Here is a 110076-nt window from a genome sequence, read left to right as displayed (position 1 = left end):
AGCGACCGGACACGACAGTGGCGACGAGAAAGTGGATTCGACCCGCGCTACGCAACGCTATTGACAAGCCATGGCTACGCGAGGGTTTCCCAATCAGATACCAGAGTTCAACGGCTCATCGTGGTCATCGTGGGTTGGACGCCTTCAGTTCTACTTTGAAGCTAACAACATCACAGACCCAGCCTTGAAGAGGGCCAACCTGCTGACGCTGTGCGGGGAGCAGACCTACGATACTGTCTGCGCCCTTATTCAGCCAAGCACACCAGCGGCAGTGTCTTACGACGACATCGTAAAAGCGCTGCAAAAGCACTACGACCCAAGGCCATCCGAGGTCTACAGCCGGGCTCGCTTCCAACGACGAGATCAACTGGGAGGAGAAACTGTGAGCGCCTACGTAGCCGCGCTCAAGAAGCTCGCTGCCGACTGCAATTTTGGAACGCTGTCGACAACAGCTACCGGGCAGGAGGGAGACGCAGCTTCTTCTGCTAACACCACCATGCTTCCCTTGGACGTGATGTTACGCGACAGATTTGTGTGCGGACTGAGTGACGAGTCACTGCAGCAGCGCCTGTTCGCTGAGAAGGACCTCACATTCAGCAAAGCTTACGACATCGCCGTTCGAGCGGAGAGCGCCGGTCACCAGCAGAGAGGGATTCGCCGGAACACCGAGCCGGTACACCAGACAAGCAACCAGGTGCGCAAGCCTTCTGTTGTTGTAAAATCGGTCAAAAAGGCACAACGCTGCTGGCGGTGTGACGACCAACACAACCCCCAGGGATGTCGATTCCAGTCAGCCACGTGTAATTTTTGCCACAAGCGAGGGCATATCGAAAGAGCATGCATTACGAAACGGAGACTTGCCAAGATAAAGTCACCTTCCCAGCCTAATCACAGCGTCAACGCCTCAGAGAATACGCCGCTATCTGATCTCCATGGAACAACATCAGCAACACCATCTGTGTTGTACGACCTGAACACCATGAATCTCGGCACGCGACCGAAGATTTTTACAGAAGTAAGCGTACATCACCAGCTGATTAAGTTCGAGGTGGACTCCGGCGCAGCCTGTACTCTGATCAGTGAGGACACGTTTCGAACTTCATGGCCATCTGACGCACCCGCCCTGCAACAAGACGACACGCACCTGCGAACGTGGTCAGGACAGAATCTGCCACTATTGGGCTCTGCCAACGTGCAGGTTAACTACAACGGCCAGACCCATACGCTACCTCTGCTTGTTGTGAAGGGCACAGGATCAAGCCTTCTAGGGAGAAACTGGTTTTCTCCACTAGGCGTGATGATATGCGGCATACACCAGACGCCGAGCCAGAACATGGTTGAGCAACTGCAAGAGAAATACGAAAGAGTATTCTCGGAAGAGATTCCAGGAAACGAAGGGCCCCCGGTCACACTGGAGTTGTTGGACAACGCGCAACCCAAATTTCTGAAGGCCAGGCCGGTGCCGTTTGCTCTCCGAGATTCAGTTGAAAAAGAGTTGGACAAACTGGAGCAGCAAGGTGTCATCGAGCCGACGCAGCATTCCATCAAACTCTCAGCGTACGACTACGCTCTGGTCTACCGCAATGGGAGTAAACATCAAAACGCCGATGCGCTAAGCCGTCTGCCACTAGACGCAACTGTTGACGAACCATTTACACCAGGAGACGTTCTGATGTTCGAAGCACTGCCAGAACCTCCGCTTACAGCAGGCACAGTTGCAGCATCTACGCAGAAGTGCGCAGCTCTCCGGCTAGTTTACACAGCTGTTCAACAAGGCAACGTGCATAAACTCAAAGGGGACAACTTCGACGCTTACCGCAGGCGAGCTACAGAGTTGAGCACCCATCGCGGCTGCATCATATTTGGGTCCCGAGTTGTGATGCCGAGAGAACTACGCGCACAAGCTATGTCTCTCATCCACGCCGGACATCGGGGCATCGTTGCAATGAAAAAGTGTGCCAGAAGCTACATGTGGTGGCCTGGCATTGACAACGACATCGAAACAGTGGTGCGAGAATGCAAGCCTTGCCAGAGCAGCCGGAGCGCCCCGCCGAAAGCTCCTGTCCCAGAATGGGAAAAGCCAGACACACCATGGCACACACTGCACATTGATTTTGCAGGACCAATTGAGGGCTGCACTTTCCTTGTGGTCGTAGATGCCTACACAAAGTGGCTTGAGATAAGGCAAATGGGACAGACGACTTCGGCAGCAGTCATTGACAACCTCCGATCACTATTTGCAACGTTCGGCCTGCCGCGCAAGGTAGTGTCGGACAACGGAACACCGTTTGTGTCTGCGGAGATCCTCAAGTTTTATCGCGACAACGGGATCTCATCAGTTACATCGGCCCCCTACCACCCAGCGACAAACGGACAAGCCGAGCGCTACGTAGCCGAGCTAAAACGCGCCCTTGAAAGAGATCAGACAGGCTCGCTGCAGCGCTGCCTTGCGCGCTTTCTCTTCAAGCAGCACACGACGGTTCAGAGCACAACAGGCGAGACCCCCTCGAAAATGATGTTCGAGCGTGAAATGCGAACCCAGCTCACAGCCATCCTCCCCGAGCCAAAGGCAGAGACGTTCCGGGAAGAAAAAGCAATTCCGCGCTGCGGCACGCTTAATGAGGGGCAGCGCGTCCTCGCCCGACAGTTTCTAAAAAAGCCACGCTGGGAGGAAGCTACAATTGTCAGACGCATAGGCCTGCGCTCTTGGCTCGTCAACATACATGGCACAGTAGCACGCCGACATCTCAACCAGCTGCGTAGATTTACGACGCCGTCTGAGAGCTGTCCGCCAGCGGAGAGAACACGTGCACCATCTTCCCACATAGCCTGGCACCTCTTCCCGGAAGAAGAGACTTCGCCCAGGACAGACCTAGGAGACACAGCGAACAACAGCCAGCCTACAAGTGTTTCTCCCCCGAGCGCACAAAGCCAGCGCGCCTCCACGCGTGAGCGCCGACCCCCTGCACGATACCAGGCAACTTTCTAAGGGGGAAGGAAGTGTTGTGTCCCCTTATTGCTTTTGTGTGTGTGCGCCCTCGCATCCTCCTCCTAACGACCACTCGCATCCTCCTCCTTACGACTTGCCCCTCGTCGCACGCTGTCGCCAGATGCCCCCCCATGGTGCGCCCCCGCACCCTCCTCCTGTTCTGGGAAGCCACTCCCTCCCGTGGACGCTTCTCCGCTCCCTCCTTTCTTCGGGCGGCCAGTTCGGCTCCTGCCTCGGTCGACGCTGGTCGCACCCTCATCGGCTTTAAATAAACGAAGTCTAAAAGTACCGTGTGCGTCTTTCGCTGCATTCAACACAGCGACCGGACACGACAGAGGTATAAGTGTAAAACGTGTTAGCAGGCCTTCATGGGCCCCTCACGCAACGGACCTTGCGTTATTGAAGCTTGCAAATAGATTTTTCGGTGCTTGCCCTGCGTGATTCAACCTGGACGCTTATGTTACTAAGGCCTTATTTTGTGCCTTTTTTCGTGTCCCCGTCTTGGCTTCTGATCGATGGCGCAGATCGCGCCTATCGATCAGTGCTGCATGCTTTTGTATGCTGAGTTCGCTTGGAACAAAGTCCATTTACATGTCAAAGTTTCTTTGGGTGTGCTTGTTGTGTACTTTTCGCGTGCGTGCGTGCGCGTGCGCATATGCGCGAGCTCACTGGCCTACGTTTGTGTGTATGATTCTTGAGAAGGTCGTCGTGCCACGTGACATTTCGGTCCTACGCAGTCTAATGGTATCAATGGCGTAGTTCTGCGCCGCTTCTTCCCTCTCTCCTTCTGAAGCAGTTTTTTCATCCAAACGGAAACGTACAGCTGTCTTCGAGGTTACCGCAGCTGCAGCTTTAATCTCGTTTCGAGAAAAAGAGGCCAATAAACTCAGAACAGCGTGACATTTAAAGCTGTATGAAGACGGTTCCTTTGTATTCTGAAGACACCTTCAAATAAAAGGTCACGCACTACATCGTGTCCTAGCTGACACTTTTTCAAAGCAAGAATGCCTTCCCGTTATGCAATTGTGGTACGAGAGAGGCCCTCCTCGTTAGACCTCGAACCAAAATCTATCAGTAGAAGTATTATGTCGCTGTGTGTGGCTCACAATGTTAGACAATTTGCTTCTGTGATGTTTTGTAGCCCTCCTTACATCTGACATTGGCTAACAGAGTCGTCTGGCAAGAAGAGAATCGTATCCGAGCGTCTTAGCAGAATTCGCTTGAGAGTTTGTTCTTTTCGATCGCATCTGACCCGTGCAACTGTAATTTACCGGAGCAACTAGTTTGTTATCGACAGAGTGCAGTATTACCATGGGCGTAATTGTATGCAACTGCTGGAGGGGAGGGTATTATTTCCTCGAAGAATTTCTTAAACTCTTTTTTATCTGCCGGTGCTCACCTCTGCTAGGTAAGACGGAAAGCTCAGTGTGAGCTGTTTTTCGTAGCTTCTGATAGTGCTGGCGTTTATTTCCTTAAGGCAACAAGGAAGGAAGTTGTGGAAACTCAGGAGGCAACGGCTAGACAATTTTGTCACGTGACTATGCGTGCTAGCCCTCCAGTGATATTCTCCCACCAAATGTGACATCACGCATGACGTGAATAACGCTATAATTTAGCACTGACCTGACATATCGAGCTTACACCTACCCAAAAAACTCGGTACAAGTACGGAATGCCGGTAGGGTAACGCACATGGCGCCATCATACGTTATTCTCCAAGTTAAAAATACACTGTTGCGACATTCAGAAGACCGAACTGCAGTAGAAGCCTATAATTACAAAAGAAGGCTCAACGCAAAGTGTTCACATGCTCTGTTTGCACACGAACAGTAATGTGTTCACGCTGACACAGAAATCGAGAAATCTGGGTTGCAAACTAGTTTCCTTTATATTCCAAGTATTTCCTTCATTTCCTTGCTTCATAATCAAATTAATCAAGCGGGAGCTAATGTTTCGCAAGCTACAACGTTCCTTCTGTCCTACAATGATAATCAAAGCAAGAGCAGCCCTTTATCTGAGTTTTTTTTAGGTAATCATTTGGACTCTCATGAATGAATGTGTACATTTCGAGCAACTTATGAGTTGATATACGATTCATTGCTCTTGTGATCTCGACGTGTCGCTTTTCGCAATTTTTAATCTCATGTACAAGTAAACGCACACCATCGAGCCCTTAGCAACGCCCCCCCCCCCCCCCCCCCCCCCAATTTTCTTCGGTGTCCTTTCCATTGCAGCTCGTTTTCTTACAGGATTGGCCGCAAGTTTCGCCATCGGGGCCTTTAGTTATTTCTGTTACCACGAACGACCGATGGCACGGACCAACTGACGCTCGATCCAGCCAACGAACAAAGATCCAAGGCAGGAACATATAGGATGTCTCACTCAACTGTACCAAAATGTGCAAAGGTGCGCAACGTTTAAAAAAAGAAAAGCATGGAAGATAAATTGGAATGAATATGGTTGAAGCCTAAATTACTAAGTGGACGAAGACTGCTCAAACTGTAATAAAATCGCAAATTTTATTCCAGGAGAAACTGAAGCACTCGGGTTAACTGCAGTTTATTTTTTTAGCTAACTATAGAAGTTTGCAAGTTTAAAAAATGCACAGGTGATCACACGATATGATGCGACAGATTTAAGCTAGCGCTAATTGCGTTTCGCTTTTTACATTGATCGCCTTCCATCTCCGTCTGTAAATTTTATTTTGCAGTCGCTTGTGGAGAGGTAGAGGCTTCTGGTGGAGGGGGGTCTTTTAGAGGGAGGTTGTTTGTGTAGCTTCTGAAGAATGCCGGGTGTAGGTGGGTGTAGGGTGTGGGTGGAGATGTAGAGTAGAGGAGCATTTTTACCTTTGCGCAGTCTTCGAGCAGTCGTCATGGAGACGACAATGACTGGCCTGCCTGATGTCTGTGGGTATCATGACAGCATTCTGGAGAGTGGTGCAACGGAGGTAGAACACTCCGAGAGTCTGGCAGCTGTGTTGACCGAGCAGGGCCATCTCTCAGCTTGGAATATCCAAACTACAATACTTAGGTCAGAAGATAGGTGCGAAATGGATACACACAACTGAAAGCAAGGTCCAAGCAATGCTGGAGGCACCCGTACCAAATGCACAAGCAGTCTGTACAGCCGTATTTAGGCATGCTAGCTTTTCATGATCAAGTTCTTGATCAAAGGGCGAAAAAGACAGCAGCACTGTATGAACTGCTGCAAACTGACATGAACTGGTAGTGTGAGCCGAAGAACCGAAAAACTTTTCAGGACTTCAAGCAGTTACCTTTAGGGCGGAGAGTGCCAGCACATTACGATTAGGCCAAACCACCCCTTATCTTATGCTACGCGTTCCCTTACAGCGTCGGCGCAGTTCTCGCACCAGAAGACAGTTAAGGCGTAGAACCGCTTATAGCTTTATAAGCGCGTATAACTATATGCTTTATAAGCATATAATTGCCAAGCTATATAGGTTTTCATAGCTTTATAACTTGACCGGGAAGGACCGGCAGTTGTATTTGCAGAATACCATATTCATAAGTAAATTGCAGAGCCAGGGACGTATCCATGGGGAGAACGAGGGGGGGGGGGGGGGGGCTTATGGGGCTTCAGCCCCCCCTTCGAAAATTTTCGAACTGCCAGTCACCGCTGACCAAAACAACCACCGGTGCTGGAAGTCATTCTGGATTTTGTCACCTACAATGCCTTTTTCAGACTAGAAAAGACATTTTGGCGCGAACATTGCTAACTCGGTTTGGATTTCGTGGCAACCCCCATGCACTTGGAGTCACGTTGAGCAAGCATCAGTTAGCATCATGATCAAAATTACCATGCGAATGCGAAATTTTTGAGGACATCAATAACCGATCCTGATTGACCTTGCTTATTGAAAGCCCTGCCCTCGCGGCGTTTCCCAACATACACACTCGAATATTGGTTATTTCAACTTGCGGCATCGTTTGTGGCTTTCGTTTGTCCTTCTCGTTCCTTTTTAGCTAACTGCTTTTACTTTTTCTTTGAACCAAAGGAATACCCTTCTGTAATTATGGGTGCAGAATAACTGTCGCCGTGCAGGCAGTTAAAAAATACGTACTTTCGTATTGATTTCTGCATTGTTCCTCTATTATTCTAACCATATGGAGCTGTCGCGACCGTAGCATTGCCCAAGCACATATCGCGACTTCAGCTATCATAGTTTTGTTCTTGCTTGAATCGTCTGTCTTTCCGTATGTAAAGTTTTGCTATCTGTGACTGCGCAAGATGTTTATTTGCCTTGTTTGACGCATTATATAGAGTGACTTTTGCTTAGATACGTAGATTTAATGGAGACATACGTGCATTTAAATATCTTGTTGCGAGGTTTTGTGTAATTGTATATACATAGAGTTACTTTGTTTCCAGTGACACTTTTTTGTCCTTTATCAAGTTGTACCTTCGCATTTCTAATACTCCATTTTATCTTCGCACTTCTAATGCATATTTTTCAGAACTCCTCGTTTATACATGTGCTCGCTGCCGCGACTAAAATTTCGGTGCAATTACTCGGAATACATGACCGGTGACAGTTGCTGCGGCGCAGTGCACTTGAGCGAAGGACAGCGTCGTTGAAATTTTTTCCTGGCCGTTGCATATGTACAAAAATGTAAAGTTCTTGAACGACAAAGATTCATTAAAACATTTGTCCTTCCTCTATACTTGCTAATTCCATGGCCTTTACGTTTTTCATATCAGCGGCATGCACTGCTTTGCTGGTTTCGGACTGGTATAGTTCTAGACTTCGTGTGATATTTTCTTTACTTATTAAATACGCAAAAACATGGAAGCATTGGTATCAGTTGTGCGTGCCATGGTTTTTAAAACATATGAATGCATTCTTTTATTTAAAAAAAATACATGTTTCACTTGTCTAGGCAGTGCGTAGCGTTATCTAGTACACAATGGCATTGTCAATGGCAATGCAGTTATTCTTGCGTTTGATCCCTCCACAAATTCTATGAGGAGTCCGCGCTGCAACATGAGCCCCACCCCCCCCACCCCCCCCCCCCCCCGGACAAAATTTCTGGCTACGCCACTGTGCAGGGCGTAAAGTAAGTTTTGTGACAGACCACCGGTCCTTTTTGGGTGTTCTTGGGCCGCAGTACGGCAGGTGCATTCTCCCTGTCTAATTCGACGGTGCTTGAGCCTTTCAGCACATCACTCCGACCTGATGTGTCGGGCTGGGAAGCGACAGCAGAATGCATATGTTCTCAGTAAATTGCCGCTAAAATACAGTATCGAGGATCGAGGAACAGCACTTTCCTGGTGACATCCTCTAGTTCGAAGCACTTCCAAAATCGCCTCTAAAAGCAGAAACTGTGGCCAGACTTACGCAAGAAGATTCAACCTTTCCGAGACTAAACGTGGCAGTCAAAAAAGATACTGTAGAGAAATTTGCTATTCACCGAGGATGCATCACGTGATGCTCGAGAGTGGTTGTACCTATAACTTCACGGGATCAAGTCGTGTAACTAGTTCACGCCAGCCATCATGGCATTGTGGCCGTGGAGGCCTGCGCGTGAAGTTATTTGGACACACGTTCTTGGCGGTGTTGGACGCTTTCACCAAGTGGATGGAGGTGCGAGAAGTGCATCCCTCCAAGTCAGCAGTGGCATTCCACACAATGTAGTGTCCGACAACGGGACGGCATTTGTTTCCGCTGAGATGGAGCCATTTTTCAGGCAGAATGGCGTTAGACACATAACTACAGCTCCATATTACCCTGCCTGATCAAAGAAAGCCTGATCACAGTCAAGCAGAAAGCCAAGCAGTACCGGCGACCATTTTATAGGCTATTGAACAAGGCGAACGGAGTGATGTTGTCGACACATCAGATGAGCAAGTGCTACGCAGATCGAAGCGTACAAGGCGACCACCACAGATACGGAGAACCTCTCTACAGGGGAGCAGTGTTGTGTCCCAGATCTATGTGTACGCTGTCATCATCAGCGTAGCGAGAAGAAGAAGCGGAGCATGCGAGCTACGCGTGAAGCAGAGTGCGACCACCCATACTTTTCGAATGAAGCAATGGACACCAAGTCCTTTACAGTCTAACGTCTTACAGATGTGTTTCCGCGCGCCAGCCGCAACTCTGAGTTAATAACACATTAATGTCCCTTTCTATTAAAGACGCCAATGAAAATTCTTCCCCCTGTATTGTCATCTTGTTACTAGCTTTTTGTGTAGTTAACAAGCAAATCTTTAGCAACTATTGACTCGTTGCCAAGGAGCATCGTGCGGCGATCATAGATGGGACTGCAGTTTCACTGCAGATTTGAACTATATCAAACTATTATAGGTCATTTCACCTCCTGTGAAATTCAAAAGCAAATGCCCTCGCGCTCACGAGAGCACAGAAAGCCTCCGTCACTTTTTCGTGAGACCCAGTACAATGCCTCAGAGGTCGACTCCATCCACGGCGTCGCTGTATTTCGGAACAAAGCATGCGTCAGCGTCCTTCTCGTCTTTTTTTTTTTTTTTTTTTGACACCTGCTCCTGTCAAGTGGTCGTCATATTGGTTCAATTTTTAGAGAACTGGATGCGAAATGCGATGGCCATGAAATATCATATTTATATCAATAATATCATATATAATAATAATAATATAATTTCCAGATGCTATATCACATTGGAATAAGTTGCCTGAAGATGCGGTAAAGTGTACGTCCGTTTAACTATTTCTTAATTATATCGAAAAAATTGACTTTTCTGTTTAATTCTCTCCTAATCTTTTTTGTGTTTGGGTCAGAGAACATCTCTGTATTTTTGAATTTTTTTTTTACTCTGTTTGATCAATGATGCATTGTAAACACTCCTGCATGGGCCCGAAAAGGGCCTGCAGTATGTTCAAATAAATAAATAAATAAATTAAATGAAAAGTTACACACAGCACTTAACGGCCGCAGCTCTCCTCCGTTTTCTGAGAAATATTCTGTATATTTCATGACGTTGTCATCAACTTGAAGGGCATCGCGTCCTTAATTTGCCCCCGAACCATGTCGATTTAGCATAAAAACATGCGGCAGGCGATGACGGCTCCGCACTTCGCAGCACTCTTGAGACGTGCTGCAGCCGAATAACGGTCTGAGATTCGCTGGGAAGACGTTTCTGAGAAGTAGTGCCGGCACTATTGAGTACTGCTGCGTGCATACGCAAACTAATTGAGTCAGCTGAAACATTCAGCAAGCGCGAAGCAACTACTATCAACACTCACTAAGCAACGTGGTAGAGGGTTTTTTGGCGCTCTTCTTTTATTGCCGTCAGCGTCACCAGCTTCTGTAAGCCCACCGACAAAATCCTCGCCTCAAGTTTGGTGAGTAATTCTACTCCCTAAGTTATGCGCGTGTTGCCCGGCTTCGTGCAAAAGAGAGCGCCGTGCGTTGCATCACTAGTCGTCTAATGTGAGTGATTTTGTTGAGCTATAGAGACGAAACAATAGAACTGCAGCGGTTTACCCTCGCAGAATTGACAATCGGACAAATTTTCATCTTTCCAAAGTTTATTATACAGTGCGGTTTCATTCACACGTCACACACGACGTATCTGAATTAGAAAAACTATCGGGTGAGTTATTCACTTCTTCGATCCACTACTGGATGAATACAGAGGCTTGGAGGCATCAGTTGCCGCAAGCTACTAGTGGGAACTGGGCTAAGAAGGAAGAACTGTACCTCGCGCATTAAAGATTCGAGCTTCTGTTTCTCGAGGTATATGAGGGTATATAGAGCACAACTTGGCAACCGCTAACAAGGCCCACATTGAGCTGTATGACTCCGCTAATCAATCATAATTGTAATTGAAAGCAATATTTAATTATTTCGCTCAATTCAAGATGTCAGATGCATAAAAGTTGTTTGACTTATAATTTCATTTAGTGAATAGATTTTTTTTGTTTCGCTAACAAAGAAAGCCTCCACTAATTGCTATTTGTTGATCGCGGCGGAGGAGCAGCGGGTGGTAGTCATGAAGAGCAGCAGATCATCACTGCAGGCTCGAGCTGTATTCGACCGCCGTAAGGTATTTGAGCTTCGTGTGAGGCTCGCAAGCAAGCGCATTCGACGTTCTCGCAGCTGATGAGGACACTGCGATACTTTTTCACTCTCCTGAGACCCAGCGCAATGCCTCACATGTTAACGCCGTCCACGACCTAGCTTCCTTTCGCCACCAAGACTGCGGCACCATTCGTGACGCCATCTTTTGACGCCTGATCCTGTCAACCTGTTCCCTACATCTGCTCCTGAGTAGCTCGATACACCACTCGCTGTTTGCAAACGACGTGACATCAAAAGGGGTGGCAGGGTGGAGTTGGTAATTAGAAATTTCAGCGCAGCTCTTCACACTAGACCTGTCACTGCTAGCAGGAGGCGCGTTACGCCACCCTTCCCCTTCGGGATCTTTCCGCGGCAGCCACCTTTCGGTTGTCCATTCCTCTGCTCTCGCCATGGCAGGCGGTGTTTCGCTCACCTACCAACACGCCACCTGTCGCATGCCGTAAGCGCTACCTGTCAGGTGGCGTGTTGTGCCGCCGAAGACGACGCGGAGCGCAGAGACAGTTTCAGCCTCCGCACCTCTCCCGCGTGCGTCACACATTTTCCTGCCGGCTTTATTCTCGCGATTATGTGTGGAATCTGCTGCATCACGCTGTCAGCAGCCTAATGCTCTGCCCAACGGACCAGCCCCACCTGACGTGGGGCTGGTCCCACATCACCCCCAGCCCCAGCTGCACCGGTGACGTAAGTCGGAGATATTGCGGAGTTCACAAGGGTGGACGGTTGGGCGAGTTGGTTCCTAATAATGCCCTGCTCCGAGATCTGAACAAGGACAAAGAAAGAATGGGACAAATGTGGTGCTGGCCTGAACGCTTTTAATAGTGAGCCCGAAAGGTTGCTCGATAACATTCTGTTCCAGGCGACAAGAAATAAATCGCTCAGGGCAAGGGTTATCGACGAGCATATGCATACGCCTTGCCTACTGGAAGTACGCGTTTTTGCCCCAACTAGGAAATTTAAAACCTAAATAGACGCTTCAGTTTAAACGACACCATTAGGCCGCGCACTGTCACGCATGACGCGCTTTGAAAGAGGACGGCAGCAAACTCATCTCTGCACTGTTCCACGGTTGACAGAAGTCCTGTGTGTGAAATATAAATCTTTAATGCCTTAATAATATAAATCCTTAATGCCAACTGGTTTTGAGAGAGCTGCCTATCGTTAACTTGTTCCAAGGATGTGATGGCTGAGCCGGACCCTTGCTGAGGAGCGGGTCGTTGTTGTTGTTGTTGTTGTAGCCTTCGACAGAATGGCACATACCCACACTGGGGGTGGGCCAAGAATCGGGAGGTAAAGGTTGGTATTCACCTGTACATAGTAAAGGCAAAAGAAAAGCACACGGAAGAGGAACACCGGGGGAGTCTACCACAAGAAGGGCAGGGAGAGGATGAAAAAAAAAATAATAATCTTAAGATCAATCACTTCGTCTTTTGTTGAAGAAAGTACATGACCAACATTTCCCATGTGCCCTTTTACGAAACGATGGTAAGCAGGGGCCAACCGGCTACGGGTTTTTGCCGTGAAGAACGCCTGCAGGCTTGCTCTCTTACTTTCTTCAATTCTCTGCACCAATCGAGTCAAACTAAGGCGAAAGCAGAGTTTTTTCGGTTGAATCTTTTCTTTACGAAGTTACACACCATTACGACAAAAAAAGAGAGGCGTCTATAGCTTGACAACCCCCTTGGCATCAAACATTCGTCCATGCACCGCTACAAACCCTCGTTCTTTCCTTAAAATAGAACCGAGTGCGTTTTAGCGGAAAATCTCCGTAGGAAGTCTGCTCTACGATCACAAAACGTTCACACCCTCGGATATAGCGTTATTCAGTTCGTTTTAGATGCAACCAGTGCCTCTTGCTTCACGGGAGTGCTCGGGGCACTTCACGCTTTAACGAATAGCCAGCTTTGGGCCTAAACAAACAACGCGACGCTCATCTCCTATCTGGAAGCTTTCAGCCGTATGGAAGGTGTTCTCTCAGGAAAAAAGTCTTTTGGAGGCCATATTCGAGGATTATGGCCAGATAGACTCGACGGGGCTCTCCGCCGACATCGAGAATTGGCACCCCCGGTGTAAGTAAGGCTATGGCTGATCTATGCTGCTCTTCCGGGATTATTTACAGAGACCTCCCTTAGACACAGGTCTCTCGCTGCCTGTGGGCCCGTAGAATTTCGCAAACCTTGATGCCGTGGCTCACAGAAAAGGGGAGCCAATCTACTGAAGTTCAGCATAACGTCTGGCAGCAATACCTTATCACGGTTAGGGATGCAGAAGCCCAAAGTGCGTCTCCGGCACGAAGCACTAGTGCTCAGGGGAACACAGTAAGAAAGATTTTGAAGAGATCTAAAAGAGCCGATCAAGCAAGAAATGAAGTTCATGTAGGTAGACGCTTGGGCGCGTTGGTTGGTGTTGAGCGGCAGCTAGCTGATTTCGCTCAAAGGAGCAAAGATTTTAGTGAAGAAGCCACGCCATTCAGAGTATCTTGTCAGCAACTGGTTGTCACATATAAAACCGATTTATTGACGTGTTCCACAGTGTAGCATTCTGGCTCCGTTTTGTTTACATTAATGGCATAGTACTCACTAGCGATTGTCTCAGACTTGGAACTTATGCAGATGACGTGAGCCTATTTTAAAGATACAACTGGTCCAGAATTAACACTAAAGGCAAGCCGAGTACTTGACAGGATATTTCCTTGAAGTAAACTAATTCGATTCAGACCAAAAAAAAAAAGAAACTTGTGGGCGCAGAACCAAACCTTCTGCTTGGGCCTGCCCCTGTACAAACAGTTTCATCAATAAAGAACTCTCGAGTCATAATGCAAAAGAATATTCCTTCAGATATTCATGTCAATGATCTTTCTCGGGCGAATGGCATCCTGTCTAAAGTTCGTGATTCCTTGCCAGTCGTGGTTAAAATACTAATTTCTAACTCGCTAGTCTGTCTTTATTTCACAGACACCTGTTGATCGGGTACCATCAAGCTCAAAGTCCTCCCTGATTTAAAAAAAAACAGAAATAAAGCGTTTTGTATCATTACCCTCGTGGACTCCAAATTACGCTAGCAGTAAACTATACGTTGGTACTGACATGCCAGTAAATCGCTGCTACAGTTAGAGCAGAACAAGAAACGACTTTTCAATTATATTGCCGGTGTTGATACTAACCCCGAACACAGTTAGAACGGATAAATCCTGGTACATAATCCGTGCCAGTACTAATTAGAAAAACAGATGCTTCGCTTCGCTATTGAATTCCTCGCAAGGTGAACTGAAATATCACAAATTGATCAGACTGACCTCATACAATATGCAAATCATAAGGGAGAGTTATCTGATCTGAATTACGTTAGTATTTTGCTTCTTTATTCCCCGGAATTTAATAAAGGGCATAAAAAAGTTGGCTCGTTATTTTAAACTCAATTTACTGTTTCATTATTTCTTTTGTTACTTTTATGCTTTTCTAAGCGCTTGTAAACACTGTGTTGTGAACACAGAAGTATGCACTAGAGGGTGTCGCCCGACGTCACGTACAGAGGGAACTCCCTGTCGAGCAACTAATTGACTATATCGCTGTGTGTTCTAGCCTCTGTGGTGTTCAAATAAAGAAGATTGCTTTATTCTGCTTGTTCCGCTAGTCCCCGCATGCGAGAGGTGCGGGTTCGATCCCCAGTGTCGCCGGGTACCCACCGGTGGTAGAAAGGGTACAAGTTTTCCCCAGGCCTGGTGCTCGGCTTAATCAGGGTGGAATGCTTGGGAAATGGGTTTTCGACCCCATCTTGAGCAGCAGAAACAAACTTGTGCCATGGCACTTTTTGGCCGCAGATGCCCTTGCGCTATAAAAATTCACTGTCATCATCACTGTTCCTCTAGTCCTGCTGCATATTGTAGCATCCTACTTCATCCTCTCTTACAGGCAGAAGAGAATACGGTGTGCACATTTCTGCTCAACAAGAAGGAACACAGTAACCGCGGTTACTTACTTGCTCATTTAAATGTCTTCTGGAATCGCCCTCCCAAAATGGTAAGCCTGTAGAGCGGACATTGTGTATAGTGGCTAGCTTGCCAGGTCATTTCACTAATTACATGAGGTGGAGGAAAAAGTTGCTGTTGTGATACGGATGCAGCTAGCGGTCCAAATTTAATATAAAAGTCGAAATGAAGACAATTTGGATTGCCAGAAGACCTCCGCAAGTTATAAATACCCACTTCAACGAAATAAGAGCTCAATTTTTTAATTAATTTCTTTTTTGCATACTGCATCCTGGCAGGTGGCTACGGCAGGAGGACATGGAAATGGACAAACATATGATAGCAATCAGCAGCATGAGATACTATGAAACAACAGGAAAACGTTGAAAATTAAAAATTGAGGGGCGGTTATATGAGGTGATGCGACAGATCTGCGTGAGCAGTATTGATGTTTTCATTACCTTTTATGCGAAGCATACTACTTTAGCTACCACTTCAGCCCTTCACCGTGGTTATGCGCCTCCAAATCACGTGATACATGACATCACACCACGTGACACGATGACGTCACGACAGTAGAGAAACGGGGGCCCACCTCGCGCCGTCGCTGTGGTTGTGCGCCTCCAAATCACGTGATACATGACGTCACACCACGTGAAACGATGACGTCACGGCAGTGGAGAAACGGGGGCCCACCTCGCGCCGTCGCTGTGGTTGTGCGCCTTCAAATCACGTGATACGTGACGTCACACCATGTGACACGATGACGTCACGGCAGTGGAGAAACGGGGGCCCCCCTCGCGCCGTCGCTGTGGTTGTGCTCCTCCAAATCACGTGATACATGACGTCACACCACGTGACACGATGACGTCATGACAGTGGAGAAACGGGGGCCCACCTCGCGCCGTCGCTGTGGTTGTGCGCCTCCAAATTACGCGACACGATGATGCTTCGCATTCTCCAGGCTTAACCAAGTTAAGCCTCAGCCATTTTTTCATTCTCGCTTTTCAAATGAACCCCGCCCACTGCGCCTTTGAATTTGATTTCGCCGTCACTTTTTCGCTCCGCTGCTGCATAGACTTCTGATGTGTGGAGATCTGTGGAGAGAGCAGATGTGTGATTGGCCGGTGGATGTATTTTCTGGAGGCTAAAAGTTGGGTGTTGGGCGCAGGCTTGATATAGGAGTAGAGGCGGCTGGGCAGTGGGTAGTAGGCGGAGGCCTAATGCAAGGCAGGTAATGGGTTGGTGGTAGAACATGACCGCGATCGTCACTGTGTTGCCTTCGGCAGTTCGAATGCATTTGTAGTGCTATGTAGTGCTACAATTACCCCCAATTATCTCTTCAGCGGAATTTATCTACTTTATTTACCTACATGTCCTAATGACTTCAGAGTCATGTTGAAACCTTTTAATCACCAGTTTTTGAAGCGAAAGCTACACTACGGGACCTCGGGCTTCAGTCGCGGACCGTGCAGATTTGACTTTCAGATGAGTTAGAGGTCAAGCCATGAAAAAGAGAAAAATAAATTGAATCAATATTTATGACTGGGAGTCGAACCCGCGGTTGCGCGAACAGATCTCCTTTAAGGGCCGCCCAGCGAGACCACTAGGCTATCGCCGCAGCCAACACGCCTCGTGTTGAACTGCACCACACTGTACCACACTACATGTCGTTTGTGTTTCTTTGTTTTCGTCCCGTCTTTCGCGCAAGTACGTACTCCTTTCAAGCTATGAACCAACTCGCCCAGATTAGAGTTTTAACTCTTGCGTTGTGCGTTGAAGAGCGTCGTCTTCATCAACTTCCTTCTGCTCCATCCCGGGGCACTGCCTGCTCACCGCCGTCTTCTCGGAGCGAATCGGAGCGAAATCCGTGATTTCGCTCCGATTCGAATGCAGTAAACATTCTCTGTAGTTTTTTTATGTATCATCCACTGTTGAAATCCGGCACTCCACGTGTGGCGAAGCCACCTTTTCGACCAGTCCGGATTTTCCGGTCACAACTACAACGACGGTAACGCCGTCGCCGGCTTTTCTGCAGAACGAGACCAATACGTAAAAACGTCATTAAGATGCCAGTGCAGAGACAGATTTGCATATCTTCCAACTCCTCTTACCTTTCTTTTTTTTTTTCGCGACTAACCGTTCACAAAAACTGCATGTACGTATGTTTGCACCAGTATACTCCACGCACCGGAGCAGAGTTCTGAGTGGGTTATATGACAAAGGGGCAAACTTTTCAGTCGAGAAATGCACTATGACTTTTAGTACAAAAATCAGCCTCTATGTAATTGCGTACGTAGAGGTCCATAGCAGTGTATATTGAATTGCACCTTGGTCGCTTTTTTTTACCTTCAACAGCACAAGTCCAGCTACGGTGTTCCTTCAGCTGGGCGGCGTGCTGCTGGCGTGGAGCACAGTGTTGACCTTCGCCAGCTTGTCGGTGGCCCTTACTTCTCGAGAAAAAGGCGAGATCACCTGCGAAGCAGGATCCGGAGAACTTAACATTGCACCTTCGGAGTCCTTTCTCGGCAACTACAGCCACTGGGCAGTTTCCACTGACGCTGCGCCCTGCGCAAATGTGTCCAGGTAGTAACGAAATGTTTAAACGTTAACCTGTCTATTATAAATAAGTATTTTGTACTGTCGTGATAATTTGTAATCAGCTTTTAGAATGTAACAGTGTTTGTTTCTACGCATTTTTGGTTTCTTCTAGCTACTGTTGAACATATATATTGCTACCCCCTTACTCAATGCCTCCCTGGAGGCCTGTAAGGTACCTGTAAATAAATAAAAAATAAATAAATAACTCTATTATAAAGCCAATTTCACGACCTATATCGTGTCTCTGTCATGCGTCGACGGATTTGCTAAAAGCTGCAGTGCTCAAAATAATCATTTTTTTCTTAAAGTTTTTTATTGACATATCGATATGTCAACAGACAATGGTATGCAACTTCTAGCACACTGATATAAAGGTAAAAACAGGTTTCGTAAAAACCGCAGTCGTCGGCAAAGATCGAGCATGCTCTTTGGATGAATTTTATGCGAGCTCTACCATGAAATGTTTCTTCGCAGTTTTTAGTTGTGACCGTGGCTTTAAGTTTCGGTAAGGTCTACTGGCATTTTTCTCTCCTCGCACAGAATGACCTACTTCCCTATGACTCGGCGCTTGTGGCATGGTGAAACGAGCAAATACCAACCTGTGACTTTAATCGGTTTTTGCAAAGTCGTGAGCAAGGCAATATGCACATCAGTTTTAACAATATTTCCTTTAAGCTTTAGCAAGCCTTCCTGTATTCGGTTATCACAGCCCTGTCTGGAAAGGTAAAAAGCAAGAACTAGAAGAAAGGATGGAGCGGACGATGAGTCTTCAATAGCGTCGTACACACAAAAAGTCGCCCACTATATCAAGAAAGGGGGAAATAGACGCGGTATCCCCGTGGCCTTTTCGTAGTCACATAAGCCCTCCGAGTCATGACCACTGATCTCAGAGCGTGGGCCAAAAAGGCCTGGGTGCGGAAAGCAGCATGGCAAGACGTACCACGTGAGATGCACCGCCCGAGTCTTTCATGAAATTATGCTTACATGCGGATGTGTCTCCATTGGCCAGACAGGCCGCTGTGTTAATGACTGCGCAAAGGAGCATGAGCTGTCACTATACAATAAACCAGGCATGCACTTGACACGTCATTGTAGAGCACGCGCACATGTGAACAGCAAAACGTTTCCTCCGTTTAGCTCGGAGGCTAGATTCGTTTAGAGATTCATCTTGGATGCGCACATGCTTGACTTTTATTACCTACTTGTTTGGGGCGCGTACTTCGCATGCTTTACCTTTGCGCATATTTACGATATCATATAGCATCAGCTGAAAGTTTGAACCCTGTATTTCTCGTCTTTAGTGTTCTTTCATGCTTGCGCAATACGCCTTCAGAAAGAAGCTGCACATACATGGCCCAGCCTTTCTTTGCCTTACTTTTTACATTCAGAAGCAGCGCGTAGACATTTCATAGCGGTACATTCGTCAAGAACACGAGAAGACCACGTTCCAGTTTTTTTTTTTTTTTTTGCAATCCGGCCTGCATTCGTGCTTTTAGCTGGCACTTTTGGAGCTGGTCTCGTTTGGAGCACCATGCATAAACTCCGGCAGCAGCTAGACCTCTAAAAGAATGAGCATTCTCGCTTAGGAACAAAGCTTCATCCATTCGGCAACTGCGCACCACCGATAACTCAGCCTAGCTCCTTATTGACGGTAGGAAAATGAAGGTTACAGCGTAACCCGCTATAGGTTTAAGTTGGTTTTGATTTTATGGGGTTTAACGTCCCACAGCGACTAAGGCTATGAGAGACGCCGTAGTGGAGGGCTCCGGAAATTTCGGCCACCTGGGGTTCTTTAACGTGCACTGACATCGCACAGTACACGGACCTCTAGAATTTCTCCGCCAAAGAAATTCTAGCCGCCGCGGCCGGGATCGAACCTGCGTCTTTCGGGTCAGCTATAGGTTTAAGGTTCATTGCACCTTTCAACAAAAGCGTTGCCCGAAATTTTGAAAACTTGAAAGTGCTTTGTTTCTGAACTCACCAGCAGAGAGAGATGACGTGTGCACCGATGAGTAATGGCAGGCGTACAAAATATTTGTTGTTTTTTTTTTCAATACTAAAAGGTCCTGATACGCACTGACAAAGGAACTGTAGAGTCGCGTGAACTAGAGATAGGACTGGTCTTTGCGGTTTATAAGTCATCAGGAAAAGACTGTGCACTGTTCCTTAAAAACAATTTTCGACCATTTGATCAACACTGCTTTTCATCCAGACGCATCTTCGCAAAGAATGGCACTACAGTGGATGCCGCCATCGCCACCCTTCTGTGCATGGGAGTGGTCCTCCCTCACTCTATGGGCATAGGCGGAGGTTTCATAGCCACCATCTATTCCAGGTACGTATTTTGCCTTCGAAATCTTACCATTTTAGTTCCGTTTAGGAACTGTCCGCTCACAGTAACCCACAAGTGCGAGTACTCAATTTGCTTCTTAATGAGGATGATTTCTTGCCCTCCACGTAGCATTTTCCTATATTGTCTTCAGATTTTTAGTTCGCTGATTGGTTCATTTAAGTTAGGTGGTTTCTATGCAAGTGCGCCCCGCGCCAGCTATAGAGCGATGGCAATTAAGCTATTCTGCTTCCTAGACGCAGTTTCACCGCTCTTCAATACTGCTGCACGTGGCAGAAATTTTGTGTATGAGTGCTAAGACGCCGTACCTTACTGCTGCCAAGGGTGTAAGTGCTATATTTCATGCCATAAGTTCTTTGCGATGGAGTAAAAGCTACGAACGCGAGACAGCAGCTCCCACAAGTGCGTGGTTCTCACGTTCCAACGCGACAAATCTGGAGTCTGTGGCCAAGCGCACTTGTCTTCCTCTCCGCTGCGAACGACTAGTGAGATAGAGTGTAGTTACGATTTAAAATTAAGAACTTTGCGTACGCCCTGGAGGTCTGTGTAGTATATGGCTCCAGTTGGTCATGCATAGATATTTCCCGCGATCAGGTAACCACCCGCACGCAGTGCAATACCGCGCGCCTCATGCAATCTTCTTTGTCATCGGGCGGTAAGTTAAACACTTCGAACTGATTTTGAAGAAGGAGAGGTGCAGTAAATGTCACTGCTCAGGCGGATACCTTAACCACGCCATGAGGGAAGTGAAAGAATGAAAAGAGAAAGAGTTGTCGTGTTGGAGAGCTCCGGAATAATTTTTACCAGCTGGGGTTCTGTAACCTGACACTCGCTCCATGTGTCGCAGGTAAGAACCCGAGCTGGTAAAAATTATTCCGGAACTCTCCAATACGGCACCTCGATAGACAGCAAACATAACTGGTGTGGGTTCCTGTTCCTTAAATTTTAGTTTGCCCATTAATGGATCCGCAATGTTTCTGATAACTCTGCCTGGAAGCGAAAACAAATTCAAAGAGTTAACAGGTTAAAATTCTTCATAATTTAACAATCATTTTTTAATGAAAACTAATGATATAATCGTGGGTTAGCAAGCCAGGAAGAAACGTATGGGCATTTATGTACCGAAAATTTCTAGCAATCTTGTAATCACAAGCACGATGTTAGCAGCTACAAAATTAGTTCTAGAAGAAAGCGTTGATTTCACCCTAGTATTTACGCAGGAAGAAAAACAAATAGCAACCTGCAACATGGGAAAGCACAAGTGCGCGCACCGTATTGGAAGCATGAGCGTTCGGGACAGGAAGGAAGTTAGCTAGAGTCATTTCACGAAAGTAGAGGTAAAGTAACATGCTCAAGGAAAGCGATTCCTACTGAGATTAATTCTGGTCATAAACTTAGGGCACGGTTTACTGGTGAGCAGCATGAAAGGAAAACGTGTTCAGATTTTTATTTACAGAGGCTCTTTTCACCTTTTGGTAACTGATCCATGCGACCTCTAACTGCAGCAACTCCTCTGCGCAAGATAATACTGGCAGTTTCTTACCAGCTTATACGCGTACCTCGAGCACGCTGCTGTCCGTTTTTCTTACCAACTATTGTACAGTGCTTTTCATGTCAAGCAGACTGCAGTTCTTTTTTTAAGATCGTTAGTGCCCAGCTCTTTCACTTTTTACATTAGCGGCGTCGTATTAAGCTCGGATATTTTGGAATAAGCAACTTCAAAGGCACACTTTTCAGTTTGTAGGCAAGATGCACTAAAAGACTGACCTCTCTTGCTTCCTTCAGGAAAACTAAGCAAGCGAAAGTATTGATCGCCCGCGAAAAGGCTCCAATCTGTTCAACTCAAGACATGTTTGTCAACAAGACGTGGCAGAGTAAATTTGGTAAGGGTTGACATATTTTTGGTTCTAAATCGCACACCGACGAAAAGAAGTGGGGGTACATTTAGTTGAATCGTTTGAGTTTCAATTACATAATTTGAGAAACCGCAAATGCGCCCCTTCACAATGGGAGATTGAAAGTTCTCCATTTAAAACATCATGCTATCGCAAGTTCTGTTTTTGCTATACTTTCCTTTAAATTAACCTTAACTGGCTGAATCAAATCAAACCCACCAAAGTGTCCTTGCCTTGAAAACATCAGCAGTTCGTTCCTGTGTATGCAGCTTCAAACTATATACGGCGGCTACCAGTTTTTGTGCTCACTTCTTTATTTGTTTTGTCGTCGTAATAGTACTCGAGAGCGCCTGCAAGATGAAAAACAATTAGGCGCCAAGAATCACCTCAGGAATGTCTAATTTCAAACGAATGAATGCAGCACTCTATGATTAAGGCCCCTAACTTCCAGCGATAGAAAATTCTATATTCCGTGGATGCACAATAAAAAGTTCGCGGAATTCAGCAGGAAGCGTAAGACGCAGGAAAGAAATATTCAAGTTTATTTTGAGCCCATGGCTTGCATGCTGCAGAGGTTCCTCATCTAAAATTGAATGCGGTTGTTGTGTTGTAACTCAGCATCAATAATGTTTTCCTGTTAGCTTCACTCCAAGAGTTATCCTTATTTGATACTAGATCTCTATTACAGATGAATAAACAGAGTTGATTGTGACAAACAATGTTTGAGATCAGTGGAAGAGAGTATTGAGGTCACTTCCAATCCAGCCAAAAATGGCAGCACGCCGAAGTTTCCATCTTGTTCGTCTTGCTTAGGAAGAAATTGTCCGTGGTCTTTCTGAGTAGATTGCAGTTTTCGAGCAGTTGTTAGTACATCTTCACTCAGCAGCTACGACTGGAGAATCTCGACTAATCCCAGGCAAGCTTGCACACTCCAACTTTTTTTCTGGTAGAAACCTGACCTGCAGTCGATCCTCCTTTGGCTAGGGTTGGCTTGAACAGTTTGAGATTTCGTTATAATGGTATTAATATTTTTTTAAACTTTTTCTGAGGTCTGGAACTCCCCCTTGTGTAATATTTGTGCAAATAAAGTAAAATAGATTACTCGATCTCATATGGTTCTGGCTTTCCATTGGTGACTGTAAAAACTGTAGCAAAAATGAGAATTTGGGTGCCAGCAAAAAATTTCGCGAAGCATGCTTAAATCCGCGAGTTGTAGCAGAATCGCTATAAACTAGGATACTAGATAACAACAATAACACAAGTTGAGCCACCTGGTTGATCTTGCTAAAATAGAAGTGAAGAAGCTCTGTTTGCAGTCGTCCAGCGTAAGTAAGATAACTGTTCTTTTTTATGAACTCACTACTTGGTGCGGACTAGTTCTTCACATACGCTTGACAAAAATGGATGGAAACTGTCAGTCAGCTAGCGTTCGGTTGACAAGCAAAACACTATAAAGGAAATTTCTGAAAGGAAGCATATTGTGCCGCTCCTTCGCTTTTAGTTTCCCCGCCGTGAGTGGAGAAAACCTAAACGGCGCTTTATAAGGTGCGAAACATTGAGGCCACTAAAATCATACATGATAATTCACTTTAGAACTGGTGCGGACTTATGGGAGGCCGAATTATGAAGTTATCCCATAAGAGAACAGCTCAAAATTGGGCGGCGCGCATCCTGGATGCTGCATCGTCGGCTATCATCTGATCACCCACGGGAGCCGGCTCGTAACAGCATACGCAAAAAAAACTACAGATAATTTTTACTACATTCGAATAGGAGCGAAAGCACGGATGTGTGCTACGTAGAAGATGATGGTGAGCAGGCAGTGCCGCGGGACGGAGCAGGGGGAAGTTTATGGAGACGAGGCTCTTCAATGCACAGCGGGAGAGTGCAGTTTAACACGAGGCGTGTTGGCTGCGGCGATAAAAAAAAATAACCTAGTAGTCTCGCTGAGCGGCCCTTAAAGGAGATCTGTTCGCGCAACCGCGGGTTCGACTCCCAGTCATGGATATTGATTCAATTTCTTTTTTCTCTTTTTCATGGTTTGACCTCTAACCCAGCTGAAGGTCAAATTTACACGGTCCTCTATTGATGATGATGATGTACTCTAGATTAATGGCACATACCCACGGCGGGGGATTGGCCAGGGTGCATAGCGGATACAAACGCATTCATGTGCGAGGAGCGCAGTATTTGGATAATTTTTGGACTTAAATCTAGAATTTGTAGAAATTTAAGACTGAGGTCCCATAGCGACGCTTTCGCTTCAAAAAGGTTTGAAAAAGCGTGACAGGTGCGCTGCTGGGTGACGTGCGCTCGTAGGCGTGGCTAGGTGCGCCGCTCGACCGCGCGGTTGCGGTTTCGCCCTTGTGAGGGCCTGATATTCCTTGCGCTGTAGAAGCGACAAGAATCGCATTTTTGAAAATACGAAAATTGATATGAATATTGGTTAAGTTGAGCTAAAAATCTCTAAATAATTGAGGATTCTAACTGTTAAAGAGATAAAAAGTTAAACATCAGATATTAGTTAACCAGCGTGCTAGTTAGCACGCCTTAGCTGCATTCTGATGCACAACATCGCTTACAGTGCCATACTTAATAATAGCTCTTTTAACACAAAAACATATTTTATAAAAACTGCAAACAGTTTTATGTTAAACACCCTTCATGTTAAGCCAGTCCTAGCCTAAGGCTACCCACTTGGATACTCCCTCCCCCACTAGAAGAAAAAATACCTCGGTGAGGTGACACAAAAACGGGCCAGTGTAAAAAGTAAGTGCTCAAGAATAATGTAATTGACAATTAATGATGTGGCACATCTTGGAGATGCGTCGCATGGCAAAGTTGAAAGACATGTTGAAACAACGCAGGTGGCTTGGCGGTGGCTGTGCCGGGAGAACTGCGCGGTTATGAGGAGCTGCACCGTAGCCTGAATGGCTCACTGAACTGGACGGACCTTTTCGAGGACGCCATACGCGTCGCCAGGGAAGGCTTCCCCATGGGAAAACATCTCGCAAATGCATTAAAAGCAGGAGCGAGTTACACAAACGCCCTAGCGAATAAAACTAGGTAAGGAACGTTTTGTCGGCGCCAAATCAAGTACTTATGCTCAGCTTATGGCTGAGTACAGCTCTTGGTGTTTGTGCCCCCTCAGATGTACCGAGTCGAGAAAGTGTCACTGCAGGTTCGGAGTTTATTTGGGGATATAGGTAAACACATTACTCGTGATCTGGTGTAACAGGTTGACCAAAGCTCTCCTTCTTAACAGGGCCGGGCCTGCGTGCTGCAGTCCTCAGCCGCCCCAAAAAATTATTGAAGGTGCCCATGCACTCACTGCAACCGTGTCTACAAGTGGCAGCGCCAACTGTATGGAAACTGTTGAGTCTCTACCACACAGCGGTTGGATGAGGGTTTTCACAGCGCCTGCTCACTAGGAGGGATTCGTACTTTCCACCAGCAGCACTTCGCCCTCCGCACCGGAAAGCACTTGACCACAAAAAGCCACTGCCGTTCTGTGAACTTTTGCTGCCCCTCTGTGAACTGTAGCGCCATCTAAATGATGCCTTGGCATTCCTCACAAACTCGCTAAGTTTTACTGCCTTCCTTTGGGGCTGGCAGCTGGCATAAACTTATCTTCAGCCGCGGCAAACTGTCCTTCACATCCCGCTCTACTCGACGTTTATCTCTATTTTCCTTTTATATTTTTGCATCACGCAACCTGTCCTTTTCTTTTTATTATTATCCCTTTCTCTTTAATCCAACTCAAACGCATCCGCTAATGTAAGTGAGTTTGAAAGAATTCGCACCACCTTCCCAGGTCTGGCACCTCAAAACAGTCGCATTTTCTTTATTTGAGAACATAAAGTGTGGAATGGGCTAATTTTTTACGACTGGTAATTTTTTTTTTCGTTTTCGTGGTAACTTTTTCATTCTCCAGGTATTTTTTTTTCTTTCGCGAAGTTTAACAAGGCAATTTTTGGCATTTATGAAATAAACCAATAGCTGTACTGCTATATCCTGCAGTTTGTCACACAAAAATATTGTAGTAGTAGTACTAGAACTTTATTCAGCCATAATTTACACACCGAGAAAAAATATGTGATCAATATTATTCATTCCTGTTGCTGGATGTGCAGGCGAGCGTTTATGAACATTACGACGGGCAAAGTGCTGGGCGAAGGAGAACTGCTGGTTCAAGAGGACCTGGCAGACACGCTTCAGGCAGTGGCCACTAATGGAAGCGACTACTTCTACACGGGGGAATTCGCCAGACAGCTTGTTGAAGAAATTAGGAAGACAGGTAAGGGAGCATTCACCATTTTATCTCTAAATTAGTCTGATTCAGGCCTAACGACATTGACAACAGGGCAAGGGGCATTGACGACAGACCTCATACTGGCTGCCTAGTAAGAGGCTTTGCATCACATTTGGAACATGTGTTTGTCTTAACTTATTTCTAAGGTTCAATGTCGGCTTCATAAAAAAAAAACAAATAGTTTATTTTAGCAGGAGATGCGCTTGTGCCGTGCTACATAAACCTGATTAGTGCTGGATGGAATGTCAACGGGACCCGAAAGTTCTTGTTGTTGTTGTTAACCTTAGAAAAGAAAGTTCACGTCACGTGGCCTTTATCGTCTTCATCGTCGAAGAGCGTGGGTTAATCGCGATGAAGAACACTCGCATCTACATATACTTCGCTTTTCAGCAAAGGAGGCAAGAGAGCACTCCTGAAATATTTTGGGGGCACGACAAACGTGTGTTTCCTGGTGTGAACGTAACACAGATCACCGCAGCCAGTGCCCTGCGGAAAAGTGCATTTCACAGGTTGTTGTTTGTTCAGCGGCCGAGATATGTTGAAGCCACTTAGTCCGGCTGAACCTGCAGTGGCGGCCGCCAGCGGGACTAGTTGCGTCCTGTTGCGTCGGATCGAGGATCACCTTTTTCCACCATGTAGGGTCTCTGTTCTCCCGCCCGTCGCTGAACGACACCAGGCATCGCTAGGTGGAAAATCCGGACATCCATATTGTCTTCTAAGTCCGGAGACACCCGACCTGCGTGACGTGCATCATAGTTTTGCTTTTGCCTCCGTCGATAACTTTCTTGGAAGGCTCATAGCCTCTGGTTGTCAGGGTGCAATGGGAGAAGTGTTTCAGTTGTCAAACTGGCGGCGTGTCGTTTTCACCGTGTCGAAGAGGACGTTTTTCCGCAGGATGAAACAGTTCGTGAAGCTCTGTAACGTGGGATCGAACTTTCTCTTGTCGCCAGAGGGCAGCTTGAGGGCGTAGATGATTTCCTCTGCTTGCGGGCCTATCGGATACTACAGCATGTCGACCTGCTGTACTTCTGGCCGATCGTACAATCCTGAAATTGCGCTGCAGCGAAGGAAGCGCTTCATGCACTGAGTCCAATTCTCAGAAGTGGCGAAAGTAAAGACCTCTGGAGGAGTTTCTGAATGCAGTCCGGAGGTTTGTAGCTCGCCGGCGAATCTCTTGGCGGCCCCAAGAACCGTGGCAGAGAGACAGCGCACGTTACGTAGCGTCATTCAACGACCCCGAACACAGAGCAGGCTGACTTGACTTCAAAAAGGAAGTCACCAAGACACACTGTCGCGTGTTTCCGGAGACAGCCACGAGCACATCAACTCACTTCTGACGCCAGGTTCGATGTATTGATGATGATGATTATACTAAATACAAATTGCGCATACCCATACTGCATCCAAGAATCAGGAGGTACAGAGGCGCTAATCAGCCAGAAAGCTTCGGAAGGAAAAAAATTGAAAGTAAGAAAGGGGCAGAAACAAAAACGCAGCGATAACGCAAGCAGCAAAGCGTGACCAGGAGGGTCTATTAACGATAGCGTCTGGTCTTAATTCGAAAGAGACAGAAATAGAAATATTTTAAGGATTAGCATGGCAGCCAGTATGATTGGAATAAGAATTTTTGAACTGCAGGGAGTGTGTGATGTTTAGTGTCTCATGACGTGGCATAGTCATCGACCTACGATGCGTATAGTTACGATGGGGAAGACGCGTGGCTACATAACTAGAGGGGAAGAAGTATATTACATTATTTTAACTTCCTTATTGCAATGTGCTCAACTTATAAATCAGATATGCGTCGCTCTACATTTCCTCTGTACAGGGTAAAGAACAGCTAGCAAAATAAGATCATCATCGCAGGAGTCAAACTGATCACTGTGTTTGCCTACTGATTTTGAAACTTGCCTGGAAATATGAAAACGCAATAAAAAGGTCTAAGTTTTTCTTTTTTCCTTGAGTTATCTCGTATACCTATAACATTGATGTATGTAGCTCCGACTACCTGTCTAAGCTTATATCACCTCCATTTTCGTAGTGTACGTGCTCTCTGAGACAGAAGTTATCCAGGACATGTTAAAACGAATACAGGGATATATAAGTGCAACATATGCCAATGAACACCTATTTTCAGCATCAGAGAGTAGAGTTCGTGCGTCTGACTTTCCCCTTCACAAGTGTGATTACTAGTCCTCTGGTAATAACAGAGCTGTCGGTGTCGTTTGTCACTCAGGCGTCCTGGAGAGTTTAGTCCCATACAGTACTTATATGTTTGCCTTATTTTCAGAATTTGATAACCGATATAGTCATCGGCCTTACAACGCGATCCGTTCAGTGGAAATACGTTCATGTAGAATTACAGGGAATACGAACTGAACCCGAAGGCTTGGAAAAGCGTGTATTTTTTTTTTTTTTTCGTGCTGCTAGCTACGACCAGCGCAATCACTTCTCCGCACTTTGCCCTATTATCATCCAGGTGGAATAATAACGATGGAAGACCTGCAAAACTACACGGTCAAGTGGGTGGACGCGGTCAGTGCGACCTTTAAAGACGGCCTCACGATGTTCTCGGTGCCACCGCCAGGGAGCGGACCGGTGCTCGCCTACATCCTCGAAATAATGGACCAGTTCCGGGCAAACGAGAGCGCTCGATTAGATGACGACGTGCTCACGCTGCAGAGGTGATGTCGGCTTTTGTGTTTACTTAACTTGCAGCGTTGAAACGATCTTACAGAAACCATGAAGTTGCGGCCCCCTGAGGTCGCGTTCTTTCAGAACTGACGGCCCCTGCCACAATGCCCCTCGAGTTTAGGGACAACTAAGCTTCAAGATTACCGTATTACATCTTAAGTAGCTGCGCCTTAAGGATTACGTCTTAAGGAAAAGCGAGCTTCTTCTATGTACTGCCACTGCTATTCATCTTGTCCTCAGTAGGGTTCAAGCACAGTCTTTCAATGTTTTGAAGGACTATGGCTCAAGCTACAAGCGCTCTTTGCTTCCCGCTCTGCTGAGAACAAGTTGTTTGACAGAGTATGCAAGCGATCTGCCTCTTCGGCGGCTGAGCTGGCTATAGACGTATTCGACTAGGCTCGAAAAGGCGCCTGGCTGCACGGATCAACCACGAGTGCGGTGTACTGGCCTGACATTCTTCATTAAGTTTAGAACACCAGGCTTGCCAGTCTATAGTTATAAGTCTGCAATCCGAGGTTGGTGCGAATTTGGTTGGAGAATAATAAATCTGTATATAACTCTTCTCATTTTAATCGTGAATTTACAGTTGTTCGTTCAAGAACTCAATGTATGTCGCACTGGTGACGCTAATTTTTAGTCGTTACGGGAGAAATAAACGTCGAAAAATTATTTCATTTTAGAAACTATAAAATAATAGTTGATTATGCTTGCTTGATAGCCTAGGCGTATATTTACTTCTTGCCCAAATGCAGCAAAGTGTCAACTTCAGCTCGCATTTGTAAGCTTATAGGAAAGTCAACTCTCCCACCTCTATGCTCGTCACCCCTTGAACAGGTTCGCTGAAGCCTGCAAGTTTGCTTACGCCAGAAGAAGTTCCCTTGGAGATGCCGACTTTGTGAACTGCAGCGAGGTACGTATTCCTTGCTGCCGCGCACTTCTTTCGACATACATGTGAAGGCACGATGATCGAGGCATTCATAGTTCATTTTTGGTGCACAGCAAAGTCTCCGAAATGAACTGTTGGAGACACTGTCAGCAAATCTGCATATTATCGTCAACGCAGTTCGACGGGAGAGGATAAGCAAATAAATCTCCCAGATTCTTTTTTGCCCTACCTCCGGGCGAAGAACTGAACCCTCTTTCATCTCCCCTTCCCCCTCTCCGTCTTAGAGCAGGGGGGCAGAAAATGGTCCCTCCGGCCGACCTCTCTACCATCCTCTCTCAACAGACCTCTTTCTCATAGCGATAGCTATATGCGGAACTTTTTCAGGGCAAACAGCGCCAATGTCACCATCAGCGCCGGCGTCGTAGCACATAATAGCCAGTGTTCACTTGCTTGCCAGAGAGCAAATTTTCCTCGCGAGCTTCGGCAGTAGCGATCATACCCAGCCGGGTTGTCAGTGCTCTCGAAAACTAACATTCGTTAAGGCAGAAAGACGGAGTTGTTGGATATTTTTCATTAGTTTTTCTATATGTCTTTAGTGCATAATTTCAGCGCATAGACGCAGGATGAAGAAAGAACACATGCGTGCCGGGAAAACACCGGTCAGCGTTTTTGTCCGGCGTCTATGGGTTCCTTGTTTGCTCTGCGTCTAAATTTTGATGCGCTGAAACCATGTACTAAAAAAGTGCCTCAGTGCTTTTATGATTCGGGTGGGTTAATTCGTATGCGTACTGCTGGCTGTGCGGTAGGCCCTGTAGTGATTGTGCCATAAGGAGTCGTGTAACACAAAGGTGCTTAGAAGGAAGCAATTTCGCCAGGGTTAAAGTACAGCTTTCGCGGTCGCTTCTGATTTTTTTATCACGCGTTGTCGTCTGTTATTTTTTTTAGTTAAGGCTGTTTGCTCATTATTTTCCGGCGATTAGGGCTTGAGCTGACATGACCTGCTGAAGAACCCGCACAGCAAAAAAAACTTTAGCAAAACGTTCAGTTGGGCGAGTTGGTAGATATTCATGATGTGAACAGCGCGAACTACAAGGGACAAGAAAAGAAGGGACACAGGACGAGCGCTCGTCCTGTGTCCCTTCTTTTCTTGTCCCCTGTAGTTCGCGCTGTTCACATCATAAAAAAAACTTGTTCTCTTAAAATACGACTTGCTTCACACACAGGCGACGATGAACAGCGCGCAAAACAAAACATTGAGGAAAGAAAGCAAAACTTTTTGTAGAAGCAGTCCAAGAAAATATCGACGCCTATACTCATTCTCAGACATGGTGTCCTGTCACTGATGTGAGCGTTTTCATGCTCCACTGTGGCGCCTTGTTTCGCATTCCAATACCTGCCACCAAAGACCTCATGCAAATTATCATTTTTGTATCATTTTTTTCCTCATTACCCATGAGAAGACCAATGTAGTACATTTATTAGCTATGCGCATGTAGCGGTTTCCTGCCTCATGTATAGGGGTGGAAATCACTGTTGATATAAGCGCCATTTATGCCAACAAAAAAAGTATACCACGGTGGCCAGCGCTTGCCGGTGTGATAAATTCCCTGCGGCCTTTCTCCATTATCCTGTGTACGAAAAAAAGCGAGCTACATGAGTGGAGCGCAAAATGTTTCCTATCTGGAATTCGTACATGTTTTTTTTTTGTTTCGCCCCAACCATACTAGAGACTACCATACTAGGCAGCCGAAGTATGCAGTGCAGATAGCGGACAAAACTCACGGACTTAACACACAGATTCTTGACACACTGAGAACTAATTCCCACCGTAGCATCCCAGTACAGTGTGGGACCGGAAGTAACTTAGTCTTTCAACTTGTGGATCGATCTTAATTTCTGGCGTTGGCAAAAAAAAAAAAAACGAAATTTTAAGTAATGATTCAAAGCGAGCATGAATGTTAAATCGTGTAAGCATGATAACCGAGTACAAAGCCAGGGGGAAAAAGTTATTCAGGGAACTCTTGTCATATCTTTCCAAGTTTCACTGGAGGCTTTCTCTGAGTACCACGTTTCCAGTTCCAGACCACGCAGAACGTATGGACAAATGTTTTTGCTGTCTTTCTCGACATCTTCGGAAGTAGCTTAAGCATGCACCCCGCTATATGAACAGACGTAATTGTTGAGTCGCGGTTGCGCGTAAAGAATAATTGCAGTATTTTCACAATATTGCATTACATTTTTAGAGATTTGGCTACCTCCTGGATACCACCCGATGTGCAACCATTACAATGAATGAGAAGTGCAAAATGGGATAATTTTGCTTACTGTAGAAAGCTCATGAGAGCGGCAAAATGAATTCAAAATCGGCTGTAATGTACATGCCGATTTGATCTCAGACACTGAACATCCCTTGATAACCGTCAGAAACAGGCAGGTCTCAACAAAACCTTCATGCTTTGTTGATTTTCGTCGCTGACAAAATTGTTCTTCTTTTGCTTCAACATTTTTTCTTCAATGCAGTTGGTTGGCAACATGACTTCCGCCGAATTCGCTAAAGGCTCCAAAGGAAAGATATATGACAGTCACACGTTCTCGGATCCTGGGCATTATGGCTTCGTGAACGAGTCCTCGCCGCCGGACCACGGCACGGCACACGCTACCTTTTGGGGCCCAGACGGTGTCGTCATCGCAGTCTCCAGCAGCATCAACACATAGTACGTAATAATTTCTTCCTCCACATTAGTTACAAATAGGAAATGCATGGTTTAGGAACACAATCACCGCGCATGGCGACCTTGATTAACTAAGTCAACAGTGAAAGGACGGCACGATTAAGTTCAGACAGCCCTGAGGATCATAAAACACTGAGGTACCGGTGTGTTCGAGACAAGCCATATTTAATGTTGGTCAAATAAAAAGAACTGCTGAAATGCGGAGCGCGCGGAATTGAATCAGGTCACGTTCAATGTTCTGTACCACTGTACTTCGTATCGAAAGTCTATACTGCTGCCCGATGTCACAGTTAGCTGTCGCGTTAGTGCTCATTGAAACTGAAACCAACCGAAGCAGCCTTGGGCAGTGGTCGAATTTTTGTTTCTGTATTCGTCTGCAAAATCGGTTTAACAAATATGTTTTGCTTCGTATTCTTTAAAGCAGTAAAAGCGCGACATTTCGAATAGCTGCTTTTGTTCGACAGGAAGCTTGATAGCACGGTACAATTCACGACATTTTCAGCAAGTAGGTTCCACCTACCGTAATAAGAGTTTCGAGAATCCTTCTAGCCGAAAGAGAGCCATTAAAACAAGAGGAAAAAATAGACATGTCACCAGTTAATGTGCTGATGCAGCTTTTTGGCACCATTGTAACCATAGTCACCTGATATGCGATTGCACAAGCTCTTTGTCATCACGTCAGCCAGTACAACTTCCTTTTATCTCTCCTCTCTGCTGCGAAACAAAATCATGAAAACGAAATTTAAAATATGTTCCTGCTTCCAAGAGCGAGGCTTCACAAATTGCCGCGGAGGCATAAGCTTCCTTCCTTTTGGGCCTGATTATTTACACATGAAAACAGTGGCTTTGATTTCTCATTCCCGGTAGTGAACCTAAAGACACGTTATTCCTCCTTGCAGCTTTGGCAGTTTGGTGCGCACCAGTTCGGGGGTGCTACTCAACAACCAGATGGACGACTTCTCGACGCCCGGAAAGAGCAACTTCTACAACGTGGCGCCTTCGGCAGCGAACTTCATCGAACCAGGAAAGCGGCCCATGTCGTCCATGGCACCCGCAATTTTCGTTAAGAACGGGGATGTGAAACTTGCGTTAGGTGGCACAGGAGGATCGAAAATCACCACCGGCGTCGCACAGGTTTGCTACTGCATGTTTTCATGCTCCGGAGTATTTTTGTACGAGCATCCTAAGCGCAGTCCTTACCGCTGCCTTTTAAATATCTTTCGGACATGAAGCTAACTCGTCCGAGCGCAATAGCGTTTGGTTTTAGATTTTCGGATACATTCATCTAGTAAAGCGAACACGTTCTCATGTCCGAGAAATCTAGCCTTCTTAACACTGCACGACTTATTCTAGTCATATGTACCATTAGGCATATTGAAGCTTTTAAAGAAACGCCGTTATGGTTCCAAGATCAGTATTTAAACGTAGTTCTACAAATTGGGAAAAGAGAAAACTGGTCTACGTGATGAACCATCGGTTCCAATAATACTTTTGAGATTGGCAGAAGCCACAAACAAACATTATCAAAGAGGAGAAAAGTACCGCAGGCCTCATTTTTTTATACTCATCTCAATTACGGCCTTGTTGGAGCGCTCAGCCAGTTAACCTAAAACGCCAGCTACCATTTCTTTACCCACGAATTGTACAGAGAAACACCTTTTTTTTTTTTTCGCACAACTATCAAGATTGCGCAAAAGCTTGGCGATGCAAACAACCGAGTACACTCCTCTTGATTAGTTCAATCCACAGCCGTCTTAGCAAAAATTGGTTTGTGGGGTCCCGAAGCTGCACGTGGGCTATGGGGAACGATGTTGAAAAGGGTTCTCCATTAAGTGTGGTTTTTGCTTATTTTGTTGAACCTGCAGGTGTCAATGCGGACATTGTGGCAAGGGAACGATATCAAGCAGGCTATCGACTACCCCAGGCTCCACCATCAGCTCTTCCCCGATGTGCTCGATGTGGAAAAATGCTTCCCCAAGGTGAGGACATTACCAGAAAGTAACGTTTTCTTGTGAACATTTCCCTAGCCATGACTAGAAAATTGTTTTCCCTTATATAGCCTTTATTTTATTTTACTTCAAGTTCGCTTAATTTCACAGCGTGCATACCTGTCTTTTTAAAAGTGGAAAGCCAGTTTCTTAAGCCTGATAAGAAGGAAGAGAAAGGCGTGCCTTGTCGAATTATTAAGAACTTGAAAATATGTTTCGAATTATTTTTGACGGATGAAGACATGCCGAATGCCTGTAGTAAGTATCTTTAGGAAAATAATAAAGAAATCGTTAAAAATGGTCTGAATTTAAACATGTGCTGAAGTTAAACTCATGGGATTTCATCGTCATTTGCACGTACTGCACACCCAAAGACGTAAATTTCTGCGTGCTGTTGTAACTGGCACTTGTACTCTAAACGTGTGAAGAAGAATTTTTCTTAATGAGACGTTGAGGTCAAAAAGAAATTGATCTGTATTAATAGCGTACCGCGTTGTAATCGCTTAGATGCCATTCACGAAAAAGTGCTTTTATAAACAAAGATAAAAATGAACGAATTGTCGCTACCACCGTCCGATTTCTGAAGTAAAATGCATATGCGTGCATCGACACCGTTTCTGGGAGCCGATCCCAGAGGGAACGCTACAAAGCCATTCACTTCAAAACTGCGGCAACTACTCCTTCTCGGTGCAGACGTCCCGAGTTTGAGTCGAGTGGCAGGAAGATTTTTCAGTCCTACGTTCTCGCCGATAAATGCGCATTTCGCCGCCGAACAAACGCGAACATTGCCAGAAAAAGCACGAGATTCAGTTTTTATTGAGAACAATACATGTGCGGAGTTGTACTCATTGCCCAAAGCGAGTATGTCCCTCGAACGGAGCCACCTGTTCGTGCGCGCTGCTTACATTATTAACAGCTTGAACAAAAATGAAGGCGCTTAACTTTGCCACCTTGCCAGTGGAGCACGAGGTAACCATGTGTATGCGTGGACTTACAGAAGTACGTGGAGGAACTTACAAGGCGGGGACACAATGTCACCTTCCCGACGGGCAGGTTCTCCGTCGTCATGGGCGTACATGAACACGACGGACGCATTTACGCCAATTCGGATTTCAGAAAAGGAGGCTCCGTCGACGGCGAATGACACGCAAAGACGTCTATGCATCCTCAAACACCGCCAATAAACTGCAACGGTCACCACGCTGTACTGAGAGTTTTATATCTTTTTTTTCTCGCATCCTATATGCATGCACAAAATAATCTGAAGCCTCGCAAAATATTCAAGTTGTGCTCGGTATTATTTTCCCAAATTGTGCAGTTCTGACCAATTTTTGTTTTTTGTTCGCGTGTTCGCTTGTTCGCGTGCTGCCCTGGTTGTCGATTTGCTTGTTCATTTTTCAAAACATTTATTTTTGCACCGGGACGCGTATAACAAGAGAAAACCAGAGTTTCGCTTTCGCATGAGAAAATTCTAAAGTGTGATGTGAAGCGTGACATTACAGTATATGCCAGATGTTTTAAGTTTCACCACGCTCAAGAGTAGAGAATTTATGTAGAGCCCTACACGATAAGGAGGGCTCAAAAGTGGATGCTGAGCTACATATGTCCGTCAATAAAAAGGTTATCCTTAATTACGAACTGAAATAAAAATGTTATATCAAAATACTTTATTTTTTAATTTTCTGAACTTCAAGCTAATATGGGTTAATGCTGATGACCAACCGGAAGAAATCCAAGCTAGTGCAGAACTGCCTACCAAAATTTAGGCATATCGACCCGGTGGCCGACCGGCTTTATACGGACGTCATTATTTAATGAAGAAAATAAAAAAAAAAACATCACCCAGTGATCATCGCCTAATGCAGCGAATATCGGCGCTAGTTTGTTGCGCGAAATGCTTAACCAATTCTATTGGATCCCCTTGCCGATCCGGCACATCGAGGCCCTCGTACACCTCGTCTCTTCGCTCCTCTTCGCGGGGCACACTACTTCGAGGTCCCGGCAAGCCTCGCTTCATTGCCGCGTTCTTTCCTTACACGCTTTTAACGCTCTAAGGCAACAACGCGGTAATGGACGCTCTTCCTGCTGGGCTCCGGACGTATAGAGCGCTTCCAAGCTGGTGTGCGTCCCGAGCCAAGGCTTCGGCATGACGCCGTTCCACCTCGTCCACAGAACTCCTTTCACTAAGACTGCCCTGCCATGTTTGTGCATCGGGTCTCTCTGCCTTGGGTTCGACTGACCTGCTACGTCGGAGCGTCTCTGCGCGGCGCCCAGCCGCTCCATACGCCGGCGCCACAAATCTGGGATTGCAATCAACACATGTGGCGTGTGTATACTGCGCCGTGACGTCTTGCGCTGTTTCTCCGCCAGTCACGCGCGAACTTGGCTCTCCTTTGTCTTCTCCTCCTCTGGTCTCTTTCTCTCCTGTTGCGCACTGTGACGGTGGTCACGTGACCACGGACTCCCTGATGTAGACGCGGACGTCGCGAAACCGGGTGAGCTTGCCATAAGCAGGTAGCAGCGTAAAAATAGTAGTTCGGGCACATCGGGAAAAAACTTCAAGTGAGTGGTTGGTGCGCTGTGGTATGTACGATGATGGCCTAATATGTGCTGCAAGGAAAGGCTGGCTATGCAGCGACGTAAACAAAGAGGTGATAATCCAGAAACAGCTTTTAAAACTTGAAACGCTCAAGTCACATGAATATGAATGGAACCTGGCAGCCCGATTTTGGGCTGCTTGGAAATACTTTGAGGCTAACATGGTGCGAATTCTATAAGGCGAATGTCTATTGCAAGCGAGCAGTTTTTATGTTGAGTGCCGGCAAACGAAGTTATCATTGAAGAAAGCGTAATGTTTTGTTTGTTGATGCTATCTCGTTAACAACGTCCGCATTCCATGCTCGGTCATTAGATAATATGACATCTAAGTATTAGAACAAGGATACGGATTCAATGGCCTCGTTTTCCAATTTCGTATTAAAAGGTGTAATTTTTGTGGCGGGAAGTAAATGAAAAAACTTGTACTTGTGTTGTCCCTCGAAGCCACACACGTTTCAAAGCAACTTTAATGTCACGAGCGTCAAGAAAAGTTTACATCAGAGCAGCAGCGGCGCATCTTACAACCATCACCTTTTTTTATTAGAACGTTCATGCGGGCTGCGTGGTTGATGATCGAGAAAAGAAGAAACTGCGCAAAACGACGAGAACGACAGGCAAAGGAACGAAACGCAACACCATGGGCGCAGACTTCAATATACCTTTGATATTGTTCTCACGTGGCATTAGGATGGTGCCATATGACCGAAGAGAGCTTGAACCCGCAGAGGGACTATCCGGCGCTTCAGACAGTAATCCAAAACATGTGACTGCCAGGTGATCACTGCGGTGAGGTTACGCATGTAATTTCAGTCTCTTCCTTGGATTGCGCCCACAAAAAAAGACCCCAGAGTAGAAGAAATATGATTTAGGAGAACGTTCTTGCAGGCTAGTTGGTTCATAATCGAGAAAAAGAAAAACTGCACAAAATAACGGAGGAGGAGGTGTTGTGTAGGCTCTCGCCCTACCATAAGCTTGCCGTCCCGGTTATCTCAGTTGGTAGAGTGAATGCTGTGATGAAGCGGTGGTCCCGGGTTCGAACTCCGGACCACGACGAATTCTTCCTAAACTACGAAGTTTCTGAGGAAGCTGTTTAGCTTTCCTTTGTAGCCGTATGGCTGCGCCTGGGTGGATGAAAATGAGTAATTACTTCCTTATTACAAATATCTTCCATCTAGGGGAATTCCCCTAAACATCTGAACAATACTTATGTCTGTTTGAATGTGCAAACCGTCTTTGTGAGCTGTTTCTCAAGAAGGTCGTCATGCCAATTAGATTCCAGCCAGTAAATGGTCCAAGAGGGCATTTCAGCGGTCTAGTTGGTGCATGAAGTTAAGTCAACGAAACAGCGCAAAAGGCAGCGACGTGATACAACTACTACACGGGCCCTACACTACACGACTACGCAAACGTTGTTTTCCTTAAGAACACCTCATACTAGAAAGAAGACATTTCTCACCATCACACAAATAACTATCTTCCTCGGATGCCGTATCCTGGAGGAGAACACAACCGATCTCATTTCCTAATCATCACATTTTAAACAACAAGATTAGTCCTACTAAATACACATGTTACTGTGCTTTGTGCTGAGCAAGCACCACCCTTTATCAGACCTGTTGAGAATACCGGGACAAACGAGACCCAAAGTTAAAAGTGTCATACCTGACACACGAGCAGTGGGAGACTGCCCTAATCAGCGATAACCCGGACCAGCAAGCTTGGATCATCTGCCTAGTCCACAAGTCAGCTGCTTCCAGCGGAGCCCTGGACAGAGGCAGCGCCTCCTCTATTATTTTTTAATGCGCTTATTATTGGGGCATCAATCTCCAAGCTTCTTCAAATTCTTCTTTTGGCTAAATTGAAGTTTTCTGTCCCTTTCTTTATCCTCTTCTTTTTAGGCAGTGTTTCAATCCACAACGGAAACAAAAGTCTACGGGACGTAAGTTCTTGGAAAAACGTTTGTGTAGCTTTACTTCGCTACCTAGTCGCCTGATATTTTATCAAGGTGTTAAAAGCCTAAATGCTCCTTCCTGGGATAACAATGCCAGGTGACTGTGTAGCGAGGTGAAGCTACAATGAACGTTTTTACGTGAACTCAAGTCCCGCAAACTTTTGTCCCCGATAGTACAGCCGGTTTTGAAGCTACTGCGGCTGCAGCCTGAATCTGGTTTCGAGTAAAAGAGAGCGAGAAACAAACAGCGTGGCATTCGAAGCGATTTGACGGATAAGTGCTTTGAATTTTGAAGGCATATTTAATAAAAGGTCACGTACAACCTGTCGTACCTGACACTTTTGCGGATACATGAAGCTTTGTACGACTCCCCATTTCAGGTTGTGGAAATATTGTTGGGGTACAACCTTCCGCCCTCGTACTCCCACTCCGCGGATGCAGCGTTTCCGCTCGCCAACCGCGGAGGGGTTCGTGCTCGAGGGAACAAAGGGAGGGACGACAAAGTGGGAACATTCATATGCTATTTATTACACTTGTACGAGGGGGTACCCAAAAGAAACCGGACTTGATTTTGTTTGAACTGATTTGTTCACATTTTAAGCACAGACCTTCGATCTCCTTCAAAGTATTCCCCACTTGCAATGATACGCTTGTCGAATCTTTCATTTCATTTTTCAAAACATTGTTTAAATTCATCTTTTGTTATGCTTGACAGTGCCTCCGTCGTTTTCTTCTTCACCTCAGCAACATCAGCGAAACACTTTCCATTCACCTATTTTTTCATTCTAGGAAACAAAGAAAGTAGCACGGGGCAAGGTCGGGAGAGTATGAGGGGTGAGGAATAGGGGTGGTGCCATTTTTGGTCCAAAATTGTCGTATAGACAGGGCTGTGTGAGCAGGGGCATTGCTATGATGGAAAAACCAGTCACCCGACCGCCACAAATCTGGCCGCTTCCACCGCACACTGTTGCCCAATCTTTTCAAAACATCCAAGTAGAAAGCCTGGCTAACTGTCTGACCCTGCGGAACAAATTCTCAATGGACGACTCCTCTCACGTCGAAAAAACAAATCAGCAATGTTTTGAGGTTTGGTTTCACCTGACGAGCTTTTTTGAGGCGAGGTGAATTTGAAGTTTTCCATTGTCATGATTGTTGCTTTGATTCAGGATTCGATTCAGGAACACTTGAGTTGTCCCCATAGCATCGTCCTTGTAGGTCTTTCATAATATTTCAAGAGTTTCCATTCAACTTTTTCTGAGCAAAAGTCAGACTTTCACCGGCGCACGCTGTTCACGAAAATCAGCCATTGCAAAAACGACATTCACACAAAACAGTCGTCACTCTAAAACCCTGCCTAAACTAGTCTGACCTCCTTCAACGACGGCACTGGGCTAACTGACTCTGGAATGTTCGTTCTATGCGCTCCTAGTGACAAAACGCGTTACCACAGAAGCTTTGCCGACCAAAAAATTTAGTCCGGTTTCTTTTGGGTACCCCCTCGTAGTTAATACTCAGAGCGGGCCAGCTAGCTACACAACACCAACGAGGCATTCCTCGGATATAGCAGCTACGTAAGAAGGGTTTCCGACTTGCCGGAAGAGGCAGTGGCGCGACTTCGGAGGTATCGGCGGCGAATGTTTGTAAGCGCTGACCATGGCGGCCGGGTTTTCCCGTGCGCGCCGCATTCTTGCGGTAAAGCCATCCCGAAGCATTTTCTGGGGGAGGTGACTAGAGCGCGCGTTTGCTGCGCTCGCTTCGCTGCCTGGAACCAGAAGTCCCGCGGTAAGGCACGACGGATCCCCGTGCGCCTGCCGTGGAAGGTGACGACAGCGTGCAGCTGCTAGCGCTCGTGACGCTGGCCGGATCCCGAAGAGACTCTCACCGGCTCCGCGGAGTTCCGCGTAACCTTCGAGGTGGCGCTCCCGTCGCTGCTTCGGTTCCCCCATGAGGGAGATTTTCTCCTCGCCCAGCCGGTGCTGCCTTGACCCCCGATTATGACGATGGTCGGCCGCGTCGAAAAGAAAAGGGGGAAAACAGTTTTATTGCGAAAGCAATACTGCTTGCACTTTTCTGCCATCGATGGAGGTTCATCCTTCGCTCCGGCGCAGCTGCGGCGCGCTACCACGTGACCGCGTGCCGTCACAAGAGGAGAGCTGGGGGCCCAACTCGTTTCATCAAGGGAGGCTCGTTAATTTAACTAATTAATATTTATTTATTTAATTAATTAATTAACTTGATTTTCCTTAATGCCGAAGAAGAATCTATGAGTAGTGCGGAGCGATATAATCACAAGAGAAGAAAACGCCGTGCGGAAGAAACGCCGGACCAGAAAGAAGAGCGGCTTGCTAAAAGAAGAGTGCAGTGTACAGCCAAGAAGAAAGAGGAGAGCATTGTGGTGATTCGAGACGGTGACATCGTGGCTCAGCGACGGGAAGAACAAGAGATAAGAGTTGGCGAGTTCGAGTCTACTACGCGGAAATTCGAGAAACGAAACTACCAGCAGAACCAAGCGCAGCCAGGTGTTATTGCTTTCGCAATCAGCCAGGCTTAACCAAGCTAAGCCTTCAGCCAATTTTTCCACAAAGTATGCTGGCACTTCATTTTTGTTATCTTTTTATAGCGCTGCTTACATTTTACAGTAGTCAAATGAAGATGTCGCGTAGAGGAACGAGGTGATGAGGGCGTATTTCTGTATTCACTTCGCCCGAGAAGTTGTTCTTTTCTCATCTGCCGCGTAAAATTGCATCTTTCCAGGGCAGTTCACTTTCGATGCGTCGTGGGTCAGTGATGGGTGACGTCCCTTGTTATGTTAGGCTTCACACACTCCTTGGAAACAACTCGCCATGGTGACAAAATGCCTTCGGTGTTCAACTGTTGATCCCATGGTCGCTGGGTCGAATCCCAGCCGTGGCGATCACGTTTCGATGGAGGCGAAATGTAAAAACGCCCGTGCGGTTTGCGATGCCAGTGCATGTTAAAGAACTCCAGGTGAGCGTATTTAATCCGAAGCCCTCCACTACGGCGGCCCACATAGCCAATGTGTTGCTTCGGGATGTTAAACCCCACATAGCAAACCACATGCTACACATTCCTCGAAATGAACGAGCCGTCCGCAGCGCCCGCCTGCAAACATCGGAGGCGTAGGCGGAACCTTCAAATGTCGGAGGCATTTATCAACTGTTCGTCTTTTTAGTTTCTGTATGTGCATAGTTTCCTAGCGTGCAATGTTCTTGATATCGTTCAAATTCAAGTGACGTGCTTTATGACACTATTCAGAGGGATAGGCAAATAGCTGCCCGCGGCGATATGTCGCCTTAGAATAAACTGTGAAGAGAAAACGAAACTTTGCACTCTTGTCTATAAATATTTTATTCGTGCCTTGAACCTGATTCTAAGAAAAGGCTACCGCGCCGCAAAAGAATGTCCGCGAGGTGGGTGCACTGCGGTAAGGGGATAGCTCTGAACACCTTTTCTTGCAGTGCACGGCGTCCTAACCCGAAAGCGAGCTTTTTCTGCCGATTACGAACGCTCCGCCGCCTGGGGATCAGCCCGCGGACAACAGCGATGGAACGCTATTCCTTCGGGAACAGCCCGCGCACTAGAGGAGGTGCAACTAAGCCTCCACTTCAGATCTTGCCCAGCGCCCCTCGTTTTACGGCCGCTAACGACCGCTAACGGCCTCAAACACGCCAAAACGTCATAACGAAAAGAGGTCGGCTCTGAAAAATTGATAAAAGTATGAAATGTCAGCATGATGACGCACATGGTGACATTACGCTTCCTTCTCGAAGGTCAAACATGAACTCGCCAGACAGATCCTGATGACAATGACCAAGGCAGCTGCTGCTTCCAATGGAATGATGAAGGAAGGAATCCGCCCACACAGACTCTGATGGCAATGACCTAGGCAGCCGCGGCTTCCAATGGAATGATGAAAGAAGGAGTCTGCCCGCTGTGACCTTCTACATTCTAACCCTATGCCCACAATAGAAGATTTACCGCCCTCCTCCTCGGCAGACGTTAGAAAGAGCTTATAAAAAGAAAGAGAAATAAAAGTGATCTGCCCGCACCGCCAGATGTCACAACGGGCTCTCCTCCTCGACAGTGCGAAGGCTGAACTGCTTTCCATATACGCAATTACACAAGAAGGCTAAAAGCAAACGGTAAAATGCTCTCTGTATGCGTAGGAGCAGTTCTCTGCGTACGCTGGCACATATAACGAGAGTGTTTAATTTAAAACCCACTTCCTTCATTTTTCAAGTTTTCCCTTCCCTTTCTTTCTTCACCACACCCTTCATTTAGCGGGTGCGAATGTTTCGCACACTTCAACACTCCTCACAAGGACCTCCTTGAAGGAAGGAAGGGAAAACTTTATTTACACTAATGGTTTTTCCTGCGGTTTGGGGGCATCTTCAGAGACGTCTTGGTTCTACCCCCAGGAGCCTTCTCTGTCGAAGTCGTCCGCCTCTAATCAGTGGTCGGTTGCCCTCAGTCCAGGGCTCCGCTGGCCACTGCCGCCCGTTGAGCTCGCTGTACCAGACCTTGTTGGTCTTCGCAGCGGTCGCTGGACAGCAGAGTCTCCCACTGCTCCGCACTCGGGTTTTGTATTTTGGGGACCACGTCTATGTTTTGGCAGGCCCATGTGATGTGGTATAGTGTAGGTTTTTCGTCGCACCAGGGACATTTGTTCGTGTATATCGTAGGGTGCATTTTGTTTAGTATATGTAGGTTTGGGAAAGAGCCTGTTTGTAATCCTTGAAGTTTTTATTCGTCGAAATATGAGCCCTCTTATTGGAGGTCTTATGCGTGAGACAGTACGGTGTGTAGTCCCGCTGTCGTTCCAGTCTTTACCTCCACTGAAAAAAGTGTCGATAAAACCTTCAATAAGCAGAAAAATACTACTGTATGTACTCCTGCTTAGACATCACTCGCCATGAACATTCTGGGAAGAATAATACACAAATCTTACAACAAAGGATGTTTTTAAAGCCAACACCACTAACGATATACACGCTCACCAGTGTGTTTCTGTGGGTTTATAAACATCGAACCGAGAGCCAACACTTTATCAGGTTCCTTTTATGCAATCGCAAATGTTATGAATGACTATGAGATGATGCGAAGTTCATTGCTCTGGCGATTTCAACGTGTTCCTCTCAGCCATTTTTTTAATGGCATGAAACTCGCAAGCGCTGCCATTCTCTAACGGCACGTTACACGCAAGCCCACGCATGTGTCGAGTGCTTTACAGGCCCGCCGATTTCCTTCGGTTGGCTTTCGGTTACAGTTCTCTTCTTTACAGGCTTTCCTGCAGATGTCACAACGGGGTGCCTTAATCTGCTTCTCTTGATATATAGCTGGGCTGCTGTTACCGCGAACGATTGATGGCAAGGACTAGAAAAGTTCAGTCGATCGAACGGAAAAAGATCCAAGGCACGAGCGCATAGTGGATGCCTCAGTTACAGGTCCAAGATTCTTGTACATCAGTTATGCATATTGAAATATTGTAAGGTACTGATATTTAAATATTGAAGGTAATTGTTAATGGTCGATTGTTCCAATGCCTAGCAAAATCTTTCTTTTAAAGTTTGTCCATCGCTCTCATCGAGTAGTTAAGACTGCCATAGAAAACCAACGGGAAGCGCTTTAGACGATTGCGAAAACGGTTATAGCAACAAAACGCAAGCCTGCGGAGGAAAGGTCTGCGGATATATATTGATTGTGCTAGTGAAATCTTACGATACAGGAAATAATTGCGTTCATAAGTTATTTTTAGTGGACAAATGCGCTTGTCTAGAATTTATGGGTATGAATTGTTCCGAAGTTCTGCCAAGATAAGCGATGTTCTGAAAAAACTCAGGGGGGCACTTTGTTGACCTAAAGTGCAGTGAGGCGAAAGCCTTAAGCGCGGTGTTGCTGCTCGTGTCACTGATGTGTTGTTAAGAAGCTTCGCCTCTAAGAGTCGAACGCTACAGCTTCTTGCAACGCCGCCAGGGAGTCCACAGAACGCCATCGCCCGTTCGGCTCTGCGCCTTGATCGTCGATAAATTGGTTTTTGACGAAGGGAAATGTATCTGTCTCGCACAACTCGGTGGACACCTGAACCTCGCCGTAACGGGAAGGGAGGAAGATGGGAGTGAACGAACACACCGTATTCACTATACGCGCCTTTGTTCATTCTAAACCATCCATCTGGTGAGGCGGAGTGGTAGCGTGCTCGTCTCGCACTCCGGAGACCTTGGTTCGATTCCCCAGCTCGACCAATTTCCTACTCGGTCTTATTTATTTATCTGAACTGATTAGAAAGGTTGATTGGGATAATTGGTTAATTAAGCAATTAACTAAACTATGTTCCACTTACTTGAAGCATCACTATACGATTCCTTTAATTGGTTGCATGGCTACCAGCCAAAGTACAATTGGCCCCGTTTGAAATTCGCGCACTGTGACGTCACGACCATTTCGACCAATGTAAAAGCGTGACATTTCTGTCGCCAACTCCTGCTTACAACGATGAGGCATTAGAGGCTTCCGCCTTGAAATTGGCTGCGGTTTGACCAATGGCCATCCCGAGTAGAATTGCGGAAGCAACGTCACGGCAATCGCAGCGGCGGCGGCACCTCAGGGGGCACTTTGACTGCCTAAAGTGCGTAGAGGCGAAAGCGTTTTCCGCACCACTTTGACTGCCTGTGGCACTGGTGACGTCACCACTGGATGACGTCGCACATAATTAAGTACTAATTACTAAGTAATGACAAATTACTAATTAATTGTTAATTTCTGAGTAATGACTAAACACTAATTAACTGCTAATTCATGACGCTTAAGCTCCGCCTTTAGGAGTGGAACGCTACAGCGGGTTGTAGCGCTGCCAGGGAGTCCACGAAATGCCACCACCTGTTCGGCGCGATGCCTTGCCCTTTGAACGCAACGCTTTTTGAGGAAAGGAAGCGGCGCAGTAATTCTCTGTCATCTTGGACACCTGAACCGCACCGTACAGGAAGGGAGGAAGTCGGAGTGAAAGAAGGAAATGAAAGAGGGGCCGTAATGAATAAAAAGAAAATTGTATTTGAGGAAAGGAAATTACGCTGTAACTGTCCACATATCAATTCAATTTATTTATTTTCAACTCGAGGTTGAAATCCCCCAGGCGGAAAAGCTGTTCGGCGACAGCTTGAAAGGTGCTGGTTTGTTGGTTTATGGGGTTTAACGTCCCAAAGCGACTAAGGCTATGAGAGACGCCGTAGTGGAGGGCTCCGGAAATTTCGACCAGCTGGGGTTCTTTAACGTGCACTGACATCGCACAGTACACGGGCCTCGAATTTCTCCTCCAAAGAAATTCAACCGCCGCGGCCGGGATCGAACCCGCGTCTTTCGGGCCAGCAGCCGAGCACCATAGCCACTGAGCCACCGCGGCCTGGGGGCCCATACAAGGCAGCAGTGGTTACAGACTCAGTTACAGTGTGAGTACACATCTTCAAATAATCATTCGAACAACTATATAGTACAATAGTTAGCAAATAACAAAACAATCGTTGTTAATGAGAAGTTCAGGTGATCGGCGTCCTACCTCAATTAACCCCGAACATCAGAAAACATTGCGGAATTCACATATCTTAGTCGTACTCTAATACAAAGTTAACATGATTATTGTACACAGGTTGTTTAGTAGGTTACAAAATGTTGTCGCAGTTGTTTTTTTACTGTAGGTCTCCAAATATACATCCTTCTTTTCATAATCGTTGAGTAGAAATGGAAGCACGGATTGTAGGGACTGACAGAGATAATCGGTACGCCGGTGTGGTACAAACCATTTGTCACAACTGCGAGTACGACCATCGCTTTTTTGTTTACGTAAACTTGCGGTACTCTTTAAAAACGTTTGAAGGGCATTATTTGCGTAAAAGAAAGTATGCAGTAAGCCAAACTCTAGATAATGTTCTGCGTTTATTATTTTATACTTCATAAACAATTCTTCTGCCGGATGGTAGTACGGTACATTAGCAATATTACGAAGCGTTTTTTTCTGTAGAAGGAAAATTGCGTTAATGTGACTGATCGTTGTTGTTCCCCAAACAAACGAGCAATAGTTTAAATGTGATGTGAATAATGCATGGTAAATGTGAACCTTTGTTTTTTCCGGGAGATAATGTCGGCATCTGGCAAGTGCTCCCGCAGCCGGCCGATGATAGTGATTTGCGCAAGAAATCGATGCGGTGTGTCCATTTCATATCAGACGAGAATGTCACTCCTAAGATCCTATGTTGCTTTACAACTTCAATAGTAGCAGTACTTCGGTATCTCGGTGGACACCCGTCATCCGTTTGTAGAGGGAGGGAGGAAGTGGGCGTGAAAGAAAAATTACCGACGATTACGTTAAATCCTAATGCGAAATTTGAGCGCAGCAAATAAGCTGTTTCACCTTTTCGATAGATTGAGGCAAAGAAATCGAGCAACACATGTATGCGCTATCACAGAATTTTTTTTTTTTATTTTTTGCAGGAAGAGGGGGGAGGGGTGCGGCGTGTACACCCAGCGGCAAACGATGGGGGCAGAAGCGCGCGCAGCAAGCGGACAACACGATAAAGGGAGGAGGGAAGAGATAGCAGCGACTGACTGATGCCGCTGACGCCGATAGTGAGTCAACCCCAGCTGCGGAGTTGGTTTCAGGGACAACGCCGCCGATGCCGACACAAACAATATGATACCCTCGCTTCCGCAGCGCTAAGAACCAGGTCTAGCCGTGGGAAGGTGGTCACGTATTCGTCGACGTGCCGGGGCCTACGTGAAATAACCGGCGCGTCGGCAACTGAAGAGCACCCTATCCGCCACACAAGAACAGGGGGGGGGGACCCTTTCCTCCTCTTTCTGCATGGCGGCGACGGTGTTCTATGCAGTCACGTTATCTTGACTCTCTAGCGGCGTCAGCGGCATCCAGCGGTATCAGTCGGTCGCTGCTAGCGCTGGGAGGATGAAAGGGGGGCGGAGCTGGTTACGAGGCCGACGACAACGCCGACGACGACGCGAAACCCAGGAACGGACGCCAAAGAGCTGCGCTCTAAAAAGAGAAAGAGGGGCCGTAATGAAGAAAGTGAAAATTTTATCTGAGGAAAGGAGATTACGCAGTAACTGTCTCATACTCGCTCCTCGCGCATGCGCAGTTGGAGCTCTCCGGGGCTCCGCGAAATAGCTCACACCTATATATAGCGTAGTGTTGCTTCGGCAACAAAAAAAAAACATGCAAATAGGAATAGTCAGAATAAGTACAAGGAGCTAGTGTTTCTTTCCCCACATCGCAATTAAGGATGGAGTACACTTAGAAAACCGCTGCTATTGCGCAGTTACTGCAGCCAGCCGACATGAAAGCTATGCGCAGATTCCTGGAACTACGCGCGTTTCACCGACCATTTGCCGAGAACTTTTAGCGCATCGCCCAACTCCTAACGCCGTTGACGAAGTTAGACGTGTCATTGTAATGGTAGACTTAGCGCTGCTTAGAGTCATCCATTCATTTTGACACTTCGACGGAAGCGCTGAAAACTAGATGCGTACCGGACGCAAGCACTACCCTTACAAAAACTGGTGTTAAAGTTCTGTGGAATTTTTGTGAAATTGCTTCAATAAGCACTGTTTAAAAGCTGTGGAAATTCTGTGGCATTTTTGTTGATGAACATTGAGCATGTGTTGAAAATTGGCCTATGTGTTTGAGTCGAAATTCCGTTGTGGATTTTTGTGTTAATTTTCTGTTGATTATAGACTGAGTACAAGCTTAAAAGCAACATGTGGTCCATGTGTTGACTTTCAGTTGTACACGTGGAAATCCGTTTTGAGTAGTATATTCACACGTTTATTGCTACAATTGCTACAAGCACACGTGTATATATATATATATATATATATATATATATATATATATATATATATATATATATATATATATATATATATATATATATATATATATATATATATATAGTATTCAGTAGGGGTTCCAATGGCCCAGTTTACTAGTTTAGGTACAGTATTACGACAAACGCGACTGTTCTTTTAACGTTATATATATATATATATATATATATTAGCGGCTTTTATTGGCAAGCGATGACTGGTTGTTAAGGCCGGTTAGAGCGGGCAAGGGCAGGTCCGGTCCCGGAACAGTTGATGCTTTTGCCGCGCGTCAGTTCTGCTGCTTCAGCTGCCGATCGTCGTCTTCTCGCCTCGCGCCGCGCATCGGTTCTGTTGCTCCGTCTGCGAAGCGTCTTCCTCTTTACATTGGCCCCCGGGGGAAAAAGAGCCATCCTGGCGATGTAGGGAGTCAACAGGACGCAGGGGTCGTAATACGGCTTCAAACGCGAAACGTGAACGGTCTCGCGCCCACGTCACAGAACGTACAGAACGTCCTGAATAGTAATTCGAGCTGTACAGGCCCCCAAAGGCGCGATAATTTGCGAATTAGCGGCGCGAAGCATAAAACCAGATAGCGGAGTCATCACTTTTCGTAACTGGCGGCACAATTTTGCACTGAGTACAGATACAGCAGCACCGGTGTCAACAAGCGCGAAAGCATCGGTGAGCGTCTTCCTCTTTACAATATATATATATATATATATATATATATATATATATATATATATATATATATATATATATATATATATATATATATATATATATATATACCCTGTGCCCCTTGGTTTCTGTGGCTGTTGGCTTCTCTCATATATATATATATATATATATACACACGTGTGCTTGTACATAAGTGTGGCGCACTACGCGACTGGGAATGTCAGGCAATTGTAGCAATAAACGTGTGAATATACTACTCAAAACGGATTGCCACGTGCACAACTGAAAGTCAACACATGGACCACATGTTGCTTTTAAGCTTGTACTCAGTCTATAATCAACAGAAAATTAACACAAAAATCCACAACGGATATATATATATATATATATATATATATATATATATATATATATAAACGTAATTCGGTTGACACACGGTAGAAAAACAACAACTTTATTCTAACGTTTCGACCAGGGTCTGGCCTTCGTCAGAGTGATCAGACCCTGGCCAGACCCTGGCCAGGCCAGACCCTGGTCGAAACGTTAGAATAAAGTTGTTGTTTTTATACCGTGTGTCAACCGAATTACGTTTACGTTCTACCGGATCCATCCGATCTTCACCCCCTTCTTATATATATATATATATATATATATATATATATATATATATATATATATATATATATCTTAAGCGCAATCTGTTTCATCTTAAGCGCAATCTTGGCTTAACCCTTATACAGTCCTACCCAGGGGTGTCCGGATCTGCGCAGATCTGCCGATCAGCAAAGTTGTGTCAATTAATACTATTGAATTATTACACTATTCATATTTATTTATTTTATGTGTAATAGAAGTAATCGAGTTCACATGCATGAATGAAGACCTTGATTCATTCATAAACAACATAAATGAAGCACTAATTAACCGCCCTTTTTTATTAGCGCACATACGAATCATCCGAGGTAGGTATGCCTGATAGGGCATATTGCACTACTAGCACTTTTTTCTATGCAAGAAAGTTACTTTGAGCGGTTTACGAAAAATTTAACAAATGCTGCATGCGTTCTTATAATGTATAATGTGATACAGTACCACCTCCACGTGTGGCGCTGGTACTGTCAGGTATGTTACTCGTTTGTCCCCGTATTTCGCACCGTTTTTTTTTTTGTGCATGAATCAAAAGTAGCAGCTGATTTATAACATAGCATTTCGTTCTCCTGTCAGAACAGCTTATAAAGTCGCACACAGTGCCACGGATGGTTGCAAAGCACTTACTGTTGAACATTTTTCTGATGGGTTCTCAAAGAAAAAACAACACAAATTCAACAGAAATTATGACGCATATTTGTGTTGAGTTTTTGGGCACAGAAATTCTGTTGAGTGAGTGTTGTGTAAACTCAACAAAAATTGAATTTTCATTGAGTTCCTGTTGGCTCACCACATGCTCAATATTGCGTCAACAGAAATCCAAAGTTAATTTTCCTGGAGAAATGTCTATAGGCAAAACAAATGCTATAGACAGTCTCTAGACAATCTATAGATATATGGCCATACATTTTAGTAGACTTTTGTCTATAGAGAGTCTATAAACTCTGAATATAAAAAATAAATATCTATAGGAAGGCAATAGAGTCTATAAAAAGTCTATGGACTGCCTATAGTCCATTTTTAAGACTGAGGACATGTTCTCATTCAGAAGAATGCCACTGGTGGTGGTGGTGTGACACTTTTAGAGCCCAGCCGCTATCTGTCGAAGACAGAGGGTAAACTATTCAACTACAGCGAAATAACACCTTGTGATAGTGTAGGCCACGTCTGAGCCTCCACAGCATATATAGGCCACGTTAACCACCTATGTCGCACACTACGTCAAAACTTGTAGTGCGTGTCAGCAATGAACTATACGCCAGCGATCAGTCCAGCTGGGTTATTCAACCTCGGACCACTGCCGACCAAGTCCTTTCAACAGACTTAAATGGTTCTTGGCCCATCGCCAATGTCAACACCAGGCAACAAGTGGATAATCGGGGCAGCCGACCACTTGACCCGCTCATCATCATCATCATCATTATCATCAGCCTGACTGCGCCCACTGCGGGCACCCATGTCTCTTCAATTCACCTTGTCCTTTGCCAGCTGCGCCCACCGTATCCCCGCAAACTTCTTAATATCTTTCGCCCACTAACTAACTTTCTGCCGTGCTCAGGAAAAAGAGGCGGGAATTTCCGGCCCGTCTATTCAAAGGCCATTGCTCTCCTCGTCGTCCTAAGAAACATTCCATCACTTTCAACTACTTGACTCGGATCGTGCCCTTTATTTGTCATCGTCAACGAATGTCGGCTTTGCATAAAAGCATGCGGCAGATGTGCTGTCGTCTCCGTCTTTCCCAGTAGTGTTCGTACGTTCTGTAGCCCCATAAGAGTCACAACTTTGGTGGGGGCACGTTTATGAGAGGCAGTGTCGTCGCCATTGAATACTCCTAAGTGCGTCCCCATACTCATCGAGCCAGCTGCAGCCTTCAGCAAGGACACACTAATCGCTATGAACGCTGTCTAACTAACGTGGTCGAGGGTTCTTTTGCGAGGAGCACCTTCTTCGGGGGCTGTAACACCACGCAACCCCCTCCGGTTTTCGCTGCTCTCGAACAAACCCCGCAAGGGCGGCTGTTCTGTTGTCACTGGCGTCGCCAGCTGCCGTGAGCCCACTGATAAAGTTCTCGCCTGTTGTTGGGTAAGTAATTCTACTCCGTGGTCGCAACCACACCATAAGTTGAGCAAAAATGGCCGTAGTTCTTGTACCACTATTTGCCTAATGTGAGTAACTTTGCGAAGCTATAAAGACGCAACAAGAACTGCAACGCCTACTATATATATTGGAATTGTGACTCGGACAAAACTTTCATCTTTCCAGAATTTTTTATCTAGTGCACTTATAATGACACGTCACAAATGACCTTTGTGAATGAGAGAGACTAGCGAGTGAATTTTTTGCTGCTTCGCAACAGACATGCAACCAGAATTTGTTCCCTGTGCTTCTGTTAGGGGACACTGCATAGCGCCAAATTGAAATTAAGCTATATCGATGAATAAGCGCGTTCTATTAGAGGGCTAATTTCACTAAAATAAACAGGCCTTTTGTGCACTAGAAAGACTAAAAGGCCCCAGAGAATGTTTCAAAATTTCGAAGCAGTGTGAAAGCACGGATTTGTGCAACGTAAAAGATGACGGTGAGCGGGCATTGCCGCGGGACGGAGCGCTCGCGCTAGGCCAGCTGCGGGCACGCTAGAAACGATTTTGCTCAGGGTTAGCACCTATCTGACTGCTGGTTACGAACTAAAAAAAAATTAAATAGCAGTATTACCACCAAAATTCCACTCCATAAGTGAACAACAATGGTCTCGAGTGCTTTATCTACGCGGACCTCTGAGGCTTGACCGCACCGCCATACGCAACAAGTGATCACGGAGTCCCTAATGCACTCGACGTCATCATCGCGTGATTGAATTGAGCGGCGGAGGAAAAAAATAATTTTAATTCTGAACTTCTTAGACTGCATACGGCTTTCGCTGTCGAACAAATATCAAAAGAGCTTCAAAAAGTGCGAACAATCCGTCTTCAGAAAGCAATAAAGAACTGGATGGAGTTGTGCTTAGTGTCCCTTTGAGGTCGGATTGAGCATATTTTATTTGTACTTTATCTCATCTAGGCGCTAAGCATACATGCGTGCATATAAAATGTTTGCACTCCTCTCTGCCTTCCGCTGCCGCCATCAGCATTTTCTTGCCACTCTCTAGTTTGCGTGCATTCTTCTTGGCATTGCTTCTGGCACCCATTTTTCTGTCTATCACGATCAAATTTTCATGTTTTGAAATCTGCAAACTAACATACTTAAAGCAATGAAAAGCGTACTCAGAAACGCGCGCGCGCACGCATGCACGCACGCACGCACGCACGCGCACGCGCACGCACACGCGCACGCACACCACGCACACGCGCACACGCACACACACGTGCGTGCGTGCGTGCGTGCGTGCGTGCGTGCGTGCGTGCGTGCGTGCGTGCGTGCGTGCGTGCGTGCGTGCGTGCGTGCGTGCGTGCGTGCGTGCGTGCGTGCGTGCGTGCGTGCGTGCGTGCGTGCGTACAGTGCTCTTGCACACTGGCAAGATTGCAAGCGAAAGCGTGCGTGGAAGTGGATCGCTATACATTGAGCGTTCCATCATGCTGTGGCCTGATCGATAATGCAAACCGAACCTTCGTGTACTAGCTGCTATGATCATTTACTGGCCTGCCTACGGCATGCGTTAAGATTTTGTGAAACGGCCTGCACAGCTGTTTATCCATGTAAGCCATGCAGGGAGTAGGCTTGATAAAGCTGACTTTTGCTTTTAAGTAGTCTCTTAACCCCTTCTCAAGCATTTTTTTATCGATTATTAGCCACTTCTACAAGAGCGACCATCGGTGGCGTTTACTAGTGGTTCATACTTTCTCCAGCACTCTCTTCATGTGCCGTGGTAGAATACACTTCCAAAAAAAAACTTGCAGCGTTAGGATTATTGTTTATGTGCCACAAGCAGCTTCTGTTTTTTACACAAAATTGACTGTATAAAGTCATGTTCAATTCCAGTGACTATTAACATTCGCGGAGGAGAGTGTCTTTGGTGATATTGCGCAATATACAGTCACGGCTAATTATTTTCTTCAGGCAGTGATTGTTTATTAAAATGTTTCACCGGCGTAAGGACGGGATTGCTTCTGTGTTTTGTGTCACAGCGCCAGATTCGAGAGGTTGAAGCACAACGCCGCAGGCACCTATTAAATTATTTCAGAGCATCGATGATGTTTGTTTGTTTGTTTGTTTGTTTGTTTGTTTGTTTGTTTGTTTGTTTGTTTGTTTGTTTGTTTGTTTGTTTGTTTGTTTGTTTGTTTGTTTGTTTGTTTTACCAACTGCCACTGCGTTTTGAAACTTTTCGCCCATTCGTCGCTTGCAGGCTGCACAAAATGCGGCCAAAGCTTTTTTGTGAAGCAGAAGAAAACCCAGCAACCACGGGCGCTTCCTTGATCATTTAAATGGCTTGGGAAGTCAGGCGATAGAAATGGTGAGCCAAAACAAAGGACGGTGCGTTTGATCAACCGGCAAGTCAATCGGCGGGTTGTGGGCAGTAGCCTAAATGTGAAGTGTAAGAGAATTCGTGTCGCTCCCACTTCATCCATTCCCTCTCATTCCTATGACCGAACAAACCCTCTTTCCCGTCCCCAAGCTCGCCTTTTGCCCTCCTCCCCATTTTTTTTAACCCCTGAAGAAGGAACAAAGCATATACCGAAATTCCCGGTTTTTATTTAAATGCCCAATTTTGCCTGTAAATTAAATCTCAACCAGACTGTCAGTTTTGTCGAAATGGGTGGCAGTTTCAGTTCCTCAAGATTAGCGACCTGCTGGCCACAACCCAGAGCGCTGCACATCACAAACTAGTCAGACTGTCAAGATAAAGCAGGAATGAAACTTGGAAATTCCAGAATGATGGTAACACTCGCTCACCCACAACTCCTTGTCGGAATTATTGGGTGTGGCACTTTAGGCACAAACCCCTCTCCGTATTTCTTTTTCTTGAACATGAAATGCACAGGCGTAGGATGATCAGGTTTTAGCCAAAAGGGAAACCGCCTTCAGCCGTATCCAACTCAAGCACGCAGCTCCAAATGCCACTCAAAGGAAGCCCTCCAGCCACTGGCGTCGACCGGTTCGCTTAGCGTCTTGGTTTATCCTCTTGGACCTTCAAGAGTGAATTCCCAGCGGGTGTCAAATGAGAAGGGGTAACCATGACTTAACTGGATTAACCATGGACACATTAAAATCGGTCGAAGTCATTGGCTGCAGGGTTTTCTTTGAGGGACATTTGCCGCGGCGCGCTTGAGTTGTATCCTACTATCCAACAGTAGATTTATGTTTCCCTCTATGAGCCTGGCTTTGCTCTGCAGCGTATCCCCCAAACACTGTCTGTCACCGGTGACCACGAGCGGTCACTACAGGACTATCATCTTAATAAATTAAAACAATGCGCCCCGCCGGTGGCTCAGGGGTTACGGCACTCGGCTGCTGACCCGAAAGACGCGGGTTCGATCCTGGACGCGGCGGCCGAATATAGATGGAGGCGAAATTCTAGAGGCCCGTGTACTGTGCGATGTCAGTGCCCGTTAAAGAACCCCAGGTGGTCGAAATTTCCGGCGCCCTTCAATACGGCGTCTCTCATAGCCTGAGTCACTTTGGGACGTCAAACCCCAATAAACCAACCAACCTAAAACAAAGCAGAACGAACCATTGCGCAGTTTTTTATCTTCCAGTCTGTAAAGGAATTATTTCTTGTATTTAATTTTCTCGGCCCAGGTCTCACCATGCGGCCATTTCAGCTGGGATGCGTGCTGCTGGCATGCGGGGCCGTTGTATCCGTCAGTGCTGTGCCGTCGGTGGTGCTGGGCCCTCGAGATAAACTAGAGGTCACCTGCCATGCCGGTCCCGGAGAGGTTGAGATCACGCCTTCGACGTCCTTCCTCGGGAATTACAGCCGCTGGGCGATTTCCACCGACGCCGCACCTTGCGCGAAAGTAGCCAGGTGTGAACGGAATGTAGCCATATTATTTTTAGTGCTTGCATGCAGCATGAAAAAACCACGTGTACGCTGATGAATTCGTCGCGGATCGTCCAAAACAGGTCCCATGCGATGTATCCTAGAGTTCTGTCTGTAACATTAAAAAATGTGTTGTATCAGGATCATATTTAAATCACGACGTTTCACAGCGCATCAAGTTTTAACTGCGCACTGTTTGTGAAACACACAAGGAAGCTGCATAGACAGTTCTACGTCTGATTTTCTGCAGCAAAGTGGCATTCTTCGGAGGGTGCCCTTTAGCGGGGTAGCTTACGTGAACTCAGGCCACAATTATACGTAGGTGCCACAGACAAACAGCATTTCCTTTATGATAGCATTACGCTACGTGCTGCGTTTCACTGATAGGCAAGCATATCGTAATGCGAGTTAAACCTCAGCTACCTCCTCACAAACATGGAACATCTTTGCTTCTGCATGCTCTAATCCTTGAGGAGCCCTTACAAAGATAAAAACCAATAGTTGGAACCGTCCTGAGTGCCCAAATGTTCTCGTATACCGATGAGTACTTATTTTCCGGTCCTCTACCTTTTTCCACTCTGTAGATGACTTGTCCCAAGCTCTTTCAATTAAGGCTAGCTTCACACCTGTGTCAAGCCAATACAATGTGCTCCATAGTGGGGCTTTTATTCTTCGTAATTGATGTCATTGCCCAAGAATGTTAGTTAACTGCACACCAACTGAGAAGATGAAACCTTTCTATGCGCTTTTATATAGTGCTAAGTTGTTTACTCGCAATGCTGTTGGAGTGTAAAGCCTCCTCGCTTTCAGAAATTGGAGGGGAAACATTAGCTTCACCTTCAGGGAATGACATTATAGCGTTAATGGACTAGTTCCCATATATGCGGAATTGTTCGTTATCTACTTAACGTTCATAGGTCCCTGAGAGTCTTCATACCGCCCCTCGCTGCCACCGGTGGGTCTTGTGCGACTCAGGATGCCCTTCCCAGGCGACCTCTCGCGGTCGGTCATTAATTTGTCATTTGCCACAGTGAACAGTTTGTGATGACGCCACAAGGTCACGTGACATAGGCGACCTAAGTTCAACTACGTCGACAATAGACGCCGACGACGGCTTTTCTGCGACACGAGCTCCTCAAAGCTATCGCGTTAAAACCAAGCAACACATAGTGTATACAAATGTGCTACTTCCTGACCATTCTACAACCATGCCCAACATTTCTTTTTCACCCAGACGAATCTTCGCGAAAAATGGCACCACAGTGGACGCTGCCATCGCCACCCTTCTGTGCATGGGAGTGGTCCTTCCTCACTCTATGGGCATAGGCGGAGGCTTCATAGCCACCATCTATTCGAGGTGCGTAGCGTGTCTTCATCGTCACAATGCGCTCATCTTGTTCCTTTGACAAACTTTTTAGCACTGAGCACTCCGTAAAAAGAGTTGCCCCTCTGGTGAACGTAAATGGCGATCTTTCCGTGTCGAGCACCAGATTCGCTGCAGAACCAGAAACGTGTCGGAATGCCTTCATTACACAGCCGACAATACCGCCGCGGTGGCTCAGTGGTTATGGTGCTCGGCTGCTGACCCGAAAGACGCGGGTTCGATCCCAGCCGGGGCGGCTGAATTTCGATGGAGACGAAATTCTTGAGGCCCGTGTACTGTGCGATGTCAGTGCACGTTAAAGAACGCCCGATGGTCGAAATTTCCGGAGCCCTTGACTACGGCGTCTCCCATAGCCTGTGTCGCTTTGGGACGTTAAACCCCATAAACCAAACCAAACCAAACCAAACCAACCATCTGGCCGTAATACTGCATACAACTTACAATATTGTGGCCTTGTGACGTTTCCAATTGATTAGATGGTTATCTTTCTTTCTACAGTACGAGAAACTCCTTATATCACTCTAGATTACCGTCTGATATCAGATATCACACGCCTCCTGCTCGCGACAGCAGCATTGCTGCGAAATATTCTGTTATGTCCATAGCCAATAGCCTAGCTCTCGAAAATTAAGAGAGAAATAAGGACGATTGAGATTAGAAACGCCCATCGTAAAAATAAAGTAATTACGATAAGAACGACGTTCTAGCGTGGACGAACAAACCAGTAGGCAGGGTCACTTGCCTGGTCGCTTTGTCACTGTCGCTGATATGTGGCCCAGAAGAGCAAGGTTCCGGGCTAGTTGCTGATGCATTTAAAGGAAGAGACAGCGCGAAGAAACGACACACACACGAGCGCTCGTGTGTGTGTCATTTCTTCGTGTGTCCGTGTTTCGTCGCGCTCTTTCTTCCTTTAAATGATATGTGGCCATTAAGCATTTTTCTTTTAGAAAAAATTTACAAGGTATATATATATATTTGCTGATATTGTACAGTTACGTTTAATGTTGGCGATTCATGGGGCTATGATAAAAAAAGAGCGAAAGAAAAATCATGGCAGCATGCTCCGCCACTGTTTTTGGCGAATACAGACTTCGCGGAGTTTTTTTTTTTTTTTTCTATACACAGAGTTTACGGAAAAAGCGCTTTCGAGCAACGTAAAATATTCGAACACACTATAAAAATTAAAGCTTGTTTTCTGCTCTAAATTGGCGTCTGTTTTATACGAGCGGATTAACAAACGATATTGTTGGTGTCCATCTAGGGCAAAAAGACGTCGTTGATTAGCGTTCACGTGCACTGGCCTCACGAACGCAGTCTTAGTCGTCTTCATTTTTTTTCACTGTCAAGAAGATGCATTGAGAGGAGGTGAAATAAAGATTCTGGAGTACTGTGAAAACTGTTTCCTTATCCTTGTCTTTAAGAGAGGTGCTCGAAACATATAAAAGCCCTTCAACTCTCTTCAACCTTTTAAACGAACAAAGTGTTGTATATTGCAGTATAAACGCGAGCGACAAAGGTAAATAGTGAAAGAAAGAAAAGGATAACTGAAATAAAGTACATAACGGCTGCTGCGAGCTCTAGAATGTCATGTTCTCCTTAATGATTTCTACTGCAGGCTATGTGAACCTCATGTAGAACTTAGCACAAAACCAGAGAGAGAAGAACCTGAAAGGAACAATCACGACTAGACAAATGCAATAACTTCCAACTGAACAGAACAAGTACACTTTCACAGGCCAACAGGACGCTCGTGAAGCATCAACCTTTTAAATTTCTATTCGACCCTTTCTGTATATTGAGCATCCTGGTGTTTTCTCTCTGCACACGACTGTAAGCCACATCCTTTTTTTTTTCTTTTTGCGGATGCGCTTTCCTCAGATTTTTACGTACGGGCAAGGTCCACATGTGTAAGCGTGTAGCTGCTCTGCTTTCCTTTTTACCTTACCAATGCCCTTTTGATCACTGAGATATTAGAATAGATGCGCTTTAAAAGCCAAGCTTTGATGGTTACTATCATTTAGTAAGGAGTCCGACGAAAAAAGCGCACTTTTCGTATTTCATCCAGAAAAACTAACAAAGCAGAAGTTTTGATCGCCCGGGAAACAGCCCCAGTGTGTGCTGAAGAAACCCTGTTCAACACAACGTCCAAGATTTGGGGTAAGTTATGGCAGCTGTTGGCTGCAATGCTTCAGAGAACGAAATGAGTATTATTCAGTTTTAGGATGAAAAGGTATAATTGTATGGCCAAACTTAAAGAAACCGCAAATATAAGGAAAAAACAGTCCATACAATATACTGCTTCAAGAAAGTGCACCCAAAACTCACCTAATGAGAGGTACCGGAGCGGTGGCCTAGTGGTTTGAGCATCTGCCTTGCATACGGGAGGTGCAGTGCTCGATCCCCAGTGCCGCCAGGTACCCACCGGTGATACAATGGGTAACGTCTTTCCCCTGGCCTGTGCTCGGCTTAAGTGAAATGCTTGCAAAAGGGTCTTTGGCCCCCCTACCTTGGGTAGACGAATAACACCCTGCCATGGCACTCTTTGCCTACAGATGCCCTTGCGCCATATAAATTCATCATCATCGTCACCTAATGAGAGATAATTCTTTCTCTAGTTGTGTCAATGCCACCTAGATGGTTTTGCGTCCGCTGCTTGCACATCAGCTGTTTGACACCTTTACATATGTATTGACACATGTATCTCAATAAGTAAGGAGACTAACAGTGATAGTTAAAAATTTTAACTGCTCAGTATTAATTAGCTAGCTTACTGTTAGCACGTCTTAGCTTTACTCTGATGCGCCACACCGCTGACGATGCTATGCCGAAAAAAGCACTCTTCTATATCAAAAAGCCTATATTTGAAAATTGCAGAACATCTTAGGTGAAAAACCCGCTGTATTACGAAACGCGAGTTCTTATTTTTTTACAGTTGCCATAATTTATTTATTACTGCAAATGATGAAATGACACTCTGTGCAGCCTGTGCAAGCATAAAAACACAGTAGTTCCTCCTTTTCATTATAATTTCTACACTAAAACGTCTTTAACAGAGCATTAAATGTATTTTTAAATGATGGCCATCTTGTAACACAGTTCATGGAGCCACAAATTCTGCTTCAAGAATTCAGGAGTTAGTCCAATGCATATCATCCAGGTAAATTATGACGTAGATAAACGAAATCTGAGCAATACAAAAAGCAAGCGATTGCGAGTAAACGTTAATCTTTAAGGTATCTCGTATCTCGAGTTATAATGAGCTGTGTCGGATAAATGCAGGTGGTCTTGCGGTGGCCGTGCCAGGGGAGCTACGCGGCTACGAGGCGCTCTACAACCGCCTCAATGGCTCACTTAACTGGACGGACCTCTTTGAAGACGCCATTAGACTGGCCAGAGAGGGCTTCCCCGTGGGAACGCACCTAGCTGCCGCACTGCGGGAAGGGTCGAGAGTTCCTCCGCCGGTTCGCCCTTTGATGAAAAAGATCAGGTAAGGAAGCAAAAATAATGAGATTGTACAGCACAAATACCATTTCACAGCAACGGGCTCTCCAAAAAGTCTTCTTCGGGAATGCTTTCTCTTTATTCTACACAAGATGTTCCTGTTCACTATTCTTTATGCAAACCGAAGGTGATCGAACCAAACGAAATAGGCATTTAAGTGTAAAGCGACACAACTTGTTTGTCCTTTAAGCACACCTACTCAGCCCCTGAAATTAACTTTCCTGGTAGTTTAACCGCAAGTTTTTTACTGAAAACTGACTGCCAAGCAAAAATACCTCCATTTCAGTCTGTGCCACTTGTTTCAATGCAAAATCTGTATGCCATGCACCCAAGTGCTCATATTTCAATGAGCCTGTTAGTGTTTTCAAGAATTTTCATGCACATCACCGACTAATTGCGGGATACGTCCTCAAGAACCAGCGCGAGACAGCTCCTGTTAGCGGACTATAGAAAGCTGTTCCATAATCTGTATTACATCTGCATTTCCCGACTGCATGAAACACAGTAGAGTATTCCGTTTTGCACTGGGCAAGTTCTTGTTGCGCTTTTCCTACCGAAGCGCTCGTAGGGGTACCAATATTCGTCAAGGCTGCTATCTAAGCTTGTACCTGTATATACGGGGGCTCTCTTCTGTTATCGAGAAGAATTTTATACCTGTATTAGTGAGGTGGTCTCCCACCGAAGGCCACGTATTATAGCAAGCACCGCCTGTGTAAGGAACGTTGGCTAGCTTCCCGGCGTTCGGCGCCCACACAGGTACCCCTTTGAACCAGATAAACACCGGTGCAAAGCAGGGGTGGATCAACATTTGCACATGTTCACCTGTGCACCTGTCCGAACGCACAGACAAAAAAAGCGGTCTTGCTAGGTCGGGCGCGGTAAAGACAAAATGCAACCGCATAATGCATTTCTTTTATTAAACAGCAAAACTTGCAAATCATCACGACTGTCTTCAGTAACGCCAGACATCAACAATAAATCAATATCGTTGTGCGCTAGTTTTCGTATAGAACATCTGGAATGGTAAGAAAGTTTTAAAGAAATCGCGACGCAACTTCTGTCGGTTTCCGCGACATCCCCTTTTCTTCACACTATTTCAGATTGAGGGTTCGGCATCACAACAGCAGCCATCGTCTTGTTCCCCTCAAATGCATGGACGAAAATGTATTATAAACGTATCTCAACAATGATTTCTACATTTCCTCTTTCTTTGTCTACCTCTGATCTTTCCGTGTCCTCTATACCCTTCCTTCAATGCCGAGTTGCATATTGAACGTCATTTATGGACGGCTTACCTGCTATTGTTTCTTTTTTATTACTTCCCTTTTCGTAAATAGAACGCCTCCAGCGAAACAAATGCATGGTATTTCAAGCTATATCTTAATATCATAGCGATATCTTAATATCAATGTGATATCTTAATATCACACTTCCATATTCGGAAACAGAAAGAACGAAACTGTCGGCTTTTACACTGCGAACAGTGTTATTATTTTACTGTTCTTATCAGTGCTAATTTAGTAAACAATAACGTTGAGCTCGGATACCTAGGCTTTCTTCTCCTTCTAAGTTTACTGGAGGAAGGTTTATTTAGTATTTATAAAATGATGTCAATCATCTGCACCGCTCTTTTAGCTTATCTCTAAAAAAAAGAAATCCTTAATACAAATCAAACGTTTGTTCTTGTCCACAGCCGAGCGTTCACGGACAATAGGACGGGCGAGTTGTTGGGTGAAGGAGAACTGCTCATCCAAAGGGACCTAGCAGACACTCTAGAGGCCGTGGCCAAAAATGGAAGTGATTACTTCTACACAGGAGAATTCGCAGCACAGCTTGTCGAAGAAATCAAGAGTGAAGGCAAGTAATGCAATTCTCATTGTTCCATATCGGAGACTAGCTTTGGCCGCTTTCTTGGCGCATTTAGACAGGAGGCCGTTAACGATGCTCCTCATGCTAGGCACTTGACCAGGAGACTTGGAAGATTTCCGATCTGTTCTGGCTTCACTTATACTAAAGCTGGGAACAGGGGGCTAAATGTGGAATAAAATTTATTCTCCCCCTCACGTATATGAAGCGCTGGTCACTACTCGTGGCTGTTATAACGCCCATTTGACATGAGTTTAATGATTCGCACCTCTCCTCTATCTACATGGCCACCCACTATAGCCGTCTTGCATCCTCTTTTCCTAGATGAAAACATCGGCCAAACGATCATAACTAGGGGCTGTACTTCTCGGGTTTTGTTTTTTGAAAGTTCGGCAGACTTCTTTCGGCGTTTATTTCAGAACGAATTTTTCGTTGTTTTTTCGGCGACAGTCGCTCACATTACAGATATCGCTGTCTGTGAAGTGTTTACAGTCGGATTCATACAACTTAAGAACGAAGCGACAGATGCCCCTTTAAGGAGGCCCTCCAGTCATTGGCGTCGAAAGATTTTCATGACTCCGTGGTTGACCTCATTAGGCCGTGGTTATTCCACAATTCATCTGCCACCCCTGCGATTTCACGCTAGCATGTCTAAGGGGATTGTTAAAGGAGGGAGGTGGAGAACCGGTCGACACTATTGGCTCCAGGGGCTCCTTTGAGGGGCATTTGCTGCTTCATCTTTTAGTTGTATCCGACTGAAGGTATTTTCGTATTTCGCGTCTGTAAAAAATGGAGCCGCCAAGGCCAACGTTGAACCTACGCACTAGCGCTCAGCAGCCAAAGGCCGTAGCCACAGAGCGACCGGGTAAGGTTTTATTTATCTGCCTAGTTCATAAGCAACCGTTTCTATTGTGTATTCTGCGACTAGGTCGTGAAATATGCTTTGAGCTAGGAGCAAGGCCAGAAGTCTGCATTTGTAGCGGCGCAAACAATCCATCGAGCTATGCGCAAAGGAATGTAGGCTTTGCTTTTTACCTTTGTCCATATATTTAGGCGAGTTTCAACTTAACGAGGCTGAAGGAAGGCAAGGTGCTTGCATGGGCTCACTTGCGTGTCGCGAGGGCGCGCTGCGCTTATTCGGAGACATTAGGAAGAAATGTTTGTACGTGCCTTGTTTCCCGAGTCTTTGTTGAGTCTGTGCACCTTCATGTGACACAGAAAGCAATAGCAATTATGAGCATTGTTATCAAGCGCGTGATCCGAATCTCTTAATTAGAGCCTCTTGGGTGAGCCTTCCCTACCATGCTGTTCGGTTCGGTCTCAAGGATAACTGAAGCTTCTCACAAACTATCCAGAATGCAGCTGTTTATTAGTTATCAGGTTGATATTAAAAGAGAGAATTCTAGATTAACGAGTAAAAAGTACTTTGGTGCTACAGCTTTCAGGAGAAGCAGGCGTTAGCTGTTTATGTTTGTTCACTGCTTTGCAGCAGTTCAGCGTTACGTTTAAAGCACAGATTCTGATCAGCGTTTTTGATCGAAAGGGTAAGGAACGCTTAGACAAGTCGTCTCAAACACGTGGCCCGCGTGTCGCATGGTGCCCGCAGAGATGTGGCCTGCGGATCGCAGGCTCTCCAAGTTTCTAGTAAGGGAGCAAATTACTCATTGGCATCCACCCAAGCGCACTCATACGGCTGCAGAGGAAAGCTATGCAGCTTCCACAGAAACTTCGTAGTTAAAGAAAAATTCGTCCTGGTCCGGGGTTCAAACCCGGGACCACTGCTTCACTGGAGCAGTCGCTCTACCAATTGAGCTAACCGGGATGGCTAGCATATCGTAGGGCGAGAGCGAATTGATCAATAACTCGAAGTGGGAACAGGGTTGACCCTGTTCCCACCTCAATTTCTACTCAGTGGTCCTTGAAATTACTTTGTTCATACTGCATGTTTTTATATGTTTCCCAGCTTTACAAACGACTCGTGGGTGGGTTCATAATTGAACCTGACAATTTATCTCCCTGCCCTGTACGGTCACAGATTTTGTTTTTCTTTTTTTTTTTTGCACCTCATGCAGAAGAGATACGCTTGCACATAGTTTCAAATCAGCCGTTCTTTCACTTTCCACTCTTCTTCAGGTGGCGTAATAACGGTGGAAGACTTGGAAAACTACACAGTGAAGTGGGTGGACGCGGTCAATGCGTCCTTTAAAGACGGCCTAACGATGTTCTCGGCGCCACCACCAGGGAGCGGACCGGTGCTCGCCTACATCCTCGAAATCATGGACCAGTTCCGGGAATACGAGGGCGTTCGTTTAGATGACGACGCGCTCACGCTTCACAGGTGACGTCTGCTTTTGCGTCCGTTGTCTGCATTGCTGAATCCGTCTTCCAAAAAGCACGAAGCCACCGCTGCCTGAGGCCGCGTTGCGTCGTATACGTATTTGTTTCCCAAGCGATGACCTCTTGTTATTTTAGACTTCTCGCATTGAGTGACTCCTACAAGATTTTCATATTGCACTACTTGTTCGCTGTATGTATCAGCAGCGCGAACACAACGCGCTGCTGGTACATATGGATCGCAACCAACTAGCCCGACAGATGGTGTTGTCCGCTGTGAAGCAGAAGCTATGGGCTTGCTACCACGAATGCGTTACTACGCGCTCATTAGCCAACCTCAGTGGTCCAGAAGACACGGCAGAGCGCTTCGCGAGCTTGCGAAGTTGAGAACAAGTTGTCCGAGAGGGAATGCAAGCGGCCTGTGTATTCGGCGGTGGAACTTATAGGAATGCTCGATTAGGCTCGGAGAGACGCTTGGCTACACGGGATGAGGACGAGTCTGATGTATACGGGATTGACGTGCCCACAAAGTTTAGAACATCACGCTTGCCAGTCAACCCACGTATTTTAGATGTCAGGATGGGCAGTGGAACCTCTGCGTTCTGAGTCCGTTTACGCCCAGACGAACCGACACCGCTGCTGCTATTAAGATTAAAAGAACAACGAGGAGGTAAGCGAACGAGCATATCGACTAGCTACAACTTAGCTACTCTCACTGCCCTATACAGGCCGAAGAGAGTAGACAGAGATAGACGAAAAGATCAAAACAATAGGCTCGCGTCGCAGCAAACACGTCCGCTGAACCGATGACACCGGCTGTTGCATTAATATCCCCAATATCCCCAGCCACCTAATTAAAGTCTCAGAGGCTTGTGCAAAGGGCGTTTGCTCATCTAATAGGGCATGCAGTTGGTGCGATGCAAGAGCATTGCTGAGAACTGCTGCTAATTTCGCACGCTACGATGAAAAAGGAGCAAATCAAGAATTTATATTTATTTTATTAATTTATTTTTTATTTATTTATGTACATACTGTAGACCATGGTTAGGTCCAAGCAGGAAGGGCAGGTGCACAAAAAGCAAAATTATAGCAACAAAAATACAACAATACAGCAAAGATAATGTAGTAAAACAACAATACAGCAATGCAAGGCAAAGCAGAAAAAATACATAATACGCAATATCAAAAAAGACGGCTGAGGAACGCGTCTGGTTTTCAGGGTTGATTAGGTTCGGTTAATGAGTTCCAGTCGGATATGGTGCGTGGGAAAAAGGAAAACTTGAACTAGTTAGTCCGGGCAAAATATGGTTTTAAAAGAGCTTTGTGATAGTGTCGTGTATTCCGTGTTGGCATTGGGGAAAGATAAGCAGAAGGGTCAAGTCTGAGTTTATTGTTAAGAAGTAATGAAAGAAAATCTAAACGAAAATTTCGTCTTCTTACCTGTAGTTCTTCAATACCGTTAGCATGCATCAAGTCTGAGGAGGAGTCAGTGGGTAGATATTTTGAATATATGAATCTAATTGTTTTCCTTTGAATGTTCTCGAGCTTTCTTATATTAGACTTAGTATACGGGTCCCAAATTATGCAAGCATATTCAAGCTTGGGTCTAATTAGAGTATTATAACCTAAGAGCTTAACGTTAGCGGGGGCGTTTCGAAGTTTATGCCTTATATAACAGAGCTTACGGAATGCGAGTGAACAGATGTTATCTATGTGAGAGTTCCAAGAAAGGTTATTAGTAAGTGTTACACCCAAGTACTTTACGGACGCTACTTGTTGCAATGGTGATGATTCTAATTTATATACATATTCTAGAGCGTTTATTTTGTTAGTTATGCGAAGAGAAACGCTTTTATCTGCGTTCAGTGTCATGTCCCAGCGCTTGCACCACTGTACAATATTAGTAAGCGTATTTTGTAGGTCACTCTGATCGTTTTCATTGCTAACATCGCGAAATAGGACACAGTCATCACCATATAATCGAATATGTACGCCAGGGCAAACTTCATCGATGATGTCGTTAATGTATATTAGAAAGAGTAGTGGCCCCAGTACGCTTCCCTGTGGCACACCTGATGTGACTGGGAGACAGCCAGACTGGTGCCGACCGATTGAAACATGTTGACTCCGGTTAGTTAAATAATCATTTATCCAGGAAATAAAAATAGGCGGAAGTCCAATAGTTTTTAGTTTTAGAATTAGGCTGTGGTGTGGAACTTTGTCAAACGCTTTACTGAAATCTAGAAAGATCGCGTCAATCTGGCTGTTATTGTCAAGTGATGCCGCAAATGAATGGATAACTGAAAGTAGTTGAGTTACTGTGGAAAACCCTTTGCGAAAACCATGCTGGTAATCTGTCAGAATAGTGCACGAAAGAGAACTTTATCCGCTTATGAGCGCGCAATATTTTCGAGAGATGGCAAATAGCGACTCGTTGAAACCGTTGCAGCTTTTTATACTTTTCGAACGCGCAGTGTCTTTCTTCGTGGTGCGTTCTCTGGTGCATTCGAGCACGCGTTCATAGCCTCCCTGGCAAGTGCTCTTGTCCGCTCTCGTATGCACTTGTAGTGTCCTCATTCGATCACCTCCTGTGTGTGAATCTTTCTATGTGTTATGCTCGTCGCGAGCAGGAAATGTCTGTAAATATGCCTGTGCCAACACTAGCGTCCCCATTGCTTGCATACGCCTGATCGACCTCGCTTGGAAACCATGGGAAAGGAAATGGTATTTGTAAAAAAAAAAAAGCAGCCAACACAGTCACCCTTTATTGCACTTTTCAGTTGATGCAGCTTCGCGGATGGTGTCAGGCGAAAAGATCGCCTTTAGCATGCCAAACATATTGCATAATGTCTCAAGGCGGTAGGTGCAGTGTGCCAGAGTTGGCTCATTTTTGCATTTATGCATCAGCAGCCATCAGTGGAGTGAAGATCAACTTTCTTTTTGTCAGTGCACTACCGTGAATGCCAAAATATTTGTTTATATCCACACAAATACATTGACAGTTCACTGTGGTTGGTTGCTGCACACACTTACAATTTTGCACGAGGCGTATTTTTAGTTTACGCTCAAGCGCAGCAAAGCGTCCACTTAAACGCAAAAATGCGAACTTAAAGAGGAGTCATCTAACGCTGCGCGAGACATTCCTGTCTATACTTGTCGTTTATCACGCAGGTTCGCGGAAGCCTGCAAGTTTGCTTACGCAAAAAGAGGTTCCCTTGGGGATGCCGACTTCGTGAACTGCAGTGAGGTACGCATTTCTGAATGCAACACGCTCATATTCATGAACATGCGCGAGTATGGTACTTGACGCATTCTTAATTCAAAGCTCAATTTTTTAGTGCACATCAACGTGTTCGAAATGAAGAATTCTAGTATACCTTCGCTGATTGTTCATGTTAGCGTCAGCGCAGTGTGGCGGGAAAAGACAACGAAAAAATCCACCGCGAACTTTTTTCCACTGCCTTATGGGCGCAGAACTGAGCCCTATTTCTTCTCTTCCCGTTCTCTAGTACAGAGTAGCGGGATAAATAATGATCCCTCAGGCTGGACTTTTTGCCTTTTACAGCGGTAGTTGTTAAATATCTACTAGTACGAGTTTACTGCTTATAGTCTACCGCAGACCATGCGGAAGACCGACGCTGCAGCAGTTCCTGCGAGGGTTTTACCCCTGCAGGAACACACCACCATTCCCCTCCCTCCCAGCCCTTGCAAGAACACCTTTTCTAAAGAGTATTACTGACCTCAATATCGAGAGACATGTAGTCAAAAACATAGGAAACATAAACACAAACTTCTGCGATCACAAGGCTATCATTTCGGGAGATGAAAAACACCCCCGAAACTAAAAGCAGTTTCTGATATCCGTCCCTTTCCTGGCGCAAGCCAACTTTAAACATTCGCTTTAATGACTCCGCCGCGGTGGCTCAGTGGTTATGGTGCTCGGCTGCTGACCCAAAAGACGCGGGTTCGATCCCGGACAGCGGCGGCGGAATTTCTATGGAGGCAAAGTGCTAGAGGCCCGTGTGCTGTGCGATGTCAGTGCACGTTAAAGAACCCCAGGCGGTGGAAATTTCCGGAGCCCTTCACTACGGCGTCTCTCATAGCCTGAGTCGCTTTGGGACGTTAAACCACATAAACCAATTAACCTTTACTGACTCGTAATCATCTGGAGAGTTTTTCTCCTAATAATAAAAAAAAATTATCTGACAGTGATAGCTGTATACGAGACTTTCTACGGGGTAAAGTGCGCCGGTGTCGCCGTCAGCCTCACCGCCGTAATGTCTAATGAATAAAAACTGTCCGTCCACGTACTGGCCAAAGAGCATGTTTTCCACTCGTGTCCAGGCAATAACGATCGAGTAAGCTGGCTTGTCAGCGCTCTCAGAAACGCGCCTCTGTGATTAAATGATTCAGGTGGGCCTCATAATTATGGGTACTGTTGGCTGTGGAGTGACTGCTAGCGAGATTGAGTCATTAGGAGTCATACATTGCAAACTGACCAACGATTAATCCGGGGCAAAGATGCGGCTCTCGTGTCTTCGGATAGCATTCTCACATCTGGTCAAATCTGGCAGATTTATTTTTTTTTTTGCCTCGGATGTGTGCTCATTGTTTCCCAGTGATTAAGGTTTGAGTTCAGATGACCTGCTGAAAGCGCTAACATAGAGTGCAAGCGCATCTTCTCTTTTTAAGTACCACTGGTTTCGGAGACGACAGAAAGTGCAAAAACGCAGCAATGAAACAGATGAAGCTTGTTTCAGAAGCTCCTGAATCAAATCAATGCAGGTATTGATTAGTAAACGTGGTAGGCTCTAACTCGTGGGGGGAATTGTAATGCTCAGTCAAGACATCGTGTTAGCGCGTTCAAAACACTACCCCGAAAGACTTGCGCAGGCGGTCAGATTTGGAGCACATGTTTCCGGGAGCTTCGCATCACCTAGCTTCGACTATATATCACATATGTAATGAATACATGTGCATAGTCCCTTGTTTTCTACTTCATCTGTGAAAGTGGAAAGCGCAGTGTATATAGCACTGATCCCAAAGAAAATGACTCACCGCTGTGACCAGTGTTTGATAGTGTTTCTAAGTTTTCCAGTGTTTTTCTTTATCATTCCGAAAACAAGTGATAGCGTGCCACATCGGTACAGTGCAAAATGTTTCGCATCTCCAGTACATGCGTCTTTTTCTTTATATAGGCTGTAATGAAAGAGGGGCTGAGCCGCCGCTGTACAGCAAATGGCTCACAAAATCGAGCATTGGTGCGTGTGAAAGCATCACATCAGACATTGAGGATAACCAGTAATCCACAGGAAGTGATAGTCACGTCACTTTAAAGGCACATTAAGCATCGTAAATTTCAATCTCTGCTTACGAAACTGTTCAAATTTCCTTCTTTTTCTTCTTCAATACAGTTGGTTCGCAACATGACCTCCCCATATTTCGCTAAGAGCGCCAAGGACAAGATCAATGACGACCGCACCTTCTCAGACCCCGAGTACTACGGCTTCGTCAACGAGTCCTGGCCGCAGGACGGCGGAACGGCACACGCCACCTTTTGGGGAAAAGATGGCGTCGTCATCGCAGTCTCCAGCAGCATCAACTACTAGTACGGAATCTGTTCTCTCACTTTTGTTTGCTACAAGAAGCAAAAGCGCATCTCTATGTTTTTCCCCCCTTTTGCAGCGACCTAAACCCTTCAACAGAATCGACTACTCAGTGCTTGAATATGTGTTTATTTAAGGGAAATCAAAATTTCAAAAATATGTAGAAATGGTCTTTGTGAATATCCGAGTCATTTAAAAGCTCACCTTGGACACTACAATTTATAAATAATTTTTAGAAACTCCTGCTCCCAACCGATTACGGCGACACCCTGAGCACGTCCAAGTGACATGAGCGGGATGGGGCGCGGCAGGATTCAGTAAGGGTAGGGACCTTACTGTCCCTACCAGTTTTACTTATTGTTAATGTGTTACCATCGAAGTGTCAGTGTAAGCGGCAACCTGCCCAGCGGAATTTGAGCAAAGGGGCCTCACAGCCAAAGGCTAAGCGGCCAAGTAAAAGCTCTACTGCTAACGCACCAAAACAGTTTGTGGTGTGCTGACAAGTGATGGACTATCGATCGCTGTGACAATGGGCTCACGAGACTTGTCTCTTCTCCATAGGCTAGGAGCACGTAAGTCAAAATGCCCTTTTAACGCGCTTGCACAAGAGCCCCCACTCGCCGATTTCGGCGACGTCTGTCCTGTCCCTCTGCGACATTGAAGAGTTGAGTGGCAGGTGAGCCACCTTGGTCACGCGACATTGTTACGGCATCATCACTTGCCCGCCAGATTGTGAGCAAACTGTCCACCGTGGCAGGTGGCAATTCAATTAATGATTAGTCGCAAGAGGTTGCTCGTGAAGAGCAACCTGGGCCTCACAAGCCCCACCGGTGGCAGCACCTGCCATCGCAGGGCAGTGGCGCACCGCTTAAACGCAGCAGCTCTGCGCCAGGAGTGGTACGAGGACTCCCAGCGGCTTTTGAGTGTAAAGTATGGAATGACCAATTTCGTATACGTTGTAGCGTCATACCATTGCAGAGGATGGCGCGCCAGGGCCTTCGAGTGTGTTATGCACTCGCAAAGAATTGAACCGCGCAGGTCAGGACGTAACAGTGAAAGTCTGGGCACTTGACTGCCAGTGCGATCGAAGGCGTCGGGGTCCGCGTATGCGCGGAGGTTATCAAGACCCCATATGTCTTGCCCGGCTCTCTGCTGCGCTTCCAATGAAAGTACTTTTATTGTAGGAGTAGTTTCATCACCTTCCTACGAAAGAAAGAGAGAATTAAGATAATTATTGTTATTGCGAAGAGCAAACTTCGGGACATGAGAACTGAAGCATGACAACCCTGGTTTTCCCTCATTACTATTATCGCATAGCAGCAGCTGTCTGATCGTTCAGACAGTATAGTGAGCCTAGAAATGTATTTTCACTGTGCGCAGCTTTGGTAGTTTGGTGCGCACCAGTTCAGGAGTGGTGCTGAACAACCAGATGGACGACTTCTCGTATCCCGGCCTCACCAACCTCTACAAAGTTCCCCCTTCTCCGTCGAACTCTGTCAAGCCAGGAAAGCGGCCGATGTCGTCCATGGCACCTGCAATTTTCGTCGACAAGTGCGGAGAAGTGAAATTTGCGTTAGGCGGCACAGGAGGATCGAAAATCACCACGGGCGTTGCACAGGTTTGTCAGTTCATGATTTCTTCCGCTTGCACACTTTTGTACGAGCACTATGAGCGCGCTTCTTACAACTACTCTTGCAGCGAGAGGCTGTTGTTGAGCTTTTACGTCGAATGAACTACAATAGTCCCTCGCTCCTCGGAGCTTTACTCTCAACCGGAATCCGAACCGCCACCGGGGCACGAACAGAACAACTTCGTTTCCGAGGGCCTTGAACAATTCCACCATTACCGCAGCATCACTACACGTGCATTCGGCCATGCTCTCGCATTCCAAAATACAACAAAATTGAGACATAATGTGCGTAAAAGACCCAATAACTTCTAAATCCGCCCAAAGGGACAACATATATCCCACCTAATTCATTCCAGTCCTGAACAGAAAATGCAGTTACCCTCGGCACTATGGCCCAACAAATTTTTGCTACATCTCGCCAAGATACAAGCGCTATCAAGAAGCTTGCAGGCAAAGCAACCCCTCCAGTGCAGATAACTCTTCGAAAAAGCTAAAATTTGCTTGGCTACAGCGCCGAGGGTAACATGCTCTTTCGAAAATCGAAAGACTGATGTGAATGTTACCTACGATAAGCTACACGCTTCTGAATAACTAAGGCTACTAGCAGTAATAGTTGAAAAGTTAACTGCTCAACATTAGTTAATCGTGCTGCTAGTTTATGATAGAGAGAGGGCAGGCAGATGGTTTATGGACACGCACGAAGCGAATAAGGTAGGGCAAAGCCTCAGGGTACTTGCCAACGTTTCGACAAGCGGAATTGCCTTCGTCTGGGCAAAGCGTTCCCCATTGGCGGGGTTTAAATATGGCCTTCACTCCGAGGAGGAGGGTCCGAAGAGGAGGGCCCTAATCCCCCTCACCGGACCCTTAGCTGTGTTCTGATGCGCTACACCAGTGACGATGCTATTCCGAAAAAAGCGATCTTCTAACCCGAAAAAACTATTTTTAAATATTGCAGAACACCTTAAGTGAAACACCTGGCATACAATCCGATGGTTGTTTGCTGTGTTCGCCTAATATCAAAGAAAAGCTAGGTTCTCTAGGCGCAAGCGACGCCTATGCAGTGGATTCTGGGCGTGCTTTGAGCGCATGATATGGTGACACTTAAAAAATGCTACTTTAGCCGGTCAGCCGGCTAAATTGGCCGCTAAAACAAGTTCATTTGTTTCACAGCTATCTTCGGCGCTCTCCACATAGTTAGCTGGGTGCGAAGTGTCTCTGAATGTCTTTTTTGTTGTTGTTGTTTTGATGTAGTTAGCGGTGGTTGTGCACACTCTTGGTAAACCTGCAGGTGTCAATGCGGACGCTTTGGCAAGGAAACACAATTAAGCAGGCCATCGATTTTCCCAGGCTCCACCACCAGCTCTTTCCCAGCGACCTCAATGTGGAATCATTCTTTCCCAAGGTGAGAGGGTGATGGATTGTCCCTGAAGGAATTTGCTAGTGCACCAAAGAATTGAGACTTGCACCCGTGCACTGATGCTGAAAGCAACGGGGCCTTGTGAGAAGTGTTCGTGGTCATAAATTTCTGCCTTTAAATAGCGCTTAATTTTTTCTGTCCCGCTCATTGTGCAGTGCGCAGGTTTTCCTTCTTTAAATCCACACAATAATTGTGCAAGCCCTGTCAGCAGCAGTATACAAAGTGTGGTGATACGAGGGCAGTCTTCCGCCCCTCTGTCACACCGCTCCGCGGTTGCAGCGTCTTCACTCGCTAACCACGGACGTGTTCGCACTCGAGAAAGCAAAGAAGGACGGCAGTGCTTATAGACTCAGTTGCTGCTTTTTACACTATCAAATAATACACAGAGTGGGCCAGCTAGCTACAAAGCATCAACGAGGCATTCTTCTAAAGTAGAAGGTTACGTACGTAGGGTTTACGACTTACTGGCTGCCGCAGGATTTTAGTGGTATCGGAGGCGAACGTTTGCACGCGCCGAGAATGGCTGTCGGGTCTTCCCATGCGCACAGCATTCTTGAGGATTTCTTGTGAAGGACGCGCAACGGATACCATAATCTTTCATCTCCCTCTCGCTCCTGATATACCACATTTCATCGTCTTGGGCCCCAGGTCGCCTCCGTGGTGTGGGCAGTATTGTCTTTTGCTACCCACGCATGTATGGGCCACCCAAAAAGAATGCTAAATAACAATGATATCCCCGGGCATCTGACGAAGTTGGCGGCGAGATCAAATGTTTGCTACGCTCGCTTCGTTGCCCGGAACCAGAAGTCCGGCGGCATGGCGCGACGGACCTGCCGTGCGCCTTCCGCGGGAGGCGACCAAAGCATGCGGCCGCAACCGCTCGCTACGCTGACCGGATCTCGAAGGGGCTCTCACTAGCTCCGTGGAATTCCACGTAGCCCTCTGGGTGGCACTCCCGACGCTGCTTTCGCTTCCTCCATGAGGGATCGCCCAACCAGAGCTGTCCTACGCATGATGGTGGTGACGGTCAGCCGCGTCGAGAAGGAGGAGGAAACAGATAGATAGATACAGAGATAGGGAAAGGCAGAGATGTTAACCAGAAAGGATTCCGGTTGGCTACCCTGCACAGGGGAACGGAATGAGGGGATTAAAGAGGGAAGAGAGAAGGAACGGGAAACACAGTCACAATCTGTCAATCAGGGCAGTCTCTCTCAAAAAACAAAACAGTGCCTTGTAAGCCTTGATGGCAGTCGACTGTTGTGGCCACGGACCGAGGATCTTGGCCTCTGTGAAAGGGCGAGGATCAAGGCGGTCCAGAGCACAACGCAGCTCATGTCTTTCGGTCACAAAGACAGGGCACTCACACAAGAAATGAGTGATTGTCGCTTCACAGGCATAGTTCACACAACAGGAAACAGGCTTTCCTCAAAATGCACAGCCTGTCTAAATGCAAGAACTTTCGAAAAAAAGAAAGTCTTAGTTTCTCTGATGGTTGATGAATGGCAACTACTCACTTCGGTGCATGCACTGCGCCTAAACCGTGTTTTCTTCGACGCAAGCTTACTTTCGTGAAAAATTGAGTTTTGCAGCACTAATTTTCATAACAAAAATACAGCTTATGAACGCTGAACTATGATTCACGTGTGTCATTTAAGGATAAAAACCAAAGAATAGTGTACTCCAAGCGAGAACAGAGTTAAGAGTTTCAACGTAGCGCCTACAGAATCCAGTCTGCCGTCACCGCTTAACTCGATTAAAGAAGAAAGTCGGGCAAATTAGTATTTTGATTAACTGGCTGCGACATGGTATCTTTTCATTATTCCGTGTGTATTTCAGCACTAATTACCATGCCGAAGCCGCTTAACGCGACCGCCATTGCCCATGCTATGATGGCACCGACGGGACAGGCGAAGGACAGCTTCAGATGCCTCTAGGGCCTCGGGGCTCGGGACAAAGGTTGCAGCGCAATGGCGGCTGGCGGCCGCTGTAAGCACTGGCGGTACAAAACATAAGCTATGCTAAAGCTCGCTGTTGCCGGTGTTGCAACTGCTCCGCCGAGCACACCTCTGTGCATTGGGTGTTAATCGGGTGCATTGGGTGTCAATATTTATTCCCTCAGCGCACTGCAGATTCAATAGTTTTATATGAAATACCAATAAACGCATGCACTAGTGATCATAAACCGGCACTTTCGGTAACAAGCAAGGTGAAGAAGTGTCACAAGAATCACTTTCATGAAAAAATTTTAATAGCCATGAACAAGATATCTGATGTCGACAGATACTGCAGATAGCAAAATGGGGCCTGAAGAGGGAGGCCTCCGTCCACACCATTGCTGTCTCTCGGGGTATGATCGGATGATGTCGACAGAATATAAAGTGTATTTAGAAACAGGGGCCTCTCCCACTGCGATAATGTACGAAAAGTTGTGGCGAGGCGTATAAAAAAAGGGCAAAAATAAAATTGCCTCGCCCGTTCACTAATGTAAAAAAAATATTTTGGGACTAAGTACAATCGTTCTAAGCTCTATTCCCGCTTTTGTACTCATACCCAAAAATTCTGGTTGAAAACATTTATGAGCGGGAAACCGTTTATGAATGCAATTTTTTCATACATATGATTTCACTATAACAATCAATATATCCGCAGATCCCCCGAAGGCACTCTTGTTTTTTTTTTTCTTTTAGCGTTTTTGCTGTCGTCCAAAGCATGCCCAATTACTTTTCTATGGCTGTCTTGACTGTTCTAGGCGATAGATGGAAACATTTTGCCACACATCAGAAGAATGAACCATTACCTTCAATATTTACATAAAAGTATCTTACAATTTTCTAATTTTCAAAATTCTTTCCGAGAATAGTGTACATGCCACCATTCTTACCAGCTGTGTGTAAACATTCTAGAAGACATGCACTGCCTTCGACAAACTCCCAGTTGATTTACAGGAGGCAACGACCTGAAGAGCAGCTGCCGCAAAATGAAAGTATTTGGCACTACTGCATCCGCACGTACGGCATTCGGTTTTTTCACGTATTGTACATGGAGGAGTCAATATTCCCGCCAGCTATTGTATCATCCTAAGATGGAGCAGGAGAACTCTTATGACATATAGTGACCGCGAGTACATCCCTTAAACTGAGCCTACTGTTAGTGCGTGCTACCTACACTACTTACGGGTTTAAAAATTTCGGACACATGTTTTTGTCCCTTGGGCAATGCTACATGAGTTAATTCTGTTTGCATTGGTTTTCAGACGTATGTGAAGGAACTGAGAAGGCGGGGACACAACGTCACCTTCCCAACAGGCAGGTTCTCCGTCGTCATGGGCGTACATGAGCACAATGGACGTATCTACGCCAATTCAGACTTCAGGAAAGGTGGTTCTGTGGACGGCGAGTGAAAACGGAGTACAGACGACGTCGCTGCATAGTGATATCACAGTCAGAAACCTCCAACGTGTCCAGCCACGATGCAATGCTAGCTTTATGTCCCTTGTTCCGCTAATTCCTTATGCATGTACCAAGAAAAAAATGGACTAACACGGCGTATACAGCACTCTTCGCATTTCGCACAAACTTATTCAGCCAATAAACTGCACTGCACGTATTTCTCCGGGATTACGCGGTGCACAGTCGTATTGCTCGCACAGTGTGCCTCGGGTAAATGAGGGGATTCGATGTGAAAAAAAAAAAAAGAGTTACAACGTGCGCTTTCCCCCGTACGTAGCAAATTCTTTCGGGACGAAGGTAACTTTGGACTATTAAAAAGCGCCACAATCTGGAGACTCCCTTAAACAACTGTCTACACACATATGAATACTTCAGAAGAGTTATAACTCTTGATAAATTCTTTGGTCAGCTGTAACTGTACCCGGCGAACGCGAAGGCAAGAGGCGACGGATACTAGTTAACAAACACACTTTATTTATAATACCCTTAAAGAGCCACTCAGGGGTATTACATGAGAAGGGGGAGAGGGGACGACGGTTGACACACTCACAGTGAACACAGAATACAAAACTAAGTTTATGGAGAACATTGACGCAAAACGCATCAAAATCAATAATATACGCGACGTTAATTGGTAGCTCAATCAAGAGTTCAGTACAGTTTGTTCCACCTAAGACTTTACACAATTCTTAAAAATAGCGCTTTTTTCAGCATAGAATTGTCAGCGGTGTAGTGCATCAGAATACATCTAAGATGTGCTGACAGAAGGTTGGTTAATTGGTATTGAATAGTTAACTTTTTAGCCATTACTGTTAGACACTAATTATTGAGGGGCATGTAGTAGTCTACCGTATGTAACATCCATGTCATTTTTTAGAATTTCTAATGCGTGGTTACCCTCCACGCTGTGGTCCAACAAATTTGGCTACATCACGCCAGAATACATGCGCGTTCGAGAAGCTTGCAGGTAAAGCAACATTTCCAATGTACGTAACTCGTAGAATTGCCAAATTTTATTATACAACGGCGAGGGTAACCCCGTTTTCGAAATTGTAAAAACAGATGTCGATAAAACTTCCGGTGGACTACGCGACTCTCAATAATAAAGGAGCCTATTAGTAATAGTTAAAGAGTGAACTTTTCAATATTAGTTAACCAGCCTGCTAGTTAGCACGCCTTAACTGTATTCTGATGTACTACACCGCTGACAAAGCTATGCCGAAAAAAGCGCTCTTCTAACTCAGCCTTTTTTAAAAATTGTGAAAATTCTTAGGTGGAACACCTCGTATATAAAAGCTGTCGCTATGGGTGCTATAGGCTATGCTTATTAAACGCTAGCCACAGCCCAGTTACCCCTGAAGGAGAATCCGAACCGGCTCCGAAACGTTGGGTTTCAAATTAAAAAGAGCTTTGGTTGGAGATGTATCACACATCGGAATAAATTATCAAACCCAACCAGACAGGCAGTTCTGTCGAAATGTTTAGTTTTCAAGTACCAAAACAGAAACGTGTCCCATCGTTACGCCTTCTAAGCACAAATATGTTTACGCGCAGATGCTCAAACTCAAAACCGGCCAAAATACACTGCATGGTGCACACTGCTCGGGAAGTTTGACAAGGTTGTCCTTCCACAGCTCGGTTAACGACTAATGCACGCCTTCGCTCACACAGCATCCAAATAAATTTGTCCTAAGGAGCACCTCCATGTCTCGGTACATGCTCAAATGTAACGCGGAGGGTACAGAAAGTGTTATGAAACATCGTTCCTCACCATCAAGTGGCACCATGCGAAGTGGAGCATAAATTTACGCGTCTCGGCGGCTGTTCATAAGTAAACATCCCTCGGCACTATCCGAGTTGTGTTAAGTGAATGTGGGCCTTACAATGTGTTTGTGGCGTGTGGCTTTAGTTTCGCGCTAGGCTTTCTCATTTTCACCGCATATCTCATGACATATCTCTTTATACTTAATACGGAGTCCTCGTTGGGACACACAGATGGAAATGAATGAATGTATGCCAGGGGTCGATTCTCGGGGTGAGTGTCCAGCGGCCGTCTCTATGCTACGGCTCCGGAAGGAACGGTGCCGGCGTCTTCGTCGTCCACGCGGCCACGGCGCGGCGCGCTCCGTGGCTGCGGTTCCTGCTGCCGATGACGATGGCGCCGGCGCTCTCCTTGGCCCACCAGGGCACCACGCTGAGGTCCAGCAGGTACTCGCCGACCACCAGCACGGAGATGATCTCGCCCGCCACCGTCATCAGGTTCATCAGGATGCCCGGACGAGCCTAAGCCAGGGAAGAGTGGCCCCCGCGCGAAGGGCGACATACACTCATAAGTACAGGGAGCGTCAAAAGCTTCCAGGACACATGGTCCGCTTTTGAGCTGTGTAGTGGGGTATTTACGGCGCCCCCAAGCCACGGAATTTCTGTAGGAAGTAGAGGGAGATGCCAATCTTACCTCTGAGAACCTTGGTAGCTTCATAGCACTCTTAAGTGCCAGAATACACGGCTGAAGAGCAAGACCCGCAGCCTGGGAACATTTGACGCGCCCTGTATGCTTGCTGACGTGGTAAAGTGGTAATCTTTTCATTCGACTATGAAAATCGATCAATGAGTTGAATACGTAACGACTCTCCAGCTGAACTCTTAAGAAAAGCAAGTCTCGCCAGTATTCATAACAACACCGCGCTTTACTTAGTTCATTCGCCGAAAAGAAATGCCTGAACAAAACATTCACGCCATTTAGTAGATGGTTGGTTTGGTTTATTGGGGTTTAACGTCTTAAAGCGACTGAGGCTATGAGGGACACCGTAGTGAAGGGCTCCGGAAATTTCAACCACCTGGGGTTCAGTAGAGAACAAATTTCATACTGACACCTTTCTTTATTCTTTTTTCCCGAAAGTGATCCGGGAATGGGATATGATGCACGAGAATATTAATTCTGAATCTCTAAGCAGTTTTCTTTCTAACCTGTCATAATTGTTTATTTGAACCATTATACACTGCATGTACACTGGCTAAGAAATCTTATTTCTCATGTATACCTATTGTATTATAAAATTTCACACCATTTTTTTTCCCTAAGTGACTATTGATCTTCCCATATTCGTAGTTATATTGTGCGAACTTCCTTTTGCAAATGGTTTTTAAAGTGTCGAGAACCATCATATTATAACACAGTCCTGCAATAGCCTCGAAAGAGGCTATCAGTATGTTCTAAATTAATAAATATTTGCACTCAACTGGCTTTTGGCGGCTTTTCTTTTTAACACGTCAAGGGTCCCGTTCAGGGACCCGGCGTCGACGGCGGTGGCAGCGATGGCGACAGCGTGCGCGAAAAAAAATCCCAAGAAAAGCAACCTAAGTGGAAAGTGGGCCACCTAGGTCACGTGACTTTGTGACGTCATCACAATCTGCTCACTACATTAGCCGCGTTTACATGAATGCGTAAGAAGTCGACTCCAGTTCACGTTTTGAAGGAAAGTGCAAAAACATCGAAGAAGAGAGTAGAGGACGAGTAGCGCCTTTCCTTCTCATAACCTGATCCTTCCCTCAAAAAGTGGGCTGCAGTCGACTTCTGTCGCATTCATGTAACCATGGCTATTGTGAGAAAACTATTCACCATGGCAGGTCGACAATTAAATTAATGACTGTCCGCGAAAGACTGCTCGGAAAGAGCAACCTGGGTCTCATATATGCTCCACCGGTGGCTGTGTTTGAAACAGCGACCTGTCGGGGCAGGGGCGCATCGCTTAATCGCTGCACCACCGCGCCAGTAATCGTATGAGGACTGCCTCGGTTCTATGAATGTGAAGTAGAGAATCACCACTTCCACATATATGGGCTTAACTCATTGATCTTATAACGTCATTCTCTAAGTTAGAGCTTAATCTTGCCCTACAGTTTTTTTTTTCTATCGGCAGCCAGTAAAAATTAAAATTTATAGTTTTGACGATAGGTATTCTGGTGATTATATTTCATCTTTATTATAGGTTGTATTTATATTGAGTTTACTGTGTGCTTATATCAGGAGCGTAAAGAGAGAACCTATCGAGTACAGCCCGAGCAATATATTTTCAAGCGACTACGAGAGCTTTACTCCGAACGTCTGTGCTTCCAGCATGTAAAGTCGACGTTTTGTTTGCCCAGCACAGGTCCTTCCCAAAATCCCGTCCGTATAAACAGGGACCACTGGATTTCATGCGACTACAGAGTATCGTACCATCTCCCTTGGGGTTATGTGTGCTTCGTGGTAGACGATGGCGTTGGTGGGCGTGGCAGCGGGCAACATGAACGCGAAGGAGCAGCACACTGTCACCGGCAGCGCATAGTACAGGGGGTGGTTATCCGTGATGACCGCCTGCGCCAGAAAAGGGAGGCGTTTGTTCACTGAGCAACCGAACAACTTTTCATTTTTCAGTAGAACACGCTAGTGCGAGCCTCGGCTCCTGGCTCTCGGTGGAATAGCGTCTTCCATGCAACGCTGGGGACAGAAATTCCCAGGACGCGCAGCTGCTGGCCCAAATGCACCGCTGCGTCACCAGAACGAGCTATAGAACAGGCGCTAACAGACGATCACCCCTTAGCGAGCGAAATGGACGCGCGGTCCGAGAATGGCGCATCCATTTCGCGTGCTAAAGGGTGCTCCTCTGGAAGCGCCAGTTCTGCCTCCCTTGGGCTCCGTGTGAGAGGTAACCCACACAATGAGTCGAAAAGATGGCGCTTGGCTGGCCTCTTGCGCAGTGTATGCCGCCAGTCTGATGACGCGTCCGCAACCCGCACTTCTTTAGGGACTTTAACAGCAGCTCGCTGGTGTTCGTAGCGTTCGTGGCGTTCGTAGCAAAAATATGAAATGTGGCCCGGCTGATAGCTGGCGTCACTGAAATTTTGCTCAGCGTATTTTATAAAAGCCTTCTTTGTTTTAAGCGAGAAAAACAATTTGAAGTTCAGTGCCGCACCCTGATCCACGGCAACCCCGTAACACCACTGCACCGTTCGGCATGCCTTCGCCGGTTCCCGAGAGTCACGCGCTGCCCGGGAAGCGCGTTGCAGCAAGCATTAAAGAGATAAGAGGGGGCTCCGCGTCGGCAACGAAACCTGTGTGTGGGCAGGCTGAAAAATAAAAATCAGTCCACGGCGCCATGACTACCGTCGCGAGGGCTGAATCGCAGTGGCTGAGTACGCATGACGTAGATAAACGAAATCATATCGTCGCCACAGCCACATGGGCCGATCGCTAGGCGGCTCAAAATCGGTGTTCTGATAGCGGCATCGAGGTGGCTTTAGTCGGATACGCGTTATACGTAAGACTTCAGCTACTTCGTGACTTCGGCTGTGGTGAAGGAAACAACGCTAGAGCCTATGCAAGCAAGTCAATCTGCGGCCGTTGAAAATCGTCAGAGAGGTGAGCCACCATATTTCAGTTATCCTGCGTCTAGAATAGTAATTCAGACCATAGATGTAACAGCAATTGCATGAGGCTATGTTCCTCGCGACGCGACGTACTACTATCGGGCTTGGCAATAGAACAGCGCGTTTCCATTGTAACATATCGGCTGCTGCCGCTTCGACATTCATTCGCCTCACGTTATCAACAGTGTATGACTCCGCTAGTACCCCATTTTTAAGATTAAACGGCATAAGGATTGGTGAAAACGATGGTGGAAATCTCTCATTGATAATACACAAGCGCAGTGGCGTTAAACTATACTTTATGGTGCTGAGACTAGTAAGGACTGATCGAGATATAGGCCACAGCATCCTTTCTTTTTCTAGCCACCGCGGTGGCTCAGTGGTTACGGCGTCGGCAGCTGACCCGAAAGACACGGGTTCGCGATCCTGTTTACATGGGCAAAAACTAACATAAAGGGTATTGAGGTCCTTTGGGTTCCAGAAAGCGCAGTTAAGAAAAAAAGCCCAAATTAATCAGTGGTTTGCAAAGGCTAAGCCTGTGAAAGGCATACTTGCTTTCGATCATTTCAAATCGCCGTCCCTCCTACTGTTTTCGTTAGAACTACAGCTTACTCAGCTACAGAGGAGTTTTCACTAACAAGAAAGTGAGACCACTGCAGCTTTCTTCCCATCGTCAGGGAAACCGGCACCACCCGCTTAATTCGCGAACCGCGAAAGCAATGAGACAGTTGCTCCTCCGCCCTTGCTTCCGTTTCAATCAGATTGCGGCACGAGGCACGGAAAAGATTTCACGGAGCATCGAGAGGGGGAAACGCGGCGACATTCTTTACCTTTATTAGTTCGTGCAAAACAAGAACGCTCAGAATAAATATTCCGGAAAGTATCATACCGACTCATGTTATTCAAAGCTTTACATGCTTCATATTTACTGGACCACATTGCACTAAACTCCTGACTGCGCTGCTTGCTCCATTGATAGGTCAAAATGCATTTATTTTTGGTTTGGTTTGGTTTATGAGGTTTAACGTCCCAAAGCGACTCAGGCTATGAGAGACGCCGTAGTGGAGGGCTCCGGCAATTTCGACCACCTGGGGTTCTTTAACGTGCACTGACATCGCACAGCATTTATTTTTAAAGCACACGCTTCGCTAGCCTCATCGAGCCAAGGTCATCGGCGCGGTACATTTGAACTTCAACTGAAGGAGTGGAGGAGGGTCAGCCACGTGACGTACCACGTGACTCGCCGCCGCTGCACACCGACCGCCGTCTCGCCAGCTGTCCACGTGACTAACCACTTGGCTCGCCATTCACTTGAAAGGGAGTCGCGCGCACACACACTGCCGCCTTGCAGTTTCTCGCTATGGACGAAGCGTGTCGGCCGGGACCGTCTACGCTGTCGGGACGGTCTCGTAGACGACGGGCTGAGTCTGATCATCCGGCCTGACGTTGTCAATCATGCTAAGTATCTAGCTAGAGGTATGGAAGTTAAACGTGCTAAGCTAGCGGCAGAGACCGACGAAGAACGGGAGCGTCGTTTGGCTCAGCGGCGGTTGAAGGACGCCGAAAGGCGGCAGCGAAGAGCTTTGGGGGCAGCCGCTACTGGTTCTGCTTCCGCCACGACTTCGGCTTCGGCGACAGACGAAGAGGTTGAGCCTAAACTAGCTCAGCAACGCAGCATAACCACTAATAACAAAGCTTTCGCTTGCATAGCCGGGTTTAGCCGATCTAAGCCGCAGTCATTTTTATTCAGAATAAGGACTGTATTGCGCCTTCTTTATTAGGTGAGCAACTCCCGTTACAAAATATGGGAGCAAAGCGAATTGCGTCAGCTCCGTCAGAAAGGTGAGTGGGAGCAGGAGAAAGCAGAGCGCAGAGTTTGCCCTCTCGAATCATTTGATACTCTTCTTCCATATCATTGCTCCTGTAAAGTCAACACAGAACTCTGAGCGGCGCCACGGCCGTGTTCTGCAGTGCAGTGGCGATATACGGGGCAACTATCGGGCTCGCCGGTGCTGGTTTTGAAAAAATTTTTCCCGCTTAAAACAAAAAAAGACCGATAAAAATATTATAAGAGAAGTTTCAATGAAACGCTATCAATTGGACTACATTTCATAATTTAACTATGAACGCCTCTGTACAAATTTTATGGATGAAAACGCGGTACAACACACTTTTTTCTAAGTTGAACTTTTTTTTTCTGATATATATTTTGTTGTCATATTGTTTAAACCGTTTAATGAAATCGTAGATTTCATAGAGAAGTGCCGAAATATTTGATGTTGCTCACCAATGTCGAGCAAGAGCATAAAAATAGCAATAAAAAACCCCAGTTAAACGACACAAAAACTCGCTGTGGGATTAAAAAGCACAATGCATGTGCTTTATCTCAAAACTTTTCGGACACAAAAGTAAGACATTTGATTTTCTCCAATTTTTTTGTTTTCGTGAAACCAGCTTTTGCACTCCTTTAAGAAATTAAAACGGCTGCCACATGACCAGGAATTTTTGTGTTTCCCAAAGATATTAAAGGTGACTAATTTAGACAGCTCAATAAAGAGCCAGAAATTTTATGGACAAGATCGGAGAGGGTCGAGTGCAAACTCTGGTTCGTTTGGCATGGAATGACCCTGCTGCGTACAGCCGGAGCAGTCTTCCGCGTATCAAGCCGACGGGCAGAAACACCGTTCTGGGGACATTCTTAAACGGCCGTTCCGCCGTCCCGTAGAGTTTCTAAATATTACCTAGAATGAAAGCTGGCGTCACCCTCTACGCGAATTTCTTAAAGATCACTTCATTAACCGCGGGAATGCAGGGTAGACGAGGTTTCGTGCTTGGCACGGAAACGTGGATTCTGCCTCTGAATCGGCAGCTGCACCGCGATGCTCTCTTCTGTGTACAGCTTAAGTTATTTCAATGCTCCATATTTCAGTCCATCAGTACATTTGACGCAAGTGAAAGGTGTTCGGCTGTTACGTGAACATTATGGAAACGCACTTTGCCGTTCTCCATCGTTAAAGCCGTCACTCAAAAACTCCGTTAGGGAGTTGAAGGCGGCTATGAATTTTTCCAGTTTACAATTCAGTACATTAAAGGGACAGTGAGGGCAAAATGAACTTAGCCTTTATCGATAAATTACCAGACATAACCTCACCAGCGAAAGTACGAGACACTAGGAGAAGAACACAGGACAACGCTGGGAGTTGAAGACGGCTATTAATACTTCCAGTTTATATGAAGCGTTGTCCTGTGTTCTTCTCCTGGTGTCCCGTACTTTCGCTGGTGAAGTTATGTCCGATATACACACCAACTAGCCCACATGGTTACCTTGTTACGATAAATTACCTCGTTTTAGTAAGAATGAGGATTGTTTCACTAAAAACGAAGCTCATATAAGCTGTTGTATTCACTTCATATGGTGATCACGGACTCCGTTTCGGTCTTGACGTCACGAATTTGAATGTAGTGGCGGGAATAAGCCAAAAAAAATGAACGTTCCCAGAAAGAGCCATATTTCTATGGCTCTGTTTTGTTCTTAGTAAAAAGAATCCATTGCATTAATTTTTTTTTTTTTACTAAAAACACAAATTGTATGGAGCTGGTGTGTCTTTAAGCAGTCGCCATTCCTGAAAGGGAAGGATTAAAACCACGGCTAAGCCCTGCGGTGTACACCAACGCCGGCTGTATACCTACCAGCTCGATGACGACGGGTATCATGAGCGCGCTAACGGCCGAGTTGCTGGCCACCTCGCTCATGAACGACGCCAGCAGGCAGAGCGCCGACAGCACGACCTTCCGCGGCACATTCTCGAGAACGGCCAGCGTGGTGGCCACCGTCTGGGAGAGGCCCGTTTTCTGCAAGGAATTCACTCTGCAGCATTCGCCATTCTTCCCTCAGACACGGTCTAGAAAGGGCCCTTCGATAAGGCGGCCACGTTTCACACGTCATAGGGGACAGTATAGGCCCGAGCGGAGGCACTAACCCTAACAAAAATGCTTTTAGGCAGTCTATGGACTTTCTATAGACTTCTGTCTAACAAGTATATTGATTCTTTATAGAGAAATCCTAGAGAACAGTCTATAGGCAATACAAATGCTATAGGAAGTCTATAGACAATCTATATATTTATGGCCATACACTTTTAGTAGACTTTTGTCTATAGAAAGTCTAGAGACTATGAATAGACAGAAATAAATATCTGTAGGAAGGTAATAAAGTCTATAAGAAGTCTGTAGACTGTCTATAGACCATTTTTATAAGTGGGTGGCGTTGTAACCCGATTCTTAAGCCTGGTTCCATAAAAGCCCTAGGATCGCTTCCCTTCTTATTTATCGGCTGCTGACCCGAAAGACGCGGGTTCGATCCCGGCCGCGGCGGCTGAATTTCGATGAAGGCGAAATTCTAGAGGCCCGTGTGCTGTGCGATGTCAGTGCACGTTAAAGAACCCCAGGTGGTCGAAATTTCCGGAGCCCTTCACTACGGCGTCTCTCATAGCCTAAGTTGCTTCGGGACGTTAAACCCCAATAAACCAAACCAAACCAAACCTTCTTATTCATCGCCGCATTGATGATGTAGTCAGCGTAAGTAATGTCGTGGAGACGAGCAAAGGCCAGAAACAGGTTCTTATTTCAATGTTTTCGTTATTCACATGAATTCTACCGTACTTCTTTGTTAACGAGGCTAGAGGTGTAGGGGTTTAGTGAATGGGATAACAACGTGCCCATGTGGTTCAAAGTTGGGAAGCGAGGCCTGCCTGGCAAAGGTCAGCAGATGCAATGGCCACGACTACAATATAAATGGTCTTCCTTATTGCATCAGCCAACCTCCTCCTTTTGAACTTTTGGGCCACAAGGAGCCATCATTACAGTGCTATGGAGAAGTAATTCAATTCAGAAACCATACGATCAAATCCCATCTCAACCGCGCAAAGGCCAATGCTGGAAACCGTGGAAAGTGGCATTCTTCAGTCTAAACACGGAGCGTTCCAAAATGTGGCTAATGTTTAAAAGCACTGAATGCAAAAGGAGAACACATGTGTACTCTTTGCTAATAATAGCTAACGCTGTGCTAATGCCCGTGTACTGCGCGATGCAAGCGCACTTTGTTAAAGGTCTCCAAGTGGTCGAAATAATTCCGGAGCCCTCCGCTACGGCGCCTCTTTCTCTTCCTAATTTCAGTTCCTCCTTGACCCTTTCCCTCACGGCACGGTACCGAGATTAAGAAAGTTCATGCGCACTTTCCTTTCATTAAAACATATTCATTTAGGAAAGGGTTGAAGGAGGGACTGAAATAAGAGACAGAGAAAGGGTCACCCCAGTGGCGGGCTCGGAAATAATTGCATCTATGGTTCTCTAATGTGCACTGACATATCGCTCTGCAGACGGGCTCCTTATCCATTCCGCCTCCATTAAAACGCAGCTGCCGCTGCCGGGATTCCATCCGGCTACCTCATGTTCGGCAGCCCAAGGCCATAGGCGCTTAGGCACCGCAGCTAGAGATTGAACTGCCCAATAGCATCTTCCAGTAAATTACGTTACTCCATTGGATGCCTCTGAGTGCAATGAGTGCCCACCGTGGACGCTTCGGCGAGCGACAAGCCGCCGCAGATGACGAGCACCGTTCCCCAGGAGACGCGGTTGTTCACCTCCGCCCAGGTCAGGATGGGGATCGTGTCGTCCGTGCCCAGTTCGCGCGGAATGATGAACAGCGCCGCGGAGGCCAGCACCAGGGGCACCGATGCCCGGATGTAGCTGCCGAAAGCCGCCGGACACGACATTGAAGACGGGCTCCAGCTAAGGCCGAAAGGCACGTGCTCTGCCAGCTCTTCCGCCCGTCGTTAATAATTCTCTTAATCAAACCTTCTTCACGGCCAGATACTGCTTTTCGTTTCTCTTTCATCGCTCGCATATATATGACACATGTTACGCAACAAAAAAATGGCTGAGGCTTAGCTAAGGTTAAGCCTAGTCAGATGCGAAGCATATTGATGATGGCTAGGCTTGATAATACATGGCTTTCCTTGGTTGACGTTCATCCCGCTCTTCATCGGTCTCTGTGGCACGCTGAAGCTTTCGCTTCTCGTTCAAATCAGCCCTGCTTCTAGGCGGCATCCCAACACCTGGCCGCCTCGTAAGTGCCCGGAGAGCGAGGCAAGCTCAGCTTTATACCGCTGCTGTAGCGTCACGTGGTCAGCTGCAGCGCCTCTGATGTGGAGCCTCCACCGCCGCGGCCGACCGCGCGAGCCGGCAGCCCATCTCTCCTCTGCTGTGACGTCATGTTGTCACGTGGTCAGCCGCCGCGCCTCTGATGTGGAGCCTCCACCGCCGCGGCCGACCGCGCGAGCCGGCAGCCCATCTCTCCTCTGCTGTGACGTCATGTTGTCACGTGGTGTCACGTGGTCACGCTAAAGGTCAATGGTAGTCCACCGCCGCGCTCGACGGGCTGTAGTGTAGCTCTAGTAATATGCTTCGCATAAAAAAAGTCACTTCGGATGCACCGCCACCATTTAGAAATAAACATGTTCAGCAGAGAGTATCACAGACGTAGCACGTCGATGCGCCACTGGCGGATGGTTTAGTGCGCTGCCCGCACTTTCATCGAAGCCAGTGCAAGCGCGACCACGAGAGTCCTTTACTCACGCACGAGCGAGGCAAGCACGCGTCTATAAAAGCTGCTGACTCTCGCTCGTAGATTCTGCTGCAATGCAAAAATTTAAAATTGGTTTCCGGGAGCATCCGAGAGCAGAAGGGGGAATGGGGGGGTCGCATCGCCTACGAAGCATTTTACAGCTACAGGCTGCTGACGAAGTGGCTCATCCATCGTACGAGGTGGCTCAGATTTCCTCCGTATCCAACGAAAAAGCGCAGAGAAGACGTGAGCGAAGAAGTACTACGGACGACACAAACGCTGCTGTTTCGTCCGTGTATTTCCGAGCTGTTTCGTCGACCATGAAATACTGACAGGGTAAGACGTCCGATTTGGCCATGTTTAAAAGTGAAGCATATATACTGCGTCGCACAACATGAGACATTTCACTCGAGAGCCGTACTCTGGCCTCGGGAACAAAGTGGACCATCCAGGCAGGATCTGCGGGTGCATCGTAAGCAGCAGGAACACCACGAGCACCAGCATGAACAGGACCATCGATTCCGCAAACCTGCAAGTCGTAAGCATGGCGCCACATGACGTCGCTGCTGCCTTCTCATGGGAATGAAATCAAAACTCCATCTCATCAATGCAGCGATTCCTACCAGGCCGAACTGTTGTTACGATCGCGCGGTCAAGTATCTACGCGCAGTTGGCGTGTGTAAAGTGTTGCTGCTCGCTACAGGAGGCCAGGATTCATTGGGGAGGGACTATGGGTGGGGCCTTTGTCCTGCAGTAGACGGAGTTACGGGGATGATGATGGTGATGAATGTGTTATGGAGATGTGACTCGCGAGTTTCGCAGTGAGGTGCCACTGAACGCTTGCACCCCTTTTGATGGGCTGTTGGTCAGGGCAAGTTTTGTTGATCAGTCCGGGAACAGCGCAACTAGAATCAGACCAGGGGCTTTACATTCTCCGTGCAGTCCGTTTCGGCACACTGCAGCAGGAATTAAACCCTGAAAGGCGGGGAAAAGCTCTGGCCACTTTTCATCGAGCGTTTCCCACACTGCAAGTGTTTCAAATAGGTGCCGCCTGGGGCGACTAACTTTCCTCATAATCACCTAAAGCTCAAGAGTGCGTGTAACAACCGACTCACGTCAGCGGTCCCAGATCGTTGTACCGGCGCGTGACTTCGACCGTCAGCCTGGCTTCGGCAGCGGCCTCCATCATCGTGGCTCCGCCCCTGTCATTTTAAACGAAAGCGACCGGAGATCAAACGATCAGACTGCAATCCGGGCAGAAATCTGATCGCTACTCTAAAGTCGATTCTCAAGCGCACGATACACGAAGCACAAATTTATCGTTCGCACAGTACACAAAGAGCATGGGTTAAGGGCGATACATTAATGTGATGTCAAAATGTTATACTTCGCATGTAATACCATACGTTTTATGGTTTGTGGGGTTTAACGTCTTAAGGCGACTCGGGGGTTGAGGGACGCCGTAGTGGAGGGCTGCGGGACCGCTTGGGGTTCTTTAGCTTCCACTGACATCGCACAGTACCCGGGCCTCAAGCATTTCGCTTTCATCGAAATACGACCGCCACGGCCGGGATCGAACGCACGTCATTCGGGTCAGCAGCCGAAAACCACAACCACTGAGCCACCGCGGCGGCACATATACTGTACTATACATCACTGCGCATGTGTATCTTTCTTCGCCGGCCGTGATGCCGGTAGTCTATACACTGCAGTTCAGACATGCAGCAACTGAAAGTGGGGTGCCGACGTTTGGTGGCAGTGGTTTTAATTGAAAAGGAAGGAACTAAGACGAATGGCGGGTTCAAGTGAGGAACTTGAGCATCGACTGACAGGGGGAAAAAAAGCAGTGCCAGGCAGTTAGTGCAAAGAGGATAGACAAGAGAAATAAAGATCGCTTACATACTATGTACAACCAAATACATGCCCACAAGTGCATACACACAGAATTAAAATGGAAGTGCAATATGTTAGATCTGACGGTGCCGTTCTTGGCGCGTATGCCCACGTGTATACGCAAGCTGCTTCCACGGCAGCCGTGGCACAGGGAAGACCTAGGTAAGAGCGGCGTGATGGAAGCTTTTTTTTTTTGTTTTTGTCCTCGCGTATACCGTCGCTGTGGAAAGAAAAATGATGGGTGTAACGTTAAGATACCGGAAGCTACGGGCAGAGTGGGTGAGGGAGCAAACGCGGATTAATGACATCTTATTCGAAATCAAGACGAAGAAATGGGCTTGGGCAGGGCATGTAATCCGAATTATCTGTGTTAAGGCGGAGGCTTGGGCAGGTTGGTACAACATATGTAAGTAAAACAGCGCTAGACAAGGGACGAAGGAAGAATGCGCCTTGTGCTGTGTTGTTCTTCCTTCGTCCCGTGTCTAGCGCTGTTTTACTTAAACATGTAATCCGAAGGCAAGATAACCGCTGGTACCTTATGATAACGGAGTGGATTCAGAGAGAAGGCAAGCGTAGCAGGGTGCGGCATAAAGTTAGGTGGGTCGAGGAAATTAAGAAGTTTGCGGGGATGCGGTGGCCGCAGTTGGCAAATGACAGGGTTAATTGGAGAGACACGGGAGAGGCCTTTGCCCTGCAGTGGGCGTAGTCGGGTTGATGATGACGATACCGTTGCATATATACATGTAGCCCTTCGTTTCCGTTCACATGCAGCTGTAATGAGCAGTGAAACTTTCCTCCGTCGCGCTGTTCACTCTGTCATTCCCGAGGGTTCGCTACCCGCGTACGACACGCTCAGCACCCACTTGCGCTCGATGCTCCACTGGATGTAGGCGTACGACAGGACCACGAGCACAACCATGATGGGCACGTTGAGCAACATCCACCACGCGTACGTCAGCTCGTGCGCCTCAGGAAAGCGCCTGCGGGCCGCATACAAAAGTACCTCATGCATGCAGTATTTGCACAGCGGCAGAAACGCTGCTTCATTCAATGATAGACGAAAGTCACAAAGAGTGACAGCGTAGATTATCTTTCGTGACTCGTTGTTCACTGAACGGTCAGTCTGAGAGCAAAAATGTGTCTGTTTCTTACTTTTCAAATAGTACGAGAAAGTATTCGCTTTGATGTCCGTATTAACTTTAGCAAGTGTTGTTGCCGGGCTTCTTGGTCAGATTCTTCTTTCGCGATGACAGGCTTTTTGCACAAAAAATCCTTTCATGGCGAATGAATAGTCCGTTTTAAATATCTACAGCACGAAGGAATATGCTTTTTTTTAATGGATGCTGAGCTGATTTACACGACCTTTCGCCATCCTTATTTGAATTTTTGTTTTATTGATAACGAGAAAAGTGCTAAATATTGCAACTTTCGAATTAATTACGTTACCATAGGCTCAAAGCCCTGTATGCCTAAAAATAAAAGGCATATTTAAAACAGTAAATCCTTTTAAAGTCTTCGCCAAATGGTTTTCCCTAGCTAGTCGCGTCCCCGACCGTTCTCTGTGAACTGCGGAACCGATGACAGCCACATCACATAGCCTGTACGGCTTCATCCTCTGGCTGCAGCTCTAGTTCAAACCGCGGTGCCTTCGCCCACATCTTCCCATTAGGCTCACAGTCTGGACGCCTTGTCTGTTCGATACATGGCGTGGCTAGCGGACGGCATGCGCTTTGTGACGTCCAAAAGCGGCGGTATATTTTAAGAACTTATTGGAATTCGTTTTTTACGAGAGCTGCGTTGCTTGATTTACACGGACACAACGAAGTCAGACAGGAACGGTTAAGCGCTGCGCTTAACCGTGCCTGCCCGTCTTCGTTGTGTCCGCGTAAATCCAAGCAACGTACCTCTCGTAAAAAAAAAAAAAGCTGATATATGCTTCATTTATAGGCCCTGCCAGTCAGTCCACATAACACTAATACTCGCTCGCGAATCGCAGCACTACAAGGAAGCCATAACGCGTTACTTATACATAGGGCCTACCAAACATCGTACTTGACCTCTGTGCGTGCCTATAACGGAAGCCATCAGTGGTTACAGTCCGAATATTTAGGAATATTTCTCAGTGTGAAGCAGAATTCAGATGACGGAATAACTGAAATCAGTATCCACCTGAGTGGATCATAAGATACAGTGGAGTAGGAAATCCGATCGCCGCCATCTCTTAGAAGTCCTGTTCAGCTCTAAGGGCGAATTCCCCGTTGGGGCAGTGCCGTCGGGTTCAAGCACTGTACCAAAAAGAGTTCTTGCTCATGTTGCTCATTTACCGTCCAGTATCGAACACAGAGGCTTCGTTGGGCCTCCCACTCACTTGTCGAAGACGTTCTTGAGGATCTGATTCGGCGCGGCGCCGATGAGCGAGCCGGTGCCTCCGAGGTTGCACGCGTACATCACCGACAACAGCATCATCTTGCGGACGTACGCTGCAATCTCGCTCGAACGCCTGCGCGCGCACACCAAAAACCGCGGAGTTATTTTTAAACAAAACTGCCGGTGGGGGGGGGGGGGGCTAATTTTCCTTACGTGCTATGAATCCCTGCTTAAGATTCATGGATGGCGGCGATTCCTCATACCACTACCAGCGCAGTGTCCCAGCGGATAATAAATGCCTCACTGCACTGGCAGGTGACTGTTGCTGTCACGGCCACCGGTAGGGATTTCGCGATCCCTGTTGCTCTTCCCGAGCAACTTTTCGCGCAGCTGGCGCGCCGCTCTTCCGAGCTTACCCGAGCTTCATCCGAGCTTACCCGGGCTTCCCTCCGAACTTACCTTAACCGAGTTACTACCGAGTAACCGAGTTACCGGAGTGGACAGGAAGTGTGGACACTCTCCGTGGACTCCCAACACTAAATACACTTTCGCATTTAATCTACCTTCTGCCAGAGTCACGTGCACTCTCTTCACAGACCATCTTTCTCCAGCCTCACACGCGCTTACATCCGTCTGTCCTGCTGTTACAACGATGGCTCTTTGGGGGACACTCTTAAGAAGGCAAGCGGCGGCGTCATTTTTGTCGCAGTATCTGGCAACCGACAACTCCTATGCGAGCGAGCTATCCAAGTGGGCCTAAATAACTCCTAATTCTTCGCGGCTGATCCCCTGTGCCCTTTGGTCAGTCGGCGACCGAGCTATACAAGCGTGCCTTGATCCACGCACGCCTCGCATCGAGGTATCCTCAGCTATACCAAAGTGCAGCGCCACCAGACAAACGAATATGGTATGGTATGGTATGGTATGGTATGGTATGGTATGGTATGGTACGGTACGGTACGGTACGGTACGGTATGATATGGTATGGTATGGTATGGTATGGTATGGTATGGTATGGTATGGTATGGTGTGGTGTGGTGTGGTGTGGTGTGGTGTGGTGTGGTGTGGTGTGGTGTGGTATGGTGTGGTGTGGTGTGGTGTGGTGTGGTGTGGTGTGGTATGGTATGGTATGGTATGGTATGGTATGGTATGGTATGGTATGGTATGGTATGGTATGGTATGGTATGGTATGGTATGGTATGACATGGCACGGCACGGCACGGTACGGTACTGCATGACATGGAGGGCTTGGCGCGCGCTCATAAAACATCGAAAATAAAACCATCCGCTCAAAAATATTCGAAGTGACTACTACAGATTTCGGTGTAATCACATTCCGAGAATATTTTCAGCGTTATTGTTCAATTTTAAGATTTTGCTTCAGTATCTCTTTAACCTGCACTGACATCGCACAGTACACAGGCCTCTAGTACTAATTTGTGAAAGGCAACGTAGTGGCGAGCTCCGGGTTAATTTCGACCGCCTACAGTTATTTAACTTCCACCATTGCACAGCATGCGTGCGTCTTTCGCATTTCGCCCCCAACGCAATGCGGTCGCCGCAGCCAATATTCGATCCCGCGTCCTTGGTCTCAGCAGCCGAACGCTGTGACCACTGAGCCATCGCGGCAAAATGGGTACACTCCATACACAGCGCCACCTCTTCCAGTGTCTGTCATGAGTAAGCAAGGATGAGAAAGGAGAACGGAAAGGTTAGCTGGCGGCATAATGTTCCATTGCTAACCTTATATTGCCAGGTAATCAGCGAAGAGATAAGGGAGAGGAAACAGTATTTAATCAGCATGAAACTGTAATCCTTATGTATATATGGAACAATGAGTTCTGCCTCCCGTATGTGCCCGCCAGAGCACTACGTCCACGCGACCGCTTTACCTTGCCCAGAGTACGGACAAGATATGGTAAACGTATCCGTGCCTTTATGTACCAGATGTGTTGAACGACCTGCCAGATAATGTTTTATCTTTCAGCACTCGGAAAGAAGTGAAATCTGTTATCTTTGATTTGTATGTGTAATTTTGTTTCTTTGCTTTCTTTTCCTTTTTTTTCTTTCCCCGTCCTTTCTTACTGCCTTTCCGTAGTTTTATTGTGATTCTTGTGTAGTATTGATTGACTGTGCCGTTCTCTGGCTTGCTCCATTCTACCGAGCACTGCCCCACAAGCCCATTGTTTTCTTGGGTAGGCTCGTATTTGTGCAGTGTCATTTTTCAAATAAATAATTTTTATTATAATTTTTATTATTATTATTTAAGCAGTGTTCTTACGACAGTTTGGACAATTCGGTACAGTTCGGCTGCACCGCTGTTACGATGCTTCTGCAATATGCTATCCGTTATGTAATGTTTACGCGCAGAAGGGGTGCGTCGAATTCGCTTTGTGACTTTACGTAGGGACTACCAGCTGTTTTTTAGTATGGGTGTCAGGCGACGTCAAGGCATATTCATTGCTGTTCGCTTAATTTCCCCGCGCTCTGAAGCAAGAAAAGTTCCACAGCAGATCACTGTTTAGTCAGCACAGTCAATCGCCAAACATCAAAAGTAAACCTAATAAAATATACTTCGAGGCGGTATTTCTTCGAAGCGCGACCTTTCAGAGCCAGTGAGATATCCAGACTTACACCTGTTCTTTGTCCACAGCACGGGCGAGTTCCTTCCGCAGTTGAAACCCTGAAAAGTGTGCACACAGCACTCAGGTACAGTACTGCTTTCAGTTGAGCGGCCGCAATGCGACCGCTGAAATTTTTAAGTCTCGCCCATGAATCGTGTACAAAGTTGAGGTCGAAAAGTAGCGGCGGCACCAGGACAGAACCAAGAGCGAGCTCGAGCACGCGCGCGGCCGCCGGTATCGGAGGACGCACAAATCGCTTCGTCGTCGTTGGTGCTGGCGCACTGCCTTCTTCATTGCAAACTAAATAAATAGACGTAGGCCTTTAATGAGCGATTCACAGAAAGTCTGCCAAGTCTTCAAGCTTGTCTCTGAATGTCAGTAAACTATTTAAACAAAAAACAAGTCGCCATCAGCAATCATCACTGCTGCTGCATGCGTACCCAGGAATACTGTGTAGTGTTTTGGAATACAAATTGCAGCGCACCTCTGCCGAACTTGTGTGCCGTCTTTTGCATCTGGTCTGCGATGGCCAGCGTTATAGGGCCCATGATGGAGGCCGAGGCCGTGTTGGGGATCCACAGCGATAGGAACATGCTCACCATCATGATGACGAACACGATCCTGCAAGGCCGAGGGTGAACAGGGGTAAACGTTCACCGAACTCATCACGTGTCTTTCACAACTCGCGAGACCATAGTATTTTATGATGCGCCATCACCCCTGTAGCATACCTATAGCATGCACTATATCACCCCTATAGCATGCACTCCAAAGCAGGTTTCATTAGAGGCCTCATGGAGCCAAAATGCTTCGTCAGTCATAAAATTCGCCCGTTAGCTGGAGAGGAGTGACGTCACCGAACCGAAGCATTTCCCACTGAGACCCGTAAGGGTCAAGAACACTTTAAACTTGTCAGAAATGAAGTTTTTTCCATCCATCCATCCCTTTCCCACTGGCTCGAAGAAAGTGACGTCACAGGACCGGAAATGACGCCACTTCGGCTAAAGGCATCAGCAGCTGCTAATACTATCGCATTGCCAGTAAAATAAAATTAGTGTCCCTGTGGTTTTGTTCTCTCTAATGGTCACCTTATGGATTGCACTGCAGGGCTCACAAGCACACACAGCCACGTTAACTGGGGAACTTTTAAAAATGACATTGCGTATTACGGTAGCGAACTGCCGAAGGCTATTCCTTCCCAGTAAAAAAATTTAAGTACGATAAAATTTCAACCATCTTCAGATAAAAATTTAAACATATTACGCCACTGAACCTAGTCCGATGTGTTTAGGGGAATTTCCCAAAGTAGATTTGAAATAAGGGCGTGGTTAATCATTAGCATCCACCCGAGAGAAACCATGCGGCTACAGATATAAAAGCTACGCATCTGTATTACTATTTTGTAGTCATATGACTGCGTTCAGGCGATTGATGAATATTACAAACTACGTTAGACCAGTGCATCTCCTTCATTAAGTTCCCAAAACAACCGAGCACCGCGAAATACGTTCATTGCACAGCTCACTGGAGGCTACATATCTGCCCAACCGTAAGACGCGCCACAAAGTCCTCGGAACACATTCGCACGCTCCCTATGCCTTTTTCCAACCTCCCGGATGGAACCCGGATGGATCCAGAGCTCTTGCACGACCTATGCGGAGTCTTCGCAAATTCGTTATACTGCTGTGGTGTGTATGCACGCACAAACGCATGTTTCTTTCTTTCTTGCGCCATATTTCTGGATTTCGTGGAATACGCACTGCATGCTACGTCACAAGTTCTCTTGTCTAAACTTCGGACGGGTTAGAGAGAGAGCGGATCACCTGCGCTTGCTCATGCCGAACACGAGCAGAGACTTGAGGGCCACGCGCTTGTGCAGGTTGGTGCACTCCACGGCAGCGGCCAGCGTCAGCGAACTCAGGATGATGAAGCCGATGCTCTGTGTAAGAAACATCCTCACTTAACGCATGCAGTCGCTTCACTCTAAGCACGAAGCCGCCTGTATAGGCGTAAACAGGGAGTAAGGTGTCATCTAGCACACTCCCTTTTTTAAAATAGGGTGCGCTAGAGGACACCTTATGCACTTTTTACTCCTTTCTGTTTAAAGTGTTTCGTGCGAAGGTAAAGGAGCATCGCGAGAAAGTGCAAGGAGTTACCTAAGGAACAGTTTGACGACGCATGAATGGAGCCACATATATAAAAGTTCAACGTATCAAAACGACTAAGGCTATGGGGACGCCGTAGCGAACGACTCTGGAAATTTCGACCAGTTGGGGTTCTTTAACGTGCACTGACATCGCACAGCACACGGGTATCTCGAATTTTGCCGCCATTGAAATATATATACATATACAGGGTGTTTCACTTAAGACTTTCTGCAATTTTTAAAAATAAGCTACTTGAATTAGATGCGCACTTTTTCTGGCATAGCATTGTCAGTGGTGTAGTACATCATAATTCAACTAAGACGTGCTAACTAGCAGGTTTGTTAACCAATATTTAATAGTTAACTTTTAAACTATTACCGTTGGGCTCCTTAATTATTGAGAGGCATGCAGCCCACCGTAAGTAATGTCCATATCCGTTTTTAGAATTTCGAGAACGCGATTATCCTCGGCGCTGTGGCCCAACAAATTTTGGCTATTTCGACGAGTTAGGTTCACTGGAGAGGTTGCTTTGCCTGCAAGCTTCTCAAACCGCATGTATTTTGGCGCGATGTAGGCGAAATTTGTTGGGCCACAGCGCCGAGGATAATCGCGTTCTCGAAATTCTAAAAACGGATATGGACATTACTTACGGTGGGCTGCATGCCTCTCAATAATTAAGGAGCCCAACGGTAATAGTTTAAAAGTTAACTATTAAATATTTGTTAACAAGCCTGCTAGTTAGCACGTCTTAGTTGAATTATGATGTACTACACCAGTGACAATGCTATGCCAGAAAAAGCGCGCATCTAATTCAAATAGCTTATTTTTAAAAATTGCAGAAAGTCTTAGGTGAAGCACCCTGTATATACACACACACACATTCACACTTGGGCAGGGCAAGTGACCAGCCTGCCATAAAGCACGCTTTAGACAGACACACAACGGCTAAATGCCGGAAGTGAATATATAAGTGCTAACTCCCCAATAGAACTCGCGCTGCAACCCGTTATCGTAGTTTCCGCTAACTCGCTTTGGTAATGCATGATTTGACTCAGGTTAATATATTTAGTTTCTTATGTCCCTATCAATAGACAAAAAAAAAAGATGCCTTCCTTGTCGTGTTCTGATTGCTGCACGGCCAAATGAATGGGTCAGCCAGGCGAACAGCCATGCACTGCATAACTGCAATTATAAACTATGACGTTTCGAAAATAAATACTTAATAACGTGGAGAAAGCTTTGCTCCGCACATATGTGCAACGGTCGATCAAAGGACTAAATAAGGATCACTGGTATTGGTATTTCTTGCGCCCAGTGATCCTAGTCTTTCGATCGACCGCTGCATAGTGCCTTCAATCCAGATTTAAAGCCTGTCGTTATACATTGCCTGTTGACGCCTCAATCTCTCACTATAATCCGTCTTAGTTATTCGACAGCGTTAACGCCACCGGGCAGATCGCTAGCCCATCTATTGAGCTGTTCAACAGCATAAATCACTGGACATGCGGCGAGTGCTTACGTTGAAATACATGGCGGTGACCTGCTCGGTGCTGAGGATGCCCAGCAGCGGGAACAGGGCAAGCGGCAGCAGCGCAGTCGCGGGCAGCGGGATGATCTCGGTGATCCAGTAGATGGACATCCAGGTTATGCAGTAAACGCACCAACCGGCCTGCGTGAGCATGTGTATGCCCTCAAACCTGGTACGAGGCGCCTCTTCTTTCAGCTGCACCCACTCCCCTTAAGCGAATATGTCGGTAACATATGTCGGTAACCTAAACTGTTTCTTTGTTCTTGTTTGCCTTAGGTATTGCGGTTTATCATTGTTTGCTTGCTTTGTAACACCTATTGTTTAATATATCTGTCTTTCATCGATTGCCGAGTACTGCCCTGCAAGCCTTTATGGCTTGGGCAGACTTGTCTTAAAGATTGTATTCTATTCTCTGAAAATAAAGGTGTTTATTATTATTAAAAAAAAAAAGATCCACTCGTCACGCCCTCTAACCTCCTGCCACTGAGTTTAAGGAACTGCATGGATCTTTACTTCTGCAACTAACTTCTGCCATTGGTTTCATATACAACAGCTACTATCTTTATCGAAGTGCCTTCAATTCCCGGCTTTTGATTTCTCGTTTTTACTTACCGATGTTCTTTTGGCTCTCAACCTGCTGTTTATAAATAAGTCGTCGGTTTTATTGCGCGTGTCTGGTGGCGCTGCGTGAAATATTGACAGTTCCTCAACGAAACGTGCACCTCAGAGCTACTGTGCCAGTTAATCGTACTATTGTAAAGCGAATGCCACAAATGCTTGTCTAAGTGGTTCGTTTTGGTTTACGGAGTTTAACGTCCCAAAGCTAAGCGAGTTATGAGTGACGCCATAGTGCAGGGTTCCGGACAATTTCGACCAACTGGGGTGCTTCAACGTGCGCTGATATCGCACAGCACAAGAGCCTCATACATTGCGCTTAAATCGAAATGCGACCGCCGCTGGCTTCGCTGAGTCGAGTTACGGTAACCCAGAAGATGCCAAGCGCTGGTCGCCGTCCATTCTCTGGCAATGTATTTTGTATGCGACAATAGCTCTTTCACCTCACTAAGCCTGAGGCCTTGGTGTTCGAGAAACATTCATTTATTCAGTACGAATGCCCGCTAAGTGGCGTGTATATTCGCGGCTCAGTTATTCCTCGCAGGATGAGCGCAATAGCAACTTCGTCCGAACCTTAGGGCCGTTAGTTGGAGCATCAGACATTTGCGGCTTGGTTGTTTTTTATCTCTTTGTAATCAGTGACGCAGATAGCCTATGTATATAGCTCTCTTTTCATGTGCCATTTTATGTAACTCGATGAGCTGTCACCTAATACGTTGGTGAAACAGCGTAACGGCACAAGGACAGTGCGCTGATTCGTAATGTTAGATCAACTCGCCCTTCGTGTTCTCACGTAACCCGCGCTCAGATGGAACAGGCGGTGAGGCATTCAGGTGAAGTAGCTGCGTGATGCCGTGTAGGGACGTCTACGCGTATGGTCTAATGATTTCGTTCCCGCTGCTCGACTGTAAATCCAATTCACCCTATAACGAAGTAAAAAGGTAGTAAACGGTCCTCTAGCGCAGTCCCTAATATGGGCAGGGTATGCTACCCAAGCCGAGGGGTAAATTTATGTCACTCCAAATATGGTATACTTAGGTTCGCAACGGAAACAGACCAGTTCAGAACGTGCGAAGTTCTAGTAGTTACCAAGATTTTAATCGATATTTCAATCTTCCATAATTTCTAACTTCAAAACTTCCGGTGGTGAGTTTAGAAGCCTCCTTTCAAAGCTATCTGCATCAAGTTCCATTGCTTCTAGGTGGGAATATGCCTCTCCTGCCAACAGTACGGCATTCCACCTATTTAGTGATCGAAATCTACCCCGCTACTTTGGCAGCATACCCTGCCCTTAAAAGCGACCGCGCTACACGACTGTTTACTGTGTAGTTCATGTCTACAGCGCACAGGGCTGGTAAGTTTACCCAGCAACGCAAGGGACGTGCGGCCCAGAGCGCTCCGAGCTGACGGGTATTCTTGTGTTTCCGTATACCGATTCCGACCACCGTCCACATCTTTAGAGTGCTGGTTATAAGCGGCGAAGGCTACCCCACTCTGCAGCTTTATTACCTTGGTGCGCATGTACAGCGGCAACAGCAGCAGCACGACGGGCACCCCCACGATGACAGTCATGCGCCACGACCGCTCCTTGCGCTCTTCCTGCTCGGCTGCGCGGTGCAGCACGGGCTGGAGCTGCTCCTCAAACGCAACCGGGGTCAGCAGTTGCTGCGACGCAAAGAGCGAATGCCCAAAAGGCCTTGGTTCAACTGACGCGGGCGGCGTTGCTTGCCAACGGGGCACCGGAATAGGGGCTCCACCTAGTCAGGGGAAAGGGCAAATAGGGTCCTACCCCAATCACCTTTCTGTAAAAAAGTTAATTGCCCATAAATATTTTTCACCACCACCACTCGTGCAATCGGGTTCATCTTTCTCGCTAGAACGCATTAAAAGTCCCATTACAAGGAAAGCCGGTGGCGTGTGTTACCGAGCGGCCGTAGGACGCTCACAGCCGACGCGGTGGCTCAGTGGTTAAGGCGCTCGTCTAGCGAGCAACCTCTCACGACCAATCATTAATTTAACTTCCATTTGCCACGGTGGCCAGTTCACAATCCGATGGCAGGTGGCCCACCTGCCACCTAGGTTGCTTCTCGGGGGGTTTTTCGTGGATTTTCGCTCACAGCCAACGACGCCGACGCCGGCGTTGCTGCGACACCGGCTCCTTAACGCTACAGTGTCAGTCAGGCCATAGATAACCTTATATGCAACCTAGAAGCGCGCGTACATTGCGCCCATGGTTGTGAGGCACTTCGTGCAGCGGCGTTTCGCCCGCCGGTGTTCCGGCAGCGCAACCCTCGATAGTCGCAGCTAGCCCTAGCCTACATAGCTTTGAAGGCGCAGCGAGCAGCGCTTTGGAACTAGCCACTGCCTGTCATAAGACGTCTTCTCCTGTTACCAGTACACTATGAACAGAATAATCTCATTAAAATTAAGGTAAAGTTCGTTTCCGCAACGCCTTCGACAAAAAAAAAAAAAAAAAAGCGAGGGCAGCCGCTAAGCTTTACTTCGGTTGGCTTCACCGCATGACAGCGATTTCACTGCGCTAGCGCTGCCAGCAGGTGCAGTGCAAAGCAGCCGACCCGTCTCCGAGCGCGAAAAGTGATCGAAGAGCGCCGTAAGGTGACGAGCCACTTTCAGACCTGCGGTGCACCGTTCAATGTATATATCGAACGACCAGCGAAATTGGACCGCGATATACTGCGCGTCTTTCCTACATTTTTACACAGGATTTTCAAGAGGATACTAAACTGTGTTCGATACGACTAATAATTCGATATATCCGTATTCAGTATAACTTGAGGAAAGTAAATGGCGCATTAACTGTCTCACTTCTCGGTGGACACCTCAACCGCGCTGTGAAGGGAGGAGCTGGGAATGAAAGAAGAGAGAGAGAGAGAGATAGAGGTGCCGTAGTGGAGGGCTCCGGAATAATTTCGGCCACCTGGGTGTCGTTAACGTGCACTGACGTCGCACAGCACACGGGCGTATTTTGAGTTTCACTTCCATCGAAACGCGGCCGCCTCGGTCGGGTGCGAACTGGGGTACTCTGGGTCGATTCGATGGATTCGGGCTCAACTGTCTTTGGCAGTGTCAAGGGCTCTGGATGCACGTGTTTAAGAGCCCCTTGGAGGAATAAGATTGTAGATGACAGGAAGAGACGTTCGCCGAATTTCTAGCTTCTTTTACTATAGGCGCTGAAGCCGACACGAACTGCGGTAAAAGCGTCCGATAGGTGGGCATTCCATCCCGAGCATCCCTTTTTGATGGCTTCCCAGCATGACGTACAAGCCCGCCGGTAGCACTGGCTGGTAACCCTGGCTTCACCGCAAGACACTTATGTGTTGTGGTGGAGAATGAGGTCGCCGGACTCTGCTTCTCGCGACCGCGCAGCGAAACGGAATCAAACTGCACACCGCACAAAAAACGCACTCGTAGCGGGCCGTGTGCAACGAAGAGAATGGATAACGGCGGGAACCGTGCGCACCGCTCCGTGTGGCGTCGTTCAACGGGGCGCGTGTATAAAAGTTGCCCGAGTTTCGGCGAAGATAAGCGCGCCGACGTAAAAGCTGAAGCCGAACTGAGGTTTGCTTGGGATTCGTTATAGACCTTCGTAGAAAAACTTTATTTCGCAAAAACGAGATTTCAAATATACGGGCTTCTAAATAAGAGAGCTTCCAATGGGAATGGCAATTTGCTTGTTATAACTATTATTTCGTCGCAAACCGTTGCGTTATAGCGAGGTTCGACTGAATTTGATATTTCGTCTTTACGATGTAAACTTTTCCAGGGATATAACACCGAACGAAACTCACTGCCCATTTCGAGCAGATTGATTAAATCTAACTGTGCTCAACACTACTGTACCGATTCCGTGACGCATACTGAAATTATTTTGCATAACCGACCCCCTGTTTTCAGCACCGTTCAATAAATGTGGAAAGTTTCTACAGCTGGAACTGTATAGATGTACCGATGTTTTCACACGGTTAAGTGGTGCAAAGTGAAAGCGCAAAACAGTTTCCGTTGACCATAAGGCGGCCTTCATCAACGCAGCTGCATCGGGTGCCAAGGCGCTGCGTGTGCAATTTCTACAAACCTTCTGTCATGCGGTGGTGTGGTCAGCGCGTTCGTGCGTTATGCACAAAATTTTAATGCGATATTTGAACCACGCGCCCTCATTTATAGCTGCCCCTGTCGGTGTCAGCGTCTAGGAAACTGGCTAAATATTCCGACTAGACCTCTCAACCTGTCTTCTATGTCATTATTCTTCCAAGACCGTTTTCTGGGCATTCGTGTCATTGCGGACGTAGGAAAGAACGGGCTCACGTTGGCAACTTGACTGACATATTCAGCTGGCGTACTTATAATTGGCAGCGTGGTGGGAGTTCGGCGTGCGTATCGAAGGCTCTCGCAACACGTCAGACGCGTTTTTCTCGGTCTACACAGGAGCAGCTAAACCTTTTGGCAAATGCGATAGTTGCGGCCAAGGTCACGTGCCGCCATAACGAAGAAATCACGCGGCCTATTCGACTTTGTTTAATGAGGTTCAACTGCAATTTGTTTTAAAGGGTTCCCGCTAAGAACGCTTACCGCGGCCGATTCAACGCAACAACGTCATGGGGAACTTTCTCTGATATAAGCGGCGTTGTCATTGCTATAATAACCGGGAATTCCCGCTTTCGCCTGCTGGCAAAGGTGAATGCTGTCTGGGTGGGCTGAGGAAAGCACGATTTCGAGAATGTGCCCTTCGGTCGAGGCTATGTCATCCTGGTACACTCTAAACATGAATTAGCCTATATGGGAGTAAAAAGGGAGTATGATGTCTAGTTCACTCCCTTTTAGGGGCAGAGTACGCTGCACAAGTCCCGGGGTAGATTTCGTATGCTTACTCTTGGCACGGAGGCATATTCCCGCCGCAAAGCATAGTAACCCGATGTAGTTGTGTCTCACCTGGTGCAGTTAACAATGGGAGTAGACTTAAACGCGGCACCGAAGGTCTTGAGGTCAGAAAACAGGAGACTGAAACCTAGGTTCAAATCTTCGTAACTGCCAGAACTCCGCGTGTTTTGAAGAGGGAGTTTGTTTCCGTTGCATATCGTAAGTACTCCGTAATTTCAGTGATGTCAGTCTACCCCATGGCTTGGGCAGTATATCCTGCCCCTAAAAGGGAGTCTACTAGTGGACAGCTTACTTCCTTTTAGCTCCCATATATAGGCTAATTCATGTTCAAAGCGTAGACCTTGCACACGAAGAGACCTGGACATGAGGGCTGCTACAGCTCCTACCACAGCTCAGATCCTAATACAGCTCCATCCAAGTTTTGTTAACTGTAAAAATCGATTGTACGGCTCTTTCCGGCTGCACTGCTAGGGAGTAAAATACTAATTTGTTGTTGACAAATTGCATTTATAAATGCAACATTTTTTCCCGCCCCTCGAATCCAAATTGTGAGAACAAAACCGAAGAGGACTCCATGATCACTGCTGGATATGAATGACTGCGTGACCTGTAGCCTCGGAGATCTACGAAAAGAAAACTACACAACACCGCAGTCTGCTCGCGAGTGTGGTCGCGGGTGGCGACACCCGCATTCCGTTTCGGCGGCTTTTCTAGCGCACAAAACCTCCGTTTTCAGTTAAAGTAGAGTCTTTGTTGTAGCAACGCGGTAATACGTCGATACAGACCAACTTCAATCGGTCCAGTGTCCCTTTAAGGAGAGAAGAGATGGGCACGGCACCACTGTCGCTCCCCGGACGACGTCGAGGAGAGTGGGTGGTTTTTCAAGGTAGGCTTTTTACACACGTCGCTGTCAGTGGTGAAACCTATTTCAATCTCTAGCAAACCGCAGGGAAGTACGCAAAGACGCTTCGTATTTTCGCGCGGAGGCAAAGCACTACTGCGCCAACACGCGAACCATGCGCGCTGTCAGTCGCCACTCTTGCCTACAGATGTGCACGTAAGCTGCCAATTTCAGCGTCGATAGAGAATCGCTTAACCCACCATACCTGGTAGTCCTCGTATTCCATTGCTGCGGAGGCCGGTATGCGAAAAGAGGGCAAACGTCGTAGCACCCGTCTAGGGCTCGCGTTCTTCTTCCTCTGAAAATTCACGTGATACGCGTGAACTGAGTGCACGCGCGCACGCTTCAGCTCCTTTCTCTTCTACCGAATGTGGCATATGCGTCAGAGAGACAGAGAGACAAACTTCATTTGCTGAAAGTGAGTTTTAGAACCCGCTGGGTCCTTGGGCCACTGCGCGGTCCCGCATCATGTCGAGATATGACGTCGGCATCCCGAGTCACCGCAGCAAGCTGCGATGTCGGGTCTACAGACGTGAGCAGGACCTCCCAGTCCTCCAAGCTCGAGATGGCGCACTGCCCCTGCGCGGTAGGATCAGCAGGACAGCCGGAAAGGTAGTGGGAGAGTGTGGCGTGAGGGTCACCGCATAGGGAGCATGCAGGGGACGTGCCACAATAGTGGGATAACAGCTCAGGGGATGAGAGAGCGGGTCTGGAGGCGTCTGAGGAGGATCTGTTGGGAGTGGGTAAGGGAGGGGTGTGGAGGAGGGTAAATCCGACGGTCAAAGCGGGGCATTTGCGTGAGCTCTGCAAAGATGTGCGCCTGCTCCCTCGAGAATCCCAGATCGAGACTGTCCTGAGCCCAGTAAATCAAACCTCAGGCCAATTTATAGGCAGCCTCGTTTCCAGGGTTCCCATAGTGAGCCGGCATCCACTTAGGCTCTACCCTGTGTGGTAAATTTTGGGTAGGGGTGTTCAACAAGTGCCAGGCAGGGGTGTCCCCATAGTGTTCACAGTAGGTTTGTTCATCACAACCTGCACGAACGGTTAACTCCAAGAGCACGATTCTGAAGCCAGTCTCACCACGTGAGCCGCAATCACGAAAATGCGTCTCCCATGGGCCAGGTAAAGAATAAAGAGAAAAATGAGAAGGATTTTTTCTTCTAGTATTTTCTGCCAGCAAGAGGCACACTCCACCCATGGTGCCAACTTGAATTCAAAATTTTCTGCTGAAAGGAGGGTGATAGAGAGGGTCTATTTCTCCAACCACTGTTACCTCAGCTCAAACTTTTTGTTTTCAGTCAACATGAATGCAAGCATGCATACCTGGCAGAAAATATGTTAGTTACAACCCTTTTTTGGGGGGAAGCCAAAAAGAACGAAATGCTGGTCAGATGTTTAGGGGAATCCTCCAAATTGGAGTACATTTGTAATAAGGCAGTAATTACTTATTGGCATCCACTCAAGCGCAGCTATACGGCTACAAAGGTAAGCTAAAGAGCTTCTACAGAAACTTCATAGTTAGAAGAGAAATTTGTCCTGGTCTGGGTTCGAAATGAGTTAACTGAGATGGCTAGTATATGATAGGGTAAGAGAATAAAATGCTATACAACTGTGAAATTTTCTATACCACGTGTAAGAGTGGTCTTGTCTTCAGCCCCCTACATTTCCAGGGTCATGTTTTATAGGTCTACTTTTGCCAACTAAACAGTCATTGACTAGCTGAAGTCATTCTGGAAGCTCGGTGATAATTTCTCCAGGCTAATTATCTCAAAAGTTCATCATGCAGCTTATAAGTGCAGCATACAAGTTATACAGCGTCTTGCAAACACATCATCAACAGGAAGCAAAGCAAGGATGCTTGCCAAGTTGCTTTCTGCTTCTGGCATCCTTCTTACTTCGGTTACACCAGTCACATGAACCTCTTGTGATGCACAAATGGCGCAAAACTTCGCAGCACATGACCCGTGGCAGAGCTGCCATGGTTCTGTTGTGCATTACGTCCGATGTAAAAACGTGGAAAGCCATGAGCCTGCCTTGGCCCATAGAATTTCATAGCAGAGTTTATGCTCACAGGTTTTTGTAATAGTACATAAAGCTACACCTTGGCCAATGCAACGGTGCATTTACTTTCTAGCAACAAGTGGAACATGGTCATTCATGTTCTGGGATTATCACTTGACCCGATTTCAGCGGAGCAGCAATAGTCCTGTCTCACATACTCCTCTTGTTTGCATGCACTCTTGGCTTCTGCAGCACCACTGCATTGATCGTAAAGCAAAGTATGGCTCTATGAGCACTTAATAAAGGACAGCAAAATGGCACACTCAGTTGCAGAGCATATTGTGTATAGCCTTCTTTGAAATACGTGCAGCATTGCCATCTTTTCATAATCAATTCTGATTTACTGGAGTAACAGCTCTCTGCCCTTTGACGTGAAGAGAATATGAGGTTTTTGAAAGTGGAGTTTTTTACACTAAGACAATGCTTACGGCACTGTCGGATGACTGACAAATATGTCCCAAAGTTTGACTAAGGGCAGCAAGTATTATGGCATAGATGTATGCAGTAAAACCTCTCCAATACGTTCCCGATTTATACAATTTCCTGCTTCATACACTAAAAATTGTGAGCAATAAAAATGTTCTGTCGGGCTACACTGTTCTCACCGTTTCTCAGCCCCACAGGTGGGCATTCATTTATTTGGGAAAAGGACCTTTCGATTTCCACAAAAAATTTAGCCAATAAAAGTCAGTAGGCTGTCTCTTTAAATTTTTATTTAGCAGGCTTGTGGTCAGTGCCAATGGCAAATTCATCACCACAGTTTAACAGCCATAGACAAGATGATGCCATATCAGTTTTTGAAACAAAAAAAAAAAGTAATACTCTTCAGCCCTTAAGCACGGGAGAATCATTTTTTTTTTCCCCCACAAAACCAAAACTGAGCAAATACAACGTTTGCTGGCAACTTGTTGCAATGCTTACAGCGCCAAAGTCAAGCTGTCTGGCTATTGTACCATGGCAAATACTTTCTTTTTGCTTTGCTGCTTTCATAAACGACAGCTGCGCAGTTGGCAATGACTATCCTTTTTCTTGCTATAAACCAAAAAAAAGGTGCACGTCATAGTATAGAGAGAGAGAAACTGATGGACAGAAAGGCAGGGAGATTAACCAGGCGATGCCCAGTTGGCTACCCTACACTGGGGGGGGGGGAACAAAGGGGAAAAAAAGAAAAAGAGCAGCAATGAAATGAGTTTTTGAAGTGTCCATCGACCGCTATGACAAGGGTACAGAGGGCGCACACTTAAAGCTTAAAGTTTATAGACGGGAACACAACCCTAAGTCCTTTAAGAACCTCAGGAGCTCTTTCACCACTTTCTTTTGTGAGGAAGGTTTTGTCCAAAGCCCTAGAATCTTGGATTCTGTCAGAGGACGAGAGTCCAAGCGGTGGAGTGTAGCACCCAGGAAGGCGCGCTCTCGCTCAAAACGAGGGCAGTCACAGAGTAGGTGCCCGATCGTTTCATTGCAACCGCACTGCTCACACGCTGGAGAGCCTGCCATTGCAATGAGATTGGGATAGCCATTTTTGAACACCGCTCCCAGCCACAGGCAGCACAACAGCGCAGTATCGCAGCGGGGGAGGCTGAATGGTATTTGAAGT

The 110076-nt window shown here is 46.6% G+C and overlaps 4 protein-coding genes and 1 non-coding gene across 5 annotated transcripts; 2 read left to right on the top strand and 3 right to left on the bottom strand.

The window, feature by feature from the left end:
- Nucleotides 1-13323: 13323 nt before the first annotated feature.
- On the top strand, nucleotides 13324-35630 carry LOC149364902 (scoloptoxin SSD14-like). Its single transcript, XM_089568771.1, has 12 exons — nucleotides 13324-13379; nucleotides 17387-17614; nucleotides 19842-19964; nucleotides 21765-21862; nucleotides 24742-24940; nucleotides 26008-26171; nucleotides 28666-28870; nucleotides 29715-29790; nucleotides 32287-32480; nucleotides 33398-33632; nucleotides 34364-34477; nucleotides 35484-35630. Exons 1-12 carry the CDS (start codon nucleotides 13324-13326, stop codon nucleotides 35628-35630), a joined length of 1839 nt encoding a protein of 612 aa, XP_089424897.1.
- Nucleotides 35631-55993: 20363 nt separating this feature from the next.
- On the top strand, nucleotides 55994-77364 carry LOC149364900 (scoloptoxin SSD14-like). The gene is made up of 11 exons (XM_089568770.1): nucleotides 55994-56211; nucleotides 57461-57583; nucleotides 59676-59767; nucleotides 60890-61097; nucleotides 62805-62968; nucleotides 65111-65315; nucleotides 68483-68558; nucleotides 70726-70919; nucleotides 72298-72535; nucleotides 73836-73949; nucleotides 77218-77364. Exons 1-11 carry the CDS (start codon nucleotides 55994-55996, stop codon nucleotides 77362-77364), a joined length of 1779 nt encoding a protein of 592 aa, XP_089424896.1.
- Nucleotides 64726-64799, bottom strand: TRNAT-AGU (transfer RNA threonine (anticodon AGU)). Its single transcript has one exon. It is a non-coding gene; the product is annotated as a tRNA-Thr (tRNA).
- Nucleotides 77365-78863: 1499 nt separating the features above from the next.
- LOC149364899 (Na(+)/dicarboxylate cotransporter 3-like) lies at nucleotides 78864-92352 on the bottom strand. The gene is made up of 6 exons (XM_089568769.1): nucleotides 92204-92352; nucleotides 90563-90649; nucleotides 89869-89976; nucleotides 88393-88570; nucleotides 86513-86674; nucleotides 78864-79696 (listed from the first exon to the last, which is right to left on the bottom strand). Exons 1-6 carry the CDS (start codon nucleotides 92350-92352, stop codon nucleotides 79475-79477), a joined length of 906 nt encoding a protein of 301 aa, XP_089424895.1. The 3' UTR covers nucleotides 78864-79474.
- Nucleotides 92353-93704: 1352 nt separating this feature from the next.
- On the bottom strand, nucleotides 93705-106644 carry LOC149364898 (Na(+)/dicarboxylate cotransporter 3-like). The gene is made up of 7 exons (XM_089568768.1): nucleotides 106624-106644; nucleotides 102131-102286; nucleotides 99998-100147; nucleotides 98155-98270; nucleotides 96772-96952; nucleotides 96311-96390; nucleotides 93705-93840 (listed from the first exon to the last, which is right to left on the bottom strand). The coding sequence occupies exons 1-7, from the start codon at nucleotides 106642-106644 to the stop codon at nucleotides 93705-93707; spliced, it is 840 nt and encodes a 279-aa protein (XP_089424894.1).
- Nucleotides 106645-110076: the final 3432 nt, after the last annotated feature.

The sequence above is a fragment of the Amblyomma mixtum genome, chromosome 2, assembly GCF_055824585.1.
Source record: "Amblyomma mixtum isolate Tamu chromosome 2, ASM5582458v1, whole genome shotgun sequence".
NCBI classification, from domain to species: Eukaryota; Metazoa; Arthropoda; class Arachnida; order Ixodida; family Ixodidae; genus Amblyomma; species Amblyomma mixtum.
The sequence above is the reverse complement of the archived record's forward strand: the minus strand, read 5'-3'. Positions and strand labels throughout refer to the sequence as shown.

Excerpts from the sequence above, each read along its gene's own strand:
- LOC149364902 (XM_089568771.1), top strand. The coding sequence starts at position 13,324 with ATGCAGAAGCCCAAAGTGCGTCTCCGGCACGAAGCACTAGTGCTCAGG. Across the intron at positions 17,615-19,841 it reads CCCTGCGCAAATGTGTCCAG|ACGCATCTTCGCAAAGAATG; the intron begins GTAGTAACGAAA and ends CTTTTCATCCAG. Across the intron at positions 33,633-34,363 it reads TCACCACCGGCGTCGCACAG|GTGTCAATGCGGACATTGTG; the intron begins GTTTGCTACTGC and ends TTGAACCTGCAG.
- LOC149364900 (XM_089568770.1), top strand. The coding sequence starts at position 55,994 with ATGCGGCCATTTCAGCTGGGATGCGTGCTGCTGGCATGCGGGGCCGTT. Across the intron at positions 56,212-57,460 it reads CCTTGCGCGAAAGTAGCCAG|ACGAATCTTCGCGAAAAATG; the intron begins GTGTGAACGGAA and ends TTTTTCACCCAG. Across the intron at positions 73,950-77,217 it reads TGGAATCATTCTTTCCCAAG|ACGTATGTGAAGGAACTGAG; the intron begins GTGAGAGGGTGA and ends ATTGGTTTTCAG.
- LOC149364899 (XM_089568769.1), bottom strand. The coding sequence starts at position 92,352 with ATGCATGAGGTACTTTTGTATGCGGCCCGCAGGCGCTTTCCTGAGGCG. Across the intron at positions 89,977-90,562 it reads AACGATCTGGGACCGCTGAC|GTTTGCGGAATCGATGGTCC; the intron begins GTGAGTCGGTTG and ends TACGACTTGCAG. Across the intron at positions 86,675-88,392 it reads CGCTCGCCGAAGCGTCCACG|AAAACGGGCCTCTCCCAGAC; the intron begins GTGGGCACTCAT and ends AATTCCTTGCAG.
- LOC149364898 (XM_089568768.1), bottom strand. The coding sequence starts at position 106,644 with ATGGAATACGAGGACTACCAG. Across the intron at positions 98,271-99,997 it reads TCACCGCCATGTATTTCAAC|AGCATCGGCTTCATCATCCT; the intron begins GTAAGCACTCGC and ends TTTCTTACACAG. Across the intron at positions 96,391-96,771 it reads ACACTACACAGTATTCCTGG|GGTTTCAACTGCGGAAGGAA; the intron begins GTACGCATGCAG and ends CACACTTTTCAG.